Source organism: Phoca vitulina, unplaced genomic scaffold (assembly GCF_004348235.1).
Source record: "Phoca vitulina isolate PV1807 unplaced genomic scaffold, GSC_HSeal_1.0 scaffold16, whole genome shotgun sequence".
NCBI classification, from domain to species: domain Eukaryota; kingdom Metazoa; phylum Chordata; class Mammalia; order Carnivora; family Phocidae; genus Phoca; species Phoca vitulina.
In genome coordinates, this window is record NW_022589719.1 from 15,360,386 (window position 1) to 15,504,425 (window position 144,040).

The 144,040-nt window shown below is 41.5% G+C and overlaps 2 protein-coding genes across 2 annotated transcripts; one reads left to right on the forward strand and one right to left on the reverse strand.

The window, feature by feature from the left end:
- Positions 1 to 205: 205 nt before the first annotated feature.
- On the reverse strand, positions 206 to 1,789 carry RAG2 (recombination activating 2). The gene has a single exon (XM_032413813.1). It carries the CDS (start codon positions 1,787 to 1,789, stop codon positions 206 to 208), a length of 1,584 nt encoding a protein of 527 aa, XP_032269704.1.
- Positions 1,790 to 2,098: 309 nt separating this feature from the next.
- IFTAP (intraflagellar transport associated protein) lies at positions 2,099 to 65,748 on the forward strand. Its single transcript, XM_032414125.1, has 7 exons — positions 2,099 to 2,241; positions 18,995 to 19,150; positions 40,035 to 40,192; positions 41,806 to 41,877; positions 43,291 to 43,357; positions 55,005 to 55,144; positions 63,519 to 65,748. The coding sequence occupies exons 2-7, from the start codon at positions 19,018 to 19,020 to the stop codon at positions 63,675 to 63,677; spliced, it is 729 nt and encodes a 242-aa protein (XP_032270016.1). The 5' UTR covers positions 2,099 to 2,241; positions 18,995 to 19,017; the 3' UTR covers positions 63,678 to 65,748.
- The last annotated feature ends 78,292 nt before the right edge of the window (positions 65,749 to 144,040 follow it).

The window sequence follows — 144,040 nt, forward strand, 5'->3', positions numbered from 1 at the left end:
CTCATTTAAGATACCTTTGAGTAAAAGATTTTCAAGTATTTAGCATTGTATTATGAGCACTTTTCCTTGGCACTTAATTCATAAGATTAAAAGAAAACATAGACATTTTCAATAAAAAATAGGAATATAATTTTCATCATTGTTATGATTCTTTAAAACAGGTTTAAAAATTTGATGCACTTGAATTTGAAAGGCTTTTGTGAAACTAATCAAACAACCTTCTAAGAAAAGATTTCTTGGCAGGAGTAAAAATTTTCCCAGAACCTTTTTTGTGGAGGGATTTCAGTGGAGGCTTTTTTAAGGGTAGTACTCTTTTGGGGGTTTGCAGTGCTCTTGCTATCTTCACATGTTCATTGCAGTAATATTTGTTGCTTCCTTCTGACAGATGAATGAGCGTGTCTTCTGCCAGATCCATGCACTGAGCATGGACCCAGTGCCCATCTCCATGAGAACAGTAGATCATGGCAGGTTTGTTGAGCTCAGTTGAATAAAATGGTACCCAAGTGTTGATATCCACATCACAAGTAGGGCAGCATGTAATCCAGTAGCCTGTCTCAGACTCATCTTCCTCATCATCTTCATTATAGGTGTCAAATTCATCATCACCATCAAAGCTATATGCTTCTGCACTGAAACAAAATTCTTCTGAGTCTTCAAAGGGAGTGGAGTCCCCTGGGTCTTCTGTTGATGTCTGACTATTTGTGAGTGTTTTCTGATCTTCATTCACATTGTCTTCAGCACATTTCAACATATAGAAATAGAAAGCTTCTGAAGTAGCCTGTTTATTGTCTCCTGGTATGCCAAGGAATACAGTTCCATTTCCCATGTTGCTCCCAAACCATATCTTGCTGTGCTTAATATCTGGGGTCCAATCTGGGGTCTCCATCTCACGAATTTCTATCTTATTGTCCTCAAAAGAGATGATGTTGCAGACCATTCTCTTTTGATTTTCAAGCTGATAGCCACCAACAATAACAAATTCATCATTGTTTGTTTGAGTCAGGATTGCACTGGAGACAGAGATTCCTCCTGGCAAGACCGTGCAATTCACAGCTGGGCTACCCAGTGGGAGATCAACCTTTATTCTGTATAGGTTGGTAGGGCGGGTGTTATTGGCAAGTGAATGTCCTCCTAAAATATAAACGGTATCATTTCTGGCAATAGAGACATGAAAAGATAGCCCATCCTGAAGTTCTGGAAGTATGTATGATGTAGAGCACCCAAATTCAAAATCCACCAAGAAAACATGGGGCAGACAGTCAGCTACACTATTCCATTTTTCTGTGGTTCTTTGGGAAGAAGGAATGTATGACCGTCCTCCAAAGAGGACACCTATACTTTTCCCTCGACTATACACCACATCAATGGAATGACCATATCTGGCTTCGGGAACATCTCCTACCAAGTCTTTCTCCGTGCAGCGAAAAGTAACTTTTTTGCTGTTCTTGCCAGCAATAGACATGACATAAATCTTATCTGAAAGCTCATTGTTTGGTGTTTTCCCTCCATGGATGATGTATTGATGCTTTTCAGACTCTAAGCTGCTTCTGAATATGCAAGTGGCCGGGTAACGAAGAGGAGGAAGGTAGCAGGAATCCTTAGAGAAAACTGCAGGCTTCAGTTTGAGATGGTTATGCTTTACATCAAAGTGGAAAACTCCAGTGGGGCAGGACCTCTTTGGCCAGCCTTTTTGGCCAAAGAAGAAAACTTGCCCATCAAAATTCATCAGTGAGAAGCCTGGTTGAATTAAGGCCATGTTATTACTGACTGTTATCATCTGTAGTGACATATTTTCTGATCCTGTGTAGATCTTTTATCTGAAAGAATTTTAAAAAATGACTTATATATCTCTTCATATAAATCACTTCACAGGTAAAAAGCTTGTTAAAAAAAAAAAAGTTCTTCCACAAGCTTGTAGTGGAACTGAATTAGCAAAACCGAGGCAGCTAGGTTAGCAACGAGCCACAGAACTTTCCTTCCCAGTAGGATCAAGCAGTTGGGACATGTTTTAGACATGGACTATCCTCCCTTAGATTTCTGGGAATTGTAGTCCTTTTCTCCTCATAGAGTCACCGCTTGTCGGCGGAAAGAACTACGTTTCCCAGGAATCCGTTCTCTATGTGTGGCTACGACTGTTTTTGTTGGTACGGGAGAGGAGACTCCTAGGATGCCTCTGAATACAGACACTCAAAGTGCGAAGTGACTAGATGGGAGCCAAGGCGGAAAACTAGGGAATGGGAGGTGAGAGTGGCTGACGCGGACCCAACATCCGGGTTACGGGAAGGCCGCAGCACCAAGAGGGGCGTCAGGCGGCCCGCTGGAGACTCTTAAATAGGTGACCCAGTAGGAAGCACAACTGCTTCTGGCCCTAGTGGGGTTGCCTGGAAACCGATGCCTAAAGGGAAGCCCCGGCCGAGGCGTCGTTGCAGACTCCTCCCGCCCGGACGCTTTGGGGGACTGGACTCAGTTGCACCTGTGCAAACCCTAGGTTGCTGGGACGGGGGGGAGGGGGCTGGTCGTGGGAGGAGGGGGACACCGAGGTCACAAAAGCTGTGACTATTTGACTGTTTTACGGAAGCCAGAGATCGGTCTCTGAATACCTGGAGTAGAGGGAAGAAATTACCTGATAATGATTTAGTAGTGGAAACACTGTAATTAGATCTTAGAAAGTGTCACGTCAAAGGCCCCCTGTTTTCCTCAATCGCTCTTGCTCACGTTTTTAGGGTTCTTTTAGGGAGGCACCTCCCTGCCTCTTCCACTCTCTTTTCTTCTCCTGCCCCTCCCTTCTCTCTCCCTCTCTAGGAAAAATACAGTCAGTGGCTGTTTTTCAGATCTCTCTTTCCAGCCCAAGACATTTGAAATAATTCTTTAGTAACTGTAGTAAGCACACGCTAAGCAAAGAGGGGCCAGAATTATTCAGGATTTAATACTAGTATTATAGTATTTTTTTAAAAGGTTATTTACTAGATGAAATAAGCTTGATCATTACTTACCTTAGAGAGATTCCAGGAGCCTTAATAATGTACTCCCTGTTTGTAGAGTGAAGTCCTAGGCACCAAAGGTTAAAGGAAACAAAGTAGTACAGATTCCTGACTGTTAAGAGTAAATTGTTAATATGCTTCAAAAACAGTTTGAAACAGTGTCTCTGAATATGACTCTCAGTTCTTCAGAGTCTGGACTCTGAGGGCTGAAGGGCTGTATTCAAATCCTGTCTCTGTCACCTACTAACTCTATGAACTTGTAATTTAATATCTCACTGTCTCAATTTCCTCATCTGTAAAAATGTAATTACCTACCTCCTTGGTCGATGTTAGTTATGATTAGTAAATTAATAAATGTAAAGCACTCAGAACAGGGCTTTGTACACTGTGATAGTTTTTATAGTTATGCTTGAACTTATCAAAAGTAGGGTTGTTAGTACACAATTACCTGCCAGTCACGGCAGATGATATTTATAATGTTGGAGATGGTGAGATAGGATTTAGGATCTGGGATCTGATCAGTGGGTATAGATTGATTAACTTTTTAGACTAATGAGAATTGGAAAAGCATATCAATGGAGGTGCTGGTGGTGAGTTCATTTTAAATAACAGGAAATAATTCATTTATTCTTCTGCTACCCTTTCTCTAACCCCTCATTAAATATGCAGACTTTGAAGTCTGAGTCCAAGTCTGGGCTCTGAAACTTAGTTGCTGTGTAACCATCTTGGGCAAATTTTTATTCTTTCTTTTCTGGAAAACGGGAATCGTTTTAGTACCTATTCATTGGGTTGCTTTGAAGGATAAATGGGATAACACATATAAGTCACAAAGCACAGTGCCTGGCATATAATGAACATTTAATAAATGTTAGTTGACACTATATTTTTATTCTCCCTGCAAAGATTCCTTGGACCATTTAGAATCTATGGTCAGTCTAATGAGATGTTGGGTGGGGGGAGCTTTTTGCCTTGAAGCACTTCTGTAGATCAGGTGTAATTAATTGCTAAATGTTCTCTTCTACTTAGTTTTAGTTTACTTGGGAGATTCCTTAAGGTGTGATATTTTAATAATCATCTTGTGGGTTATTAAACCAAGTGAGGACATAGTGAATGAGAAGCATTATTATTAAAGTTACGAAAGCAAGCCTGTCTCTTCTTCAGACCATGGTGGTTTGTAGGTTCAGCAACTTGCCCTACTTACGAAATAACATGGGTGTTTTCTTTATTCATGGCCTATCCAAATATACATAAAAGAAGGCTTATGGGAACTAAGAAAATGCTCTGCATAGGAATTAAAAGGAAATACTGCTAAACCTCAGTTCAATAAATGAAAACCGTAAATGATTACACTCAGCATGATATGTGATGATTGTCAGAAAGTTGTCCATTTTGGGGCGGAGGGAGCACTAAAGTCAAAGCCTGTTTATTTTAAAAACCTCTGAAGACTGTTACTGGGATGTAGAGCCAGCCATACAGGGGTAATGGATTCCAGATCCCAAGGGATGAACATACACCAACAACACTTGCTTTTAAACAGCAAGCTTTTTTTTTTTAAGTTTTCATTGTAGCCTGTTGGCTTCATTTTAAGGTTGTCATAGGGAATTTGGCTTCTCATAAGTGAAAACATGATTACTGTAGATTAGCAGACACATTTTCTTAGGCAAGGCATAAGGAATACTACCCATTTTTTGTAGCTTAGTTTGGATCCCTAAAGATTTCTGACCTGTCCTCCCTTTGATGCCCTGCTCTTGGTACACCTCATGATTGCAGGGTCCTAAAAACAGTGGTGAGGTTTATTACTGTTGGGATGAATTATCTCGTAACACAGTTCCAGTATTTGTGCATTTAATTTTTAGAATACCCATTTTAAACCATGACCAGATGACTTAATGTATTTAAAGAATAAACAGGAACATTGAAAATGTTTTCACAAATTTTGCCATATTTATTTAGTTTTTGAAATTTGCTTTATTAACTTAAATATGTTTTCACTGGAGTAAGCTATTGTATACTTTCCATGCCTATATTAGTCACATCTTGATTTTTAAGAGTTTTTGAAAGGTTATACTAGAACTAAAATAATCTACTTTCTTTAAATAGGCTAGATAAAAAAGGCAAATTTTGAAAAAGAAGACACTCTTCTTCAACCGGAGGAAGTTTCAAAGTCAACACATTAAAGATTCTTTTTAAAAGATAGAAATAGAGGACCAATAAATTTATACAATTTTCCCAACCCCATGCTAACATTCCTCAGCAGGGAGGTTTTCATTTATTCACTGTGAAGCTAGGACGTAGTTGAGAATCAAAAGAAGACTAATGGTGTGAGGTCTGGGTTTGTAGTTTCCTGTGTCTGAACTCTTTTTTTCCATCCAAAGAAAGGTACTATACTCTGAGGCATTAAATCTTACTGATCAGTGTTGCCCATGTTTTCCTGATTGCTCCAAAATAGCAGGTAACCTCATGTAACTGCAGTCATTCCATGCATGAATTAACAGTATCTTGCACAGCTAATCAGGTTCAAGGCATACATTATTTGATTATTATTATTATTTTTTGCTTGCACTGAAGCCAGGATTAGGTCTTTTTTCTGACACTTATGCCAGAGAAGCATTTATATACTAAGATTAACACATGGGCTCTGATGCCACAGGATTAAATCCTTGCAGCAGCCAGACACAAGAAAGCCCTATAGTTTCCAAATTTTATAGCATCCCCTCCCCATCTGGACACCCAATCCATCTGTAACTAACACACTGCTAGAGGGGAGCATCACCTTTCCCTGAAAGTTGACAAATGTGGGTGCCCATCTTTTAGCTTTGGTAGAAACGAAGGTATTGGACCTACCTGAAGGCCAGAGGGGCTGCTCACCCCTCTCTGAATCTTTGCTGCTAAACCAGGTATTAAATGTCAGCACTTGGGGAAGATTCACTGACTGCCCACTCTGACCGTGGCAAGCGGAAGGCTCACAGTAAACAGAGTGTGTATATGCGCCTACAGATGTTCCAGTGAACACTGATCTAACGGGAGTAACTGACTGTGACCTTTTTTTTTTTTTCTTGTCTTTAGATGGTTGAGGGAGACATCCACCAGGGTATACTCTCAAGATTTAACTATTTCCTTACCAATCAACAATAGAAACACAGTCCACTATTTGTAAAGACCAAAAAAAAAAAAAAAAAAAATCTGGCTGAAACCTGATTTATAATTAAAAACATTTTAGAAAAATATAGAAGAAAATGAATATAATTGCTGTGACTTAAATAATACTATTAAGAATCCAATGGTAAAGTATTTTTCCTAAAGCAGAGACCACTAATACCAATGCCAGTCATTTTGATCTTGAATTGCTCTTCAATCGTCTCATTTTCTTTTTTTTTTTTTAAGGATTTTATTTATTTATTTGATAGAGAGAGACACAGGGAGAGAGGGAACACAAGCAGGGGGAGAGGGAGAGGGAGAAGCAGGCTTCCCGCTGAGCAGGGAGCCCGATGCGGGGCTCGATCCCAGGACCCTGAGATCATGACCTGAGCCGAAGGCAGACGCTTAACGGCTGAGCCACCTAGGTGCCCCATGGGTCTCATTTTCTTTAACGCAACGCTCAGAAGTCATTCTAATTATTGGAGGCCTCCTTCCAACTTGATATCAGGAGCTGCGGTGTAATATTGTACAGCAGAATGATTAAGAAAATGGGCTTTGGAGTCAAACTGACCTAGTTTTCTTTGCCAGGTCTGCCATTTACCAGTGGAGTTATCTTAATCTCTAAGCCTCTGTTTCTCTCTCTCTGAAATGGGGATAATAGAAGTAGTCACCTCAAAAGATTGCTGCAAAAAGATTAAGTCAGATAATATCTTTAAAGTGCTCAGTGCCCAGTAGCAATGAATGAGAGTTCCTGGTGCTGCACATCCTTGTCAGCATTTGGTGTTGTCAGTGTTCTGGATTCTGGTCATTCTAACAGCTGTGTAGTGGTGGCTCACTGTTATTTTAGTTTGCATTTCCCTGATGTCATATGATGTGGAGCATCTCTTCACGTGCTTTTTTTGTCATCTGTATATCTTCTTTGGTCAGGTGTCTGTTAAAGCTTTAGCTCATTTTTTAAATCAGGTTGTTTTCTTATTGTTGAATTTTAAGAGTTCTTTGCATATTTTGGTTAACAGTCCTTTATCAGATGGGTCTCTGGCAAATATTTTCTCCCAGTCTGTGGCTTTTCTTTTTATTCTCTTGTCAGTGTCTTTAGCAGAGCAGAAGTTTTTAATTTTAGTAAGGCCACCTTATCAATGATTTCTTTGATGGATTGTGCCTTTGGTGTTGTATCTAAAAAGTTGTTGCCATTCCCATGAACTATGAACTTGATGGCTTTGCATTTTTTTGTTTAGGTCTGTGATCCACTTGAGCTAATTCTTGTGAAGGGTGTAGGTCTGTGGCTAGATTCATTTCTTACCTTTGGAGATCCAGTTGTTCCAGAATTTTTGTTGAAAAGATGATCTGTGCTGTACTGTCTTACCTTTGCTCCTTTGTGAAAGATCAGTTGATTGTATTTATGTGGGTCTATTTCAGTGCTCTCAGTTCTGTTCTATTGATCTGTCTGTTCTTTCACTAATGCCACACTGTCTTGATTACTATAGCTGATTTAATTTTAAAACAATTCATTAAAAACATTTACTTCAGGAAAAATATATACCACTCATGAGCCCATCACCTAAGCATAAAATTTTTTATTGATTTGGCTTTATTACAGTGTTTATCCAAATATATACACATTTTACCTGGTTTTAAAGCAAATGCATTTAAATTTTGTTTTATCTTTTTAATATAACATTTCATATACACTATAAAATGTCTATTTTATTTTCTTTTTAAAAATATTTTATTTATTTATTTGAGAGAGAGAGAATGAGAGACAGAGAGTACGAGAGGGAAGAGGGTCAGAGGGAGAAGCAGACCCCCCTGCTGAGCAGGGAGCCCGATGTGGGACTCGATCCCAGGACTCCAGGATCATGACCTGAGCCGAAGGCAGTCGCTTAACCAACTGAGCCACCCAGGTGCCCTATGTTTTATTTTCACCTTTGTAATTTTTAATAACGTCCTAAAATTCCATTAAGTAAATGTAACATAATTTATCTGACCATCCACCATTGTTGGTCATTTAATCATTTCCATGTGGCTTAGATGATAGAATGCACGATCAAAGGTAGACAGGTCTGGACTTGAGTCTCAGTTCTGCCACTTACTAGCTAAATGATCCTTTTGAGCTTCAGTTTCCTTATCTCTGAAACAGAGATGATACCTGCCTTATTGTAAGGATTAATGGATATAAAATGTCTGGTGTAGAAGAGTGTACTCAGTAAATCTTGTCTGATGATGATGATACTATAAATATATTTGTACAAGTGACTATTTTAATTCTTTGCAAAATTTTAGGATATATTTTCAGGGTTGACTTTTTAAAAACTGATAAGTAGCTCAGTTGTTTGGCTGGTTTCCATCATTTGAAGTGTTGGCCCGTCCTTTATTATTATTATTTTTTAATTTTTTATTGTTATGTTAATCACCCTACATTACATCATTAGTTTTAGATGTAGTGTTCCATGATTCATTGTTTGTGCATAACACCCAGTGCTCCATGCAGAACGTGCCCTCTTTAATATCCATCACCAAAGGATGGCCCATCCTTTAAAAAAGCATCATCATCTCTTCTAGTTACTTCCATGATGATTTTTTTCTTTGCCTGCAAAAGAGTATTGGATTATTTCCCTAACCTGTTTATGGTGTTATATAATGATTATAGTACTTGAAATTCCAGCATCAGTGACAGCTCTCATAAAGTTGACATATTGGATATCTCCAAGTAAATGCAAAATAAGAAATGTAACATAGAAACCATGGGTATGTTTAGGCAAGTATTTTCGTCTTTGTATTTTACTACTAACATCAGAAAACAGGCAGTTTGTTGCTGAATGGGTTATTTGTTTCCTGAAGCCGCTGGAAATTAGCAACACATTTGGAAATGGGTTTTAAAGCCCTCAGCCTTTGCCACACCATTAGGAGGGCATTGAACTTGCAGTGATCTCAGTCAAGATCCTAGTCTGCTAAAGTGCTCAGCATAGTAACTAAATGTGAAGTAATCAACAGTATTTACTGATCATCCGCTATGTACAGAGGCATTAGAGAATTAGAAAAATTATCACAGACACAGGGCTTGCTTTTAAGGAACATACATGGTAATAGGACGAAGCAACTTTACATGCTTCTTATGCTCAACCTTAAAATTCTTAAAAGTTCACCAAGAAATAATTGTAGGTTGCTCAGCCCATTCTTAAACCTTGAGGCAGAATCAAATTCAAACTTCCACTGAAATATGTTGATTTCTCCTACCTTACATCCAAAAACAGTGGATAATTAAAGAATGCAAGTCAGTGCAATTCCAGAATAAAATAATTTTTATTTAGCAGCAGGGAGATGAAAGTAACAGGCTGTACTGACATAGTAATTGAACAATTAGGAAGCATAATTGGAGAAAAACAGAATGCCAGCGATGGTAGATAGCTTCAAGTCCAGTCCCTTTAGTTTTACATTCAAACAACTTAAGGCCAGAGAATTTAAACCACATGACAAGGGTAACACAGCTGCAGGGGTGTGTATACATGGTGGGCTGAGGGGAGGCAGGAGAGAAGCACTCTTGTGTGAACTCATGACTGTTTTTGTGCCTCTCAAGCATTTCCATCCCCATTTTATAAATGGAGAAACAAATTACATGGTTGCTTAATGAATTAATAAGTGTTAGTGACAACTTTTCATAGCATTTGATAGGAATAGACAATTTTTACTTCTTAAATAAGTGGCTGATTTTTAAGGAAATAATATAAATAGCATAGGAAAAGGAGATATTTGACTTGAGTGAATCCCATAATGGGAGCTACAACTGAAACTGGCAAAGAGGAGAAAAGAGGAAGGAAGAGGAAATATATTGAAGGAAGCAATCTACAGTTAGTATGATGGATTGTCAAGAGAAGAACATGACAAGTGACTTGTCACTTTTTATTTAGGGCAATTAATTAAATATGGCGACCTGACTGGGATGACTGGTATTTCCCTGTATTTCATTGTTCTGTGATTTAAGGTGGACTCTGCCGTAAAATAAAATGGAGAAAAATTTCAGAGGTGATTTACAATGTTGTACTAGAAAAAAAATTCACTTCAAAAAGTTTTATTTTTAGAGAAGGAGGGATTTGGTGTTTCTTAGTTACTATCTTTGGATATAGAAGCCATGTTGGTGTATGTATGTTATGTTGTATACATTGAGGCAAAATTGCAAATAAAGTGCTGAGATTAATTGGAAGCTGGGAAGGCACTGTACTAGCTCTTAAAGCTCATTTATTATTCCACAGTCATAGGAATTTAGAATAAAATGGGAAATGCATCTTTAAAATCCTATTTCTTGGGTGCCTGGGTGGCTCAGTCGTTAAGCGTCTGCCTTCAGCTCAGGTCATGATCCCAGGGTCCTGGGATCGAGTCCCACATCGGGCTCCCTGCTCGGCGGGAAGCCTCCTTCTCCCTCTCCCACTCCCCCTGCTTGTGTTCCTGCTCTCACTGTCTCTGTCAAATAAATAAATAAAATCTTTAAAAAAATTAAAAAAAAATCTTTAAAATCCTATTTCTTTTAAGAGAATGTCATATGAAAAGGTCGATTTTATTAGCAAGATCTGGCATTTTGAAACACTCAGAAATGAATTTCTGCAGAGTTGATTTAGTTGGGTTTGTCTGCACCTGCTCCTAACTAGCTGTGTGGATTTTGCTTTAAAGCAAGCTTCCTGGTGTTGTAAGTGCCGTGCACTGTGCAGGTGGCCGGCGGGCTCAGGAGGCTGGAGAGAAGGGGATGACTGCAATTAGGAGTGAGTGCCTTTGTGTTACAGTTGTTCTGCGGAGAGAAAACATGAGCATTAATAGGACATTGCATCCCACGTGAAGGTGGGATTACAATTGAGCTAAGAAATCTCTTATGATTGAAATATTGTTGCATGATTATAGAGCTATACAGTTGACTCAGAAACTCTCCTGCCTCTACTGGATTCACAGCTTTATTAGGTCCTTGAAAAAAAATGTTCCATCAGAGACTTAACTGTTACCATTTGTAACTCACTGATGTAGTTGATTACATTTCTGAAGATGGGAGATCAGTTTTGAATGTGGTTGAAAGATGTGTATTGACGTATATTGAACATTTTTCTTGATAAATGTACTAGTCTAGAGTTAATGTACTTGTGGGAGCTTTATGTACTTGTAGGGGGTGACGGTAGGGTATTTACTTGTGATCATCCATAACTTGAACTTTTTCCACAAAGGGGATAAACAAAAGTGGTAGAGAAAAAGAAGTCTGATTTCTGAAACAGTAGATTTTCTGAAATTTGTCTTGTGGGTATATCCTTCAGATTCCGTGTCCACTGGCAATCTGCTTTTTAAAAAACAATAGGTAGTGAGTGGGGAGAGGAAGTTTGAATGCTTAACTGTTTGCATTTTTCTTTGTTTAATGGAATTAATAACTGTGTAATTGAAAACAGTCTAATACTCAGTTGACCTGCCTCAGTAAGTCAATGCAGACATTTCTGGATTGACTTAAACAGCTTGAAGGAAGAGTATATTTTGGGGAAATAAAATTGATTTTAAACAATCTGCTGATGAACAGCAAGGCTTAATGAATGATAGCCTCAAGAAACCTCATTACAGTAGCTTGGATGGATGAGCCAGAAAGGGAAGCAAATTTTTCAAGAGGAAAGTTTCTGCTTAAACATGTAATGTTATAGATTAATGTTGTTCCCATCCCCCCAGAGCTTTCTGCAGGGGGGAAAACAATCAACATGCATGAGTTCCAACATTCTTGGTAAACTTTTAGTGATAATTTTCTTTTCTTAAATCTTTTTTGCCTTAATTGGTTTAGCCTTCTTCTCCTGTTCTTCTTCCCCCCCCCTTCTAAACTTTTAACTTTGAAATAATTATAGATCACAGGATAGACTTAAGTTGCAAAAAAAAATGTATAGGGAGATTTTATGCACCCTTGTTCCAGCCTTTTGCAGTGTTAACATCTTATATATCTGTAGTACAATATAAAAATTAGGAAACTGATAGTGGTGCAATCCACAGAACATATTCAGATTTCACCAGTTACATATACACTGATTTGTGTGTGTGTGTGTGTGTGTGTGTGTGTGTGTGTGTGTAGTTCAACTATATCACATGTGTAGTCTTGTATAACCACCACCACAGTCAAGATACTCAGCCGTACCACCACTGCAAGACTCATGGTACCCTATTTATATCCGAATCCACCCTCCCTCCATCCCTAATCCCAGCAACCATTGGTCTGTTCTCCATCTTTATAATTATGTTGTTTCATGAATGTTACATAAATGGAATCATGCAGTATGTGTGTAGCTTTTTGAGACTGGCTTTTTTCCACTAAGCACAGTTTCTTTGAGGTTCATCCAAGTTGTTGCATAAATTAATAGTTTTTCTTTTTTATTGCTGAGTAGTATTCCATGGTATGAATGTACCATGGTTTGCTTGACTATTCACCCATTAAAGGACTTTTGGGTAGTTTCCTGTTTTTGGCTGTTATGAATAAAGCTCTCTGAACATTCATATACAAGTTCTTGCATGAGAATAAGACTTTATTTCTCTGGGATAAATACCCAAGAGTTAAGTTGTTAGTGTGTATGGTAAGTCCATTTTTAGTTTTGAAAGGAACTGCCGAATTACTGTCCAGAGTGGCTGAATCACAGCAATGTATGAGTTATCCAGTTTTACTGCATCCTTGCCAGCATTTCATGTTCTCACAATTTTTTCTGATGATTTTTCTCACCCGTTCTGAGGAGTGTGTAGTGATAGCTCATTGTGGTTTTAATTTCTATTTCTTTAATGGCTAATGATATTGAATATCTTTTCATGAGATTATTTGTCATTTATATATCCTCTTTGGTAAAATGTCTGTTGATGTCTTTAGTTTTTTTAATTTGGATTTTTCTTTAATATTGGGTTTTGAGAGTTCTTTATGTTTTATGTGCTAGTCCTGTGTTGTACGTGTAATTTAAACATTTTCTCCCAGTCTATGATTTTTCTTTTCCTCTTCTTAACAAGATCTTAACGAGATCTCTTCTTAGCAAGATCTTTCACAAAACAAAGTTTTGAATTTTGATGTGGTTTAATTTATCACTTTTTTTTTTCTTATAGAGCATGCTTTTGGTGTCAAGTCTAAGAACTCTTTGCCTGGTCCTATGTCCTAAAGATTGTCTATATTTTTTTGTGCTTCTTTGATAAAATTCACTATTTTGCCTTGAGATGTTTTTATTGTTCTTACTCCTATCACAGCCTTCATTTAAAAATACTTTCACCGTATTCCATATTGCTATATTTTAAAAAATAATCACCACACGGGTCATCAGAGTCATTCCTGTTCCAAAAATGGAGTCCTGTATAAAATGCATAGATTATAATCCTCTTTAGGAAAGGAACTAGATCTGTTTCTCTTAAGGCAGCTTTTGTGGTATCTGTGTTCATGGTAAGCATGTACTTAGCCCACATTTTTTATTAGATGCAGTTTTTAGAATGGGTGTCTCCTTTTTTTCTTTTCCTCACGGTGAGATTTTGTCAAGGAAAAAAAAATACAGCTGAGACATGCCTACTACTAAGACCTTTGCGTGGATGACAATACAGCTTCTGCCTTTGTAAGCTCTGTAGTCAATAGTAATCCCCAAGCTTTTCCCAACTCCAAGTGTTTCCTTTAAAATTCACTGCAGAAGTGTACCTAGAGGAGGTGTTTGTTGTTGTTGTCGTTTTCAGAGACGGAGGGAGAGAGAGAGAGGGGAGAGAGGAAGTCTGGAGGGACAGAGGGAGAAGGAGAGAGAGAATCTTAAGCGGGCCTCAATCTCACAACCCTGAGATCATGACCTGAGCCGAAATCAAGAGTTGGACACTTAACTGACTGAGCCACCCAGGTGCCCTGAGGAAGTCTTTATATAGAGGTCTAGATGCTTATGCCACCAACATTTTGGTGATAACAAAGAGTTCTGTGCCTTTAAGTGTTAGGAAAGGTTCATTGGGAGAAGTTTATAACTTGAAGTGCAGTGTATTCTTTGATGCTAGAATTGTATGTGTGTTTTTTTTTTTTTAAGATTTTTATTTATTTGACAGAGAGAAAGACAGCCAGAGAGGGAACACAAGCAGGGGGAGTGGGAGAGGGAGAAGCAGGCTTCCCGCGGAGCAGGGAGCCCGATGCGGGGCTCGATCCCAGGACCCTGGGATCACAACCTGAGCCGAAGGCAGACGCTTAACGACTGAGCCACCCAGGCGCTCCTAGAATTGTATGTTTTTATCTCATCCTGATAAAACACAGTAGAAGAGTTACCGCGCGCGCGCGCGCACACACACACACACACACACACACACACACACACACTTTGCCTTGCTTTGCCTCAAGGTGTTTTGTATGTTACGGGGTACAGAGTGTAGTTGGAGGCCTGCGTATACCCATCTGGGTGAGATTGCTGCCTTTTCCTTAATTTCCTGCTGACTTCATGTATACCTTGAAATTCATAATCAAAAGCATGTCTTTACTACTTTTGATATGAGAACCACATTACTGTTCCTCATCGGTAGTCATTACTTGACAAAAACCCTACCTAAATTTTCTTTCCCAGATTTATTCATTTATTCTCTATCACTGGACTAGATGACCTTCAGGTTTCTCTCAACCCTGAGAATCTGTGACAATTTCAGTCATTGGATTTCTTTCTTTCTTTTTAATATGATCTAAAAGACATGAAAAATATTAGAGGATGCAAAATAGGTGTAGTTCTGTCAAGGAAGAGGAAATCAGTTCATACTGAGTCTCTTCTATCACATAAGTAAATCTGTGCACTTGCTATGTAATTTGGTCTTTTTGAGATTTGCCCATTTTCCAAAATATAAAAGGAGACCCATCCTGTGAAACACCAAGGCTGATGGTTTCATTTCCGTAGGCAAGGTGAATTCTTTTGATAATATTCTGTCTTACCATTCAGCACAGCAGGAGATTCTTGTTGAGCAGAACTATGAAAAATTGAGAAAGTGGATTTTGACAGCCTCTGCACAACTCTTTAAAAATGTGTTATTTATTATTTTAGAATATCAGCAGTAAACCTCACAGTTTAAAAAAGACAACCCTATTTTTACCAACACACAACTCTCTGTGCTGTTAAAAAGCAGGTTACACACTTTGAGAGACTAGCTCATGGCAACTTGTTTCCGAAGATTTAACCACTCTTGCCTCTAAAAGTTGCATTTTGTTTAGGTAGGTTGCATTAAGAAGAGATCTGAAGATAAACATCAAAGATGTGCTAAATCAATGGTGAGAATTCCACATGCCATATTTCATAATAATGTCCTTTCAGAGAGCACAGAACACTAACTGGTTTGGGTGTTTGTTTCATTATTTGGTGGTAGAAAACAGGACTCCAAGAAGGTTATATGCTTTTTCTCTCCATCTCTTAGTGACTAGAGAGGAAGAGAACCAAGCCTGTGGTCTTCCTGTGAAATTTAGTAGTCCAAGCAGAGCAAAACATCCTCCCTGTGTTTCCTCCTAGCAGCTGTGATTGTGAAAGTGTTGTGTGTGATTTACTGGTCAGTATTTCTACACATTTACTTATAGTCACAATGTGTTCTAGGTCTTTCATGCAGAGCTCTAAGCCTTAAAACAGAAAAACCAAACCAAAACAAAGAACCCTATTATGGGCAAGTGTCTCTCTTTCTGTCCCTTTTTTTCTTTTAGAAAAAATACTTCTTGGTAAAAACACAAACGTACGTGAATGGCAACTGAAAAAGCATTGCTTCCTTCCAGAAAACCACTAGGATTTGCATAAACCACTTGACTGGTAAATGATTATCTGCTCTGTCAGTCCCTGGGGACTTTTAACATTAGGTTATTTGTATTTTTATAGATAAGGTAAGTTCTGAATTTGCAGGTGGGTATTTGTTAAACTCTTCAAATAATGACAGTTTATGAAACTGGATTTTCCAAAAGTCTTTTAAAAAAAGTCAATGAAAACATTTCCTCTCCTGGATTGTGATAACCCCATGAATAAAATTAAAGGCCTTGAAGGAGTTTGAATTTGTGCTGTGCATAGCCTGTTAATTATTTCCCTTTGGTAAAACTGAGATGTGTTAAGGCTAAAACCTCAAAATATACCACTTTGAGAACTGGAAAGGAAGTTTAAAAGAATTTCTATTATCACTTTTAAAGCATCCACAAGGAGACATTTACAGCAATATAAAACACAACCTGGCTGCTTCTGTTTGGTATTTGCTCGCTGAAGTAGATTACCCAAGATGGTTTGAGGAAGAGATTGATGTCATTCAGAGTTGGAATTTTGCTGGGGTCCAATTCTGGAAAAGCAGATTGACATGAACATTCTTGTAATTAAGTACATGTCCTACTGACAGTGAAATAATAGCCACCTTCAAATTTATTTATTTTATCTGGCAACTGCAGCATAATTTATTAAACTTTGGCTTGCTGAAGTCTGGCAGTGTTACAGGTAAATTTGCATAAACCCCAACTGATGCTTTTTCCTATATTTAATTTTCAGGTACAAATAGTTTGAAACAGTTTCTTTCATTTTGAGTTCATCTACAGCTACATTGAAAATTTTCATTTTATTTCTTGTGGTTTTCGGTCTTCTACAACACCTTGTTTTTATCTAGGGGTGTAAAGCATGAGGGCTTATCTTGTTTATCTTTAGGTGACATCAGTGCCTTCAGTCAGAGGGGTCACGGTCAAAGCAGGTCTTTGTGTAGGCAAAGGACAGAATACTAAGGCTGATCTGTTACCATCACGATCATCATGGCTGCCATTTCTGAGGGGCCACGTGTGCCCATTTGATTCTCAGCAATCCTGTGAGGTGCGTGTAGATTCACAGTTCCTTATTAAAAACCCTTAGGGTCAGATGTGTTTCAGAATTCAGAATTTTTTGGAGTTTAGAAAGGTAATCAGGGATAATCCCACGTATGACAAAATCTCCAGTGAGGTCTGGGAAAGCACCTCAAAAGCAAGCCAGTTAATATTTCTTCAGGGAAATGTATGAGTAGTCACACTGAGTAGAATAAATAAAAGCCATAAATACTTTCATATTAATTCAGATCAGGTCTTGCCCCCAAATGAGGTTGGGCATCGTCTTATGAAAACATTTTTGTGTCTTTCCAAACTTTTGATAAATACCAAATAAATAAAGTTAATAACAGGTAACAAAATATTACTCTTGTTTTGGAAAAATAGAGGAAGGTTGGTGCTTTCTCTTCCTGCTGTACACTGTTGGAGAACCCCCTCCTTTTTTATTAGCCCCCACAAATTATACTGACTACTTAGGCAGTAATTACTCTTCTGCTTTCTGTAGATAGTAAATTTCTCAAAGCTATGCAAGAATGGTATTTCCTACAGAATGAATGGAATTTAACAAGATGAAATATCACAAGGAAAAACAAAGTTCAAACTGCAAGGATGGAGGCATCGTGTCTTAGCTGACAGGCAGTCAGCAATCTGTTAAATGAACTGACAGTGTGAAGAGGCTACCAGCAATGTGAACGCACTTCAGCTACACAGCAGGAGTGCCATATTGAGGATGTAAGAGTCCGTCCAATCTCACTGGATCCAGACCATATCTGGGGTCTTGGCTTCGTTTTTCGATGGCATATTTTAAAGGGGGATGCAGGCAGTGTGAACCTTTTCCAGGTAGATTGAGCAGGAGGGTGGAAACACTTGAAGCTGTGTCATGTAAGGCACAGGTGGAATAAGTGGGCAAGTTTGGTTGAAAGTTCTGCCAGCTTCTAGCAGTGTTGGACTACCGTACCTGCTCAAATGAGCAATTTCAGCTTCATATCGATTGGCTGCCAGCTGTATGCCACATTCTACGCTGTTAAACATTTGGGATACAAAGATGACAAGACAGGGGCCCTGCCTTTCATGGGCTTTGTGTCTACTAGGACACAGAAGTGTACACAGCTATTTCCAGTACAATCTGATAGGTGGGACAGTAACCACAGTATAGGGGCAGCACAGAGAAATTACCATTAGCTCCCTGTGGTGATGGGAGATGGAAGGCTAAAGCCTTCAGAGAGAAACTGAATACTGAGCTGGGTTTTGAAAAAGAAATTTAAGTGAGTGAAATAAAATTGAGAAGGGACAGCATAGGCTTGTTCAAATATTTGGAAAGATGTCCTGTATAAGAAGGATTGAAATGATTCAGTATGATCTCAGGGGCTCAGGGACCAGTTGGGGAAGTGTGCAGGGAGAGATATTTAAAAGAGGTCTTAGATAGAGCTGTCCAAAGGTTTCTTTGGAATGTTCGGAGTTCCTAGTCCCTGTATGTGTTGAAGCACAGACAAGTCAATTGTTTGGCAGCAATAGTACAATAGTACACGGTGGGGGCAGAGTGTCACGCAATGGATAGAGTGAAAAACATAGTGAAGTGCTTAAGGGCATGGGTTCTAAGGATCCGGCTCTAGAACCTGCTACTTGTACCAACTGGCTCTGTGACCTGAGCTCAGATTGTTATGAAGTTAACATTAGCATGCTCAGAACAGCCCTTGATACATAGTAAGTGCTAAATAAGTAGCTAATAAATATTAGCTATTATCAGGGTGCCTGGGTGGCTCAGTTGTTAAGCGGCTGCCTTCAGCTCAGGTCATGATCCCAGGGTCCTGGGATCGAGCCCCACATTGGGCTCCCTGCTCGGCGGGAAGCCTGCTTCTCCCTCTCCCACTCCCCCTGCTTGTGTTCCCCCTCTCGCTGTGTCTCTCTCTGTCAAATAAATAAATAAAATCTTTAAAAAAAAATATTAGCTATTATCATTGTCATTGGATGGGTGGTTGACACACCCTTTGAAGTCCATCTCACCTTGAAAGACTTCGAATTTCTGCAGATTTCTACAGCATTTTCAAGGAGGCTGGCATTGCACAACTCTCCCTAGCTCATGTTTTTCTTTGTCTCTTAGATAAAGTGGCCTCGTGAATAGGAATGCCTGCCCAAATATCAGAATTGGAGATCATGGATGAAGATCAATTAATTGAAGAAGTCTTGGATAAGTTTGTTAATTGCCATGAACAAACGTACGAAGAATTTCTGAGCACTTTTACTCATCTTTCAAAAGGTAAAATGGAGAAGTAAACTTTCTACAGCAGTAGAGATAAAGAATTTTCTTATAATTTTATGTCTTTGCTGCCTTTTCAAGAAGACTGTGCAATAAGCATCCATTCATTTCTTTCTTTTGATAGCTGATCAGGTGTTGGAGACCGATGCATGTAAATACCAACATTTTTATACAACCAAGAGTTGCATTATGGAGTCAGAGCCATTGCATTTGAGAATTAAAAGGGACCTGAGAAATCATTTTGTGTAATTCCTTTATTTTTGAAGAACTGTAACTGCAAAGAGTGGAGGTTTTTTAAAGCATATTTAAAACTTTTAAGAAATATAGTATAGGCTATGGAGTTACAGTGCATCCATTTGGGTCCTGGCATGGCCACTTTTTGGGGTAGGTGATCTTGCGCGAGGGGTTTGAGTAAAGGGGGGTAATAATAGTACCTTAAAGGTTGATGAAGGTTGATTGAGGTAATCCAAATCAAACGCTGAGCATGGTGGCTACCACATAAGTACTTAATGAATGCTGGGTATTGTGTTGTTGTCAGTGTTATGACAGTGATGCTAGAGTTTCTGTAGAATGGAAACAACCCTTTAGATGGGAAGTGATAAACTAAAGCCTAAAGGCCAGGCCCATGTTGTGTGTTTCATTATGTGTCTTGTGTTTTTTCAGTTGAGCCAACATTTAAAAGTTGGGAAATTTTACATAAAAATATTGACTTTTTTTTTTTTTTTTCTGATTAAGAGAGAAGACCTGTTACCTCTTATTTCCCTGATGGCAATAGCAGCTAGAGCTCGGGAGCCCTTGCCCTGTGAGCCCCCTGTTTGTCACACCCTCTGGCACTCACACATTCTAAAAATGTGTGTATATACTTCGCCTGCTTCATTCACCCAAGTGGCTCCTGTAGGCATTTGAGTTTGTAATCTTTGTTCTGGGTTCTGCTTTAGACGGCCTGCCACTGGCTTGCTCTCAGTTTGGTCCTTTGTGGGTCATTGGTCCACATTTGTGAGGCAGTTGGTTCTCCACCTTACTGCACTTTGGACTCACTGGAGGGTATTTTAGAGCATGGTGATTCTGAATCTTAGCTGGGGCCCAGGAATCTGTATTTTGTAAAAATTCCTCTGGTGGTTCTAATGTGTACCCAATTGAGAACAGGGAGTTTCATAATCTCCTGGGGTGATGACACTTGTCAAGATACTTGACTTCATGATTTTAAGTCATGACTCATGTGTCCTTAACAAATGTGTAAGAAGGGTATTTACAATGAAGAAAAGGAAGATACTTGGAATATCGATATTTGTTTTGTTTACACTTTTAAACTGTGGACTGTTTTTGTTTACACTTTTTTTTTTTTTAAGATTTTTTATTTTTTATTTGACAGAGAGAGTACAAGCAGGGGGAAGTGGCAGGCAGAGGCAGAGGGAGAGGGAGAAGCAGACTCCCAGCTGAGCAGGGAGCCTGATGCGGGGCTTGATCCCAGGATCCCGGGATCATGATCTGAGCCGAAGGCAGACGCTTAACTGTCTGAGCCACCCAGTGTTTTTGTTTACACTTAATGGAAAAATATTTAGTGGAAATGTTTAATGGAAAAATATTTAATATTTCCATTAAAATGGAAATAGTTTACTTTGGGGCTCTGAATGATCTGTTTTGACAGGATATGTGGATCAAATTAATCTTGATTAATGACCAAATCATCTTTTGGTCTATGAACTTGGGTTTGGGAAGATGTTTGCCTTCTCTGAGCCTAATGATTTTGTTCCAGGCTCTCTGTACCTAACAGAACAGTGTGAATGGTTGGGGGTGGGTGTTGGAAATAAGGCTAAAACTAGCAGGATTAATACATTCTGGCATTTTGATAATCCAGATTATTTTGGAAATTACTTGTAAAGCTGAGTTTATTTTCATATCTGAAAAAGTAAGAACTTCTTGCAAGCACTTGGATATTTTAAAGAGGTTCTGATGGGCTTTTTTGCGGTAAGGGGGATATTCTGTTTTCACATTTCTGTAAGGTCACTGCATGCTGAGAAAGAAACTGTTGCAGATGTGGTGACTTCATTGCGAGTTCTGTGTTGGGCCCCAAACTGAGCTGAAATGATGACGCAAGTCACATAAACTGCATCCCAAGCACACTTTTTTTTTCTCCTTTCAAAATATCCCTAGGCGCCAGTTCAGATTATAAACTAATGACCTGAAAAAATTCCTCTTAAAGCACAAAGAATTGTGAGTGCAAAAAATGTGTCTTAAATCTGTCTGCATCCTTGGGTCCCTCCTCCCCCTCCTGAAACATTTAAGTACTTTCTGAAAAACCAAACAGCACTTAGGGACAGCCTAGGCATCGAGTGATAGCCCCCAGAACTGATCTAAGTGAATGTGGTTAGTTCTGTTCTACGGAAGACATGAAGGCTGTTTCTTCAAATTTTTCCCCTTCTTTCCAGCCCTTCATTTGTCTTGGTGGGCTCAGTTGTTTTGCTGATGCATAGAATCTTCTCTCTGTGAAAGTGGTTATCATCACACACGCTCATGTACATTTCTTGAGAGAGTTTGGTTTCTCAAGTCTATTACAATTTCCCCTGATTGATTGTTCTATTTACTTTTATAATAGTTATATGCCAGGATGCTTATAGGATTCATTTTCTTTCCAAGAGTGTTAAAAGGGTCAGTACTCCTATTAAAAATATTTCCCTGGAAAAAATTAAACTACAGCCTGATTGAAAGAAATTCACATCACTGCTATAGACTGTTAGAAAATCGTTGGAAACTGTAAATATTGTAGCAAAATTCTCGCTCCAGTACATTGATGTCGATCAATTGTTGCTGTTTTTTTTTTTTAAAGCAACTCTGGTTTTTTTAATCATGGTACTTACTTGATAATAAATACATACTTGATAATAAATACAATGTTCTATCAAAATGTTTAAAGAGACGCATTAATTATTTGTTTTAAACAGTTATAATTGAATTCTCAGTAGTGTCATCAGTTCAAGAGAGTAAGATCAAGTCGTGAGATTTGTATTAGAAAATCAGTGTGCAGATTTTGGTTTTATTCATTATTTGGTGACGGTGTTATTATATTATTGATATTATTGTGGGTAAAGATAAGAGGCTAAGTTTCAATCTTTGGCATCTCAGTTTCTTTGTGAAGGTGATTAATTTACAGGTCTTTCTAAACTATCCATCTAGAGGAAAAATGTGTTTTTCTCTCCTTGTCTGACATATTTCTGTCGTTTGCTTAAGTTATAAAAACACAGATGTGAAAACGTATTTGATTTTCTGTTAATGCATTTATTCATTTATTCATTCATTAATTCTGTGTCTCCCGTGGTCTATGTATTGTTTTAGGTGATGAGGATCCAAAAATAAGATATAGTTTGTGTTTTCAAGCTCATAGTCCGGGAGGAAAGATAAAGAAGTAAACAAAAACTTACACTAGTGTATGATAAGTACCATAATGGAGGAGCTCATAGGAGGGCCCTGCAGCCCCTACTTGGTTGGGGAGGGCAATAAAATCTACCCATTGGAGAAGATGTCTGGTGAGTCTGCGGTAACCACTGACCCAAAACTTGCCTTGGGTCCTGAGACATAAATAAAATAGAGTGCAGGAAGTTTTGACAGATCAGAGCCAAATTGAAAGATGTTAAAAATGCCTCCGTTGTTGATTGTCCTTTGGAGCATGTTTCCATTTGTTTTAGTACTGATATATACATTCTTTAAAATAATATATGGTGGAGGTGGAGATGTAGCCTTGTTTTAGTAAGGGTGAGAGTTATTTCTAATTTCCTTCCACCCCAGGATTACCACATGGTCTGATTTGGAAGCCATCTGCTCCCATTTTTTAGAGCGTTAATTACTACTCATATTGTGGTCACACAGAAATTATATATTTAAGAAGCCAGTGACTTAGAAATGGACATTCAATCTTTTCAAGTCCATTTTGTTACATATAGTAGAAACCCTAGGGGGTGGTTACAGTAGTTACACGCAATTCTCAATCTCTCTCTCTCTCGCTCTCTCTCTCTCTCCACCCCCCACTGTTATTCTGATTTTGTTCTTCAGGCTACATGATTAATTTTCATTAAAGTTACCCACTTTACCAACTGTTTAACTTAAAATAGTTTGGAAATTGAAATGAATCTACTGAGGCGCGCTTGGGCGGCTCAGTCATTGAGTGTCTGCATTCGGCTCGAGTCATGATCCTAGGGTCCTGGGATCAAGCCCCGCATCGGGCTCCCTGCTCGGCGGGAAGCCTGCTTGGCCCTCTCCCACTCCCCCTGCTTGTGTTCCCTCTCTCGCTGTGTCTCTCTCTGTCAAATAAATAAATAAAATCTTTATAAAAAAAAGAATCTACTGTGATTTTATGATTAACTGTTAAATAAGTGTGTTTTTCATTCTTTCCTTTTAATCTTAAAACACATAGGATCCAATTCCCAAGTGATTCTACTGGTTTTAATATTACCACATAACAGCTTTCTATGCACTGCTATATTTATCTACTTTAACCTGTTTTCTTATGTCTAGATCAAAGATTTTAGTTTCTGATTTTGATGTGTGAGTTCGTTTCTAGTTCTCTTTATGCTATTCTCATTTCACTTGCAATACTTTGTGCTTTTAGTGTTTTATTATTCTTTCAACATGTCTTTGAAAAAAATCCCATCAACTCAACCTCCCTCTCCCTTCATACTTGTTAATATAAGAATTAAATTCCCCCTGAGGTAGAACATTCAGGACAAATAGCCAATGCCTGTGGCTTTATAAACTGGTGGTGGAGATTGTTCCAAACTCTTAGAGTTTCAAAACCTCTAAATAGGTTTCAATTTTTCTTAGATTTTAGTAATCTTATGTAATCATAAGAGAGCTTAATCCATATTTTTTACTTCATTCACATTTAGTTCTTTAAGGAACTACGCCAACGCTCTATCACCCTTGCAAATTTCAGGAATGTACAGTTACCATATGATGTGATCATTAGGTCCACATTGTCCAGTTTGGAGCCATTAGCCCATGTGGCAGGCAGCTGAGTACTTGACTTGTGGCTAGTGCAGCCCACTGAGTTTTAAATTTCACTTAATTTTAATTAGTTTAAGCTTAAATAAAAATATTGCTACTCAGTTCAGTTATTAGAAAACTTTTAAATGTGTTTGGGACAACTTGGGTATGTGAATCAATTTTTTCAAATGTAAATTTTATGAAATACAGAGTAGTCCCCCCCAACCCCCACCATTCGTGGCTTCACTTTCCGTGGTTTCAGTTACCTGTGGTCAACCAGGATTTGGAAGCAGATGGTCTTCCTTCTGAATTATCATCAGAAGGTCATAGTAGCCCAATGCTAAATCACAATTCCTGCCTCATTCGCATCACTCCATCTCTTCCAATAGGCATTTTATCATCTCACATCATCACAAGAAGAAAAAGGCTGAATACGGTATAGTAAGATATTTTAGAGAGACCACATTCACATAACTTTTATTATAGTATGTTGTTAATAATTATTCTACTTTGCTATCATTGTTGTTAATCTCTTACTATACCTAATTTATAAATCAAACTTTATCATAGGTATGTGTGTACTGGAAAAAACCAGTATAGATAGGGTTTGGTACTGTCTGCAGTTTCAGGCATCCGCTGAAGGTCTTGGAACAAATTCCTCATGGAAGAGGGGGTGACTACTACAAATACAGATCAAGTATTTCTGATGAAAAATTCACATCTGAATTGAGATAAGCTATGAGTGCAAAATATGCACAGGGTTTTGAAGACTTAGTATGAGAACAAAATGTAAAATATCTCAATAATAGTTTTATTTTTAACTACATCTGAAATGACAATATTTTGGAAAATTGGCTTAAGGAAAATACATTATTAAAATTAACTTTCTAAAATTTTAAAAAATGTGGTTGCTTGAAAATTTAAAACCACATCTGTGGCTTATGTTATATTTCTACTGGGCAGCACTGCTATAGACCAGTAGTTCTTAAGCTTGGCTGAATATCAGAAAAACTTTTATAATGTCAAACTTGTATAGGACTAAAGATTTCCAGACACTATCCTGGGCTTATTAAATGAGAGGCTCTATAGTGAGGGGTCTAGGAATTTTTACATTCATAAGACTCTTAACTAATAATTTGGCTGTACCACTAGTTTTGAGAACTGCTGGTTTACACTACAATTCTGATAATGCAGTCCCCCACACAGAGAAACAGACGTTTTTGAAAGGCAGAGGCAAAGGAGGGGAGAAACAATTGGAGTCAGGGAGCCCAGCAAGGACCCTGAACAGAAATACCTCTGTAGGGGTATGGCCCAGGGCCGGGGAGGGGGACACAGAGAGCAGGCAAGGCCAATGAGACCCTGATGGCACTTGGCAACCGGTGAGTGACAGAGGATGAGGGAGAAGAAAGAGTCAAAGATGAGTTGCAGGTGTCTTGCCTGGGAGAGGCCGAGGCCCACAGAGGCCGAGGGACTTGTTCAAAGGTACACAGTTCTCGTTTCTGGAGGCTTCTGTTTCTTTCCTTATTGAGCGTCTGTTCTGTCAAGAGCTTAGAATCCTGGGCTGGGATTTGCTTTACACTTCCAGACTGATAAGTTTTGAGTCGTCAGTTCAGCCAAACGAATATCACTAACCCGTACTTGACAACTTCTAGAAAATGTAATTAAAAACGAAAGTGGTGACAGCGCATAAAACAACACACTTCCGAGGTTGACATATCATTTTGGCCCCCAAAGCTGTTTTGAATTGGAACGTTAGAAAAGCACATCTTTAAACTTCCGTAGGGGTACAGAGAGACTTTTCCCAATCTGAAGGATGCATTTAAGATCTGCTGTAGAAAAATACCGCAGAGAAAAAAATAGCGAAAGCAGCTAGCCCTCTCACCAATCTCAGAGCAGGAAAGGATTTCAGTGGAGCATAAAACCAGCTTTCTCTCATAAAAGAAAACACCACAACAAAAAATAATCCTTGCTGTGTAGCTTTTTGCGGTTGTTTTCAGTCGAGTATTAGACGGAGCCCGGTGGGCTTAACATTGTTTTGATACCCTTGTAACTGGCAGATTGCCTGCCAGAGGAAGCTGGAAACGAACGGCCCGGCTTTCTGCTTCCAGGTGGCACTCGGGCCCCATTTTCGACACACTTGTTATCAGGCACTTCAATTCCCTACTGAATAATGAGTGGTGTTTTTAGTTCACAGGCCATTTGCAGTGTCTTTCTGTTACTCCTTTTTTTGTTTTTTTTTTTTTTTTCCGTTAGCCACACTGAGAAAAAAAAAAGGCAGCTTGGGAGGCACGTTTGCAAATGTAAGTTTTAACAGTGAAGTGCAAGGTGGAAAACAGCCCAACAAATAGCAGTAACCTTCCTTGGACTTAAGACATAGGCCATTGGGATGTTAATCTCAAGAGAAAGTTGTAAGAGGCATCCCAGGAGGACTTGCTAATGAAAGCAACCAGGCAATTAAAAAACGCCATTAATTAGTCTGGCATCCCAAGGGCGAGAATAAGGGAGCCCTGTCAAGGCTTTTCATTGACTCTTTTTTTTTTTTTTTAATTGCTGGAAAGAGTAAAAAAAGAAAAAATTTCATGGTTTTATATTGATTTATATTGGTTTTATAGCAGTAGCCATATGTATGTGACTTCTTTGTCAAACACAGTACCAAATACCACCTAGAAGGCTGAAGGAGGACAAAGTGTTGAATGAAGTGAAATCATATCTAGCGGAGCCCAGTGGAAGAAACAGCCCCAGCAGCAGTACCCTCTTCTTTCTCTTTGGGGGAACATCTGTAAATTGTAATTAAGCAATTTTCATTTGTTTCTCTATTCCTTTTGTCATCACTAAATCACTCCATTTAGGGAACAAATTGACAAATTAAGAGACACAGAAATCTGCTGGTTCAGTGGTGGAAGGAAATTTCCTCCCTCAAATTATGATGCACTTTGAGCTGATTAAGCTATTTTGTTTTAGATATATTAGCGTAAATGTTCAGCTGCGGTTGTTACAATTCATATTCTACCCATGAATATTTGGTCCATAGATAATTGTTTGTTTTCTGTGCCTGCTGTAGTTCAGGTATAATTGGATAAAGGAGAACAAATGTGTTTATGTATTTACAACATTTTGAATTATAACCATTAAATTTATTTTTGGCAGTGTTTTTGATGCATAGTATTTTGTTGCAATAAATTTATTTCTCAGTGAAATAAAATATTATGAGCTTTTAATTTGGTTGGTGTACAAATAAATAATTTTCTTCGAATCTCTTTATATGTTTTGAAGATGTATATGTTATATATATTTCGTGTGTGGATATAAATGAGAGAGGTGAATTTTCTTAGGCAAATGGAACCTTTACGAAATGTAAGCAGAAAACTGCTAGTGGCCAAATAAACTATTAAGATGGTCACAGTCACCTTTAAGTGGCTGATGGAAACAATATTGAGTGAGTGCACAGTTGTTTTGTATGCATTTGTCTTTAACTTGAGACGTTATTTTTACTAGTCATTGTTAAATGTACTGTTGTACTTGAAGAGGAAGAGTAAATTACATAGCTTGAAACCGAGGTGGTCTTAAGACTGCATCCTTTGATTCAGTTGAATGGATCTGTATTCAAATCTGGGTGGCTTTCAAATCTGGAATCTTTCAGCCATAGAACAATAATATTTTCTTTGAAATGGTCAGCTAAACCCAAAGGAATACGAACAGGAAACTTTATCGCAATCAAACTCATATCTTCTTTGTATGAAAATCAAACCACAGTCTGTCTAGTTTGAGATTGTTAGTGTCTTTTTTTTTTTCCCCTCCTACTTGGATTCCCTCCAGATGAGATAGATTTAAGTGGCACCAGTTAGCTCATTCTCCTTGAAGCGCACTGCTTCTTTAGCACAGAGAAGAATCATACCATTTTCATGTGTTTTTTGGGCTTAGCCTGCCTTTGCCTTAGGTTTTATTTTTTTTTTTAAAGATTTTATTTATTTATTTGACAGAGAGAGAGACAGTGAGAGAGGGAACACAAGCAGGGGGAGTGGGAGAGGGAGAAGCAGGCTTCCCGCTGAGCAGGGAGCCCGATGCAGGGCTCGATCCCAGGACCCTGGGACCATGACCTGAGCCGAAGGCAGATGCTTAACGACTGAGCCACCCAGGCGCCCCTGCCTTAGGTTTTATAGTGTATGGATTGCTGATTAGAAAAAAGGGATTGTGGATCAAGTGCCACATTTTCCTCCTCTTCTCCATCAATTATGCTTTGTGTGACTTACAGCCAGTCATCTAATTTCTGGGTATTAGGCTTAGTCCCCAATTAAAGTGTCAATGCAGTTCTTCTTGCAAATGTTGAGGTCATTTCAGTATTGACTGTGTTCCTGCTATATTTTAGGCATTGAGCTAAAATCTGGATATAAGATGAATGAGACAGAGTCCCTCGTCTGATATGTCATTCTTACTTATTTCGGTGTGCTCTGTGTTTCACATGCTCTAGATGTGTGAAGGCCCATGAGCAATCAAACAGACTGTATAGTTAGAGGTCAATTGGTAAGCTAATACTAACTACTCTTTACAGAGTGCTGATGTAACAATATGCAGAATATTGCCTTTGGTCTGGGGGACTCAGTTTTAGATTAGAATAAACCCTCTATATGAGTTTAGAAAGGAGCAATCAGAATGATTAGAACAGTGGATTTTTCAGACTGCTTTTTCTCCTTTTTTGACTTCAAGCCCTTTTTTTTTTTAATATTTTTTATGAGGGATGCCCTGAAGTGCCCTGAAAAAAAAAAAAAATGAGGGAATGTGAAAGACATGTACAATTTAAGTGTGCTCTTGCATTGCTCTAATGCTTTGTGCCAATGAATGAGTCCCGGATTATTACAGATCTGTGCAGAAGATGTTATTCCACCTCATAAAGTTTGAAAACTCCTAAAAAGCATTTATTTGTAAAGGGATAGGAAAAAAAATGACTTTCCCTGACTTTCTCCAACCTGTGTGAATAAAAGAGGTTGTCTTAAGTCGATGCATCGTTGTGTAGGCAAGCAGAAGGAGGGCATGACTGATCTCAGGGTGAAGGAAAATTTTTTAGGTTGATGGGGTTTAGTTTTATGAAGAGTTTAGTGTACTGCCCTTATATTTCTCACTTTGTCGCGAACAGGGCCAGTGTAATGGAAAGGGTTCTATTCAAGTTTAGGATTCAGAAGACCCGGTCCAGGCATTTATTAATTCTTTGACACTGCAGGCCTTCCACTTAATCTCTCTGAATCTGTAAATCAGGGATAATTCTGCCTGCTCAGTGTGTCTCATATGGTTGTTAGGTGAATCCGATGAAATATACATGAAGGTACTTTGTAGTTTTTAAAGATGTACTCCAGTGTAGTTTTATTTATGGGGACTAATTATGATTTAAAAGAGAAACATCAAGGTTAAATATTAAAGAAATCCTGAATCTACAACATAAAAAAGATAAAATATTGTTTATAGTGTTAGCTGTCCACATCCTGTCCCTTGATGGAGTCAAAAGCAGCTCTGTGTGGTATGTATTGTGTAGTGTCTATTGTATAGTGTGAGACTACACAGTTCAGGGAATAATGCTACACTGGCCTCTGGTGGAGAGATTAAGTAGTATGTTTACACAGAACCTTTAAGCAAAGGTATTTATATACTTTGACAAAGATATCAGATACTACATCTTTTTTTTTTTTAATTGAAGTATAATTGACACACAGTGTTACATTAGTTTCAGGTATGCAACATAATGGTTCAACAACTCTGTACATCGTGGTGTGCTCACCACGTGTGTAGCTACCATCTGTCACCATACAACACTGTTAAAATCCCACTGACTCTGTTCCCCGAGCTGTACCTTTCATCCCTGTGACTTACTCATTCCATAACAAGAAGCCTGTACCTCCCTCTCTTTTTAAGTCTCAATTTTTACGTTCTACTCCAAGGAATCTTCACTTGGGAGTCTTACCTTAGGTATCACCTGGGAGGTGCTTATTAAAATGTGAATTCTTGGGGGAATCAGTCCCCAGATTTTGGTTCAGCAGTGCTAGTGTACGGACCGGGAGCCTTGACTTCTGGACCAACTTTCAGAAATATGCCCTAAATGAGGAGGGCATATGCCCTAAATGGGGAGATGTGTGTATTCCATAAAATTCTCTGCTTTTGTATATATTGCATTTTCCTAGGAATACGGTCCACAGCTTTCATGAAATTGTCTATACCCCCTGCCCAGAGGGTAAGAACCATTATTTTTCTTTAACCATAATTTTTTTGTTTAATGTCACCATTTTATATTATTTAAAAGGCACTTTGACAGTAAAAAAGAATAATGGGTTCCAGGAATAATTTTACTGTGATCTTGCTGATCTCTGATACAGTGGCTAGGGTATGCTTGCTTACAGAATTTTAGGGTGGGCTTTGGTTCCGCATACATTCTGTCCCAAGTCTGAAGGATCATAGAGCATGTATGTACAGGCCAGAGTTAACTCCATCCCAGGGAAATGTGGCTCCTTGTGTTATTGCCAGAGGAACTGTGTTCTTTATGAGCATTTCGCGATTGGCAAGTGCACAGGCAAGAGTCTTGGGAGACCACATGGGCATAGAGGCATCTTGTCACTTGTACTTCTAGGAAATGCGCCTCCAATAATTTTGGTGCCTTTGGTACCTTTTTTGCTGTATATTTTATATATGAAGATACTTTTAGAGACTTACTCAAGTGTAAAATTTTATGATTAGGTAACTAGGATTTAAAAGAGGGACATCAAAGTTGAATATTAAAAGAATCTTGAGTCTATAATATAAAAAATGTAAATGTGAAATATGAGGGATGCATATGTATTTTTTCCTTAGTATTTCTAGGAACGACTTTTTAAGAAGGAAGGAGATACATATAGGTATTCTCCCTAGATTAAAGTTTAGAAGAGACTTGGTTAGATAAAATGCTTTTTGCCTCTATAGATAAGTTTATTTTTTTGTTCACGTAGGAAAGTTAGAAAATACAGAGGCATGAACACACACACACTCACACACAGACAGGAAAACGAAAAATACACTCTTCCTATAGCAGTAACATTTTTAGCTGCTCCATGGTCCCTTGGAATAAAGATGACATTTCCCAGCCTCCTTGCAGCTGGGTATAGCTGGTTTCCTAAGTTTGTGCCAATAAGAAGTGAGGGGAACTGATATGTGTAACTTCTGGGTGATATCTTTAAGAAACATGTCCCAGACTCTTTTAATCCTCTTTCCCCGGCTGGAAATAGGCAATTGTGAGAGTGGTTCTTAGACACAGAGATGGAAGCCATGTGCTGAGGATGGTAGAGCATCCTGCCAGCCTGGATCCCTGGACCATCTCATGGAACAGAGCCTGCCCACTTGCCCTAAACTGTTGCATGAGAGAGAAATAAAATTCTTGTTTGAGCTGCTCTATTTTGGCGCCTCGTTGATATAATAGCTTAAATCATGCCTTCACTAATGACAGAAGGGAACAGAGGTACACACTTTCCTCTCTTTTCTTATCCTCTTGCCTGGGGCAAGAGTATGTCGTGCACCATCGTGGACCAGGTTGGAGAAGGGTGGTGCCCTAGGGATGGCAGGGCAGAAGGGAAGAAGGAGCCTGGGATCTAGAATGATTCTGTGAAGCAGAATAACCATATTGTTATGGATCATCTGCATCTCTATTAGTGCATGAGAGAGAAATAAACTCCCATCCCATTTAAGCCATGCTTACTTCAGGTGTCTGTTTCCTACAGCTGAAGCTACATCCAGTTAACTAATTAATAAAACTGGAATCCTGTGTCTTAGAGATAAACCATGCGTGTAGACCTCCTTGCTGAATTGTTCTGTTTTATTAGTTTGTTAATATATTAATTGTATAGATACAATTATTAGCTACGAACATAGGACTTAGAGACAGCCAGGATTTGAATCTGAGCTCTGCTGCTTCCTAACGAGGTGGTCTTGGGTAAGTTTTTAAAATCTCTGAGTTTCAGTATTATCATCTGTAAAATGGATATAATAACCTCTACCTCACAGATGTGTTATTAGGATTAAATAATTATATATACAAAACCCACAAATACATATTTATGTTTATTTATGTTAACAGTACCTAAATTATAGTAAGGTCTCAACCTAATATTTTCATTCATGTATATATTCAGCACATTTATTATAATTATTTTATAAAAGTGATATCATACTATAATACTTTTTGTAACTTGCTTTTTCACATAATGTATTAGGAACTTCCCAGTTAATAAATATGATTATTTAACAAAATTGTTAAAGACTGCATGGTATTCAGTTGTGTGGATGTGCTATAATTTAACCATTCTCTTTTTTGTTGGGCATTTAATTATTTCCAATTTTTGGCCATTATAAATGATGTCACATTGCACATCCTCATTCATTCAATAAATGTTTATTGAACACCTACTGTATGCCAAGTAGTGCTCACATAAGTGACCGAAAGAGACAAAGGTCATTACTTTCAGGGAATTTGCATCCTAGAAGGGGGAGAGTGCAACAAACAGTAAACATAATATATAATATAATATATAAGAAAAATATTTGTGTTAGAAGATAGTAACTGCTCTGTTAAAGAAAAAAAATACACAGAGCAGGATATGGGGATCATGAGTGCTGGTGGGGGATATAGGGTTGCATTTTTATGTAGAGTGATGCAGTTAGGCCTCTTTGGGAAGGTAAAATGTGAATGAAGATGGGAAGGAGCTGATGGAGGAAAGTCTGTGGATTCTTAAAGGAAAGGTATTTGAGGCCAAGGGAATAACCAGTGTGGAGGCCTGGTGACAGCAGCTGGGTCTGGTTGAGGAGCAGTGAGGAGGTCAGTGTGGCCGAAGTGGCAGGAGCAAGGGGGAGAGGGGGAGCTGAGGTCAGAGGTATGGAGGTGGTGGGGCAGACGAGGCGTGGCTGTGGATAGCCTCGTAGGTCCTCGTAATGCCTTTGGCCTTATTTATTTATTTTTTCAGTAGCTACATCTTTGTACCCTTCTTATTTATGGCCTTTGGATACATTTTCACACATGGAAATTCAAAGATATGCAAAAATTTAAGGCCTTGATTCAGTAAAAGTTTTCAAGGGAATAGATAGACATTTTTGACTTTGTAGTGAAATCTTTGCCCACATGCTTAATTATTTCTTTTGGATAAATTCTTAGACATGGAAATGCTAGCTTAAAGATATGCAAAATGTTGTGCCTTTGAGTGAGTAAAAGTTTTAAGGGAATGAATTATATGTCTCTCGCAGGCAGAGGCCATGTCTTATAACTTTCTTAACTCCTCCTCGAGTCTTCCAGCTCAGCATGCGGTGAACTCACTGGTTGAAGGGTTGAGCATCACTCTACGTTCAGTCTTAAACGTTACATGCCCTTTGGAGTGGAGAGTGAATATTTTCCCTTTCAGGAACTGTGAGTAATTTCCTGACAGAGAGGTCCCTGCTTTCTTTAGGCTTACATTTTAGTGAGAAGAGGTGGGCAATGAACAACAAGAGAGGTAGTTTTAGGTGATTTCAGATAAATCTGAAGAAAACAGGACCACATAATAGAGTGGCCTCATGCTAAGGCTGTGACCATGTGAGGAGATAAGATGAGCAGAGAGTTTTAGCCTCAGTGAGTATGTGCATTCTTCCCATTGTCTGGGTGTGGAGGGAAGCTGGAACTCTGTCCTTGTCTTTTGCTTTGGTTTCATCCTGTTGTGGCACCGCATGGAATTGGGTTAGCAATGGTGGTCCTTGGATCAAACTCAACATCAGAATCAAGGGGGTACAAGATGTGGAAACCACCCAAATGTCCATTCACTGGTGAATGGAAAAAACAAAATGGGAGCTATCCAGGCGGTGGATAAAAAGGAGCGAAGTACTGATGAAGCTCAAAGATGTTACGCTAAGTGCAGAAGTCAGGCACAAAGACCACATATTGTATGATTACATTTATATGGAATGTCTAGAAAAGGCAGATCTATAGCCACAAAAAATAGATTCGTGGTGTGGTTTGCCTGAAGTTAGACGTAGGAACAGGGAGTGACTACAAATGAGCACCCCAGACCTTTTTGGGGTGATGGAAAGGACCTAAAAATTTAATTGTGGTGATGGTTGCACAACTCTGTGTTGACTAAAAATCATTGAATTGTGCATTTAAAATAAGTGAATTTTGTAAATTATACCTCAGTAATGGAGAAATGGAGCTACTATTCATGGATACTTAGATTTTTATTGTATGTTCTTCACTGGATGAGTATACAATACAGCCTTGTGACTCTGCATTTGGTTCAAGAATGAGGAGAGTCCTGTTTGTCTCTCTTAATATTTCCTACTAAGAAAATAAATTGTATGGGCATAGACTTGAAAGTTTTAAGTAGGTAAGGATTGTGATACAAAAAGAAAGGAACTTCTTGGATGCAACAAGATCCCACCCTGTGTAGACAGTGTCGGCAGCAGGTGTCACCCTGTTAAGGGTCCTGGCAGCTAAGGAAAGCTGTGCTCAAATGTGCTCTATCTGCTGCTACTGTGGGCCACCCCCCTTCCGTGGCCTTGGCTAAATCGTTGGGAAGGTGAGCTTATCTTACGGGGTGACATGTGTAGCCTCTCTGCACCAAAGTGTAATCCATTTCACAGGTGGCAAGCGTGCTGTATTATCTACTTCCATCTTCACAGAGATTGGTAGAAAAAAAAAAAAAAGAAAGGAAAGTTACAGGGCATGCCAAATTAAATTAAAAGAATAGTACAGATCGCAGTGGGAAGATAAGGTGAATATTCTGAGTTATCTAGAGGGAGGAAATATAACCACTTGGAGATAGTGTCTTCATTTCTGTTTTAGAAACAAAAAAAGAACTCCCTTTGTGAGCTCTTTTTTCCTTTCTTAAATCCTTTGCTGAGGGTTCCTTTAGTTCCTACCTGGATTACTACCTCTACTTTCTACGGCTAGCTCCAGAGTCTGGTCTACTCTGCTCCATTCTACCCATTTCCTCTCCTTAGAGCGCAGCTCTAATTGTGACTCCCAAGGGCCTAGGTAAACTAGAGAGTTTTTGTCAGGCCCTCCAAATATAAGCCCTTCCACATGTCACTGATCGTGCGCTCCCATCTTCCTGGAATACTCTGTGACTCTTCCTCAGGGGCTTTGCTCATGCCGTTTTCCCTCTGTGGGATAACCTCAACAGTGCTCACCTGTGGAAACTGTCACTGCTTTCCAAAGCCCAGCTCAGATGCTCCATGCCTATGTGAAGCCTTCTGTGATTCTCCCAAACCTATTGTGATTTTGCCATTCTCTTACTTTGGACTCCCTTCCATTGTCTGCCATAGGTGTGTTCTCTTTTGGTGGTTGGCATACTGGTCTTAACTTCTTAGTTTGTCAACTCTGTAAGGGCAGGGACTGGGTCTTGCCCATCTTTGTCGCCTCGCATATCGTTGATGCCCGGAATATAACTTTTCAGATTGAATGGATTGCATAACTCAACTGCCACTTGGATTTTCTTCCTGTAAATCAACTTTCAGCTACTTTACTCTCTCTTCACATTTTTCTCTCTGTGAGTACCTAAAACTGGATGTTTCAAAAATTTCAACTTATTGCTGTTGTGTCCCTCATCTTGGGCTTTGACACACGTTTTTTCCGGGCCAGGGTTGTACATTTGTGTCTTGGCAGCTTGAGAGCTATAACTGTGAATAATGAGTCAATTATCATCCAGCCTCGGGGAAAGCACAGTTATTCCTGACTGGCCAGGCTGAGGTAATCCTCTCCTCCCTGTGCCCTTTCAAATGAAGAACATAAAACAGTTGGAATTCAGAGCACTGCAAAGGGAATTTAGACAAAACATTTGTCTGCTGAATTTAACTTCCTTGGATTTATTCTGATTTATGATTGATTGGTTTTTAAATTGCTTATTTAATCCTAATGACTATCGCTCCAGGGGAGGCCAGATACCAAGGAGCATGTGATCAAGAAGCAGTGGAGTGAAGTAGTTTGGCTGGACAAATCAAGAGCAAATATTATTGTCCAGAGAAACATTGCTCTAGGCTAGGAATATAATGTGAAAATCACCCCCTGACTTTCAAAGTACCCAGCCTTGTTATAAGCATGATTGCTTATCCCCTATTCTCTTTGCAGAAGGCTTTTTGCAACTACCCAGTGTTGCACAGAATTTCCCCCCCATGAATTTTTCTTTCCTTCTAGCAACATAGTCACTATCTCTTCTTGACTGAGAACATGCTCTTGATTTATATTGCCATTGACCATGGTGCAGAAGTACAGACACTCGAGGTTGTTGTCAGGATTTGGTCATGAATTCTGATGTTGGTTGTGTTGATCTGTGAAAACTCTCCTGCCACTGTGGTGATACTTCTCAGCACAAGGGGTGTTGTCTACTCTGGCTTTTATATGGACTATTTGAATTTTTAAAACGTTTTTTTTCAAAATGGAGTTCTCTGAAAGCGATCACTTTCATCCAGATGATATACAATCAGTATGTGATTAGTGTTTAATTTATTGAAGCATCTGTGGTTTCCACCTTTTCAAGGAATGAAATATTTTTCTTTGACCTGAAATTAGACATGGTAGGTCTAGTTGGTGGCTTTGTAAGGGAGATCTGTTGGAAGCTTGTCTGTTTGGTATCAAAAGAAAATTGAAATTCCATTGCTTCAGAATAATGCAACCTTTAGGAGAAAAACAACAACAACAACAATAAAAAGCCTTTGTTTCATCTGTATTGAAGTTTTGACTCAGAAATGTCCAAAGAAACTCTCTTTCAGGTCTCAGTAATCTACTTGTGCTCTGAAATATTGCTGCTAGATTTCTGAAGTGTGTTATGTCCGACACTGACTTCAAAGCAAGAAACATTAGGGCTGAGATGAAAGGGGGAAAAGGACTTGATGGACACAGAAACAGAAGGAGATGAGACAGACACTTGGGTGGCACGTTCGGATTGCCACCAGGATAACTCTGGGAGGCTTTAGGCTACTTTGGATTCTGGGCTATGCCAACATCTGCCATTTTGACATTATCATATTGAAAAAAGAACTTTTTTCCTATCTTATTCTGCCAAGAGATTTGTTTTTTGCTGCTTTTTCAAAAAATGATAAAAGCCTTTATGAGAAGCACTTCTGGGTCTTTGGAGTGATAGAGTATATATTCTTGTGAAACTACTTTCAAGGTTCAGGAAGAAGGCCTAAACTGTAGGTTCCATCAGAGAGAGAACAAGTTCTTTTCTGAATCTTCTGGTATTTTTTAAATGAAAGCTTTATGTTTATGAAAGGAAGTTTTAAAAGGATGAACAAGGTATTTTGTTAGATTTGAGACCCCAACAATAGCTCAACATCAGCATTGGAACCTGGGACTTTGTTATATATTGCTCTTTAGTTTGAAGGAGTTTCATCTGGTTATCTGTCAGATCACCTGGTGTGTGACGGGAAATGGCAGAGGCATACATTGAGTGATTATGAGAATAAATAGAGCTTGTCCTTGCAGAGCATCTGTTCTTCCCAAACATCACTGTGCTTTTGAGGTTTTTAAGTCAATAGACTATTACAATAGTGTGCTGGGACATAGTATTTTCTCAGTCAATACTAGATTTACATTGTGCTAGTCTTAAAGGATAAGCAGGGAGAAGGGAACTGTGCGACCTCCTATTAGAACAGTGCACTGAGGAATGACAGGTAGTCACAGGAAGTTTTCTTGCCTCTAACTTTGACAGAGTTTGAGGACCTGTTTCATTCCTCACATAACTTCTGTTTCCAAGCATTTCTATGCGTATCTCATGCTACCCTGCTACCATTGCTTATTTTTGCCCTAGGACTGATTTAGGACCCTTCTGGGGGCGGTAAAAGGGGAAGAAGTCCAGGAGGAGAAGTCCTAAGACCATCTTTACCTCACTTATCTGATCTTTCCTAGTGCTGGTTGGTTACTCCAGCAGAATTCTTGGCAAGCCTCCCACTAACTCACTCATTCTCCCCCCTCCCCGCCTCCCTACCCCCATGCCAGCTACCGAGGCTAATGCTTCACATCAGAGTTTCTACTCTAACAGTGGAAGCTAGTTAGGAGCCACAGATGCTGGTGTAGGAGTCAGTAGGGAGAGCTGGCCGGAACTTGTGTTATTTATTAATACAACCCTTTTAAAGAGAAAGTGATACAGTACTTGCATTTTCCTGCTCTGGCTTATTGGGTATTAATAACATGTTATAGACTAGGTTACCTTATCTCTGTGCTCCAACAGTAGTCCTGTGTTAATGTCCTATAGATACCGCTACAAGTCTTCACTCTGCCAATGATGGGGTAGAAGGAAGCAAAGAAAGGACTCGAGTTGCAGCAGGCTGTGAAAAAGAAGCTCACTGACTCTGATGCAACTAATAGCTCAAGAGAAACAAAGCATGGCCACTGGGCTGGATTAGGCTGTCTCGTAACCCCTTTAGTTAGATACCTGCCTCATAGGTCACAGTCAGACAGTCACAGCTCACAGGTCAGACAGTCCTTGTGACTCTGGAGCCTTTTCATGGTGGAGCACCATAAGGGGATGGAACAGGGTTCTCCAATCTGCTTGATTTCTGCCCTTGGCCTCTTCTGAATCTCTTTATCACTCTCCTCTTGATCACTACATAGATTCCTGCATTTGCTATTGTCATTTGCAGCAAGTCACTTCTGGTTTTGGAATGTACTGTGCACCCTTGGTTCTTCTTGTGCTATTGTAAACTTTTCTTCTTTGTCTCTTTTCTGGGATTTTTTTTTTTTTCTTTTTTCTGCTTCGTTCTTCTGTTCTCTAAGGACGTGTTGCCTTCATTTGCTATATTACTCTAAGCGGTATAGCACTGTGGTTGGGAGTGTGGATTCTGAGTCAGAAGGCCTGGGTTCAAATCCCCATTGTGCTATTTACCAGCTGTGTAACTTTGAACAAGTTACTCGATCTCTTTGTAGGCCTTGGTTTCCTCATCTGTAAAATGGGGGTACTAATGGTACCTACCTCTAGGGTTGTTGTGGGCTTTAAATGAGATTTATGAGATGCTCGTAAAAGAGTATCTGACACTCAATAAATGTTAACCCTAATTATTAATTCTAATATAGAAAGCATTTTATGGCCTAAACCATTATCCCAGTGTAATTTTTACCAGGTATTTACCTATAGCTGCGATATCTCTCCTGCATTTTAGCCTACATGTGCAGCTGCCTCTGGGACATTTCCCTCACAGTTTCTACTGGCACTTCAAATGAACATTATCAAAGCTTAATTCATTATCTCTCATCCAAATTTATCCCCCACATTTCTGTTAATGGCATCATGTTATCATTATCTTCTCAGCCTCTTAATTTAGGATTAATCTTAGGCTTTCCTTATCCTAAGAAGATAATCATGAATGTGCATAGATTTAGTACAAAGGTATAAATTGTTTATAGTTTTAAATTGTCAAGAATAGTCAAACATTGCTTTTTAGAAGTATATGGATGCACAGATAAAATATGAGAAAAATAGCCATTGAAAAAACTTGTTACAGCTTTTCTGTTTTGTAGGATTGTGAGTGATTTTCTAATTTTAATTTTTTCTTTTACAAATTTTCCAAAATCACCCATATGTTGCTTCCATATAAGGAAAACCTCCCCTTAAATTTAGAAAAAAAATGAGATAGTTAATGTCTGAGAGTTTTGCAAATACTGTACTTTATTGACCTTTTAGCAATGGCTGAGAACAGTGCTGGGTATATAGTGAGCACTTAATAAGTATTTGTTGAAAAGTGAATGAAACAGTGTTATCTTTCTATGCATTTTTAGAAATAATTTTATAAAATTCAGAGTGCTCAGTACCTCAAGCATTCAGTTTGTAGATTTTGAAGAGCAGTTTTTGTTGTTGTTGTTATTTGGAAGATTCTCAGGAAATGCAAAATAAACTAGACTGGGTGTGGCATATGTTTTCTAATATGTAACTTATCATTTCAGAGGATAATGTGGCCAAAAGAGGAGCATTTGAAACCGATTCTTCAGAAAACTTATTTCCTTCAATAAAATTTGCTCGTGAAAATGAACCAAGTGATCATCATCTTAGAAATAAAGCCATCTTTCTTCGTACTTCATCACAATGTTCAGAAGAGGAACAGGTAATACCATAGGACATTTATAGAAACAGGGAAAAAAGCATTCTTTATGAATTAAAAAGAGAAAGAAACTGTAAAAATGTAAGAAACATTGGACAGTTATTGGATCAGTAACTCAGACTCTTAATTCTAGAAGGAATGCCATTGGGAAACTTTATTAAGAATCATCATTACATTTCTTTTTCTTTCTTTTTTTTTTTTTTTAAGATTTATTTATTTGAGAAAGAGAGAGAGTGTGTGAGTGTGAGAGTTGGGGGAGGCAAACTTCCCACTGAGTGCGGAGCCCAATACAGAGCCCCGTCCCAGGACCCATGCGATCATGACCTGAGCCAAAACCAAGAGTCAGATGCTTAACTGATTGAGCCACCCAGGCACCCCAAAAATCATCATTACATTTCATGATTTCAGCAGCCGATGTTTATGATGGTAACTTGGTTAACCCCAAGTTTTTAAGTTCCTTTAAGGAACTGCCATCTAAAAATTCTTGAAATTATTTACATATTTTAGCTTGTCCTCTGTTTGGGACAAAAAAATTCCTTTTTATAGTTTTCTGTGTAAAATGGGAGTTTCTTTTATCTGCTCTGGATTCATCTCTTAAAGTAAAATCTGTTATCTTGTTTTTTCCAAGATTTAGTCATTAAATATTGGATGCACTCTTCCTAATCTTTAAGACTTAATAGACAATATTCATATTCTCCTTAGCTATGGTTTTTAACTCTCAAGGAACCCTAGGGGAAGCTGTTCTACTTTTTACAACATTTGAATTTCTACTTTCTAGCTCATCATGTCTTCCTTGTGTTATTGTGGACAAAATTGTATATGAGATTGTGATTTCATGTGAGGGAACAAAAGTCTCTGTGTTAGGAAAATGTTTATATATGGCAGAGGCCTACAATTCTTTAAATCCAGAACTTGCTTCCAATGAGATGATTATGGGACCAGAACTTTTTTTTTTTTTAAGATTTTATTTATTTATTTGACAGAGAGAGAGAGCATAAGCAGGGGGAGCAGCAGAGGGAGAGGGAGAAGCAGCTTCTCTGCTGAGCAGGGAGCCTGATATGGGGCTCAATCCCAGGACCCTGGGATCATGACCTGAACCGAAGGCAGACGCTTAACCGACTGAGCCACCCAGGCACCCCCAGAACATTTTTTTCCCCCTAGAGGATTCACTTTCTACTGGCAATCACTAGCAATTGGAATTATATTTTCTACTGAGTCTTTAACCAGCATGTGGAGAGGCATGGTCAATGATATTGTTTCCTAATAACTTAAAAATGTTGTATTAGCATTCTCTGGTTTGTCCTTGAGAGGTTCATTGGGATGGGATGGGAGGTGGGGTAATGAGGTGGGGAGCGTTCCTATTTTACACATGAGAAAACTGAGGTTAAGTAATTTACTCTAGGTTATTCTGTGGATGAGTCTAGAGGCACAAGTAGAAGTCAGACCTGAAAACTATTCCCTGACCACTACTATGGCTTAGTGGATCTGGTCCATCATGCATAGCTAATTAACAAAAACTGGAAGGGGAGTTTTATTGCCTGAAGGGCTACAAGATCAGATCCTTTATTTTTGGTAGTTTCATTTTCTCATCAAGATGCCCCCACTGTTTTTTTCAGATAGTGATAGATGAAGGCCAAAAAGTTGGCAGTTCCTTTCAAGGTGATCTGAATCGGGCAGGAAAGGTGAAGGTAAGGCATGATTCAATTTTCTTCCATAGCAAAAAATACAAAAAAGTAAAAACAAAGCAAAAAAATCCCAAAGGACCCATTTGCTGTCTCTCATACAAAATTGGAGAATTTAGCCATTTTGTCCATTTTATATATATATGTGTATATATATATATATATATATATATGTATTTTTTTTTTTTTTAAACTGGAGTTTAAATATCTTAAGCCATGCTTGGTTGGCTGGGTTCCAGATCTTTCTTCCTCAAAGCTTAGCAAATGAATGGGTGCTTCAGTAGAGAAACATGACTCTAGTCCCCCTGAAAAATCACCATTAAGAGAAATGACAATATAACAGCTTTAGTACTGAAACCATCGTGGGGAAGATCAATTTTTGCTGTCACTTGGATGCCAGGGAAGAACTGCAGTTATGTACTTAACAAACAATGGAAGCTACCATTTTTAATTCACACATAAAAGCCATGGTCTGGGACGTAGAGCTAGGGGAAGAAAGACCCAGGCTATGTTTTGAATTCCACTTATGAGATCTAAATTTGTAATTTTATGTTATTTTGTCGTGAACATGTTTTAGGTCATGAACGTAAAAGGCATTTCGACATTATGCCTTTACTCTACGAGGTCTCCTTTGTGCCAGTGGTGAAATCATTTTCTTATTTACACTCTTTGATATTCACCTGAGATGAATTAGTTCGTGTCTGAAACGTTACCATCTTGTTAATCTGAAATGTCTCATTGTCAGCTTGCTGTGGAAAGCAGTATTCTATGTGGAATAGTCTTTCATTGAAATGCTGCTATTGTGTCTGTAAAGGTCATTTGCTCTGCTTTTTACCTTTGAAGTAATTTTCGGTTTTATTTGCTCGTAAGAGAGAACACTTGATTTTTGGCCCTGCTCACCTCTCTTGTGATTTACCTGGGGCAGGATGATTTTGTTTCGAATGAACCTTTCTCTTTTGCTTTCTTTAGTTTCTTCTCTCTGACTCTTTAGAGTGAAAAGCCCATTATGGTAATAGCCAGACCTACCACCATCATTTGCTTGAGAAGCAAAAGCAGTAAAAAAAACCAAATAACAGAGACACTGTTTTGGTCTGTCACGGTGGTGGTATATATCCTGGGAGAGAATCTGGGAACAAAGTCCCTTTTCAAAAACTCCTCAGACTGTTCTTTCCCTTTTCAGTATAGAGATCTTACTATGGTGCCTACAAAATCCAGGCCAACTTCCAAATTTACCGTTTCTTTCAGATGTCTCTGGGAAAGCACAGTGAACACAAAGACCTTTAGCTGGGACTCAAAAGTTAATTAGAAAAGTGGATTCGGTTGCTCACTTTGAATGCTGTGGAAGTGGATTCATTGATTCTTGATTGCAGTTTTTCATTAGGTCTAATATACATAACAATGATGTTAATCCTTTTCTAGGTGGACAATTTCCTAGATTTAGAAGATTTGGATGTGGATGAAGAGACTCAGCCCCAAAAGAGCAAGGGTATGCTTTCTGTTTCCTCTCTATACTGCTTGACCTCTTTCCAGAAACTACAAATAAGACTTTAGACAGCTTTTTTTTTTTTTTTTTTTGGCAAGCCCTACTTGCACCTTCCCTGACTTAGGGAAAACTACAGTCCTGCAATTTCTTTTTCAGTAACAAAGATTTCAGCCGAAAGGTCAAAGCCTGTTGAAGGTTGTAAAGTCTTTGGTCTAAAATGAAATAAAGGTGCCCTCCCCCACATCCCCATATGGTTGAATTTTGGATAATTTTCTCAAGTAGAGCCAATGAGTCAAACCCTTATTTCTTAGAAGCACCATGTAAATTGAGTTATTTTTGAGTGATACATAACATATCAATTGATCATAAAAATAGCAGAATTCATCATAAAATAAAAAATAAAATAAAAATTTTTACTTTCGGGGCGCCTGGGTGGCTCAGATGGTTAAGCGTCTGCCTTCGGCTCAGGTCATGATCCCAGGGTCCTGGGATCGAGTCCCACATCGGACTCCCTGCTCAGCGGGGAGCCTGCTTCTCCCTCTGCCTCTCTCTCTCTGTCTGTCTCTTATGAATAAAGGAATAAAATCTTTAAAAAAAAAATTTTTTTTACTTTCATAAATATTTATTAAATATGTAAGCCAAACACTTAAGACTAAAGACATATTGTAAATATTTCTTTGGGGCATTTTTCCAATTGAGCTGGGCTGGGAAAGGCTTAATGCTAGTCCAGTGATGTTTATGCAGATGAGGACTTTTTCCTTTCCTGCTTAACATTACTGTGTAAACGTAGGTATACTTTGTTGCTCAAAAGACCTTTGAAATATGTTCAAAATTAGAGTTGTTTGTTTTGAAAATTGTCATTCCTAATTTAATATGCAAGAATATCTCAAAGTTGATACTGAATGTTAGGGAAGGGGCTGTTTCCCTTGGTTTGGTTGCTGGTGTTGAATTGTTGTTTACAGTCTTTAGGTATTCATAAACATGGGTGATGGTCTGATTGTTGGGGAAGGTGATTTGTTTATAATCACAAAAAGTGACAGTGCTGGATGTTGTCTCCATTTTGGGGTGGCTCTGGCTTCTCTGGTTGCCAGAATTTGAGAGGCTTTGGTAATTGGAAGCAATTAACATTTTTATTTGGCTTCCAAACATCACAGTACTCCATTGAAGGGATTGTTTCTCATGCACTCTATTAACCAGTAGACTTTGCTGGACTTTTTCCTACTTACTTGGTTCAAGTGAGATCAGATATCTAAAGGAATCACATGCTCCAGGGAGAGGTTCTCTTAACTTTAAAATCCCAGGCAGCTCTGAATTTCTTTATGTGAGCAGCTTAGGGGGTCCGACTGGATCAGAAGGGATAGCTAAGGACTTATCAGGAAGCCGGGTTTGTAGAGCAAGCACACTATTTTGGGGGAAGAGGAGATATCGAAAATGCAGATTCCTGGGTCCTATTCTTTTTTTTTTTTTAAAGATTTTATTTATTTATTTGACAGAGAGAGACACAGCGAGAGAGGGAACACAAGCAGGGGGAGTGGGAGAGGGAGAAACAGGCTTCCCACTGAACAGGGAGCCCGATGTGGGGCTCGATCCCAGGGCCCTGGGATCATGACCTGAGCCACAGGCAGACGCTTAACGACTGAGCCACCCAGGCACCCTTCCTGGATCCTATTCCTAAGAGAGAGTCTAATTCAGAAGGTCTTTGGTGACAGCATTTTTCACCACTATCCCAGGAGATTCTGATATAGTTGTCTGTGGAAGACACTTGGAGACAAATGGTTCTGGTCTGCATGTAGTACATTTGCAATATAAATTTAATTTTATAGGAAGGCACAAAAGTGTACGGGTTGGACATTTTTCATGGCTTACATTTCTTGCTTCGTGCCATTATCGAGAAAGTCTGTATACTGGCATAAACCTACATAGGTAACAAATCTGATTATGGTTATATCAGTCTTTCAAATTAACCTTTTTACCTTTTCCATTATTTTCACATTGTTTTCTTTAAATATTTTTTGAAGTTGTGTTTTTTTTTTTTATTACCAGGTCTATTTCTTTAGTTAAAAAAATAGCATAAAAACATCTCACTACTATGATTTTTCCAGCAATCAGATAACAGGCAGTGTTGCATTTGTGTGTAAGAGGTTGCTGAGGCTGAACCAGGTCTCCGTAGACTTGAATGAGCTAGTCAAGCCCATCCCACGTGTAAAATAATGTGGACAGACCAGGCTGGAAAGCAACCCAGGCTTCAATGATCTATTCCAGTTACTAAAAAGACCACCAGGGCTTCACAATTTTTATAATGTAAGATCTGGGTCATTTGAAAGGAAAAGAATATTAGTTTGAGCCAAGGTGAATTTTAGTTTGGGCCTAATTTGTATTACACTGTAAGAATGTGAGCAGACGGCAGATATTTGTATCAGATGGGAAATGTGACATTTTAAATAGGCAAGTTGCTTGTATAATTTTGGCAGCTGAGAGGTTTACTGATTAGATCCTGTTGTTATTGTTTAAGCAACAGATTTGCCCAGGGCAACAAGGAAGAGAGCCACGTATTGTTTCTCTATCATTGATTTTATTTGTTCACCTTATTTGCTTTCATAAATATTCTCCAAGATTCAGGAGCATGATTCTCTCCCAGGATTCAGCTTATCATTTTGGTGGCCCAGGCAGAGACAGATTTTCAGAGGAGCCAACCCCATGCAGCTGAATCGAGCAGTTGTCTGAGGGTAACATCTGCTGTGAAGTTTGGTGCCCTGTGTTTATTTGACATCAAGTTAACCACTTTTTCCTCCTTTGAATTCAAGGTAGGCTAGTTAACCTGATGGTTACTGTCAGGCCCCAGACTTCTATCCAGAAAAATGATTATTTGGAATAGGTATTAGTTATTATGCTGAGTCCTTAGAGCAGGAAGAAACTTCTGGTCATCTTTATTTATGTTTTCCCCTTAGTTGGCCAAGCCTGTGCTCTGGCTGAGTGCAATTGACTGAAGAGAGTCTTTTGAGGTCTTACTCTCAGAATCATACCGTCTCATACAGGTCTCTTGACTGGTGGTGGGTGTGCTTATGCTGTGGTTGATTGTGTTGGGTGAGAACAGGCAACTGACCCCTGTGTGAAGATTGGCAGCCTTATTTGATTTTCATTTTCAAGCTGTCCAGTACTCCCAATTCTAACAAAGGCATCAGTCACCTCTTTTTTAAAAAATTCTTTCCTTATCTGCAACTTTAAGCAGCTTTTTGCAGCCAATGAATGGCCTGGGACTCTTATTCAACAGACGTGTAACAACTATGACTGGAGCCTGGAATCTAATGAAGAATAAATAGATCCAGCTTCTGTCCTCATTGAATTCATTAACCAGACATTAACCAGATAATCACTAACATAGGATTATAAATTGTTCTAGATCTCATGAGAACATATGGCAGGAGAACTTAAATTTGTCTATGAGATCAGAGAAAGGTCTCTGAGAGCCTGAGATCTAAAGGATAAGTAGCTGAAGGTCCTGAGCTCAGAAACACATATTTCAGCCAACTTATAGTTTAGGTATTTTGTTTATTTTATACTTAGTACTGTTAAAAATCATTCTTTCAGGGGTACCTGGGTGGCTCAGTTGGTTAAGAATCCAACTCTTGATTCAGCTCAGGTCTTGATCTCAGGGTCTTGAGTTCAAGCCCTGCATTGGGACCCCACTGGGTGTGGAGTCTACTTAAAAAAAAATCATTCTTTCATTGCCCAGAAGATCATTAAAAACATTGAGAGAGAAAAATCCTTCCTTCCAAATGTTCTTTTATCCCTCTTCCTCCAATTTTTTTTCCTATTCCTCCAATTTTTATATGTGCAAACTTACCTATCTATGAAGGCGCAGCTTGAAAGCCACCTCAACCACAAGGGCAAACCTGTTGCCCGATCCTCACAGTTGTACAAGGAAATTTCCATTCCATTCCTGAGAAGAGCACAGGACTGGGAAGATAAGTCTGCCCTTTCCAAATCCTCCATCTCTTTCTCCCCAAAGGAAATGTAAGGCTTTATCTACTTAGAGAGATTGAGAAAAGAAACTATGTATTTATGGATCAGCCCCTTTGTTTCTTCTTTTGAGTTCATGCTATTTGGAAATGTATGTCTTCTCCTCTGTGTCTGTGCCATCTTTCTTATAGTAGACACACTTCAGATGGGGCTCATGCCAACCTTACTCAGTGTTTTCAACCTTAGAGACACAGTGGAATCACTTAAAAAAGAAATTAGATATCTGGATCCTGCCTTTACAGATTCTTTTTCAGTAGTCTGGTGTGTGTCCATTTTAAAGCTTCTCAGGTGATTCTCCTGTGCACTTGAGGCTGGGAACCATCTCTAGGCAGACATCTGGAGGCATTACTCTCTGAGGCCCAACTTTAAGGGCTCTTGTGATGTGAAGCAGTTCTTACACCTGGTTGGATCCGGGTGTCAGCTGTGTGGACTTTCTGTCAGGTGGGATCCCAAGGTCTAGACTTGTAGGAAAGGTTGATACGTAAGAAGCCCAAATGTGACTGCAGGACAAGCTCTATTTTCAGATTCAGCTCTATTAGTTGTAAAGCTCATGTTTTAATCCTCATCTTTCTGACTTCTGGATATATTTCTCTTTTGTTTCTATACTTAAAGATAGAGGGATATGATTTATTATCACTGTCAAATGTCAACCCCACCCAATGAAGTAAGTCTTCCTTCATCTTCTCTATCTTCTCCTCCTTTTGCACTTCCATTTTTATTTATTGTGCAATTTTTTTCTCAAAATAGGTGTTAGTTAATGTGTCCCTTGAAAGCAGCATATGGTTTATATATATCCATCTATACACACATTCTAAAATTTTGTCTTTTATTGGGAGTATTTAGTTCATTTACACTTAATGTAGTTGCTGATACATTTGGCTTTAAACCTAGTATCTTATAATTTTGTTTTCTACTGTCCTGCCAGTTTTATGTCTTTTCCCCCCTCTCATTTCTTGCCTATTTTAGATTAATCAACTATTATTGTATTATTTCATTTCCTACTATTTTTGGCCGGTTGAGAATTCTAGGTTTGTAATTATTTTCTTTCAGTATTTTACAGATGATATTCTCTTCTTTTTTGGTGTTAATTGTTGAAAACCAGATGTCAATCTGATTGTTGCTCCTTCGAAGATAACATATTTTTCCTCTCATTTGGCTGCTTTTATAATTTTCTCTTTTGTTTTTCCAGTAATTTCACTATCCCTTGATATTATTTAATTTGAATTTATTTTCTTTGGGGTTTGTAGAGATTCTTATACATATTGGGAAATTCTCAACAATTGTCTCTTCAAATATTACTTGTGCTTTGACCTTTCCACCATGTCCCATATATCTATCTTTTATGTTCTTTTCTGCATTTTTCATCCTCTTTAATTTCCTTTCTTGCTTCAGTTAGAATATTTTCTACCATTGGGGTGCCTGGATGGCTCACTCAATTAACCATCTACCTTCGGGTGAGGTCATGATCTCAGGGTCCTGGGATAGAGCTTCGTGGCTGGCTCCCTGCTCAGGGAGAAGTCTGCTTCTCTCTATCTCCCTCTGCCCCTCCCCCCCCACTTGTAAGCACTCTTTCTCTCAAATAAATAAATAAAATCTTAAAAAAAAGAATATTGTCTACCATCTATATTCTAGTTCACTAATTCTTTTTTGAATTGTGTCTGTCTTCTGTTACAGCCATCAATATTTCAGTTATTTTAGCTTTTTTTTTTTTTTTGAGAGACAGAATGGGGGCAGGGAGGGGCAGATGGAGAGGGAGAGAATCCTAAGCAGACTCCCTGCTGAATGCAGAGCCCAATGTGGGGCTCGATCTCATGACCCTAAGATTGTGACCTGAGCTGAAATCAAGACTCCGGCATCTAATGTACTGAGCCACCCAGGTCCCCTCAGTTATTTTAACTTCTAAAAGAGATCTGGAATATCTGTTTTGAGAGATTTCAGTTCTGTGCTGAAATTCTCCATTTTGGATGTATTTTTGGGGGGAGCATATTAATCAGTTATTTTAAAGTTCATGTCTTTTTTTTTAAAGATTTTATTTATTTATTTGCCAGAGAAAGAGAGAGAGAGAGAGAGCACAAGCAGGGGGTGTGGCAGGTAGAGGGAGAAGCAGGTTCCTTGCTGAGCAGGGAGCCCAATGAAGGACTCGATCCCAAGACCCTGAGATCATGACCTGAGCCAAAGGCAGACGCTTAACTGACTGAGCCACCCAGGTGTCCCTAAAGTTCATGTCTTATAATGCTAATACCTGGGATCTCCTGTGGGTCCATTTATATTATTCATTTTCCTTTTGATTTCATGTCTTTGTATACCTGGTAATTTTTGTTTAAATGCTGAATATGGCATATAAAATATGTAGGGTCTGGATGATATTATCTTTTTCTAGCATAGCTTTTCTTCAACATTTTGCTAGCAGTTAGAGTAGTAATAGATCACCTTCATCCATTCTGGGGTTGGGCTGATTTCGGACTGGGTTTAAGGCCTTGTGGGGGCTGCTCTACTTCTAGTTCTTGCTTATTCCTAGTGTGTAGCCCTTCAGGGTAAATCATAGCATCGCCTTCTTGGAGGCCCTGAACTCTAATTTTTGTCTTCATAGCACTCTGATTCTGTTGGTAATTCTGCTAAGCTTCTCAGCCTCTTAGCTTCTCTCATCTTTGCATTTCGGCTTCTCAGCTTCTCCTTGTAAAACAGTAAATGCCATGAGTTGAAAAGCATCTTAGACTCTTGGACTCACTTCTCAGTACTTTCCATCTCTCTGGGATCTTGTCTGCTCAAGTCCTGGGCTGCCCTGGTAGCTCACCAATGCCTTTAAATAGTTGATTTTTTGGTAACTTATCCAGCTTTACTATTGTTTTTGGTGGGAGGGTTAGACTGATATTAGGTAGACCGGCAGACTCCTGGGGATGTGGTCTAGGGACTCCTAGGGAAACCCCAAGGTCTGGAGGTCAAATGTGTTGATGTTTGTACTGATGTAGCAAAAGCAATGTGGGTAAAATTGCTGTTAGCTTAGTGCAAATCAAAGTAGTGGCACAAAACTGTACTAGTAGTCATTGTAACCTTCACTGTCATGAATTTGTAATTAGAATGAATGCTAGAGGGGCGCCTGGGTGTCTCAGTTGGTTAAGCATCTGACTTTGGCTCCAGTCATGATCTCAGGGTCCTAGGATAGAGTCCCATGTTGGGCTCTGTGCTCAGCAGGGAGTGTGTTTCTCCCTCTCTCTCGGCCCCTCCCCTCACTGGTTCCCTCTCTCTCAAACAAATCAATAAAATCTTTAAAAAAAAAAAGAGTGCTATTTTCCATTGAAAATGTTCTTGATGAAATGGTAGAAATTATTAATCTTATTAAATCTTGATTCTTGAGTACACCTTTTTTAATGTTTTCTGTGCTGAAATCCTAAGTATGCACAAAGCACTTCTGGGGCATTCTGAAATACAGTGGTTGTGTCATGGAAAAACACTTATGTGATTGAGTGGTATGCTGAACTAGTTTTTTTTCCCCCCTTACTTTCATGGAATAACATCTTTACTTAAAAGAATGACTGACAAACTGTAGTTCTCAGAATGAATCAAGTAAGCCTGTCTCTTCAAGAGAAACACTGGTAGTGTTCATTGCCAATGATAAAATTGGCAGTGGATCAAGTGAAAATTCATTTTTGGAAAACTTGTATCCAGTCCTGTGAGCTTGACAGCTTCCCAGTATTTAATGACTTTTCTGATAAAATTGGTGATGTTAACTAATGTGATCTTTATACTGTCTAATGAAATGTGTCAACATTTGGAAGAGCCACATAAAACAGTGAACCAGTATTTTCCAAATGACCAATTTATGATGTTACAAAATTATGCATAGGAGAAAGATCCATTCTATGTGTAAGATAGACCAATGAATTTTAATGTAACAGTATGAAAAATTCACTGAAACAGCTTCAGGTTGCACATTGAAACTATTTTTAAAAACTTTGTCATTTGTCAAGATCTGGTGTAGTATCAAGAAAAATATCCACAATTATATAAAAAGACTATTAAAGTACTCCTCTCTTTTCCAACTGCATTTCTGTGTGAGACTAGATTTTCTTCATTTACTTCAACTGAAACAGCATATTCCAAAATTGAATGCAGAAGCAAATATAAAACCTAGCTTTTTTTCTCTTAAGGAAGACATTTACAAAAATTTTAAAATGTAAAACAGTATTTCTTCCCCACTATTTTCTGTTTTTAGAGAAGATTTTTCATAAAAATACTTATTTTAATATATAATGGTATTATTGTCAATGATTCAATAACTAAATATTTGCAAATTTGTTAGTTTTAATTTCTAATATGATGAATATTGATTGATATAACCCAAATAAACAAAAGCTCTTTGGGTGTCTTCAAAAATTTTACAGACAAGAACCAGTGAGATGGACTATCATAGCAGAAAACTATGTGCTGAAGAGGCCTTATTACTTTTTTTTTTTTTAAAGATTTTATTTATTTATTTGAGAGAGAGAATGAGAGACAGAGAGCACGAGAGGGAGGAGGGTCAGAGGGAGAAACAGACTCCCTGCTGAGCAGGGAGCCCGATGTGGGACTCGATCCCGGAACTCCAGGATCATGACCTGAGCCGAAGGCAGTCGCTTAACCAACTGAGCCACCCAGGCGCCCTGAAGAGGCCTTATTACTAAAGCAGTTCTTATCTATATTCTTTTTGGTCTTGGGGAGGGCCCAAAATTTCAGGAAATTTTGGCCATTTCAACATGACAACAAAGGAACAGATTGGTTAATTTTTTATAAATATGCCAGGCAGATTAAATATTGCTATCTAAATTATGAGATGTCAGGTAGATTGCTTACTTTTTAATGTTATATTAGATTATCTGATTATAGCCTTTGACTTGTGATCATTGACTTAATACGGAAAGACAAACGGCATAAACACATAGTTTGTAAATGTTGAAATTCTTATCATGTAGTTGAGAAAGAAGAGATTGGAATGTTTTCAGCCAGTCTTGCCATCCAACATGAAGATTCACTTCTGAGAGATGCCTTGACTCCGCATCGCACATCAGCCAAGATAGCGGTATTTAGTTAAGATGGAAACAAGGCCTTTGGTTGTTTCAGAAACAACAATTAATAAGATCAGATGAAGTTTCATAAAGCATTTCAGTTTTGGAGAATTTTACAGAGAACTTCAGAAATTCCATCCCCCTCCCCCCATCAATGAATACAATCATTTTTCTCTCTGAGAGAATGTGAGTATATAAATAACCTACATATGATTTTAGAATGGCTGAAAGATAAGGTAGCCTTCTTCATAAAATATGCCTTACCAGACTATTCCTGTTCATATTAGTTTCACTCTTTTATAAATCTGTCCTCTTTAGGGCTAAAGCTGTTCAAGTTTATTCTTGATTGTTCTTGGGTTGATTTTATGTGTGAAAATCTTACCCCTGGAACAGACTTTAGTGTTTGAGGGTAGGGACTATATATAGTTTCCTTCATCCACAGTGTCCTGTTGGCAGGTAGACTCTTGATACTTACTGTGGAGTTTAAAAGGTGAGATGCGGGGAAAAGATTTCCCGTCTCAAATCTTTGTTGAGAATTTGCTGTGTGTCAGGTGCTGAGTTAGGCATCAGTGAATATGCATTTGTGCATTTTGCTTTTCCACTGAAGAAACAAATGACAAGAATTTAAGGTGTGGAGGAAACTGAATCTTATTGTTTTGAGGGAATTGTTTCCATGGCAGTAAAATCTTTATGAAAGAAACAATTTTTATTGAAAATCCTACCTTCTCTGCAAACATATCAGGGAGCCAAAGAGTTTCAGCATAGGAATAGGAGAGTTGTCCTCCTCGCTGCATAATATTGTCAATCAGATTTTAAATAGCTCTGAAAGCAAAATTGATTTTGATTCACATTTGAACTGCTGTTTGAGCTGGCAGCCAGTGGTCTCATAGGTGCAGGCTTTCCCATGAAGAGGCCTGAACTTTTCTCTTCTTGTTTTTGTCGTTGGCAGGCCCCTGACCAGGCTTGTATCAGTCCCAGTTAGTTACACCAGGAGCTCAATGAGGGAGGTGGATTTGAGCTCATGAGTAGATATGTTAGAAAGCCAATCTTTCCATCAACCTTATTGAGTTTAAAAAAAAATTACTTCTCTGGATATAAAATGTTTAAGCGTACTTAATACTGACTAACCATGCTAATGTGCAATAGTAGTGACATTTCTTGGCTCTGAGTTTGGTTGTATACTCTGATAAACTTCAATAAGTTATGTAATGAAATTGCTTGTTTAAAAGAAGTTCATGATATGACGTCGTGGGCAGATATGGGCTCTGCTGACAGACTTCCCAGCTCTGACACTTTCTAGCTGTGGCCCCTTGAATGAGCTTACTCTCCTTGCTTAGAGCTCCTTGCCTGTGAAACGGGATGTAATAGCACTGTTGGGAGGATGAGCTGAATTGATGCCTATAAAACGTCAGCTCATGTAAGTGTTGACTATTGTTTTTATTTCTGCTAATTAGGTCATATCTTAAGGTTCCAATAATTAATCATAGTAGAAGTATCTTCTTCACGATACCCCTACCCACACACAGGTTCAGTTTCTAGGCTGACTCTGTTCTGTTGCTGGAGTCCTAAGAATTTTGTGATTAACGTGTTTTGTGATGGTGTTATCTGTAGTGGTGAGAGACATATTTCAAGTAAGTTTCAGTTTTTGAATATCAATACCTGCTTAATTATCTCCCTATACATGCTGCTATTGGCAACAGCCAAGGCAGGCCTGTTGTTAATTAATTACTTCCACTGAGAACTTAATTAGTGTCTTCATTAGGATCATCATTGAGGAGCAAGCAGCATCATCCTGAGCCAGCTGCAAGTTACTGGCTAGCTCCAGCCACCCTTCTGGTCCTGTGAAAGCTTGGATCGATGAGGAAGCCTGTTGTGCTTCTATTTGTTTTTATTTTTTGTCCCCCTTAAAGAAAGCTGTGGAAGATCTGATGGTGATGCCCCCGTGTTCTGTCACACATGCAAAAATAAGGCAACAGATCCATTTACAATAGACGGATCAGAAAACCATGAATTCTTGTCATGGTGCTAAACAAGCTGGAAACAAGTTGTTGTTTGCAGCGTCGAACATCAGACCATGAATTCTGCATATGACAGAGTGCTTCATTCTTCTGTGAAAGTTAAAGTTCTTTCCTTCTGGCGTCACTGTTTTTTAATATATATATATTTTGAAATATTGCCGTAGTGTTACAGGATGAATTCAGCACTTCATTTCCTTTCTCTCCATGCCTCCAGAAAATATGGGAAAATGAGGCAAAGGTAGCATCTTGCCTTATTTTCCTACAGAGGTAGAAATTGGGTTGGGGGTGAGAGGCATGATCAAGTCAGTCCCTAAATGATCCTTCTCCCAGACCTTTTGGATGGAATGTGACCTTGAGACAATACGATAAAAATAAATGCACCACTGACTTCTATTTTATGGAAAAGGGAATCCCTTGGGTAAATCCCCAAATGAGGACAGGCATTGTCGAACAAACCTACTTTCCTTGAGCATTTTCACTTCACTCTTTCGACTATTGTAGGCTTTTAGGCGATTTAGGTCAATTGTGAACTTGGTGAAAGGATCAAGTGAAATATTTTGTACCCAACAGATTCGCTGCTGCTTCCGGGTGAAGTGGAGGAGGACGTCTGTACGCGTGTCCCTTCTTACGTTCCTTCTGTGGCCCAGCCCTTCGCCCGTGGGTTCAAGCTGGGGCCTGCTGTGAGAGGAGCAGACAAACAAACGGAAGAGGTACTCCACAGGGAGTTCAGTCAGTTTTGAAATTGCCTTGATTTTGTAACTTGTCCTTTCAGAGAAAGGCTGCTATATCCTTGTGTTTTGTTTTGTTTTGTTTTTTCTTAGCTTTGGGAAAATTTAGAATTCATGTTGCTTAATTGAGTCCCTCTGACTGCCGTTTATCTCTAATGTGTAGATTTCTTTTTAATCATGGAGAGCAGTTCTGTTTTTACGTGGAAACTGTTTTTGTTTCATGATGTATGCCATGCTATAGGACAGCGTCATCTGGGGACTATGCAATCGAATCTCTCTTTTTGTCTGGACTGGCCATTTTCTTTTTCCTCTGGCTTCCGAGGTCCTATGAACATCTTGTATTGGTTAAGGTAAGGCCAAGCTGTTGCCGTAGAGAATCCCAACAGTAAGTCAGTGGCTGAAAGGAGATAGAACTTTATTTCTCTCATGTAACGGTCTATGGAAAGCCTCTATTTTTTTTTAAAGATTTTATTTATTTATTTGAGAGAGAGAGTGAGAGAGAGAGAGAGAGAGCACATACACATAAGCAGGGAGTGGGGGAGGGGCAGAGGCAGAGGGAGCAGCAGACTCCCCGCTGAGTGGGAGCCCGACATGGGGCTCAGTCCCAGGACCCTGACATCAGGGCTTGAGCCAAAATCAGATTCTTAACCGACTGAGCCATCCAGGCACCCTATGGAAAACCTTTAAAGTGAGCATTTGCTCTGTTCCTGGGGTCATCAGGGGCCCAGGTTCCTTCTCTCTGGATCTCCACTGTGCCTCAGGACATTGTCCTCCTGTGAAAGTTCCAGCTCAGGTCACCGTCCTACCTGGAGGGGCAGCAGAGAAGAGCGTGGGAGCGGCATGTTTCCCCACGGCTCACATTCCGCTGGTGACCACTTAGTCACATGTCCCTGTCCAGCCACCGGGAGTGCTGGGAAGTGTCATCTAGCCAAGCGCTTCACAATCAGGGGGCACGGAATCTCTGCCACGCCTGCGCTGTCCCAGGGGCACATGTAGAAAGTCACAGACGCACGCTAACCAAGGCTGCTGGTGGTGTTGGGTAGTGACTTTGATCACCCTGTTTACTCCCAACATTAAAAGCGTATCAGGTACAAGAAGTGGTGAAGGGCTCTTTATTATTGCTTCCTAATAAACCCCCTAGGGATTGCTTGTTTGATCATTTGGGTACTACCAGTCTTGTCACTTAAAGATACTCTGTTACGAAAGCAGTCGTTCAGTCAAAGGTAATCCATACATTTCAACTTTAAATTGTCCCTTTCTCATAGAACTTTTGTTTCCAGACATCACAGAAATGTGTCTAGGAGGCTTGCAGGCTTATATTAAACCCCTGAATTGGTTACCAGATAAACTGGTAGGGACAGCCACTCTTCAATGTGCTCTTTGAATTACAGATTGCGTTCTCCGAGTAATAAGAAACTAAAATTGCAGTGTTATTTCTAGCAGGAATCAGTTTCTTTTAAAGACTTGTTCATGCTCATGACTTCCATTGTGACCATACAAATTGCTGGACCAGCCAGTGGTCATGGCACCTAGTGCCATTAGAGGAATTGTTATAAAATCGTTTCCGTTGATGGGTTAAAAAAAACTAAATGATTCCTAGAATCCATCAAGTAGCCAGTAAAAATGCAGGTTAAAACCTTGGATATGATTGTATCTTTAAAAGGAATATCAATTTCTTCCCAGAAAATGTGAACATTTTTTAAATGTTGGAATCAAAATGATATGAACAAATTTAGTGTTGGCAAACTTAGGAAACATAGATGAAGAACTTTTGCTGTTTTTCGAATACCTAGAATATCTTGGTTGGGATTTTTATTTCTGACCACAATTTGTTAGAGAAACTTCTCAGAACTGTCTAGAATCCTAATACTATACCAACTACGGCTTGGTTTAACAATATCAATCTTATTTTAAAGTACTCACTGCCAGTAAAAGATCATAATAATCAATTTCTAGCAAATATGTCCTGTAAGGACCAACCAATGGGCAATTTTGGGCTGGATATGGTAGCTGCTTTCTGTGATATCAGTCTCGAAGATGAAAATGTATCCTGGATGTCTTGACCTCCTCTTAATTGCCTAGGAAGAGGCTATGACTTCCTGATACAGATTAGACCAATTTAACTTTTTTCCTAATTTTGTCACTGGGGTTTTATATATGTGCATCTCCCCCTTAGAGTCAAACATTTTCCAAGAACCTTCCATTTTTCCGTTTGTGAATAATTTCTTGCCTTAGTAATTCTGTCTTGATGAATTTTGTGACAGTTTTATGGAGCAAAAAGAATCTACATTACATTAGGAAGATGAAAAACTGTGTGTTCTTCCTCCCATCCCTTTCCCCCAACCACAAATCATAGAAGAAACTTTTGTGGTATTTCAGTGGGAAATCTCCTGTTTTTCCAATTCGTAATGGGACTCTAAATTATTTCACCTATAAAGATGGTTTATTTACTATATTACTTTGTAAGATAGCCTACAGCTAAATGCTGCTCTTATTGATTTGAGCATTAGTTCTGTTTTCTTTAATTTGCCTGTGTCATACTATGAATGAAAATGATTTCTCTGGTAACAGGGTCTCTCTTTGAATAAGTCACATGAACAATTTTAAGGAAACTAGCCATTTTCTAACAGTGCGCAAATTCTATTCCCTGAGAGGCTATGAAAAGATTTCAATTAGATTTGAAATGAGACCCCTCAAATCCACATATTTCTCTCAGCTCCGTAGGCAAAAATAACACGTTAATAACTTAATTCACAGTTGTTTTCTTTTTAGTAGCAGGGGATTTGGTTTTCCGTTGCACAAATTCTTCTCTTTGAAATAAATCAGAATTTCAGTTTGTAATCCCAAAGCCTTGGAGTCGTATAACTTAGAACCCTGAAATGAACCTAACCCGAAGGAAGAGAATTCCCAGCATGTGCCGCTGTAGCCAAGAGCCAAAATACCTAAATCGAATTGCAACTTTACTGTATTTTAAAAGGTGCCATTTTGAAGATCATAGTGATGTCTTCTGAATTGCAGTGTACATCTACTTTGGATTACATATGTGGCCCTTGTCTTGGAGGACCCTGAATTCACTGATGTGTGTCTTCATGAGCTCACTTAATTAAAAAGCAAACACAGTAGGAACTAGTGCCGAGTTCAGTGCTATATGCATATGGTGGACATGCAATAAATATTGAATGAACAGATGAATAAACGAAACACCTCGTTACCCACTGAGAGTGTTTTTCTGATACGTAAACACGGTCAGGGTCTTTCTCTCTTTTCCTCTTTATTGGTTCATTCTCCTCAACATGTAAGCATGTTCAAGTCTCTCCCATCCTTAATGAAATGGAGTAAAACAAAAGGAAAGGAAAAACAGCCTTCTCTTTACCTCAGGCCCTCTTGGGCTACTGTCTATTCTTCTCCCTCTGTTCTCATCTAGACTTCAGAAACTATTAGACTTGACTCTACTAGTTGGTTCTGCTTCCTTTCCCCTCACTCCTCATTCAGCATACTGAAGAACATCCTTGGCTCTAGTCACCTGCCTGGATGTATTCAGAATAAAGGTACCAGTTACTCTGTAACTGTCAGATCCCAGTGGCACTTTCCAGTTTTGTTTTTGTTTTTGTTTTTGTTTTTGTTTGAGAGAGAGAGAGTGAAGGGAGGGACAGAGGGAGAGGGAGAGAGAGAATCTTGAGCAGGCCCAACGCTCAGCGCGGAACCCTATATGGGGCTCGATCTCACGACCCTGAGATCACGACTTGAGCTGAAATCAAGCATCGGACGCTTCACCAATGGAGCCACCCAGGCTCCCCTCCAGTCTTTATTTTAATGGATCGCTCTACTCTGCCTGACCCTCATGGTCCACTGGTTCTCATTTTACTGCTCTGCTCAGATTCTTTGTGCATTTCTCTGTTTGTTCTTTCCCTGCCTTTGGGGTTTTCTCTCCATCCATTGGTGTTGCTCAAGATTCCATGCTAAACCTCTTCCCACTTACATACTTGGATCCACTTTCATCTCTAGGTTACTATCTTTTCTGCTTGTGTTCAAATCCATATCTCTAGCTTCAGATCTTTCTCAGAGCTTCAGGTTCCTGTTTTCAATTGCCTGTTGTTATCTATATCTGGATTCCTTTGGGTACCTTCAAGTCAACATGTTCAAAACTGAGCTTGTCTTTCTTTACCTGCTTCCCTTCACACATTCTTGCCTTTCCATATCCACATCAGTCATCAAGTGCTGCCAATTTTACTTTATGATATTTTCACATCTCTGCTTTCAGCTCCCTGTTCTCATTATCTCTTGCCCGGACTGCTCTAGCAGGCTCCTAGCTAGTCTCCCTGACTCCAAATCTACTCTTTTTACTCTTCAAGTAACTGATGTAGATGTAATCTCCAAGAGGTAGGGCATCTTTCTGTTTTGTACAAAGCTACCTGTCCAGGGCCTGCCTCATTGTAGGTGCTCAGTTAAAATTTGAATGAATGAAGGAATTTACCTGAAATGCATAGATGACCAAGTATCTACCTTCCTTTCAAAAAATCCTTCAGTGACCTCATCATCTCTAGGACAAACAGCATATAAGACCGTCATGATCTGGCGCCATCTTTCTCTCTTGCTTCTCTCTACCTTAACACTTAACTACTTGCAGATCCTCACACGTGAAACTTTGCATTTTATTTCCTTGGCCTGCTCACTAGAACTCCCCTTATCTGCAAAGTTCTTCTTCCCTCAACTTTGTTAACTAATATCCTTTAAGATTCTGCTTAGATACCACCTATCCCAGGAAGCCCTCTCTGATTCCTTTCCATTACTTTACAGTCTGAGTGGGGTTAGTTGTCTCTTCTCTGTTCCCATCACCCCCTAACTATACTGTTTGTATATTTTACTGTACTGACTTATACTCTATTTTACTATACTAACTTGTTTATATGTCTATCTCCTTTCTCTATGATGTCAGACAAGTCTTGATCTTTGTCTCCTCAGCACCTAGCACAATGCCTAGAATTTCATAGGAACACAGTGTTTGTGGAAAGAATGAAAAGTAACTGAATGACTGCAGGAGGCTGCCCCTCTGACATTTGGAATCAGGGATGTACTGGCCACATTACAGGGATACCCCCACATGGTTTAAAATGTCTTGAGTATCATCACATTTTGGCATTGCAAATATGAAATTACTGCTATTCTTGGTTTCTTGCTTTTATAGTTCAGCATTGAACTGATTGCCTAGGGAGTTAATCTAACAATAGCTGCCATTAATAATTTCGTTTCCAAGTGAAGAAATTTATATTTTTAGGTATATTTTTTGTAACTCTAAGTGTATTATAAATGAGTAACTCTTGTGTTGGCATCAAATTTATTGACCAGCTAGGGGCGCCTGGGTGGCTCAGTCATTAAGTGTCTGCCTTCGGCTCAGGTCATGATCCCAGGGTCCTGGGATCGAGCCCTGCATCGGGCTCCCTGCTCAGTGGGAGGCCTGCTTCTCCCTCTCCCACTCCCCGTGCTTGTGTTCCCTCTCTCGCTGTGTCTCTCTCTGTCAAATAAATAAATAAAATCTTTAAAAAAAAAATTTATTGACCAGCTAAAAACTTTATTCCTTGCTATTGTTTTGGTTAACACCAAATGACTGATGAAGGGAATCATACTCCATAACCGAGAAAAGTTTAAGTGTATTAAAAAAAAACTTAAAGGAAAATAAGATTTTTCCACTTAAGGATAAACTTCTACAACTTTAGTACCATAATTTGGATATTACGGCTGCAAGGTATGTTGGGACCTCAGACAAGGGAGAGGAATGAGGACATGATGGGTTGGGCCATATGTAGAGCTAAGTTGGCCATGGGAGTGAGCCCTTATCAGAGAGTCTGGAAGTCCAACACACAAGCTGTACTCTTGTCTGGGTTGCTAATACAAGGTGGGTCATGAGTGGGTGTTGAGTGGGGAGGCAAGTAGGATTTTCTGGACAGTGGCAATGCTTAGCTGAGGGTAAAGTAAGCTTTGGCACATCCCTGCTGTGCTTTTGCAATTCCTTTTTGCATTTCTCTTTTGGAGAGCATGGCACACGATGTGGAAATTGTTTATTTACTCTGTCTTCTCCCTGAAGTGAGGAAACCTGGTGGACACAGATTTTGCTATTTTCGTCCTTGTGTTCCCCATGTCTAATACATGTTAAACACTCAGTACATGTTTATGGAGTGAACAAGTAAAGGGGAAGGAGGTGGGAATGTGAGGGTTGTTTGTGTTGTGTAGAGGGAATGTGAGGATGATGGTCTGGTATCACTGGGATTTTAGCACAGCAAAGAGATTTGTCTCAGCCTCAAAAGGAGGTGGGTGAAAGCAAAGGGACTGCATCTAGTGAGTGGCTGGTAAGGTGTAGGTAAGGTTTGAGAGGCCTTCGGATGGGGGTGGGGGGTCAAATTCCTAGTGCAGTGGGCCCACGTGGGTACTTGCAGCCTGAAACTTGGCCGACAAGTGGATGCCAGGCCTTGAACCAGGCATAAAAGGGCAGTAAGAATCCCATCAGACCGGATGCACTGGTAGAGAGGGGACTCCTTCTGGTCCTCTCCCAGGATCTGTTGGAATCAGCTCAGGATGGGGTGTGGCCAGGCCTGCCAGCCACAGTGCTTACTCCTGAGTAGAGATGGAGATGGTAAGGATGCTTATGTTCAGGAAATGAACATATTGTGTTATTGTTTATGTTTCCTCATCTGAGCTGTTCTTGACAATTTTACCACTCTGTCACTTTCACTGTGGTAATAAATTTAATCTTAGAAAGTGACCAAAATGGACAGATCGGTTACTCTGCAGATTGGCTTCCTGTGTACAGCCGCTCTTTTAAAGACAGTCATGGTGTTACATGGAGCCTTGGATATGTTTTTTATGATAAGCTATGGGAATTACTTAGCTTATTTAGAAAAGGTCTTTTCTCCCCAAGAGCTATCTATGACTTGGCTTAGTGAAAAGCTCAAGTTTGATTTTTGCTGGTGTTTTTGTTGAGAAGGTAAAGCTTTATCTGAAGCCGATTGCCCTGGATTCCAATCTTGCTTCTCTCCCTTACTCATTGTACAGCCTCAGGCCAGTTACTTAACCTTTCAGAGCTCCAGAAGAGGGGTTGTTTGAAGATGACCGCTGATGCCCACACTGTTCCCTGTACTGGGGCCGACACGAGGTGGGAGCTCACTCAGTGGCAGCTCCCCGCATTGCCTTTGTCAGGAAAGCACGAAGACAGTTTCAAATAAAGAGGAAATGAACTAGCCTCTGACGTCTGTTCTCCTGCTGGTTTTACTTAGAAGGGATGGCAGATGGCTGCATGTTTGCTATTAGCACTGCACACCTAACTGCAAGATGCAACTTGCCAAACAGACAGGAGATACCTACTTTTCATGCCCCCCCCTTTAATAACAGCACATAGTTTCTCAGCTACATGGTCTATTTTTAAGAACATTGCAAAATCCACTCAATGAGATAATCTTGAATGCAAGAATGTTTAAAGCTGATCATAGCTTCAGGGCATTTTTTTTTTTCATTCTTCCGTAAACCATAGTTTTCAATTATTTTAGCATCACCACACATATCATATAGCTACATAGAAGTGCCGGATAATTTCATTGTATCACACACCATTTGCTTTCGGAGAGGCTCTTTCGGGGTGAATACAGTGTGATTTAAGATATTCTCTTTTTGTTTATTGGAAAATATCTACCTTCCTTTAGGAAGTCTTTAAAACTCACAGATTATGAATAAATAGGTACAGAATTATTGCGTCGCTTTGCAGCTACTCTGACTTGTAGATAAATTCTGTAATATTTTTAAAATTCTTGGGAGGAGAAAGAGATCCTGGACTTCTTGAGGCGATGCTGTGTGTTTTAATTCCCACTGTTACTGGCTGGGGAGCTATAGGTATTATCTGAAGAAGTAAGTGCATTTAGTGTAGAGTATTTTTATCTTTGAAAATTGTTATAGTGATACAAGTCTTTTTTAGTAAATGGTGAAGGTGTATTGAAGGTTGATCAAATATCAAGGTATATTTTCTCACATTTTAATGTAACTCAGTTTTTCCATATGCCTCGAGCCCTAACACTACAAGTGGTAAAAATGTAATGAATGTGTGCAAGAGAAACTCTCTGATTCTTGCTGTGGGCGGAATTAGTTAATGCTATTCATTCAGATGCAGGATGGTACAAATGGGGCATATTAAGAGACTTAAATTAGGTCAGATTGAATAATTGAATTTATTCCTTTACTTAAAAACAGCTTAATCAGCGGAGAGTGCTGAAATCTAAAAAAAGTTGAATTAAATATTAATAGGGAGTTTATGTTTTCAACTTTTTCTTCATTTACAATGATCGTAGGATTTTTTTCCTTCTACCTTTTACAGACACTCGGAGATGAAGTTCAGCCCTTCTCACTTGATGAAGAATTTGATTATGACGCTGTGACGCTAACCCCCAAGTTCACTCCTGCAGAGATAGATGCGATCACAGAACTATCCAAGCAAAAGAGAGAGATCACCAACACAGAGGAACCCCACAGTTGATTCACCGAGACATCTTGGTGTTAATGTTTATTTTGTTGTTATGCAAGCAACATTAGAATAAAAGGTAAACCTACTATAATTCCCTTTGTCGAAATTTACTTGTGCATTAATTGATCAGAGTTATTTGTCAAGAGGGAGATGTAACTAACAAGACCAAAGAGACCTGTACACTTACAGGATTCCCTGCTGTCATATGTTGCGGAATCCCGTGGCAGGCGAGGGGAGATGGAGGTGGCAAATGGGGATAGGAAGCAACAGCTACAGAAGGTCCATTTTTAAAAAAATTTTTTTTTAAAATCTGAGTATAGTTGACACAAAATGTTAATTAGTTTCAGGTGTACAACAGAGTGATTTGACAAGTTCATTCCTTATGCTACGCTCACCACAGGTGTAGCTGCCATCTCTGTTCCCTAGGCGGTACCTTTATTCCCCTGACTGGAAGCTTGTTATCTCCCACTCTCCTTCACCTATTTTGCCCATCCCCTCAGCGCCCTTCCCTCCGGCACCCCACTTTAGTTTCAGCTATCCCGCCAGGGACCTCCCAGCCCGCACGCTGCCTCGGCTCCGGCCCGCCTGCCAGGGCACCCCCTGCGCAGAGTGCCCTGGCACACCCTGGCTTGTGCCCGTTTCAGCTTCAGCCGTCCTACCAGGGTGCCCACGGGGCACAGAACAGAAGGGTCCATTTTGGTGACAGCACAGCAACTAGGTAATGTGGGGTATTGCAACAAAGACTGGAAACATCATCCCCCCTCCTAGGGGGTAAAACGCTGCAGCACGCAGAGACGAACTGATGGCGTGGGGCCGTCACTGGTCCCAGCTACCCAGAGACTGGGGTGTGAATGTGCGTGCTGAGAGGCTGGGCTTCTAGAACTGATTGGGGAGAGGCTCCGCTGAAAAAGAAGGCATCTGAGAATTGATTATATGTCATATATTAAATTCTTGTACTTTGTGTATTGCCATTAAGCCATGATAGTTACAAAGTACAAGGAACGGTGTCTGTCTCCAGCAGCTTAAAATATAATTTAAGAAGGCAAGGCAGGTAGAGAAGGTAACTGGAGGATGTGGAAGCATATTATAAAGTGCTCATTGTGAAGAATACCCATAAATGTGTTAACAGAAGGAGAAAAGAACAGTGCAGGCACTGAAAAAGGGGGAATAGTAGGTATGAAGTAATTTTCATTATTAAAGGAATCAGTAACAAGTCAAATGTGCATAGGCTTAATGAGGTTTCATGCAGGCCTGTGCTTCTGTATGCCACTTATATTCCTAACAAAGGACATTCTTGATTTAATGTCACAGAGTCAAGTGATTTCCACATCTCTTTTTCTGTATCTAGTCAACAAACTTTCATAAAACACTGTTTTCGTGCCAGGCCTTAAACTAGGCAATGGGGAAGAGGTAGTAAATTAGACATGGTCTGGTTTAGTTCGGAAGACAGATACATACACTAATTTCAGCAGGGCCACGCTGTCCAATGTAACAGCCACTAGCTGTGTGTGGCTGTTGAGCACTTGACATGTAGGTAGAATGACTGAGGGACTGATTTTTAAATGTTAATTTTACTTTGATGTGAAATAAAAAGGTAATGTAATATACAGCATGGGACATGTAGTCAAAAACATTCTATTACCTTTGTAAGGTGACAAATGGTAGGTGATTAGACTTATTGTGGTAGCCGTTCTGCAGTGAGTAGGAATGTCAAATCCCTATTTTATACACCTGAAACTAATACACCGTTTGCCAATGACAAAGAAAGAAAGGGCCCAAGTCTTTTTTTAGAAAGTTGATATTTGATACGGTTATTATAAAACTTTCAAGTATACATTTGAAACAATGTGGGTCTGGGAATCTATTTTTTTCATCTACAAATTTTATGACAGGTAAATACAGATCAGTTATTTTTGATGACAACTTTAGTACCTAATTTAAAGTATGCTATAAATGTGAAATACACATTGGATTTTTAAGAATTAATATGAAAAATCGTAGACTATCTTATTATATTTCTTGTGTGGATGACATGTTGAAATGATATGAATCAATGATTATGGATATATCTGGTTAAATAAAATGTATTATGAACATTCACTGATTTCTCTTTGCCTTTTTAATGAGGCTCCTAGAACATTGAAAATTCCACACATGTCATGCATATTTGTATTTGCCAGCCCCGCCGTAGGGGGCAGCCTGTGTTGGAAGAGTGGTGTGCACCAAAAGCTACTGGGGCAAAGTGAGTGGAGTTATTTAATCACGAACGGAGAGCTGGGGAATCTTCATCGAGGGGGTGATATTTGAGCCGGCTCGGGAGCAATCAGTAGGAGTTTTTGGTTGGACGCTGTTGGAATAGTTTGTGTGGGAGATGATAAGAGCTCAAATTAAAGCAGCGGAGGTGGAGGTGGAGGGCATGGATCTGATTAGAGATTTGGAAGTAGAACAAGCAAGGATTATTGATTGATACGATGTGGGAATGAGAGAGCGTCTGTGAGGTTAAGACAAGATTTTAGCACAGGATCTATATACACACTGCCTTGAGGACAACACATTGTGATCTAATTGTTCACAAGACCAGGGACTCTCTTCTCTCAGCATATATGCAACATTTTGGTATTGCGAATAAAGAAAAGACTCCGCCCTTTTTAAGACATCTCAATTTTATGGACTTAAATAGCTTTATAATAGAAAGAAACACACAACTATCTTTCTAAGTGTTTAAAAAGAATTACATTTTAGTGGAGTGTTTTATGAACCAGCCAGGCTAAATGGCCGGCGGAGGACGTTACTGCAGAGCATTCTGTCTGTTTAGCTTCTGCACTAGATTCTGGCTTTATTCCTTTTGGCATTTTGATTCCTGCATTATTTGGGGCAATTGTACATTACAGCAAAAGTGACACTGGAAAATGGGCTCCTTAAAGCCTTTGGGTGAACTAGTTGTGTCTTAGTTGTACCGTTAGTCTTCCCCTAACTAGCAAATACTCCTCCGTGACTTTCAGCTCCATGGGTCCCCTAATCGATGTCAATGGTTTGTCTTACATTGGCTGGCAAACCCTAACCAAGAGCCTTTAGAGGAAGCCTGCACTTACATTGATGGAGAATGCTTACCTGGGTTAGGTAGTCGCATCAGAGGTAAGACTAATAAGAGCAAAGGAGAAGGAGAAGCACCTGCCGGAATGGGAGGGGAGAAGACATTTAAAAAGTGTCCCCTCACGCCTGCAGCACCAGTCCGGGCTCTTCAGTGTGGTGGCAGGCTGAGCAGTCTTACTCTTTCAGGATCCGTCTGATGTGGAGTGGCACAAGGAGAAAAAAATAGATCTGATCTTGAATTTCCCTGATTCCTTCATCAAGAATTCTCTTTTCTTTTGCCACAAACGTGATAGAATGTATCCTCATTTAGAAAAAGAAATTTTCCGTATGTGTTCAGTGACTGTAAGGTTGAATTAACACGGAAAAAAGATAGTTGAAAAAGATTTCATTTCTTTTGTTTGTTTCTTGGCAGTTGATGGTGAGTGAATATAGTAGCATTTTATTAAGTCTTATTATTAAGTCTTATTAAGAATTTTCTAGAAAAATATTTCTCCATAGGTGAAGGGAAATCCATACTCCTGACCAAGGCCTGCCCAGCCCTTACATAATATGGCCCCTGCTTACCTCTCCAATCCTATCTTGAACTATCTTCCTCATTTTTTGTTATGTTATGACCAGTTGCTATTCTTTTTTCTTTTTCAAACTCACCACCTTGTTTCCACCTCCAGGCCTTTTACTCTTGTTCTTCTTTCTGCCTGGTCTCCCCTGGCCTTTGTGTGGCTGGATCCTCTCATTATTCAAGTCTCAGGTGAAATGTATCTCCCCAGAGTCTCTCTCTGACCACCCAGTCTAAAGTAATTCCTGTCTCACAACCATCACCCTGTCACTGTGCATCCCCTTACCTTGCTTTGTTTATTATCAGATGCTCCCAGGAGGACATAAGCTGTAAGAGGGTATGGACTTACTCTTTTTATTGATGAAAAGGGCCTGGAATAAAGTAGGTGTTCAATAAGCATTTATTGAGTGAATCAAGCCTGAAAGGATAAGCTTATTAGTTTGACTAACCTGGAGGTCCACTTCATCAAATCTGTTTGGTTAGACATATGTTGAGCAATTTTTATATGTACCTTATCAACTTATATATGGGAATATACAAGTTCTTACTTCCTAGACTCATGGTAATCTGATGGCCAATGCAAATTTGGGATGCCCAGCTTGACTGAAGAGAACTGTTCCATGTTCCACGTCCCTTCTTTTTTCCTCACCATAACCCCGTGGAGAGTTGAGAGAATCCTGGTTCACATGGGAACTTCACCTACTTCTCAACTGCTCTTTGGAAATTTTGTTATGATTCCTTCCGTGAAAAATCCCATTCAGGAGCAATTCATGTGATACTGATATTGCCAACGGTCTGCATTAAGAAGTGTGGACTGATGACTAAAGCCAAACTGGGAAGGGAACGGAAAACAAGGCTGGAAGAGAGAGGTAGGAAGAGGGAAAGTTCCATTTTTGTATCTATCTGTAAAGCAGAATCCTTTATCCACTCATTCAAAAATGTTGATACTCCTGAGAGTCATCAAACTTTAGAGGTGTCTTAAAGTCCAATTCCCCTGTTTTCTTTATATTTTCATTTATTCTGAGAGCAGTGCAATCCACAGAAGCGTTTAAACAGAGGAAGGACATGGTCTGCCTTAGGTTTGAGGGGAGTTGGGTGGAAAGGGGGCTGGGCTGTATTGTCCTGGGGAGGGGTGGCCCTGGAGGGAGGGGGGATGCTGGGCCGGGCTCTGAAGGGCCTCTTCATGGATTTCTCTCTGGAAGTGTATGCAACCTCGTTATCCCCATTTTTCTGAAAATGTAGGATGATATTTATTGACATAGATCTATTTTCATCCTTTGATCCTGGGCACTCCAGTAGCCTTTTAGTTTAGAAAACTATGTCCATAGTTCTGAGAAATTGTCTTGAATAATTTTTTGATTATTCTCTTCCTTCCATTCTCTTCCTCTTTTCTCTTCCTAGAATGTCCACATTTCAGATGTTGAACTCCTTAGATTGCTCCTCGAATGCACTCCCTCTTCTCCTATTTTGTACTCCCGTCTCTCCTGTTTTCCTCTTTTTGCTCTCTTTTCTGAGATTCTTTTCAGCTTTATCATCCACATCTTTTATCACAGTTGGGTGTATCATTTTCTTTTTTGAATTTTATACTATTTTTAAATCCATAAAACAGTCAAACCATTTCCATGAACAACAAAAGGAAAGACAAACACCAAGAAGACACACCGTGCTCTGCCAAGAGTTGCATCGGGGTGAGACCATCAGAACCTGGAAGGTGAAGGTGGCGTGTCTTACCCTCGATCATGTCGAGAAGAGTGCTTCTTGATGGGGACCACTTGCACTCACTATGTTGAATGAACGAACAGTAGGAAATGGCGTGAGATGTCAAGAGGGTCTTGGACATTCCTGTCGTGTGTAGCAAGCCTCAGGTGTGGACACGCGGTGGCTAGGATTCCTGTTCTAGGATCCTTGATGCTGAGGGAGGGGAGAGATGCCTCAGGGTGGTGGATCTCTGGCTGCTGGCCTTCAGTGTGTACAAGGCACTCGTGTGTTAGGCGTGTCATCCTCTAACGTGGCTCCTTTTCCCCTTTCTGATGCTCCTGTTCCTGTTTCTGGCACCACACCGGTTGCAGAGTTTTTGCCTCTGGCTGCCTTTTGATTCCATTCCCTCTCCTGTATCCCACTTGCCGTTATTCAGGCCTGCGTTTTGTACTTGTCTTCTCCTGGGAGCCTTCTTCCTTCCCGGTTAGACCCGAATTGCCTCTGTTCTCTCCATTCTGGCTTGTTTTACACATTGCTTTCATATCCATCTTCATGGCACTTATCCTGTTTCAAAACTACCTCTAGCTGCTCACTGTCTACTTGCTAAAAACTCCTCACATTAGTATTCAAGCCGTGCGCCTCTGTACCCCCAGGAAGCAGCCGAAACAGACCACACATGGCCGCCAAGTGTTTCCTTCCACCTTCACGCTTCCCTTCCTACTGTTCTTTCTTTCTGGATGGTCACCCTTCATTTCTGCGCACTGAATTTCTGCTCGGCCTTGAAGATGTACCCCAGAGTTCACCTCCTTCATGAAGACTTCATTCTCCTACCCAGGTATAATTCCATCTTCCCCAGAACCCTGATATCATCTGTCACTTTCTACCTTGTATTGGTCGTGTGTACGTTTCCCTCCCATTCCTGAGGGCAAGCACCAAATCTCATCATTCTTGCATCTTTAGGAAGCACTGTCTCTTGAACATCATTGTTCTCCTCACAGGCATCGTGGACTTACAAAATCCAGGTTGAGTGCCCTAAAAATGGATCAATTAAGATTTATTCATTCAACTAATATTTATCTTGTGTCTGCTTCCTTTGCTGCAGTTTGCTATAGAAACACATAACTAATGTCATGATTTATTAACCCATTGAATTTACAGTAAAGGAATGAATGCAAAATATCTGTTCAAGCAAGGCCAGAATGTTGAGGTACTGAGATAACAACTAGAAAAAGTAATTCCGTCCAGTACAAAAGTTGGGGGGGGGAACCATACCAATATGATTCTAAAGTAAGTAAATTTTGCATGAACGAGTCTAAGAGGACACTTTAGTATCAAAATAATGGCAAGTCAGTAATAATGGTTACGGTACATGATATATAATTATAGTACTTTTCATGTCTATAAAAATGGGCAGTCTTACCAGAGAGTTTTGTTGTTGTTGGTTCTATTTCAGATGCCAGTAGATTATCTTCATTTTGTGCACTTAGTATATTGACATCCCTGTTAAGATTAAAAAAGTAAATCCAATAACTCTCCAAATTGTGTTAATATTGGCTATATTCTCAGAATAAATTAACATCAATTTTAGTTTAGATTGAAAAGTATTTTCAGAGGACCGCTTATGTGCAAGTGGCGGTAATGACGCTTGAAGTAATTAGGGTGTTTAACAACCAGGCAGAAAAAAACCACTAATTATTCTCCTCTTCTTCCCCCTCCATCCTCACCCCCACAAGGATGGGCAAACCTGGGAAGGATTTGAATCCTACACAGATTGGGGCATTTTTATTTGAAACCATGGGCTCAGATGCCTCTGCAAAAATGATTTCCTAAGTCCTTGGGTTTAAGAAGGTCAGTGTCTTGGAAAATAACAGTCAACTGACTCCTAAAGAGGCTTGAGTTCCTGAAGAATAGTTTATGCCTCTCTTTAAATCATTCGGTTATAGTGTCGTCCTGTAATTGATGCAGATTTGTATATATTTTCTATGTCCATGTACATACATTATTTTGCAGTGAATCCGACTTACTTTCACATGCCAACAAATTCCACAGATCAGTCTATGTTGCCTTTTTGTGTTGCTGAAATGGAGTTTGTTAACCTTTTTCAGGAAAAAAAAAACAAAAACCATGCAGCGTTTGTTTTTACTCAGCTCTCTTCCTTTCTATTGTTCTGGCCTGTGGCTTTGCCTACAGCATCTGTATCTGCTTACCCCCATCCACCAAGTGTAAGCATAAGGTAGACAGGTGCATGTTGCTGATTGTGTTGTGTTTTAACAAGCCGAACAGCTGGCTGCTTGTGTGCAGGTGCACAGAGCTCTGGAGAAGGGCTTGCAGTTTAGGCCCAGCAGAAGAATATATGCAAGTTGCAGAGGAGGTCTGGGGTGTTGGCCTTGAGATGCTTTTGTGTGCAGAAACACTAAGGACACGTGAGCTTCTTACATGTCAGTGCCCGCGTAAAGTGCTGGTCATAGTATTTCTGGAACGTGTCGTCACTTACATAATGGCTTCTGTACTTGTCAGCCCAAACAAATCTATTATATCCGATTTAGTCCTTGTCTTCAATTTGCAAGGATCACAGAGAGTTTTACACCTGAAGGGTCCCTTCTCATCATGCTGAAATTAAACTCGAATAGGCTATATGTCAGATAAATAGCTGGTTGAATGCTGTCACAGTAGTTCAGAATGAGAAATGAAATACATTTTGCTAAAAGTCTGCTCCATGTTCATGTCCCCAAAATATGACAGTCACTACATTTTAAACAATAATTGAGCAAAATAGAAAGTATTAAGAAAATACTAAGTATCACTTGAGTGTCTACTGCATGTCCAACGTCATCTTAGGTGAGATGTGGGAGAAGGAAAAAAGAACGAATATATACTTTATAACATCACAGACTGGCCCATTTTGACACAGGAAAGAGAAATCGATGCCATATCCCAGGAAATCCAGGGGTGATCAAGTGCTACGCTAGCTAGACCCATTGCTTCAAACCCTGACTTTGTGCAGCTAAGAGCAGAAATAAAATTACTTACTTTATAACTTTCTAGAAGTTGAGCTCAATGTTCTTTTTTTTAAAAGATTTTATTTATTCATTTGAGACACAGAGATACAGAGAGAGATAGCATGAGCAGGGGGAGAGGCAGAGGGAGAGGGAGAAGCAGGCTTCCCACTGAGCAGGGAGCCCGATGCGGGACTCGATCCCAGGACCCTGGGATCATGACCTGAGCCGAAGGCAGACGCTTAGCCATCTGAGCCACCCAGGTGCCCCAGCTCCGTGTTCTTTTGGGGACAGATGGCTCATCTCGATTATGTAGCATCAATGACAAATAACATTTGTATTCTGCCTTCTGCCTGTATTATGGTTATATTTTCTTAGCCTGTCCTGCTTCCCTGTTGGACACTTTGCTAGATCACAGATGGCACGTGTTCAACATGTGGTAATGAAGGGTTGACCTCAAAGGCAAAGGAACCCTTGAAATCCATCCCTCTCAGCCCACAAGAGCAGCTTCTTTCTACCACAGCGATGAAAGCCCAAGATAACAGGGGCATTCCCACCACTGCACCCGCTCTTGTGGGCAGCTGACAGTTAACACAGGTGGGCGTAAGGTGCTGCCCATCTTTTGAAGGTTGTCTGTTGAGGGGAATGCCACCTCTCTGGGACCAGTGCCCTGCTTTGGCACCGGGCGCTGCTTCTGAGAAGTCATAAGGTGGTGAATACCTGCCCGACTTTTCAGAAAAGCACGGGCGGCTGTCAAGAGACCCGTGATCCTTCCAAAGCCTGTCAGGCAAGGTGGTGAATCTTTGACGAGTGGCCGTCAAGGAGGAGCCTCCTTGATTCTGGCATTTTTCAGAGGTCAGATGAGATTGCTGAGCAACTGACTCATCTACCTCCTCCCGTAAGTAGATGGGAGAGAGGCTGGGTCTCTTCAGCTTGGGGAGTGCACGGCTGACGTGCATAAAGAAGGAAGCAAATGTTAAATGAGCCTGCCGTTCACCAAGCAAACATTAAATTACACTGTGCTATTTTATCTTGACCCACAACCAGATGGAACTCATTGTAATACATTATCACATACAAGACAGTGGCTCATTAATAAAACCCTAGGATGAAGACAGGGGTAAACAATGAAAACTCCCACACATTAACACCATAATGTACTACAATATTTTTCCTTCTTTTCATCAAAATCCTCCGTTTAATTAAATCTCAAGTAAGTCAGCAAACAAATCCCTCAGCTTTTTTTACTGCACTTTTTTTTTAACTAATTAGTTATTTTTCATACTAAGTAGCAACTCAGACAATAAATATTTATTGAGTGCTTATTATAGGCAAAGCACTGGCGTTCCTCAGCGAAAGCAGGGAATAAGACATAATGCCTATTGCTGACAAATGCTACCAGGAGCATCAGTTTGGGTGAAGTGGCAGAGAGCATTTAGGTGGGAAGGGCATACCTCATGAAGGAGGTTTCAGGGGAGCTGGGAGTAGACCGGCAGGATGGAGCCAGCTTGCAGGGACCTGGAGAAAGCGTCTTCCTGGTTGACCCAATTGTCAGGCTAAAACCCTCAAGGGAGAACAAACTTGGTGGTCAGAGGAGCCTGAGGAAAGCCCGTGTGGCTGGAGTGAAAAGAGGGGACGCAGAAGTTGTTGGAGATGAGATCAGACAGGTAGGGGGGATCCGGAGACTGTAGGTCATGGTGGAGGGTTGGATTTTCATCTCAGTGCTATGGGAAGCCACTGGGTTGCTTGTTAAACCTTTAATGTGCTTTATAGTTTAAGAGATCAATTCTGCCTGATGGAGTTTTGAGGGGGTTGGGAGAAGAAACAGGGAGACCAGCTAAGTGGCTGGGATTGCAGTAATCCGGGTGGGAGGTGGTGGTGGCAGGTGGAAGGATTCAGGACCTGCTCTGGAGGCAGAGTTGATGGGGACTCAGTGAGGGCTCAGCTATAGGCAGGGTGAGTGGACGAGAGGGCCGGAGGCTGAATCTTAAGTTTTTACTTTACAGGTTTCTCTTTCAACCTCCCAGGGTTAAAGCCAGGATAAAGAGAAACGTGTTGATAGGGGGTTGGGATCTATCTAGAACTTCCAAAGACAGCACTGCATGATATAGGAGATTTTGTTCCCCACTAAACATCATCTTCTCTGACTTGGATGTGATATTTCTCAAGCCACATGCAACGTTCCCTCTTTCCAAGTTAAAACCTATGGATTATTTAATAACACTCTCACTTTGAATTGGCCCAGCCTCATTCGGATTCATCTCAGCATCTGCACGAGGTTTTAAGCCAGTCATCTAAATATCATTGGTGCCCACAGCACCTAGCACAGGCATCGAAATGGCCTAATGTCTGGAATTGAATTGAAAAGGGATTTAGGGCAATACCACTCTGTGTGGGCTGCAGTCCTGTGCGGTTCTGTGAACTGTTTGTTCTGAGCCGTTTGCTACAGGTCCACGGCAAGACAAATTTGGAAATGAAGAGCCAACATTTAGAAACTTTTATTGCAATTTGAAATTGCCGTGACACCCAAGCAGCACTTATTTTTTTTTGTCCAGTAATTTGCTTTCATTCTATTTTATAAAATATCCATCTGAGATGGATGGGAAATTAAACAGACAAACAAAACTGGTTTTCTCCCCCCGGTAGTTTAAGAAGCACTAGTCGAGTCCATTAGAAAATGTCACTGTGTTTCCACGTGTGGAAGTACAGGTGGTGACATGACATGACATGACAGGTGGAAGGCATCGCACGGAAATAGAGCTGGTTCTTTCTCTTTCCTCCTTTGGCTTGTCCCCATCCCAAGTGGGTTATGGGGAGTCCAGGGCTCCTGTCTTGTGTGTAACCCCTGTGGGTCTCTAAAAAGCAGAAACAAGAAATGACTGGGAATTCCAGGAGTCCACATTACAGGGAAGCAGGAAATTGAGCTTGAACAGATGATGGAAAACCCATGTGTGGAGAGGACCGATTTTATCTACATCTCCTTCCAAGAAATGTTCTATAAGCTGCTCCTGATGGGCCATTTGAAATTGGTTTTGCCATTTCAGAGACATAAAAGTTGGAGTTGGAAGGCACTTGGAGACTGTTTAGTTCCATTCTCTCCTTTTACAGATGAAGTAACTGATATCCTAAGGATATCTTTTGAGAGGAAAAAGGCCTGTAGGGTCTCGAAGCCCAGGATAAAGGACCCTCGCTTTTCTTCTTCACCCCAAACTGGGCTGAGGCTGTGCGTGGTTTTCCACAGGCCCCATTTTTCAGTGTCATGATTTGAGGAGCTTTCTTTACAAATCCACATCTCTGTGAAATTGGAGCTTGTGCACCCATTTTTAGCCTCTTGTTTTGACATAAACCAAAGTCCCGTTTAGTGGTAATTTTGGGCTGGAAAAATACGATTGCATGTTATAGCAGCCTTCCTCAGTTTGCACATCTGTCGTTGGAAATATTTGCCAAGAAAACTTCATGAGGTGCCTTTCATGAGGAAAGCAAGCAACACGCACCGTTTGTCTGTGCCCCCTCTTAAATCTGCTTCCGGTAGGATTCTCCGAGCATTTAACTGTTTTATTGAGGGTCCTCAGGGCTTAGCGGGCAAGAGGATGAGTTTTGGGGTCAGGAAGAGCAGAGTTTGAGTTCAGCACGTATTAGGGTATTGTGTGAATAATGTACCCTCTATGGGCTTACTTGACTCTTCTTCGAATGGGGGTAATACTACTTCATGGTGCTGTTAGGGTTACAAGAGATACTTGAAAGCACTTAACAGGGTGCCTGGTACAGAATGATTACTCAATAGTGGGATGTTGTACGGATGTTGTATCTGGTGGAGGGAAGGGTAATGAACACAGAGGATCAAGTGACAAGATCAGCTGCCCAGTCAAGTCCAGTGTGAGGACCACCTGTTACTCTCATGTGACAACAGATGCCAAATCTCCAGAGTTTACTCGGCACCGAATGGGGTGAGGGGACACCCCAGACAGGAGCTGTCCATCTGCCAATGCCTTCATCTGCTGGGTGGGCATCCTCTCAAGCTAGAAGTGGTGACATAATCTGCCTAGGAAATCTGAGAGTGAGCCTGAGCTCCAAGGCGGTGGATCTCCATCCCAGGGGTTCATTTGTGGGAAAGAGGGAGATGGGAGAGCCTGTAAAAGGATGAGGGAGATGTGGGTTCAAAATCCAGACAGAGGCCAGGCCATTTACTAGCAGAGGGGAAGTTGGGGCTTCAAGGAGAACAGATGTCTATAGCCACGATTTGAATCTGGTGGGGGGCTCTTGGTTTTTTATCCTTGTGCCAGAACACAATGTTCTATCAAATGGAGCTAGGTGAGCACCTCGAGCTTCATTAAGATGCATGGATCTGAGTAATTTTCTCAGCGTCTCCATGTCTTATTTTTCCTATGGTGTAAGTTGAGTTAATTCCTGCCTTGCAAGGTTGTTGTGATGACCAGAGAAAATGCATATCGGTGTCTAGTACGGTGTCTGGTATGTGCTTGATAAAAATGGTAGCTATTTTTATTATTAGTGCCTCTTCTGGTTCCTAAGGGGTACAAAGTCCCTAGGAGTTGAGTGGTCCAGGAAGACGACATGGCAGTCCTTTCCATGCTCAGGTAAATAGAATGGTTTACTTAGACCAGCATTTCCAAAGGTGAGTTCCTCAAGGCTTTGAGACACTCTATAGTAAATAGCTTGTATGGTCGAATGTTTAAAATACGTTCCTTTGAATTTCAAATTGCACATTAGAACATTAAAGACTCGGAGAAGTCCTGCAGTAAAGAAAACTTTTTGTTTTTTTGTTTTTTTTTAAAGATTTTATTTATTTATTTGACAGAGATAGCGAGAGCAGGAACACAAGCAGGGGGAGTGGGAGAGGGAGAAGCAGGCCTCCCGCGGAGCAGGGAGCCCGACGTGGGGCTCGATCCCAGGACCCTGGGATCATGACCTGAGCCGAAGGCAGACGCTTAATGACTGAGCCACCCAGGTGCCCCAAGAAAACTTTTTGTTTAATCTTGTGTGGGGCCTATCCCAAACCCTGAGGTCTCGTTTTCTTTTCCTTCCTCCTTTCTTTCTTCCTCCCTCTATCCCTACCTTTCCTCTTTCTCTCTCTTTCTTTTCCTCCTCTTCACTCCCTTTTTTCCTTTATTTTCTCCTTCCTCCCTTCTTTCTTTTCCCCTCTTCTTCCCTTCCCTGCCTATCTCTCTCCTTCCCTCCCCTCTCAGTTTCCCAGGACACCCTTACAATCTGGAGGGCTTTGATTAAGACCTACTCTGAATATCTGAATAACCCAACACAGGGACTCATCTAATTAAATGCCTACGCTTCTCCATCACATTTAAATGAAAGAAAAATTGCCTAGAGAATAAGGTTCAATCTTACTCTTTGTCAATGTCTGAAAAATAGCTTTCTCTTTTGTGGATTAGTATGAATCTGATTGGATTTTTTAGAGCAATGTTTCTCAAACTCTCTTGTGCATGCAAGTCCTCTAGAGAAACGGTCACAATACAGATGCCGATCCAACAAATCTGGGGTGGAGCTTGAGATTATTCTAACAAGCTCTCTGGTGATGCTTGTTAGAAAAGCAGACTCTCAGGCCTCACGCTAAATCTCTGGAGTTAAAATATATACTTTAATGAGATCTCCAGGTAATTTAAATGTACAGAAAAGTTCAGATCAGGGTTTCTCAAATCTTAGCTCTATTGACATTTTCGGGCTGTCTTGTGCGTTGTAGGATGTTTAGCAGCATCTCTGGCTTCTACCCACTAGATGCCAGTAGTGCTCCCCTTCCAATTATGACAGGCACAATTCCTCCAGAAATTGACACGAGTGCCCTGGTTGGGTGGGGTGGGGAGTGGGCAAAGTTGATTCCAGTTTAGAACTGTGGGTCTAGATCCATCAAACTGTCTCATATTTCTGTTTCTGGGCCATTTGGAGATATTTTTTCCTTCTTCCTGTTAAGTGCCTTGTTCCTTTAAAATGTTTTTTTTTTTAAATCAAGGTATAATTGACATATATTGTTAGTTTCAGGTGTACAACATAACGATTTGATATTTGTATATGTTATGAAATGACTACCACAGTAAGTCTAGTTAATATCCATCACCATACAGAGTTACAAATGTTTTCTTGGGATGAGAACTTTTAAGATCTATTGACTGTCTTGGCAACTTTCAAATAGGCAACACAGTATTATTTACTATGGTCACTATACTGTACATTACATCCCCATGACTTATTTATCTTACAACTGGAAATTTGTAACTTTTGACCCATTTGGAGATATTTTAATTTAATTTAATTTAATTTAATTTTTTAAAAAGATTTTATTTATTTATTTGACAGAGAGAGAGAGAGAAGGCAAGCACAAGTGGGGGGAGTGAGAGAGGGAGAAGCAGGCTCCCCACTGAGCAGGGAGCCCGAAGCGGGGTTCCACCCCAGGACCCTGGGATCGTGACCTGAGCCGAAGGCAGGTGCTTAACCAACTGAATCACCCAGGGACTCCCCTTTTGGAGCTATTTTAAATGAAATAACCAAATGATCTTTCATTTAAAATAATAATTAAGTTGCCAATCTGTAGTTCCCAAAGCTGCTCCCCATCAGGATCACCCAGGGGAGATTTGCAGATTCAGATTCACTAGAACTGGGGAGAAGCCTAGAAACCTGTATTTTTAAAAAATAAATGTAATAGTTTTAGACTTAGGTAACACCTAATCTGTGTCAGGCACTGTTCTAGGAGCTTTACATACATTAACTCATTTAATCCTTATAAAACCCTATAAAGTAGGTATAGGTATTATCTCTATTTTACAAATGAGGAAATCAACAGAGCCAGAAAAAAAAAAAAAAAAGGTTACAGAGCCAGTATTTGAAACTGATAGGGGCAGGGGGTGTCTGTCTACAGTCTGCTCGCAAGTGCTGGTGGCCCTGCGGATGGCTGGTATGGGGATTGCACAGCCCAAATGTCTCACCCTCTGGATGGTTATTCATATCAGCACTTAGAAGGATAGGGCCACTGTCATTTTCAGAGATCTTTCTTTATGCCAAGATTACTGGATACTTCATTTTCTCTGGCCATAGTAACATAGTTTCCCAGTTAGGACATTTTGACCTATTTCCCCCAGAAATCTGATCGAACCAATGGACTTTTCCTGCCTTTCTATTACTGCCCCCTCTTTCAATTGCTTGTCTTCTATCAGACAAAAGGTCATATCTTGAGTTTCCAAATGAAACAGGGGAATAGAAACAATGGGTACATCCTAGTAACACTTTATGAATGAAGAAATAGTCATTTTAAAAGACCTAGAGTTTAAATGATTAACAGTGTTACTGACACAGTCCTTTACAGATAACTTGTATTTATTTTCACCTCACCTGGGGCAGAGAGATGGTATTAGCAGTATGATTAATTATAGTGGTGAGAGTCACATGAAAACAAGATGAATTATTATTTTTTTAAAAAATGTTTAAAAGATTTATTTATATGAGAGAGAGAGCCCGCACACCCGAGCTGGGGGCAAGGTGGCAGAGGGAGAGGGAGAGAGAAACCCAAGCAGAGTCCACGCTAAGCGCTGAGCCTGTCACAGGGCTTGATCTCACGACCCTGAGATCACCACCCTGAGCCAAAATCAAGAGTCTGACGCTTAAACGACTGCGCCACCCAGGCGCCCCAAGGTAAATTTTTAAAAGGCCTTTATGTAAAGTCCTTCACTTAGGTCCAAATATCCAGGAACACAAGTTTCTAGGAATATTTCCTGGAGATATTTCTAGAAATAAAGTTGTTAAAAAAATTAGTGCTAGCATAAATTAGCATTTACTATATTTCAGTGTTATAAGTTCTTTATATTAACACATTTAGTCTAACAACCCAATTGACTAGCAGCTTACAGATGAGAAAATTGAGGCACAGGGAGGTTGTGTAACTTGCCCAAAGTCACACAGTTGGCAAGTGGCAGAACCGGGATTCTAAGCCAGGTGCTCTGGTTCTGGAGTTTGGGCTCTGAACCACTCTTACTGGATTTTGGTTGGGATTATATCAACTCACTGTAGTATGTGGGTAGCTCTGTGCTGACCACAGCTTACAATGCCATTTTCTTTGTCCTTTATTAATTAAAAAATAAGGAACAGAGGATTGTTAGTAAATGCTATTAGCTTGATTGGCAAGATCTGTCAATACATAGACTCCACAGAGGTTTGTAGAAGGCTGTAATAAAAAAGGATCCTTAATCGTGAGGACATTGGGCAAACGTGCATGATGACTGCTCGTGGTACTGTGATGTTGCCCTCCTGCAGTATTTGTGTCGGGGGGGGTTCACTGGAGTGACTCAGGAGTAAATTTAAGGGGCTGTGGAAATGCTAGCTAGAGATTTGGGACCAGGGAAACCTTTTCGAATCCCCATTGCAATGGCAGTGTGTCTACTGTCTAAATAAGGCTCTTATTTGGCTCTCGGTAGAGGGTACCAATCCTCCTGATTATTGCAGGTGAACAGTTTTGTTTTTTGTCCCAGAGAATCAGAGATGAGCAAACATGGCTAGCAGTTCCCCCCCTCGCCATTCTCTCATTCTAAGAGCTGCTAAGGGTCTCACCCTCACCTGGACTGTTCAAAGACAGAGCTGCAAGCTTTCCTGAGAGGATATGTTTCATTGTTCTTCCTGCCCCTTTTGATGTATTCAGAAGGAATTCTGACCAAGGGTTCCAGGAACCCTGAATGTAGCTGCTGCAGGTCTGTGACCAATTCACTAAGTGTCCCAGTGTCCCCATAGCCTGGGAGCTCTTTTTGGTGAAAAGTGTGATCTCCTTTGAAGAAGTATTTCAAAACTCTGCTGAGTTATTTTAGAAAATCCAGTCTTTCAGAATCCTTATTTGAAACATTAAAAAAATATGAAAATCAATTAACTTCACACATGAAAAAATTCCTCATATGGTTAATCTTCCTTTACATAATTTCTTGATTATGTTTGGAAGTAAATTGCCTTGATTATACCTTGGATGGAAAGGAATGTCTTTTAATTAATTTGAAACATGCTATCGTGATGCTGATTTGTACCACAGAATGATAAATTGGGTTGAAAGCAGTAAGTCTCTCTGATAGGAGTGAGCTGCAGTTGAGTTTTTATTTTTGGCTGCATGGTGGATCCAGAATTCTGATTTCTCTCTCTCTCTTTTTCTTTTTAAGATTTATTTATTTATTTGAGAGAGAGAGAGAGAGAGAGAGAGAGAACACAAGCAGGGAGGAGGGGCAGAAGGAGAGGGAGAAGGAGACTTGCCTGATACCAGACTCAATCCCAGGACCCCAGAATCATGACCTGAGCTGAAGGCAGAGGCTTAACCGACTGAGCCACCCAGGTGCTCCAGAATTCTGATTTCTTAAAGGGACAAATTAAAGGGTCTGTTCTTATTTGGAAGCCAGGCTGAGGTTTATCGGCTTTTGGTTGTATGGTAATTTGTGAGAGCATTTTGGCAACTTCTGTTTTCTTTCTTTAAAACAACAAATTCCCAAGGTCATGAACAGAGACACTGGCGACTGTGAAGCTAAGAACTCTGATACCTTTGAATGACAGAGCTGGATGGAGCAATTATATAACAATCCTAGGGCTGCTCTTTACCGAGCGTAGTGGCTCCTCTGATTTTAACTCATTTTCACCTGAGGAACCTCTGCAGCGATGTTGTTAAATAACCTGACCAAGGTCCCATTGTTAGTTAATGGTTAATCCTGGTTTTAAAACCAGATCTGTTTGATTCCAAATCTATGGTCTTTTTATTCAATTCAATTCAATTCAATTCAATTCAATTCAATTCAATTTTATTTTATTTTATTTTTAAGTTTTTATTTAAATTTCAGTTAGTTAACATACAGTGTGATATTAGTTTCAGGTGTAGAATTTAGTGACTCAACACTCCCATACAGCTCCTGGTGCTCATCAGGACAAGTGCGCTCCTTAACACTCCTTAATCCCCGACACCTGTTTAACTAACCCCCCCCCCTCCATAAACATCAGTTTGTTCTCTATAGTTAAGAGTCTGTTTCTTGGTTTGCCTATCCTTTTTTCTCCCCTGTGTTCAAAACTATGGTCTTAATTGTTCAGGCCTTAGGATCTTAGGAATTTGGGGGTTTTTGTGTGATCAGTGGTAGATACTAAATTGCTAAAATTAATCTTGGTTTAAGTGATGTAAATAATAAAATATACTTTGTAAAGTCTATATGATGTTTAGTCAAATAGTGTATTCATATGACTTTTTTTTTTTTTTGGCAGAGAGAAAGAGCCTGCTCAATCAGGTGGGAGGGGTAGGGCAGAGGGAGAGGGAGAGAATCTTAAGCAGGCTTCATGCTCAGGGCAGAGCCTGACTCAGGGTTCCATCTCATGACCCTGAGATCATGATCTGAGCCAAAATCAAGAGTTGGACTCTTAACTGACCGAGCCATCCAGGCGCCCCTCCATGACTTTTAATGTAGGGATTTATTTATTATTTTATTTTTAATTTATTTATTTGAGAGAGAGAGTACAAATGGGGGAGAGGGAGAAGCAGACTCCCCTCTGAGCTGGGAGCCTGACAGGGCTCGATCCCAGGACCCTGGATCAGGACCTGAGCCAAAGGCAGACGCTTAAGCGACTGAGCCACCCAGGTGCCCCTAATGTAGGGATTTAGATACCAGATAGCCTATTGTTTCTTTTGCTCACAGTTATCTTAGCATGGCTGTGTTTGAATTTAGGGTTGATAAAAGGTTTAATGTAAAGAAAGTATTATTGATCTTTGTTATGAGGCCATTATTCATTGCTGTGGCATTCCTTAAATGTAAATAAAGTATAGAAATATTTATTTCTAGGATTTAAAATACATTGCATAGTTAAAAAAACCCTGAATACTCCTAATGAGCAAATCTCTGAATATTTTCCTGATAAAAATACGATAGGGGCACCTGAGTGGCTCAGTCAGTTAAGAGACTGCCTTCGGCTCAGGTCATGATCCCAGGGTCCTGGGATCGAGCCCCATATCAGGCTCCCTGCTCAGGGGGGAATCTGCTTCTCTCTCTGCTGCTCCCCCTGCTTGTGCTGTCTCTAATAAATAAATAAAATCTTTAAAAAAACAATAGATAATGTGATGAGGTAGGGTGGTAGTTTATACTAATGTCAAAGTGACCCATTTCTTTACTTTGTGTATCCTGACTACTTTAAGTCACTGGATAATTCCTGCACTGTGTTGTTGTTGTCTTTCCCTTAACAGAAGGGCCATAGTTTCAAAAGAAGCAAAGCTTTATAGATAGGATGGCTTATCTATAGTCGGTGTTTGGTCAAGCCAGATGTTTACTGTACTTTGGGACATACTGAGAAGATGTTTAAACATCTTCTGAAACCTGTAATTGATTAACATAAATTGCATAATCCTCATTGTTCTGATGGAGAAACCAAGGACTATAATAATCAGTCATGTTGAAGATTATCCAGAATATTCTAGAATTATCCATCCTTCCTGATTTAATTCCTATTAATTTGTTAATTAATTAATAATTAATAATTAATAATTAATTTGTTAATCCAAGTCAACTAAATAGCATTCAGATGTGTTTAATTTTTATATTAATTCCGTGGTATAATATTAAAATATTTTAAAAATCACAAACATGGTAAGTATTCAAAACAGAGTTTGGAACATTAAAAAAAAAAACCACAGGAAAAACAAAACCTCCTGGCAATCCAGAAACCTCTCCACAAAGATAAAAGAGAAAGAAAACAGTTTTTTTTTTAAATGAGTATTAAACTAGAATGTGATGTGCATCACAATCTGCTAAGAAATTACAAAGATAGAAAAGAAACTCATTCTTCATTTTTTAAATCTTAAAATATTTTTTATTAGAGCAGAGTGTGTGAGAGAGAACATGAGTGGGGGGGAGGGGCAGAGGGCGAAGGAGAAGCAGTGTCTCGGGGCTTGATCCCAGCGCTTAACCGACTGAACCACCCAGGCGCCCCGAAAACTTACCCTTTAATATAGCCAAGCAGATACAACCCATTACATACATGTTCTCAAGATAAATGATAACTAGTCCTCAAGTAAGAGGATGTGACAGTACTATTTGTCACTCATAGTTCATCCCAAATCCACCTGATAATTGGGATGGCCATCTGTGTTTGCCAGGTGTCTTTATTCAAAGGGAAAGTAAATTTCTAATATCTTTATGACAGGAGGTGGGCTTGTAATATGGATCCAAGAAGTTAGGCTCTTACCCTTCCAGGAAACTGAGGTGGGGACCTATCTTTCTTGATGATTACCTTTCAAAGAAATGACTCCTTGGTCCTTGAGGAAACATTCCTGGATTGTAAAATTGGCAAGAACCTTGTTTAGCTTTTAAAAAGATTTACATGTATTTCAAAGAGGCGGAGAAAGAGCCTAGAATGACTACTTTTTTAAAGGTAGACTCTCAAAGAACAAGGGAGTAGGGGAAGGTCTTTTTCCATTTTCCTTACCTCAAGGAGAATTAATTTTTTTATTTCGAATTCATATTTACCCTTACAACAAGAACATCAGCATCACCTAGGAACTTTAGAGATGCAAATTCTCAGATCCCAACCCAGACCTACTGAAACAGCAACTCTGGAGATGGACCCAGCCCTCTGTTTTTATAAGCTCCTGAGCTTATGAAAGCTCAGAAGCCTGAGCATCTTCGCCGAGAACTGTCGACATCAGGTAATATGAAAAGGATGTGGGGATGGCGAAGGATTTTATCTTACTTGAATTATAATTCAAGTAAAATATAATTCAAGTAAAATTCAGCTGCACTTTGCATTAGACAGCTAGTCACCTGTTCTGCTAGCACGTTACCCTTAATTAATTGGCAAGAAATTAAGACATCTGACACAAAGATGTTAGATGAACTTTAACCAAGATAGTCAGATCTTCACTTGAAAAGTAGAGGAGAACAAAAGCAAAAACATTATTAAAAAACACCAACAACCAATATTTATGTTCTTTTGTCTGTAGAGTGCATTCTCTAATTTAATATATGGAGAGTTGCCTGATTTTCTAGCAAATCACAAAATACTTAAATGAAGTAAAGCCATGAAAGCCAAGCTCAAGAGAAATGAGACAACTGTGTGAGGTTTTTATATACACCCCCTCTTCAATTCACCTGGCTCTCTCCTGGGGACCAAATCTAGTCTTCATCACAGTTTTGGATGCAAATTGGAATCACCTGAGGATGCATTTAAAGCCAAAGCAGCAGCAGAGGTTAGAAGAGCATCAGGGGAGGTGGGAAGTGAATTCTTCCTGAATTCCCGGGAACAGTCTGGGCAGTGAGCCGGTGTCCCCCCTTCTCAGCAAGGGCCAGCGTCTCCATGGACCTTGTTGATGTTCTCGGCACAGGATCCAGGAGGGCTATTTGGAGCAGTTTAGAACTTTCTCATTTAAAGAGTCTGCCCTGAGCAAATAGTTTTTATACCTCAATGTGACCCATTCCCGAAAGATAGCTCTAATAAATTGACTCTTGTGGCCACTGAGACAAATTCAGGTTGCAAACTGGCCTCCTGCTGGGAGTGAAGCTGATGGAACTTGGTTCCTTAGGAGCGGAAATTGCTCGTGTGGGGGACCTTTCCCTGGGTGCCCTGCGGCCGGTGTCCAGCTCTGCCTGGTGGCCCCCGCACAAGGACGTGCTGCCAAGCAGCCAGAGGCCCCCGATGCTCTGGGGAAAGTCCTGCAAAGGGAGAACTTGGAACAGAGAAGCAAGTATGAGCAGCTCTGGGAGAAACGCTTGGTGATGGGAAGATCGCAGAGTGGTTTGAAGGGATCCTAACCCAGGTGATGGAGGAGGCACTTGACAAAGTCAAAATTCTTTGTCTGAAAGAAAAAGGTCCTCTTACTACAGATGTGAGCGCCATGGACAAATCTGTCTCTGATCTTTTAAAGGAATTTGAGAAACAGAAGGAGGTGATCAAAGGCCATCCCATGAGTGAGGAATCGCTCGAGCAGTGTGTTGAGAATTACCTACGAAGAATCTAAAAGGAAGGCCAGAGACGCCAAGCCCTGAGGCCCGCTGAGAAGGGGAGGCCTCCTTCCATGAGGACATTCCAAACTGGCGCAGTCTGGCCTGCGGGGCAATCATGCAGGTGTGGAGGAAGGCCGGCGTGCAGCTGTTGGCCTTCCAGGTGAGCCTGATGAAGCAGCAGGTGGGGCTCCATCTTCAGTGCGGGCTGCTTTAATAAACTCCCACAGACCGGGGGGCTTGTAAACGACAGAAATTCACTTCTCACAGTCCTGGAGACTGGAAGAGGTCAGGGCACCGGCAAGGTCGGGTTCTGGTGAGACCGCTCTTCTCCGTTGCAGACTGCCCACCTCCCACCGCATCCTCATGGAGCGGGGTCGGCATGGTCAGAGGAGAGGAAGCGGGCTCTCTTACAACTCCTTCCAAGGGCACTGACTCCACGCATGAGGGCGACATGACGACATCCAATCCTAATCACCTCCCAAATGTCCCACTTCCTAATAGCATGACATTGTGGGGTAGGGACCAGGACGTTGAGACCATTGCAGGATCTGTTTGCTGGAGAAGGTCACTGAGCAGAGGATAAAGAAAACCAGGGGAGTCTGTGATGACCAGAGCTGGCGGATAGAAAAGCTGCTGTGGAAGTCACTGATCAGTGACCTTCCCTTCTTCCTATCTGTCCATCTGTCCGTGGGACCCTGTCAGCAGGTCTCCTGTTCTTCTCGTTTTTTTTTTTTTTTCCTTTTGGTGGAAATCTAAGTGATCCTCCAAACAACTGTGGGAAATTCTGTAGAAGATATTTTGACTTCCGAATGTGACTTTTCATGCTCTCTTTGGCTTATTACATGTTGATGCTAATCTTAAAAAAGGCACAAAGGAAAACACACACACAAGCCAGGATAACTCCTAGCAACATTTAGTTCTGTCCTTTTAAGTCTTCTATATACCAAAGTTGATTTAAAAAAAAATCGATCTCTATTCTCTTAAAGGATCTTGCTGAAATTAAAGCAGGTCATAATCACTAGATGTAAGACTTCTCCTTTCGTGGACTCTTTCACGTATAGAAGACTGCACGGGAACAAGACATTTTGCATAATATTTAATTAGTGGTTGTTTGCTTGGTAAAGCCTTATGTGACCCGTGAAGTAATCAAAATAATTATGGGCACAAACTGCATATGCAGACCTGATACGGGGTAAGTGTCCTCAGCCGCTCAGCTTCTACCCCAGGGAATTGCTGTTCCCGACAACAGGGTTGTCTGCAGACCCGCGCCTGAGTGGTTGCTGGCTTTCTCTTTGCTTCAGCGCTTTGCTTTCAAGGGCGAGATTAAAAACATAAAGAACTGGGGCGCCTGGGTGGCTCAGATGGTTAAGCCTCTGCCTTCGGCTCAGGTCACGATCCCAGGGTCCTGGGATCGAGTCCTGCATCGAGTCCTGCATCGGGCTCCCTGCTCAGCGGGGAGCCTGCTTCTCCCTCTCCCTCTGCCGCTGCCTCTCTCTATCTCTCTCTCTGACTCTCATGAATAAATAAAACATTTAAAAAAAAATAAAAAAAACATAAAGAACTTCACAATAGCAGAAATGGAAGGGGGGTCGGGAGAGTGCCTTTTGAACTGCCAGTTAGAGCTTTTATTGACTTTGCCACTCAGACAAGTCAGGTCTTACCTTTTATTACTATTCAAGAGGTAAGAAAGCCCTTCAATTAGATTGAAGTTTCCTTGAGGCTGGGACCATGCCTTCTGTTTCTTTGGTACTTCTTGTAGCACTTTTTCTAATCTTGAGGAAGGTAGCAGGTACTCGGGAAAGATCTGGAGAATTTAACTGAAGAGCTGAAGAATTGGGGGGGGGTGTATTACAGGGTGATGTTTTGAAATTTGTTCTAACTTAATTTTGCACTTCTCTATGCATAATCTTCTCCCTAGATGACAGAGGCATCCTCTTAACCTCTTAGAGGGGTTACCAGAGGCATGCAAAGGCAAAAAGTTAATATTCTGGGTTTGGTATTTAGAGTAGTATTTTTGATTCTGCAGTAAGATAAGGCCTCTATCAAGAGAGGATAAGGTTTCCTGAGCCCCTCTTCCTTCCCCCACCCCATCAAAAGGAGTCCTCAGTGGATTAAAGCACAGAGATTTCCACATGCAGGGGCTCCTCCCTCTGCCTTGGACAGGTAGGGCAGACTTGATGTCGGGAAAGAGAATAATTTGTGGAGAATGTGGAAAATCTGCTGTCTACCCCTCAGGCATGGGGTAGAAGCACATAGTTTTGAATTCCTCTTTTCTGGGCCTGAGCCCTGGAGACCTGGGTGGGGGCGGGGAGAGAGAGAGAGAGAAAGTGTGTTTGTGTGTGTGTGTGTGTAACACCTCCAGTGGGTTTGGGATTCTGGGTGTATCTGGGGGATTCTGGGTTTGCAGGAACCCGTGGCTATATTCACTAGAGGACGATGGTCAGCATATCCTGGTTAGGTTGAGGAGGGCCTGGCTTTTCTGAACCAGCCTGAATTCTCAAGTGGCTGAAAGGGGCCTAAGAATTACTCATGCCCTCAGAGCGAGCCACTGAGTTGGCCCTGGATTACAGAGCCAGACTAGGGAGGTTGGCAGAAAGGGGTTGCTTCTGTGGGCAGGGGAGCTGGTGTTGCTGAGGACAGCAGGTCAGGGCTCCCCGGCCAGGCCTCAGGGGTATGTCCACCATGCCAGCAAGAACCGAGGTCAGTCTAGTCTGTAGATCGTCAGGCCAGCCATAGACTTCAGAGACACCAGCAGAATGTCCAGGGCACAGGGTCATGCCTCAGTGGTCTCCATCCAGGGGTCAGCCCAGCCTGAGCCCTAGGCAGCAGAGGCCAACCCACATCTTAAGGACCCCAGCCACTTCCCCTCTGTCCCTGTGAGGTCCCAGAAGCCACATTGTTCCCATCCTCAAAGGTGCCATCCTAGGAGGAAAAGGGGATCAGACGCTGAAACACTGAGCATTATCCAAGTCCTCCAAGCAGAGATGAGATACCCACAAAAACTAGATTACTAGGCTGGACAAACATTTCATTTTTTTCCTCCTGCCATAACTGGGTGCAGGCCTGTGAGGGAAGCCAGATCAATTACAGAGGAATAAAAAGGCTATTTGTTTTCGTACATCTGAGTATAGTTTAAGTGAATATTGATCCTGCTACAGTATGTGTTTTATCTTTCTTAAAATCCTTTAGGAATGAACATTTCCCAGCTTTCTCTGTAAGCTCCCAACTCAGACCTCTGTTGATAAAGGTGTCAGCGGGAAGCAGTGCCTCCCAAGGTGGAGGGAATGTGGGAGGAGAGCTGCCCAGCTGCTTCGGAGGACCTGGGAGCCTGGGACAACTGGCATGAGGTTTGACCAGAGCTGCTAGCGAGCAGATTCCAGCAAACCAATATGATTTCCCCATAGAACTCCCCTACACTGCCTTCTCCTGGTCAGCCCAAATGTCTCAATTTACATTCAATGCCAACTCATCTCCAGGGATGAGGATAAAAGTCACTTTGAATTTAACTTTTTAAAATAGGAAACACTAAAGCTGTCAGCTGTACTATGGGAGTGAAAGAGATTCTCCATCTCCTATTGCCAATAATGAACTTTTCCAGATACTAGGAGTGTGCGTGCGTGCGTGTATTCAGCTTTGAAAGCAAGTATTTTGAGAATGAGAAATAGCATGGACAAGGAGGACCTAACCAGGTCCTGGCATGCAACAGGGTTATTAATAATATGGGGATAACTGTAAAAATATGGGATGACCAGATTTTTCTTGAGTGGATATTCAGTTAGTCTTCAGTCTTTATGTACACACCAGCTGCAAGATCAAGTTGTGTGAGAGAGTGCTATCAAGTGACTCTTGTCATCAGAAGTATGCTGTTTGAAGTGGGGGAGGGGGCTACCATTTATCCTGTGCCAAGAACTTGTGCATGCTTTCCATGCAATATCACCTTTAATCTTCTTACTATCCCCCACGGAGTAGAGATTTATGCACTGACTCTGTTGCTAGGAAAACCGAGGCTTCAAGAGTTTAAGCGACCTGCCCAGGTTCCCAGCTGATGGGCGGGAAGGTTTGAATTCAAATCTCGGTCTGATTTAAAAGCCAAGCTCTTCCGGCTCTCCTACACTGCCTCCTCCTGGGAGAGATGAGAAAATCCCCCAGAGGGAGCTAAAATTGTATCTGTATTTCTCCTTTGTCGAACAGATCTCATCTACGATCTTTTAAATTAAACATGTGCCTTCCCTCCCGAATGCGGAGCAACATGAGAGCTGGGGCCATGTCTGTTTTGCTCATTACCTGTAACACATACATGGCACGTGCTCAAGGTTTTCACTGGCTGATTATAAGTCATCATATGATATTGGAACCCTAATGCAAGTCTTGGGAATAGTTCTTTGCAGATAAATAGGCTTACCAATATAGGTCTTTGATTCATTTGGAAAAATAATTCTTTTTCTCCAAAGTTTTAGGTGGCTTGTGAGATCCTTTGATATTTATACTAACTCATAAAAAGGTAAGAAATGTCAAAGAACAGGCAGGTTAACTGCTGGAGGGATCACTGTTAAAGTTTTCTGAGTTTTCTATTTTTTCCTCCTCCTCCTTTCCCTCATACAGACCAGGGTAAGGTTTCGTTCCTAATGATTGGGCACAGACTTCGTGAAGCCTGGAGGATCAGAATGGTTGTGGGGCCCATGATTTGAGCTGGGGATGTGTGTGTGTGTGGGGGGGGAGGGGGGCGGCAGGGAGGGAATTAAATAACCCGCAGCTGAGATTCAGGAATGGCACGGAGGTTGATTAAGCTGGAGTCCTATAATAGCTACTAACAAGAAAGGAACAGGGGCGCCTGGGTGGCTCAGTCGTTAAGCGTCTGCCTTCGGCTCAGGTCATGATCTCCGGGTCCTGGGATCGAGCCCCACATCGGGCTCCCTACTCAGCGGGAAGCCTGCTTCTCCCTCTCCCACTCCCCCCTGCTTATGTTCCCTCTCTCGCTGTGTCTCTGTCAAATAAATAAATAAAATCTTTAAAAAAAAAAAAAGGAACAGAGGAGGGGAAGAACAGAATATGTTGAACAAGAGGTGAAAATGGGAGTTCCTAAGGGAAAGCTGAGTATCCAGTACTAGTGCACTGTCTGACTAATGCCTTGTGTCCATCTGGAAATAAATCTCGTCTCTCCTCATCTCGCTGATTTCTGAGCTGCAAACAGAAAAGTTAAGCATGTAGGGAGGCTGGGAAACAGTGCATCTCTTTTAATGGGGGTGGATCTTCTTTCTGCCGTTGCCATTTTTAGCCAGGGACCACATGGTGGCAATGTCGCATCATTCCTTGCAAAACCTTCACCCACAGCTGGGCTCCAGGTAAATTCAATTGCTAAGCAATAAATTGGGAGATGCAGGACGGTGTTGGTTTAACCAGCGAACATTATACTTGTATTTGGTACTACTGATTGTGTTTTCCATGATAAAATATAGCATACTACAGGAAAAGTAATACATTTTCACCCCTTGTTAGAACACTCTTGTAATTCAAGCAAATTACAAATGCAGACCCAGTCTGAATTCCAGGCATATAGGCTCGGTTTTCCCCCAGATCAAACTAATTAGTTTTATTCCATCCACAGCCAACACCTGTTTGAGAAGAACATTTCGTGTCATAAAACAAACCACCCACCAAGAAATAAGGAAACTGTGAAAGGCCCACATACCAACAGCCTGTTGCCAAGCTCAGCTCCAAAACAGAGCCTTACAACCTACCCTGCTGGTTTCTTGGAGAAAACTCTATTTTCTAATATAAACTCCTCCATAAAAAAAAATTTGGAGTTGTGAAATGTTTCTAAGCAAATGATATTGCTGGGAATCTTTTTGCTCTTTAGTAGGAAGCAATCTCTGAGGACATGTTCAGGACTGAATTCTTTGAACCATTCTTGAGCCCCCTGAGTTCTGAGTGTGTCTGGGGGAAAGGGACTAAATGAATTATGTGGCGCAATCAAATGCCACGGGGTTTGGAATCCTGCAAAATTTGAGGGACTTAGAGTAAATACTGAATACCTTTTGAGGATTCCTACGGTGAGGTTCCAGGTGTTAGAATTATTCTAGAAAAGGTTTAAGTGTAAATGAGTTTCTTTTATGGAGGGCATGAAGGGAAAGTATGCCATTAGGTAAGTGGTGCTCAAATCATCTGGAGGATTTGGTCAAACAGCGTTGGGAGCCACACCCCCAGAGTTTCTGATTCAGTAGGTCTGGGTGGGCCTGAGGAGCTGTCATTCTAACAAATTCCCAGGTGTAGGGAATGCCGTTGGTCTCTTTGAGAATCCCTACTCAAGACCTGTGTTTCTCAAATGGGCAACTGGGTGATTCTCATTTAGGTGCTCTGCATGCCATGTTGAGAAACATTGACTCCATGGAATTAACAGCTTGCTGTAGGACATAAAGACGTGAGTTTTCAAATATAGGCTCCAAAATTCAGGAGCTGCATGAATGAGGGCAGCAACTTAACCTTCTAGAACCTAAATCTGTCATCTATAAAATAGGATTTTACTCAGATACCAGGATTTGAATCCTGGATCTGCTAATTACTCTCTGGCTTTGTGCATTACTTAACTACTCAGAGTCTGATTCTTCATGGGTTAAAAAAAAGAGGTCTTTATTTTAGAGTTGTTTTGGAAGGAAAACACTCAGTATTAAGGATTTGCTGCCCCTTCCCTCCCTTTTATTTGTCCTTCTTCAGTTGATTTCTGTACCCGAAAGCACTTTATGAAATATAAAACCTCAAAGACACGTTAGTTAATATTTTACAGAGGAATGGCTTTAGGAGAAGCCTTCCTGGGTCCCTTAGATGGTCAAGTTTCATTGACCAGCCTAGTTAGTTCAGAGAAATTGGCTATTTTCTTTCCATAATCTCACATTTGTTTGACTGAAATCACTGGGCAAACCAAAAGTTTGCATAATGTAGCTCAGGTTGCTGGAGGAAGCTCTGATAATTCCTGGGTTCTTCTCCAGGTTGGCTTGGCCAGCTCTGCTTCCCTCCTTCAGCTCCCCTTTTTTAAAAATACGAATGAAGACTCAAGAATTGGTAACTACATGGGGCGCCTGGGTGGCTCAGTCGTTAAGCGTCTGCTTTCGGCTCAGGTCACGATCTCAGGGTCCTGGGATCGAGCCCCGCATCGGGCTCCCTGCTCAGCGGGAAGCCCGCTTCTCCCTCTCTCACTCCCCCTGCTTGTGTTCCCTCTCTCGCTGTGTGTCTCTCTCTGTCAAATAAATAAATAAATAAAATAAAATAAAAAAAAGAATTAGTAACTACATGCAGCGTGGCTTACAGAATGGGGATTGGCTGGGTGAGGAGATCTCTCCAGGTCCCTTTCCAGGTCCCAGGATAGGCTGGTGCCCAAGCAGAAGGTACTGACTGCTTTCTGCATTTGACTGTGTCTACAGATGTCAACAAGTCTCGGTATAAAGTGAAAAAAATAATTCGTCATACGAACGTTGATTTGAAGATGTTCAAGACCTCATTCTGTGTCTGCCTGTAACGAGTCGTGTAATTCTTGAGTTAGTCATTTCCCTTCACTGAGCTTCAGTTTCCCCATCAACAAGATGAAGGGTTCGCATGAGATCAGGCTTAAGTAGCAGTCTCTATATAGATGGGATTGGTGGACCACCCCAAACTCCAAATCTTGTGATTGCTCATTTCAGTGGAGACAGGGCACGTAGCATTTCTCAGATTCTGTGGCACTAAAAAAGTTTAAGCTTTGGTGTTATTGAAAATCATAAAGTCTAGCCTTGCCTCTCTGCCTGTGCTGCTCCATAACCATTTCGAATAGGTTTTTAATCACACAATTAAAAGGGATCAACTAGCTCTTTTGGTATTGGATAGTTACTGTATATGAGCCCTACCATTAAAGGAAATTAGCCTTTTAAACAACAGTGGAAGAATGGAAAAAGATCAGCGGGAAAGGAAAGGATAGTCATAAAAAAGTCTCCTTGGTAAAATGAAGCAGCAGCTTTGTAAATGTACCACTGTCCATGGACTACAGAAACTGGGCTTTATCAATATACTTAGAATTGATCGGATTTAAAGCAGTGAATACACACCAGTCAGTTCACAGGAGATTAATAGATAAACTCGAATGCCAATGTGATTGTTTACAAGAGAAAACTCCTACATGTGCCTGGGTGGCCCCTGTTCTGGGCATTGAGCTATATTATTAATCAGTAGATAGTTGAGTGAAGATTCAAAGCAAAAGGATACAGATTCCTTTTGAGGAATATTTATTTGGGGTCCAGGTGGGTCCCAATGTGCCAACATCATTGATTTTGTTTCTGGAAAAGCCTGGTAGACTTTTTCCTTTCTCCTATTCAGTGATCCCTTTATTTGGTTGGTCTGTCAGTGGACACCCTTGTTTCCAAGTTCTTTGGGGGCATGCTTCACTTTGCCCCCAGGTACCGCCTTAAGCCAATTATTTTTGTTAGTGAAAATATTCTTAAGGATCATCATGTGCAAACCAAGTTATGTTGTTGAGATATAAGGTGTGCTTTTCTATTTACAACCCTCTCTAGATTGTTGACCCGTGTTGGAAGAAACTTGAGTGTCTAACCTTGCATAACACAATGGTAGACATAATGATTCTTGAGTTTCCATTAACTATTTCAATGAAACCGAGGCTTTTGTTCAAATACCTTTTTATCAGTTGTTCTTATGATAAGAGCCTGTAGCTATAAGGAGTCTCTTGTCTAGTTCCTGGCATCCCCTGTGTTTCCCAAGAGAAGAGTCTGTCTGCTCGTTCTTCTACCAACTTGTCAGGTGAGCAAATCTCTTACCAGTTTGCGGATGATCATATTTATCCTGCACATTCCACACAGGCATACTGAGATCACCAGGAGTCTCCTGCCGAACGTTACCCACCGGAGCAGGCATTTTGTAAATTAAATCAGTAGTTGTCATAGAGTTCTAAATATTCTGCCTTCTAGAGGGAAATGCAGCATGCACTGTGAGTGTACCTCTTTAGCAAGCAAGCCCGATGTAAAAAAGCATGCATTTATACAAAATAGTCAAGACATATTCACTGTTCAAGATGATCTCACAAATTCTCTCCTGGAGTACTTATACTGTGATTTGACTTATGAAAAGTTATTGACCCAGAGCTTGTCAGAAACACATACACCGTATACAGTGAAACACGAGCTGAAATTCATGCTGCCTCATTCTTTGGATGCTAGTGATGCAAAATTAGAGGCAACAGGTTTCAGTAACTCAATCCTGCAGAATAGGATGCGAGCGGATTCGAGCTATAGTCAGACCCCTCAACCTCTTATTGCCATACAATTGTCTACATGCAATTTTATCAATGCCAAGCAGGAAGTACATGCGTGAAACGAGTAAGGATTGCTCTCTCAGACCCTCATTCCTCTTCATCCTTGTTTTCAATACATGATGATAGGACTGCCCTGACTACTCAGGTCACTGCTTTCCCGTATTCTCTCAATTCTCTGTAAACACCAGTGCCTAGATTTATCTAAGACATAAATGATTGAAATGATTGACCATGGTTTGATATGTGATCTACCTATATGGTATTTGCATTTTAACAGAAAAAAAAAAACCCAAAGGAATACATTTCTGGTTCCAGAATTTCAGACCATAGCAGAATGGTAGGTTGAGTTTTGGGAAGTAATGGGGAGGGAGGTGCAAGCAGCACATCCCATTAAATCAGACTTTGTGCCATATTTCTAGGCCTGAATTCTCTCTACTTGTTTCTCTCTAGCTGTGCAATTGATATTAATAACATAATGGTTACTGCCACTCCTTTGAGATCAAGCATGCATTAACCTGTGGGGTTGTTTTATAGTAATTAAGTGATAGAACCTTTCTGAGGTTGGTGTGTGTATTGAAGGCTTTCGTAGTTGATTAGCAAGGGAGTTAAGATGAAGAGTTTAATCAGCCACCAGAGTTGTTATATTCTAGTTTATACCAGCACATTTGCTATTCTGTATGAAAAGAAGGAAGGCAGAAAGGCAGGCATGGAGGGAGGGAGTCTTCCATCCATTGACATGGAGCACACATGCGTTTTCAATTTTATTACAGGTTAGGGAAGACTTGTCCTTACATTTCTCAACCCCGCTTTCAGACTATGCTGTAAGCTAACTTCATGCAAGGGCCTGGGTTCAGCTGGGGAGTGAGTGATGCTGATAAAGAGGCCAAGACCAGAATTTTCTTCAAGGGTAGAGCCAGTTGGCTTTGTCCCTAGTCAGAGACTGTTGAAGGTTCTCACTCAGCCATTCTGTAATCATTGGGCCCAGAGTACCAAAGATGAGGGAATATGGACATATCCATATAATCCATCCCAATGTTGGGAAACATGGACAAAAGTGAAGTCTATTGTTAGGGCTGTAGTGATGTAATCTTTGTATGTAAAGAATAGCACCTTCCTCCTCCGTCATTCATTCATTCATCACATCTTTCTCACAACTCATACTCTCCTCTGGGCTTGATGCTGAGGGAAGTACCAAGACTGATAAAACATGATTCCTGACCTCAAAGAGCTTACAGTAAAGTGGGGTGTGGGGGGAAGCTCCCTACTGTTTCCGTAATGGCTGTACCAATTTACATTTCCACCAACGTAGTTCCTGGATTCCTTTTTCTTCACATCCTTGCCAACACTTGTTATCTCTTGTTGTTTTTGATGATCAGCATCCTAACAAGTGTGAGGTGATAGCTCATTGTGGTTTTGACCTGATATGTCAATAGAGTGTTTTTTTTAAAAGGTGGGAGAGAATCTAGAAAACTAATATTTAGGGCACTTTGTCATATATATCGTATTAAGTGACTAGAGAGGAGGGCATTATTGATTATTTCTGGGGAGACCAATAGACGGTTTTTAGAGGAGATGTCTGCTGAGTGGCAGCTTAAAAAATGGGTAAGAGTTAGCAGGTAGAGGAGTGGAAGGCTAGAATATTCCTGCTGGAAGAAACATACAATACACAGAATGGCAATGGCTCCTGATTTCCTGTGGCTACAGTGTAGGGTGATGGGGAAGTGGAATGGTAGGAGACTAGACTGAAAATGTAGGTTGGGGCTAGAAGTGGGCTTCTGGGCCATGCCAAGAATTTTGGAATATACCTCTTATGTAATAGGGATCTTTAAATGTTTTTTTATCTGGAAAAGAATTTAATTTGTGATTAAGTGTTTAGAAAGAGCCTATGTCAGAACTATTGTTGCAGGATTTCTTGGTCACACTGCTTCAAAGAATGAAGAGGTAGACCAGACGAAGAGTGGTGGGCAGCAAAGCAAAGTTTATTGAGCAAGAGTATAAAGCTCCCGGAGAGGGAGGGGGCCCAAGAGGGTTGCCCTTGGAGTTTCTAAGTTTAGTGGTTTTTATGAGCTGTTTTGTGGAACTATCTTAAGCAACCAGGGTGTGCTGAGTCATGCCAATCGGGGCTTTGGTCACACATCTGTGTACCTATTAGGTTAATGTCTACGTGCTGATGGTCTTTTTTGCTGACATCTGGGGACTTATGTCTTAACTGCCCCTTGGCCCGTGATGGTAACAAATGCTTTGTGGTTAATTGTCTTATTTTAGGACGTTTTGCAGAAGTTATTTCTGCAAAGGCTGCAAAGCAGAATGCTAGTGTGGTTCTGTCTAAGCTGCAAAACACGATGTCAGTGCTGTTTTATCTTAACTGTCCTGACTCCATATTTTCTTGTTGGAGACCCTGGCCCTGACTGCCTAACTGTCCATCTCACTCCTAACACTATGCGAAGTGGACTGGCTAAAGTATTGATAGTGTGACCAAGTAGGAAGGCTGATGTCATGGTCCAGTGAGAGATGAGGTGGTCCACACTCAGCTGCAGTGAGTATGGAGGGCAGGGACAGCTTGAGGAGGTTGGCATCTGACTACTCCTTAGTATAATTGGTATAGCTCCATTGGCTATAGATGCGTGCACACTATGGGAGAAAGAGTAGAAAAAAAAAACCTCTAAAAAAAAGGAAACAGAAGATAGTGAAGGTATTTTTCTCAGAGAAAGTGGAACTGCCTCTCAGACAGTACTCTCAGAGAGTGCTGCTACCTGGGGAGTGAGCTCCCGGTAGGTATTGATGGGGAAGGTTGCAGGAGGCTCCAAGATGCTTGGGTGCTGGGGCAATGCAAAAAAAAAAAAAAAGGGAAGGCAGGAGGGCAGAGCACCCTGAATGGGGAATGGAAAGGGAGTGTCCCTATGTTTTGTCAAAGACCAACTCTAGTTAGCCCTTCAGGCCAGAGTTGATACTGTAACAGTAGTAATAGTAATAGCAATAAATTGCATAACTCTAAACACTTTAGGTACAGTAGCTCATTTAATGATCCCAACAGCTCTGTGAGGAAAGTGAAGCTCTGAGAGGTTAATAACTTGTCTAAGGTAGAGCTAGTAAGTGGTAGAGCAGGGCTTTGATCCTCGACAGCCTTGCCCCAGGCTCCACGTGCTCCTCACTGAGCTGTCTCCCAAACTATTGGTAAGAGAGGAGCTGAGCTCTTAAAACCCCAGGTTATGTCTGTTTCTTTATCTCAACAATTCCAAAGTGAGTCATTCCAATTCTATATTTAGTTTAGAAGAGAGAAAGAGAAGGAAGGATATTGTTCTTGTGTCTCTGAGTTCCAGGTGAGAGGCAATTAATGAAGAGGGAGATCATCCCAGGTTCCGGGATGCCTAACAGGCTGGTTGGTCTTCTGGGGGATGAACTGGCCACATTTGAAGGAATGTTATCTTTTTAGATCTAAGGGTGGTATTATTAAACCTGGGTCGTTCCCCGTCAGCCCGCTTCTGGAAATGGTGGGCAGCTGAAGCCAAGATAACAAAGACAATTAGAGGCCACTCAGACCTAACCAAGTCACAGACCTGGAAGATGAAAAGGTGAGTCTTGTTTGAAATTGCATCTCCTGGGTCTACTTCAATGCCCGAGCTTTCAGACAGAATTGTGGCACACACACTTCCCTTTATTTTTAAAAGGTAAAACATTGATTGTTCTGGAGACAAGAAACTCACCTTAGCTGTGAACCAATGCCCTGGTCTAGTGTAGGGATCAGTTTCTCCATGGCTTTCTAACCCCCGGGCGATGTTTTATAGCAATTACCTGTACACCCAGTTGCTATAGTTACCTCTTGTCTACACGTCAAGAGGAGAAATATCTAGCTAGGCTAGTTAGCAGGGGAGCAACATGCACTGGGATCTGACAGAAAAGAGTGGGACACGCAGACCAACATCCTTACCCACACAGCAATAAGTGTTGGAGCATCTGGCCTATTCACAGGCCCACGGTCATGTATCTCTACCTCCCCGCCCCCCTTTCCTACAGAGATCACTCCAGTTCACAGGGGTAAGCTCGGAACAGCCACGTTTGAAACAGGTGACCACATCGCCGGGGCGTAGCTGGACCATGGTGAACACTTGACCCACGCTGGGGCAATCAGAGTCTCTCCCCCTGGAAATCGGGGCTGGTTTTTCTAGCCAATTTATCTGGATAAATGGTAAAATCTGTCCCGTGTAGGCTTGGAAGCCTATGGACCATTTTCTATCCTGTGGAATGAGAAGGAAAAGGAGGTATGTGGACGGAGAAGAAACCTATTAGCAGAAGGAGTAGGCGGGGGGAGAAGTTTTGAGAGTTTTTCAGTTCTTGGTTCCTGTCTCTTCCTGAGTCATGATTACATTCCTGCCTTAGAGTTTTTTCTTTCTTTCTTTTGCTGCTGCTTTGCACTTACCGGCAGGAATTAGTTTCTGTTGCTTGTCACTAAACACACACTCTGCTCTAATATACTCTATCCTCAGGATCCCCATTACGGGTTGAATTGGGTGTCCCCACCCCCCGCCAAACGCATATGCTCAAGTCCTGATTCTCAGTATATCACAATGTGACAGTATTTGGAGATAGGGTCTTTAAAGATATAATTAGGTTAAAATGAACCCATTTGGGTGGGCCCCACTCCACACGTCTGGTGTCCTTGTAAGAAGAAGGGATTAGGACGGACGTGCACGGAGGGGAGACCGCGTAAAGACACAGGGAGAAGGCAGCCATCCACGAGCCGAAGAGGAAGACCCTCAGGAGAATCCAAATCTCCTGATACTTTGGTCTTGAACCTCTAGCCTCCAGAACTGTGAGAAAATAAACTTCTGTTGTTTAAGCCATTCCATCCGTGATACTTGGTTATGGTGGCCCTGGCGAACTAATGCAACTGCAGTCCAAGGTCTGAGACTATAATTCCTGTTCCCTCTTCCCCTGACAAAGAAAACTCAATAATGCAGTAACTGCTGCCACTTTTCTTAATGGTGATCCTTAAAGACAGCAGCAAAAAGACCTTTTACTTGGGTTAAAAAGTAAGCCAATAACTGGCATTCAAGGACCCTGAAGGACTACAGCTCCAGAGAAATACATCTTCTTAATGCTCTTGTTTGCCTTAAATTAAAAGTGTTCAGCTTCATGTCTTCCCAAAGAGAGGTGCCTGCTAAGCTTTAATTTTACATGAGAAAATGATTATTTTTTTAACTAATTGGAATGAATGGGAGCTCTTCCTTCCATTTATTGAAACGCAGGTGAGAACATAGCGAGTCGCTTTGCAGGAAGTACAAGGCCTTGCAGATTCTTCTCACTGCATTTGAGTTCTGAGGTCAGTGTATGAAAAGGCTTTTCCATCAATTATCATCACATTAGAGAACTATGCAGAGAAAAGTGTCCAGGTCTTGCTTTTAATCAGGACGAGGTGTTTAGAGAAGTGCTGTAGAGATTTCAAAAAAAAAAGTTTCGAGGAGAGGTGAAGGCCAAGAGTGAATAGAAAAAGAAAAAGATGTTGACTTAGCTGAGCTACAGTGGTGTTTAAAAGGTCATGAGTAGAGACAGGCTGCAAAGGAAATGGGGAACATGATATGTGCTAATAGAAACGGGCACCAGGAGTTCTGGCGTTTGTGTGCGCATGCCCCAGGGCAATTTGTCCTGAAGAGAGGCGAGGAGAGGGACGTTGAGGGCATTTTGTGATGTCTTCACGTTTCTGTGGAGCAACATTGGTTACCGCTAGAATATACGTGGCCGATAAGTTTCAACTCCCGCAGCTCCGAATGTTTTGGAACATCCTCATCTCCCTTGGAGGGTTGTGTTGAGATGGATTCTGACAATGCATTCAGACTCAGCGGGAAAGGCTATCAGTTAGGGATGATTAATGCGTGGACACATGAATGCTATGCAGGTGCCACCCCTGAGAGAAAGCACAAACTGGTGGCCCATGGGATAAGTGCAGACTGTGAGAGATTTTGTTTGGCCCAGATGGTCTTCTAAGAAAAAAAAACAAAAAGCCACACATATGAGTGAAACATTTGGAAGTAGAGATTTAATTTAAGGGGCACCTGGGTGGCTCAGCTGGTTAAGTATCCGCCTTCGGCTCAGGTCATGATCCCAGCATCCAGGGATCAAGTCCCGCATCTGGCTCCCTGCTCAGCGGGGAGTCTGCTTCTCCCTCTCCCTCTGCCCCTCCTACTGCTTATGTGCTCTCTCTCTCTGTCAAATAAATAAATAAAACCTTAAAAAAAAAGCCCTCACGTTTTCAGCTTCTCTTAAAAACTTGTAAATTCCAGTAATACTAATTATTCCTACATAACAACAGGATGGAGCTGGGTAGTGGTTCAGTTCAAGGCTGACCCCTGTGGACTCTGGAGTACATCACCCAGGGTGGGCAAGTGTGGTAAAGGCAGATGATCATTTGACAGGGAGTGTGAGGACTTGACCATGTTCATGGCATTTCCAAAATAAATTTTGAATGCAGTCTTTCCTGGAGGGGTTAGCAGCCTGAAGTTCTATAGGGATGGAGTGTGGAGTCCTCCTCGGTCTACTTAAGCCTAAGGGCGACTTCTGGGCATCATCTTTTATGAGTTGAAAAATGAGACATTTCATCAAACTACCAGCTTATCTTTAAAAAAATGGAATCAGCTGTATTGACTAAACTATTCCTTTGAGCTCTAAAGTCCCATATCCGACTGTCTACTTGCCATCCTAATTGCGTCAAAGATAATGCAAAGATAAGTGTCCAAAACAAAACTTATGTCCTCCCTCAAATCCGGTCCTTTCCAACGTCTACCTCAGGGAATAGCTCCTCCCTCCATTCAGCTGTGAAAACTGGGAACCTCTTGCTCATTACCTGCTTCCTTTTTACCCCTTGCCAATCATTATGAAGCCCTGGTAATTTTGCTCCTAAATATCTGTTGGTGGTGCCCCCTTCTCCTTGGCTCTGCTGCCCAGAGTCCTCAGTTCTATCACTTATTTGTTTGTTTGTTTATTAATTTAATTTCCATTACTTTTTGCCATAACAATGGCGAAGACCTCCTCACTGGTCTCTCACACCCCGTTGCTCCACTCCAGATGCTCTTTCTTTCTTTTTTTTTTTTTTAACATTTTATTTATTTATTTGACAGAGAGAGACACAGTGAGAGAGGGAACACAAGCAGGGGGAGTGTGAGAGGGAGAAGCAGGCTTCCTGCTGAGCAGGCAGCCCGAGGTGGTGCTCGATCCCAGGACCCTGAGATCATTACCTGAGCCGAAGGCAGATGCTTAATGACTGAGCCACCCAGGCGCCCCCAGACTCTCTTTCACACGTCAGCCACCCACTGCCATCTTTGCAAATCCCAGAATGGATCATGTCTTCTCCCTGTTCCACATAGTCCAATGGCTTCCTATTGTTCTCAAGATCCAAGGCCCACATTCCTTTGCACACACTTGCCTTCCCACAAAGCCTTGGCATTTGCTCTTTACATGCCTTGTGTAGCTTATCACCTTCCTCTCTTCCCTAGCAAATTGATCTTCATAGGAAAGCAAGTCACTCCAGTTCCCAGGCCAACACATGGCTGGGGATATGTTTCTGTGAGGGAGAAAGAATATAGACAAATTATTTTGCTTTTCTTTGGGTGATTCTTGATTTTTAATTTCTTCTTTTGGGACTTGCTGTGATTGTAGCAGTCAATTCTGGACTTTTCCTGCCACTGAAATGTTCATCTTTCTGCAAAACTGATAGAAGAATAATTGTTTTACAGTCTTGAACTGAATAATGATAAAGTGGCACAGGACAAATTTGAGAGTCAGGCCTTCTAGTTCTGAAGGCAAATTTTAGAAATACTTGGTTTTGGGCTATAGCTCTATATGTCATCATGCCTTCAGAGGACCAGCCTCCTCTGAGTTGATTTTTTTTGGTCTTAGGAGGTCAGATCCTGAATTTTGAATAGCCCATACCACACTGATTAGAAGAAGTGGATAATGGTCTATGGAGTTGCTCTGTCCAGTATGGCAGTCACTCCCTAAATAATGACTATTTAAATTTATTAAAAGTAAATTGAATAAAAAAATCTCTTTCCTTAGTTGCAGTAGGCATATTTCAAAAGCCCAATATGCACATGTGGCTAGTGGCTGTCATATTGGACAGTGAAGATAATATCCTTGTAGAAAGTTCCATTGCACAGCATGCCATAGAGCTTTCCAGAAAGGGGGATCTTACTTGACATATATGATATGCTTATAGCAACAAGTTTTCTTTCAGTTAAAGGTAAATAATCTGCTACTTTAAGGGACAGTTGTCAATAACTGGCTTTCAGTAAAAACATGAGGAAGGGAAGTGAATCCATGTGGTCTGGAGGGGAGAAAATAGGTCAAATAATAAAACACGGAAAGCAGTTGATTTGAAGAGGGAGCCCACTTTAGGGATTCTAGGGGAATGGAGTGAGGAAGGCCGGATTTGGGAGGGTTTCCCTGTATCATGCTGGTTCCCATGTGGACACAGACAAGATTATCATGTGATTTGTGTCCGCAGGAAACCACAATCTAGGGCCCTATTCCCGTTTCCATAGGATTGGGCTGATTGTCAAGGAGGAAAATGAGCAGTCCCCATACTGGGAACAGGACAATTAAATGCTAGTGATATAGCACCCTTCCAAAAATTCCTGCCTCTGTCATAGCACCTCCATTCACTTCTGAAGGACCTTTGACTTGTAAGTCGCCCTTATATCTATACTCTTATTTTGTTGCTCCCCGCTTTGTTTTCCTACTGAGGCTGTAGAGAAGTGGATAATTCTATTTTGGTGCTTGGTGTAGGCAGGTAATTCGATTACATTATAGTTGAGTTGAATGATTGCTATTGTCCTCCTAGCTAATAGGAATAGGAATAAGAACAGCCAATGTTTATTAAGGATTTACTGTGTGCCAGGGTTTGTACTGAGGGCTGCATAGGCTTGATCTCTTTCAGTACTTAGGATAAAATCTCTGATGTGATTTCCATGGTGGGTCAGACTACAGGTCCCCATCCTGGCCTTACCATTTACTAGCCGTGCCTCAGTTTCCTAATTAAAGGCAGTTCATGGTATTTAATTCACTTCTTATACAATTAAATGAATTATATGGAAATCACTTAGAATAGTGTTTGCATATAAGAAACACAACGAGAGAGCACCTCACACTTCTTAGAGTGCCTGTTATCAAGAGGTAAGGTTGGTGAGGGTGTGGAGAAAAGGAACCTCTTAAACACTGTTGGTGGGAATGTAGATTGGTTCAGCCAGTAGGGAAAACAGAATGGAAGTTCCTCAAAAAATTTAAAACAGAATTACCATATGAATCAGCAGTCCCATGTTCCAAAGGAAGTATACGTCCAAAGGAAATAAAATCGGGATCTTGAAGAATTACTTGCCCTCCCATGTTGATTGCAGTATTATTCACGGTACCAAAGATGTAGGAACAATCTAAGTGTCCATTGATGGATAACTGGGCAAAGAAAATGTGGTATATATACAATGGAATATTATTCAGCCTTAAAAAAAGGAAAGCCACCTTTTGTGACAACATGGATGAACCTGGGGGACATTATGCAAAGTGAAATAAGCCAGACACAGACAAACACTGCCTGAGCTCACTTACATATATAATCTAAAAGTCACTAAAATCTGAAACTAATGTAACAATCTTTTGACAAAAAAGGTCAAACTCCTAGAAGGAGAGTAGAATGATAATTGTCTGGGTTTGGGGGGGAAATGGGGACATGTCAGCCAAAGGGTACAAAGTTTCAGTTATACAAGATGAGTGGGTTCTGGAGATCTGATGATCTCCAGCATGGTGACTGCAACAATACTGTGTTGTATACTCGAAATTTGCGAAGTGGTTAGACCTGAAGTGTTCTCACCACCCCCCCACACTCTCACGCGCACACACACACATACACAAATGGTAACCATGTGAAGTAATGGACATGGTAATTAGCTTGATTGTGGTGATTATTTCACAGTGTACATGTGTATCAAAACATCAAGTTGTATACCTTAAATATATGCAATTTTGTCAAAAAACAACAAAAGAAACTTCCTTGAAAATACAATAATTATTTTAACTGATATTTAATTCACTTCTATTTAATTTCAATTCAATTTAATCTTTATTTTTTGCTGGTGAGGAAACATGGCTTTGAGGAGGCTTAAGGAGGTTAAGTAACGTTCCCAAGGCCAAATATTTAGTAGGAGGAGGTGCTGGGGCTAGATTTTGTCATTTTGATGCCAAAGCCCAAATGACTCCTTGCTAATGAATTTGACTATTACCTGGCCGTGTCAATATGTTATCAAGTAAGATAATGTATATAGAAGTGATTTGAAAATTATTTAGTCAAGATGAAATTATCGTAATCATCTTTAGCAAAAAGGACTACCTATGTGCTAACTTTGTCTCAGATTTATCACACCAGCTACTTTTTTTTTTTTTTTAAATAAGTAAATCCACTTTCTTCAGCTACTTAAAAAGGGATGTTATCATGTCTGTGACTTTGAGCAGAGGTCCTGGAGGGTTTCCAGCTTGTACTAAAATAATACGTTTGGAGAGCCGTCCTGAAGAGCAGGAATACAGCCTTTATAGAACTGAAGATACCAATTAGGATTTCAGAACACTAAAGACTCCTAGATACTGGTTGGCAATTACTCGTCACAAAGATTTGTTGATGCCAATGGTGTCAGAAACTCTATTAGGCACCAGGAGTACAATAATAAATTAGACACGGTTCCTACCTTTGAAAGGCACAAACTTTAGTGGAAGAACAGGATCTCTAAGCCTTGATGGTTGAACAGGAGCTTTCTGAGGAGAGTAGAAAAGGCATTTTATTTTTTTTATTTTTTTATTTTTTTTTAAAGATTTTATTTATTTATTTGACAGAAAGAGACACAGTGAGAGCAGGATCACAAGCAGGGGGAGTGGGAGAGGGAGAAGCAGGCTTCCTGCTGAGCAGGGAGCCCGATGCGGGGCTCGATTCCAGGACCCTGGGATCATGACCTGAGCCGAAGATAGACGCTTAACGACTGAGCCACCCAGGTGCCCCAGAAAAGGCATTTTAAACGGAAAAGAAAAAAGAATAAAATACAGAGCCCTAAAGGAGTATTTCTTGATTAAATGATGAGTTGTTTGGAATGCTCGAGCTTAGGACACACAGGGTCAAGTCTCCGGAAATGAACTTGGGCAAGAAGCTGTGTTGAGAATTATGCTAAGAAATTTGGACCCTATATGGGGTGCTAGGGAACTATTGAAGGTATTAGACAGAAGGATAACTAGATTAGACTTGTATTTGAGAATGGTAACTTGGCACCTCTATGGGGGGGCAGGTGGAGGAGGGGGTGAGCCTGGAGTCAGAGAGAATAGTCAGTGAAAGATTCTGGATAGTCCAGGTGAGAGTGACAGGGGTGTAGATGTTTGGAGAGAGGATGGACTCAAGAAACATTTCAGAGAAAAATGAGCAGGACTTGATGACTAAAAATAAAGAGCTAGGGGAGAGGAAGAACTAAAATTCATTTACTTGGTGCTTACTCTGTGTGAGCACCACACTAAGCACTAGAGATCCAAAAACAAGTAAGGGAGGGTTCCTGTGTTTAAGGAGCTGGAAGGAGAGGCAAGGGTAATGATAAATATATATAGTGCAATGCCATGCACTGAAATCATATACAAGAAGCTGCCAACAACATTTCTAAGTTTTTTTTTTTTTTTTAGCTCCAGTGACTTGGTGAATGTTGATGTGTTCTTGAAGAAGAGAGGGAAAATGGAAGAGGAGTAGGCTTCTGGAGGTCTTTAATGCATTGGTTTTGTTGTTCATGAGGTGGTTGGAACTTAAGATTTTCTAGCAATAGTCAGTCACAGTCTAGCTCATCCTGGATGTGCAAGAGTTACAGAAAAAGAAAAAAAAATAGTAGTTGTCTTTAAAAAACCCTGCTGGTGTAATGCTTTTCCTTTTAAATGTTTTTGTTATGAATATAAAGAGAGAGAGAGAGAGGGAGAGAGCGAGAGAGAGACAGAGAGAGAGACAGACTATTAATTGCCTCTTTACCTCCCACAGTCCTGGCTTGGGTTTAAAACATTCTTCCTGCATTAATTAAGTGTTCTGTCTGTTCACCCTGAAAACTTCTGGTTCAATTATTTTAAAAAAGTAGAAATAGCACTGAAGACGAAATTTGTTTTCATTTTGCAGGTAAGAGGGTGATATCCTCAGGGCCTCATAATCAGTGTCGCCTTCTAAAGGTCAGATTACCTATATCTCTAAGTGATCTTACCTAATATGGATTCAACAGCAATTTATGGGTAGGTGGAGATTTAAAACATTCCATAATTTGCAAAGATTAATGAAAGAGCCAAGTGTAAGTACGTTAACTTAACCACTTGGAAAGCAAGTTTAACAAAAGGTGGAAACGAGTACAAAACTAAACTTAGAGCCTGTTATTTTTTTTTTAATTAATTAATTTATTTATTTGAGAGAGAGAGAGAGAGGGAAAGAACATGAGAGGGGAGAGGGTCAGAGGGAGAAGCAGGCTCCCCGCTGAGCCAGGAGCCCGATGTGGGACTCGATCCCAGGACTCTGGGATCATGACCTGAGCTGAAGGCAGTCGCTTAACCAACTGAGCCACCCAGGTGCCCCTAGAGCCTGTTCTAAACTCTGTATTCTACTTCTTTTTTAAATAGAAAATTTCTTATAGGGAGCTCAACGATTTTGGCCAATGCTGTCCCAGTTTCAACACTCATCTGGAACTTCTAATACAGTAGTTCACTAAAGAACAATTATAACCCTGATGTTAGAAATCAAGGATGACGTATGATTGTAGATTTTCCATACCATAGTGGGAGAGAAGTTTTATGCATCACTGTGTCCGGGAGGAAAGAAAGTAAAACTTGGAAATAAACCTAAACAGATCCTCTGTGTGAGCATAAAGGAGGCAACTGAGAGTAGGTGTTATCTCCGGAGGGTGGTTCTCAACCTTTTGGATTTCACTGACTTACTGCGTGCTGGGGCTTGGGGGACAAGTATCCTCTTATTTTGCCGATACGAAAACCTATCCTCTACTAGCACCCTGATTCACGAAAGGAGGTTTTCACACCAAGTGTAGGCAGGACGTTGAGGCAGGGATTGCGGCGCTGGCCACAAAAGCTGGACTACATTTCCCAGCTGCCCTGCAGGTGGACCACCGGGCGAGGCGGAAGTGAGGTTCGGCCCTTGCTGTCCTGGCCCGGAAATCCCGCCTGCCGTCCTCTGCACGTGTGCGGCAGATGCTAAGCGTCCCGCAGAGGCCCCGAAGCCGTAATGGTGGCTGCTCTCAGGATGGCGGCAGCCCGTGGGCCCAAATGGCCACTGCCACCCCAGAACATCCTCAGTCGACTCGACTCCACGTGAGCCGGCGCAGAGCTGACACAGACCCTAAGGAGGGGACATTGGCCGGTGAAGCGGTGTCCACGTCTCCGGGAGCTTGATGAGGGTCATTCTGGGAAAGAGGGGAAAAATCTGGAAACTGGAACCAGCTGCTTCCAGATCAGCTGCAGCCTCCAGGTAAGGAACTGGTGCTCAGGTAACATCAATAGTTGTAGCAAAACAAAACAACCCGCAAAAACACAGACGAAAAAACAAAACCAGTTTAAGAGAGAGCATGTCCCTTATCCCTCCTCCAGTCTTGCAGTCTCCTTGCGGCACTCCTTCCTGGCAAAACCTCCAGGACACAGCCGGAAAAAGGAGAATGTGGTTTGCTGAGTTCCAGCCAGAGCACCATAAAGCTGAATATGGAAAGGTGGGTTTTGAGAAGAAAGACAATAGCTTAATTGTCAGCACGGTAAGAAATATGCTTTTATTGTATTACACAGCTAAGATATTTGGTGGTGGTTACAATAGCTAATCAAAACAGGTCCCCAAACTAAATTTAAGTGGAATAAATTTAATTTCATGAAAACCCATTCTACTTCACTTTTTTGTTTTTTTCCTTATTTCACTAAGGATTCAGTGAAAAATCAGCTCTTGGCAGGGTTCATGGGGAGGTGTGTGAAAACCATTGGTGTAGATAATTCCATCTTTTCTTCTAAGTATCTGTTTGTACTGTTTGTATTCTCAGACATTTACAGACTCCGGGGTGTGGGTATGGGAAAGGAAGGAGGCATTTTGGTTGGGGGCGGGAACAAAAGGGGGCGTGGAAAATGAAGTGATGGTTTAGTACCTGCTTCCTTTGGATTCCTTGGATTGGGTTTAAATTCCTCTGGTTAGTGGAGTAGGAATGAAAACTGACCTGTTTGTGGTGAGAAACCTGGTGGAGGGACTGTGGTCAGTAGCTGGCAGAACAGTTCAAGAGAAACTTTGGATCCAAGAAGAGCTGCTTTGGGGTCCAAAATGTGGCATAGAGATGGGGCAGAGTTTATGTTCTTGGTACTTTTTCATGGGCCTTAGCAATGCTCTGGCAGCCCAGGAGTTGAGGGTTTTGAGTATATCCCAAGAAGCCACGGGAGCTGGCCTCTCTGGCATCAGCTCTGCACCTTCTCCCCCCCCTCACGGTCTCCTGTTTCTGGGACAGGCCTGCTTCTACCTCAGGACCTTTGCCCTTGCTATTTTTCCTGAGGTGGTCTGACCTCAGATTCTACCAGTCTGTTCCTCACTTCCTTTAGGTCTCTGCTCAAAGGTCATTTTATTAGCAAGTTCTTCTCTCTATAACCTGCTTACTCACACTCATCCGGGACTCCAGTTGGTATCTGACACATTATATATTTCTTTCTTTATGGATTGTGTCTCCACACTAGAATACAGGTGCTATGAGAGCAGGGTGTTTTTGTTTTTGTTTTTTGTGTTTTTTTTTTTTGTCTGTTTTCTTCACTTCTATATCCCTGGTACCTAGAAAAGTTCCTGGCCTATAATAAGTCTTTAATAAATATTAGTTGAATTACTACTGTTGCTGTTGCTGAAGGCACCCCTGACATGGACATGCTGCTTATTCCCATGACTTTTCTAAAATATACTTCCTATTTTGTTAGTCCTTTGTTTAAAAATCCTCAGGTGGTTTCTCTTTGCTTTCAAAATAAATATCAGATTTCTTTTTTTTTTTTTCTAGTTTTTTTTTTTTTTTTTTTAAAGATTTTATTTATTTTCTTGACAGAGAGAGACATAGCGAGAGCAGGAACACAAGCAGGGGGAGTGGGAGAGGGAGAAGCAGGCTTCCCGCAGAGCGGGGAGCCCGATGTGGGACTCGATCCCAGGACCCTGGGATCATGACCTGAGCCGAAGGCAGACGCTTAACGACTGAGCCACCCAGGCGCCCAAATATCAGATTTCTTTACATGGCCAGAAAGGCCTTCTCAACTTGTCCTTGCTAATATCTTCAGTCCCACTTTTGGCCACTCAGTTCTTTCCACTCTCCTCTTCTGCCATATTGAAGTACTTGTAGTGCCTAGTGAAACCATGGTCTCTCTCGTCCTCTGAGTTTTGCACCCTCAAGGCCACTTCTCTGAAGATATTTTCTACCCCTCTCATCCTTTAGGATTCAGCTTTAGAATATCATTTCTTTTGGAAAGAGTTCCTACCCTCAAGGCTGGGTTATTTCAACACTGCATGATATTGATTTGTATCCTAGCACCCATCATGGTATATTTCGTTAGCCTAATTTATTATAACTTAGAATAAGACTGTCTTAGTCAGCTTGGGCTACCATAACAAAATATCATAACTGGGTGGCTTAAACCACAGAAATTTATTTTGCACAGTTCTGCAGGCTGGAAGTCTGAGATCAGGGTGCCAGTGTGGTTGAGTTCTGGTGGCAACTGTCTTCCTGGCTTTCAGTTGGCTGCCTTCTCTCTGCACCCACATGGCCTTTCCTTGGGGCCTGTGCATGGAGAGACAGAGAGACACATGACTTTCTCTAATAAGGCCACCAATCTTACTGGTTTTGGATCCCACCTTATGACCTTATTTAACCTTAGGAATTTTAACCTTAAACCTTAGGAAGTTTAACCTTTAACCTCCCAAAAGCCTATCTCCAAATAGAGTCACATTGGAGTTGAACATATGAACTTTGGCGGTGGGCATAATGCCGTTCATAGCAAAGATCCTACTTTAAATTCTATTAGTTAAAATGTCAAACATCCGCTGAATAGGGACTAATATATTTCCAGAAAAGGCATATGAGAATGAAATGGGAAAGAAAGATGAAGCTGAGTTATCAGGAACCCCGGGGGGGGGGGAAAGAGGAGATTCTGGGCATATGTGCCCACTGGGATGCCAGAGTCTCATGGGACTCTCCACCGTGGTCACACTGAGTGAGGATAAGGCTCAGGATGTGACGGCTGTAGCCATCTTTGGCATGTTTCAGACAATGTTTGATACGGGGAGGACCAGTCTAGATCAATAATCCAGGATGCCATCAATTAAAAAAAGGAACAAATGAATAAGACCAGCACTGAAGATCTGTAAGGAAGGGTAAGATCCAATTGTCAGAGGGTGGAACCAGGTGGAGATCAGGACTGTGTAACCAACTTTATACTGAGGTGTTTGGCAGAGAAACAGGGAATCTGCGTCTTTTGTACCAAATATTTTGTTCCAAAGGTACTTGGTTTGGTAGTGGGAAATAGGAGAAGCTCAGCTAGGAAGGGCCCCGGGAGTACTGTGTGTCATGGGTTCTGAGGACAGTCCTGGGAATTTGGCAGTGTGGGAGTCTCAAGCAGCTCCAAAGGAGCATAGCAGCTGTAACTGAATCCTGGGTCCCAGGATTGGAAACCTTAGTTAACTCCTCATGATTATTCCTGTAGTCCCAAGAGCCTTCTCACAGCCATGGCCGACTGGAGTTTCCAGAGTAACCTCCAATACAAAGAAAAAGCCATTTCATAATAACTGGCAATTTTTATTATCAGAATGTCAAGAGCCTCCAGGGGAGAGAGCCGCGTAATGTCTCGAGCTTTGCACCCAGGCGTATAGCAATCACGGAAGTGCCTTCTCTGCAGGAGAAACCTTTCTTCCCTACTAGGAGGGAATAGTTTTGATATCAAAACTTAGATAACCATGGCAAATAGTTCCTCCAGATTCCTACTGCCTCAGGCCTTCCACAGTCACGGCTGGCATCAGGTTTCTGAATATCTGAATTGTCTAACGTTTACATACTATAGGGGAACATGGAGGATTGTCAGGATGTCTTAACAGAGCTCTCTCTCCTAACAAAAGGAATCAACCATTTATCTGCAGATTTGTGGGGCACTGAAATAATTCTGCCTTCTAACTACCAAAGCCCAAGCGGTGGAAAAGATATGGGTGATTTCAAGATTGTTCCAAAATCACTTCATGGTTTAAATGGTTCCTTCTCACTTCATGGTTTCTGCCATTCTGATTTCCTCTTCAGCCCTCACACCCAGGGTGCCTATAAATCGTGACCAGCTTACGTTATTCTGCAGGATGCAGGAAGGCACAGAGGTTAGGAGTCCGGGGTTATTGACATTGGGGCTTCAGCTTCTTAAGCTTGAGCTCAGCTTTCTTGCATGGAGAATGACTTTAATAAGAGTCTGTCTTCTTAAAGGGTCTTTAATGAAACAATGCATGTAAATGGCCACATAGTAAGCATCCAATAAATGTGAGATGTTACCACATTTACATTTCCCGTTCTGGAGCCTACACTCCACGAGGACAAGAGAGGCTCTTAATTATCTCCAGGTCTTCATACAGCCTGTAGCACATGACAAGTGGCCAGTGTGAGTTCCGTGAGTAAGGAAATAGACTACTGCACTTATCTGGACCACCTCAGGCCACAGCTGTCCCTCAGCTCCCTACGAAAAGGTGGAGATTCAGGGGCCTCTCATCAACAACAGTAATATGCCTTATAAAATATATTATAGGTTGTGAAAATGCAACCTAGAATTTTAGTACAACATAACATTTCTTCGCATATACTACTAATATAGGTAAAAAGAACTACTGTTTTCAGTGATCTCAAACATTTTTAATCTGAGCAATAATATAATTGTTCTAACTTGTAGGTGCCCAGGAGCCACCTGACATACTTCTTACAATGCAGAATCCTGGGCCCTATTACTGAGATTTTGAGTCTTGGGTCTAAAGGGGAGCCCAGGAATATGTATTTTTTTTTGAAGATTTATTTCTTTATTAGAGAGAGAGAGGGGTAGTGCAAGCAGGGGGAGGGGCAGAAGGAGAAGGAGAATCTCAAACAGACTCCACACTGAGCGTGGAGACTGACTTGGGCTCGATCTCATAACCCTGAGATCACGACCTGAGCTGAAATCAAGAGTTAGATGCTTAACCGACAGCACCACCCAGGCGCCCCAGGAATTTGTATTTTTAAAAAGCTCTTCAGGTAGGGGCACCTGTGTGGCGCAGTCAGTTAAATGTCTGACGCTTGGTTTTGGCTCAGGTTGTGATCTCAGGGATGTGAGATCGGGTCCCTGGTCAGTTTCACGCTCGGTGCGGAGTCTGCTTGAGTTTCTCTCTCATCTCCCTCTGCCCTTCCCCACCATGCTCTCTCTCTTTCTCTCTCTCTCTCTAAAATAAGTAAATCTTAAAAAAAAGAAGCTTCTGGGGTGCCTGGGTGGCTCAGTCGGTTAAGCGTCTGCCTTCAGCTCAGATCATGATCCCGGGGTCCTGGGATCGAGCCCTGCATCCAGCTCCCTGCTCAGTGGTGAGTCTGCTTCTCCCTCTCCCTCTGCCTGGCACTCCCCCTGCTCATGCTCGCTCTCTCTCTCTGTCAAGTGGACGAATAAAATCTTCTTAAAAAAAAAAAAAAGGTCTCCTGGTATTTCCAATGTCGGAGGGTCTTGGACTAAACTTTGAGAAATACTACTTGGTTCATTAACTGACAAGCTGAGTTGTGCTTGGGAAAAGCCATCTCCTGTGTATCAGTTGGGTGACTAAAAGTATTGTGGGAACAAGGGGTTGACCACAGCAGTTGGAGCTGACACAGCGTGGGAGGAGCTGAGGAAATGAAAGCTGGGGGGGGGGGTGCATCGGAGAACCAGAGAGGCAGTCATGGGACATGATGGAGACAGGTGAGCAGGTCACAGGTTGCAGGACATCACACAGCCTGTGTGTGTTGGCTGCTGAAGTGAACCTGCAAAGGAGGCCAGTAGCGAAATCAGGGGGAGCTGCTGCCTCTGGAGGTTGGCTGGGGGCTACTCTTGTTTGGGGGGGCCAGTGTGAGAAAGAGGAGCCAGAAACTGGGCGGTTGCCAGTCACCTCTGCCTGCATCTGTCTGTCACCAAGTCTGTCCACAGTGTCTGAGGATGACGTCTTCCTTTCTCCTGCAGGTTCCTCCTTTGAACAGCTCTCAGCCAGATCCATGTGGGGAGGAAGTTCTTGAGGACATAGTTGCTAGCTTTGGTAAAATGGACATAGCACATTCTGACATATCTTGATGCCCTAAAAATCACACCTGTGGTGTCCTCTCCGTCCTGCTGCTTCAGGCTTCGGAGTGCCAGACTGACCTTCACTCTTCCTCTTCAGTTTCTGTGTTTCAGGAGCAGCCTGCAGAGAATTGAGAAAACCAAAGAGTTGCAAACCTTTATTAGAAGTTGCAACTCTTTGCATACCTGAGCGTATTTGGTATACACAGTGAACTGCATCACAGTGAACTGCATCCTATAGCCCACCTGACAGAGATAAATAATTAAAAGGTGGAAGATGTAACATGAGTGAAAGGTATTTAGAATCATATCATTAGGAAAATTATCATTTTGGTGTTCCACAAACATAGGCGGACAGAGAAATGTGCCAAGGAAGGTATTCCTCAAAAATGGCTTTTCCAGAGCTGGTAGAATGCTGTTTGCCAAGGAGAGGTGAGGATGCCTGTAGTAGGCTGAACTATGGCCCCCAAAGATACCAGGTTCCTGCCTGGAACCTGGAAGTGTTACATTATGGTTACAGTTGGATTGTGTTACAAAATAGGTAATTTTTTTATATTTGTAAAATACATTACAAATGGAAAAAGGGTCTTTGCTGATGTTAAGGACTTTGAGATGGGGAGATTATCTTGGATTACTGGATGGGTCCTAGATGCCATCGTAAGTGTCCTGGTAAGGGAGAGGCAGGGAGAGATTTGACCTAGAGACAGAAGGGGAGGAGGCAGGCAATGTGACCTAGAGGCAGAGATTGGAGTGATGCAGCCATAAATCAAAGAATGCCAACAGCCATCAGTAGCCGAAAAGTCAAGGGACAGATTCTCTAGAGGCTCCAGAGGTCCTACACCTTGATTCCAGCCCAGTGATACTGCGGACTTTTGGCCTCCAGTCCAGTGAGAGAACACATTTCTGTATTTCAGCCACAGGAACCTGATTCAATATTCCTTTTCTACTGTCAGTTTCCTCTCCACCTCCCCTTTGGAGTGGATCCGCCTACTTGCTGTGGCCCGTCGTGGGGCCGGTGGTGGCAGGGGGAGGTCAAGCCTCCCTGAGCCCATATCAAGGCAACGTTGGTTTTCTGGCACTTCACACTCCAAGGTGGAACTGTGAAGTTATTTCTTTTGTAGAAGCAAGTTTTATTGGTAGGATTCCCCACTATACTGGAAAAAACCCCCTTTTGTTCCATATTTAGCCAAGGTCCTCAGTACTCCAGTCCTCGGCTCGCAGGCCGTGGTGCCCTCTGATGTTTTAGGAGCGGTTTCTTGTCTCCCTTTGCTCTGACAGCTTAGATGGCTCTCGGAGGTTCTTTTTACTGTCCGGCATCTCCTTCTGTAGGCCATGGTCTTCTCTTCTGCGTTTAGGGAAGAACCACAACCCTCCCTTCATTTCTAAGGCAGCTGGCAGAGAATGAGGTGAAGTCCCATCCTGCTTGGTGGTATTACTGCCCCTAGCCTCTGGGACCTTGGATTAGTTTGGGAGGGCTGCCATAGTGAAGTGCCACAGACTGGGTGGTCTCACCACTGGACATTTATTTTCTTACAGGTCTGGAGGGTAGAAGTCTGAGCTCAAGGTGTTGGCAGGGTTGGTTTCTTCTGAAGTCTCTCCTGTGTCTTGTAGGTGGGCATCTTCTCTTGGTCTTCCCTCTGTATCCGTCTGTGTCCTACTTTCCTTTTCACCAGTCATATTGGATTAGGGCCCACATAATGACTTCATCTTAACTCCGTTATCTCTCTAAAAAGGTACCTATCTCCAGATAGGGTCACATTCTGGGGTAGTGGGGATTAGGACTTCAACATATGAATTTGGGGGCGGGGAGTGCAGTTCAGTCCATAACAGAGCTCAGCCTCCTGCACTGAGGTAATTCTTGTGAAGGGCTTAGTATAACGTTGGGCACATGGCAAGCACTATACGAACAATGAGTTATTCAATTACAGTACAATTATTTTCGTTTTCTCATGCAGCTACAAAAACCATCATATTTATCTGTACAAAAATGTGTCTATTATACATGTATAAGTATAAATACACATTTCTGTGGCACCTTCCTGGTAAAATGCTAGTGATTTCACTCAAGTGATATTTCTGGGTAGTTTGTTTTCTGTTTCTCAGAATCCTTGGGATATCTAAAATATAAGGCAAGCCCTCTTAATTGTCATCCATTCATTCACTCATTCAGCAGAACTTTTATGAGGGTGTTGTGCTGGCCTCGGGTTATAATGCTAAGCTTGGCAGGTACAATTCAGTTTCCAGGTCATGGGGAGGCAAATGCCATGTACCAATGGAGTCTGTAGGAAGGGCCCTGTGATGGAGTTAAGTTTGTCCACAAATTCTTTGACTCTCTAGCCCATTGAGAGGAAGTGTCTCTATCCCCTCCCTTTGCATCTGGCTCGGTGCTGAGACTGGGTTGACCAGTGCAACATGGCAGACGTGATGCCTCACGCAGGCTTTAAAGAAGCAGCAGCATCTTTTTTGGAATGTTTGCTCTCAGGGGAGCCAGCTGCCATGTCAGGAGTGTAAGTGCTCCGGGATGGCCATGCTGTGAGGAAGCCCAGGCCCCCGCAGAGAGGCTCTGGGGACAGAGCTGCCCAGTGAGTGCTGACTGTTCAGCCATTCTGCCAAGTGCCACCCTCTGAGCGAAGAAGCCGTCTTCGGTATTTTAACCTCAGCTTGTACAATGTAGAACAGAACCTAGGAATTCAACTGGAATCCAGAACCAGGGCCTCAGACATGTGGCCCCAGGCAAATCGTCCCGGCCATCTCCAGTTATTCGAGCTACCCAAAGCCATTCCAGCTCTGGGGTGCACAGAGTCTTAACTTGCAAAACTGTGAGCCTCACGAAATGGTGGCTATTTTACTACTTAGCTTTGGGGTGGTAGGTTATGTAGCAATAGGTCGCTGGAACAGGACCTAATCTAGACTTGGAAGATAATATATGTCACAAATCCAACATTAAAGCATAGAACACAGTAGACACCGAAGTCTCAGACAATGCCCACAATGCCTATCTGCAAAATCCATTCTCTTTTTTCACAGGTGAGGGCTGGAGGTGAGTACCTCTTTAGGCCTTAGGTCTTACAGTCCTTGCTCTGTTGATAAACTCCATGGAAAGTGCTGATTTTGAACCTTAAATAAAACGGCTACCTGTGTGGGGCCCCCTGACCTCCTGGGGGCCGGTACTGCCGTTTGCTACCGTGGTCAGCCTCCAGAGGCTCTACGGGTCATTACCACAGGCCGCTTATTCAGCCTTTCCTCAACCCATGCTTCCATGCCAAGGAATGCTCCCTAATTCTGCCACCAACCTGCTTTGCCAGGGGTCCTGCCCTTTCTCTTCTCGCTAATTAGATTTCTCTGTCCAGTGCTACTTCTTTGCATTACTGGGTCCAAAGATCCCTCAAACCTGTATTCATCCAATTGTTGTTCATGTTACATTGCAGACAAGCAGCATAGTAGAGAGATTCAGGGTGCAGACCCTGAGGTTAGACTGCCAGACTTTGAAGTCTGCCCTTGCCTCTTCCAGTATGACCTTGTAGTCTCTGTGCTTCCATGTCCTCAGCTACAAAGTGAGGGAAATGGCAGTGCTTGCTTCATAGGATCAGTGTGAGGATAAAAGAGGTCATTTGTGTAATGCACACCACAGTGCCTGGCATGTAGCCAGTGTTCAGCAAGTGTCGCTGACCTTTATTCAGAGCGTGTGTCTTGCAGTATGGTAATAGCCTACCTGTTTATGGGTCTGCTCATCACATTCTGAATTCCTTGAGGACAGATAGTGTCTTAAGCACTATCACCTGCCTAATGCCCTGCACAATGTGTGACATGTATTAGACACTCAGCTGCTTCTTGAATGAGTGAATGCCACAAAAACAATGGAAGGACTGTGTTCTATTAATGGAAGATCAATCATGTCTTCATAAGAGAAAGGCAATGAAACCTGGATAGCACACTCTCCATCATTCCAAGAATCAAAAGGACAGAAAGTTGGTTGGGAGGATAAATGTACACACCCATATTCTTATGTGTGCTTCTCATGTCTGGTTTATTACTGAGGGCTTAAGATGCTTGAAAATGTAAAGCAATAATGACCAGATCCCCAAAGAAGTTGGGGTATAGGGATCTTGAATCCGAAACACCTTGATTATTCATGAAGAAGCTGCATAAATGAATGGAGAACTATTTTTTTTATGCATAGGATTCACCTTGTTTAAGAATGTGGTGTAGAGAATCATAAAATAATTCAATAAGACAAACTGAAGTGAGGGAATGGAGTCCTAAGAAAAATACAGGTTAAAAAGTGAGACGAAGCTGGGAGTGAGGTTTGTTCCTGAAACGCTTGCTGTGCCGTCCTATACATTTTTCAGAGGTGAAGCTATTGGTTTTTATGTGAAAACCATAAAACAACCAATTACATGAGTCACACTTTGGAATAATAAGGCTAACAGCTAGCATTTATCAAGTGCTTACTGGGTGCCAGCCGAGGCTCTCAGTGCTTTGCATGTATTAACTTTTAATCCTCACATTGATTCCAGGAGGTAGGTACTAGGCCAAGGTCATGCAACAGTTTTGAAGCCAGGCATGTTGGCTTCATGCTTTTAAAACATACCAGTTGTTTAAAACAAGAAGTAGATCTCATATTAAGAAATATGGAGGAGGTGCGCTTGGGTGGCTCAGCCGGTTGGGAATCTGCCTTTAGCTCAGGTCATGATCCTAGGACCCTGGGATTGAGTCCCATGTCGGGCTCCCTGCTCAGCAGGAGGTCTGCTTCTCCTCCCATCCCCCTCCCCCCTACCACTAACACTCAGATACCTTGCCATGGCTGACAAGGTCTTCCGGTCTGTCCCTGTCCTCTTGCCAGTCTAATCTTCAGCTCTTGACCTTGCTCCCGTGCTTCTGCCCCACATGTTGAATCTCAGCTCCTGAACACCTCAAGAATTTCCCCAACTCTGGAACTCACATATCTCTTTTTACTACCTGGAATGCTCTTCCCCTTGGTTCTTGTATGTCAACATCTTTCTCACCCCTCAGATCTCAAACTAAATGCCACATCTTCAGAGAGGCCCTTTCCATCTGTTTTAGTGCATTTGGGATGCTGTAACAAAATACCACAGACTCACCAACTTATGAACAAATTCATTTCTCACAGTTCCCGAGGCTGGAAGTCCAAGATCAGGGTGCCAGCAAGGTCCAGAGGTCTTCTTCCTGGTCCATAGCTAGTTCCTTCTTGCTGTGTCCTGACTTGGTGGAAAGGGCTAGGGAGCTTTGTGAAGTCTTTTTTATAAGAATGCTAATTACATGCATGAGGGCTCCACCCTTATACCCTAAGCACCTCCCAAATGTCCACCTCCTAATACCATCACATTGGGCATTAGGATTTCAAGATACGAATTTTAAGAGAGAGAGACAGTCAGACCAAAGTCCCATCCAAAGTGAAATATCCAAGATGGCTTCTTCACTTAAGTGTTGTCACCTGGCTGGAATGGCTGAAGAACCAGAGCTCATTGGGCCTCTCTCTCCCCACAGCCTCTTAGCATAGCTAGCTTGGGCTTCCTCACAGCACGGCAGTCTGAGGCCAGTCAGGCCCATTACATGGCAGCTGGCTTCCCCTAGAGCAAGCATTACAAGAGAGGATACTGCCACTTCTTTAAAGCCTAGATGAAGCATGCCTTCTGCCATATTCTCCTGGTCGACACAATCCCAGAACCAGGCCAGATTCAAGGGGAGAGGACATTTTCTTTCACTGAGGGGGTTTGTAATCTCAAAAAATTTGTGCACAAACTTATTCTGTCACAGGGCCCTTCCTACAACCACTCCCAGCACAGTGTGTTTACCTCACTGTGACATTTAAGCTGAATTATAACTGCCCAATCCCAGTCAACATTGTAACCCTAGGGACCAGCACAGCACCCTCAATAAATCTTTGTTGAATGAATGAATGAAAATGAAGAAGGTACAAAAAGTATCTGTGTTTTAGGTATCCCTGTGGGTCTGGGAAACAGGAGATGAGACACAAAGCTTCATGAGAGACCAAGGTCTGTCTTGGTTACTGTTGCTTCCTCTGTAGGAAGCATATACTTTAGGTACTAAATAGCTGTTTGTTGAATGAGTGAATGCATGCATGCATGTGTGACCCTAGTTCCACTGTCATTTCGATGGCACAAAGTTAAGACTCCTTTTTCTGCACTAGCTTCAGAGCCTCCTCCATCTCTGTCCTTCCTGGTCTTCTTAAACCTGTAGCCCCAGGGAACTCAATACTGACTCACATCCCCCAGCACCTTAGACTGTACTTCATGCATGTATGTTCAGATTCTTGAAGCAGGAGTAGGAGTGGAACATGGTGAGTTATAAAATTCACTCAGAAAAAAAAATGCCTTCAAAGCTAAGAGGTCTTTTAGCTATAATGTTTAGACTCCTGGAGCTTATTCATCTCTTTCTTACAGGGGCACTTCGGAAAATAGGAAAGCGGAGAGGGCCTTGGAAAAGAATGTGGAAAATCCTGAGTGCATGAAACTCTTTTCTCTGTGCCTGGAGGAAATGCAAAGGAGGACTGTGTGAACATTTGCAGGAGTTACTCAGAGGCTCAGAATTGGAGTCAATTCCTGTAACGGTAGTTTGCTTTTCAACTCAATAAGATGATTTCTTGTTGGGGCTTTTTAGTCTGGTGAGTTTCCTTCGAGTACTTTGGATTCAGGGTTTGCTTATAAGCCACCAGGACAATTGCTTGTGAGGTAAAGGATTCCTCTGAATCTTTATCTTTGGTTTAAATTTCCTTTTTGAGCTGGAGACCTTTATATCAGACTGCTTACCAGATCTCACCTGGATATCCCATAGCTATTTCAAATGGCACTTGCCCAAAATAGGACTTATTCTCTGTTCCCAGAAATGAGTTTTTCCTTCTGTAGATCCTATCAGGATCAAAGGCACCACGCTCCAAGCAGTCAGCCACCTGAGCATAAGTGTGGACATCCCCCTCCAAGCTTCCCTCATATGCGTGATAATGGATACCATTTATTGATAGCTTCCTCTTGCTGGGTACCATGCTTGGTGTTTTGCATGCATTAACGTCCTCAGTCATCACTGTAGCTGCTGACCAGCATGATGTTGGTATGTCCATTTTACAGATGAGCAAACTAGATGCCTCTTTGCCTGCAGTCCCTCCCCACCACATGGAAGCCTGTGTGATTGTGTGATTGTGTCATTCTCTTCCTTCACAAGCTTCGTTGGCTCTCTGTTGTCCTCAGAATACAGCGGTAACTCTTAGCCAGGAGTTCAGGGCGCTTCATGACCTGGGCACTGAGCACCTATCCCTTTCTAGCTGCTCCTACCTTCCTCTTTCCCCACCCATGTACTGGTCATGCTGGGTACTTGCAACCTGTTGAAATATGCATATTTTCCCTCACCTCATTCAATTACTTATTCATTCTACAAATTCTTTTGGGGAGCCTACCTTGTGCCAGGCATCTTCTAGGTGCTGGTGATATAACTGTGAACAAGCTCCTGCCCTCATGGCGCTTACATTCTAAGGGAGAAGGCAGACAGTACACAGGTGAATAGCCAAATATGTGATCTAATGTCATAGTCCAGAGTGCTGTGTGGAGAAATAAAGCAGGGCAAGGGGCCAGAATGATAGGAGAGTTCTGTTTTATGTAGGATTGCCAAAGAAGGCACTTAGCAAAGGTCCTCAGATGGGAGCTTGCCTGGCATGTTTGGAGACCATCATGGAGGCCAGTGTGGCTGAAATGGTGAGCCCGGGGAGCATGGAAGGGAGGGAGGAGGTCTCTAATATAGCAAGGACCCATCACGAAAGGTCCTTAGACCATGGTGAGGACTTTGAATTTTATTCCAGGTGTGTGAGGAAGCTATTGGAAGTTTGAGATCAGGGAGTGATGGAATCTGATGGACATTTTACAAGGATCATGCCTACAGCTGTGTGTCTGGCGACCAGACCATGGTGGGGCCAGAGTGGAAGCAGGGAGACTACGTAGGAGATTTTGTCTCTTGTAACCATTGCAGGGATGTCCATTCTCCATTCCCCTCTTCTGTCTGGCGGCAGCTCTCCACCTTTCTACGCCCATCTCAGGGTTATCTCTGTGCACAACCTTCCTCAAGTCTCTTCTCCATCTTCCTGACAGAACTGTCTCTCTCTCACAGTACTAAATCTCACTGTTTTGCAGTTATTTATGTGTAGGTCTGATTTTCCTAACTGGTTGTGAGCTCCTACAGGCAGGATCTTTTCTTATTTTTCCTTGTGTCTCTAGCCCCCTGGCTTGGCACCTGCCATTTGTTAGCACTCAAGGAGGGTTTGATGAATAAATGAATGAAGGAAGGAACAAAGGAACAGCTTGTTTGGCTATCACTAAACATTCAAATGCTTATTTGATTGAGCAAAGAGAGGCTTTAAATAATTCACTTCAGTCAAAATGGGCTATGTACCTATAGGCCAGCTTCCGAATATAATGGGCAGATGTAAAGGCATCAGATTTCAGAAATCCCTATGGAAATCTGATTTGTGGCATCATGGAACAGTCCTTTTGATTACAGTGCCATCTGTTGGAAAGAGCTTAAGGCTGTTAGCTCACTTACCAACCTTTGTTCATGATCTCCATCCCCACTCACAGCAGGCGGCGGCGGGGGGGGCGGGGGGCTGCATACTGCAGTGGGGCCAGTATCAGTCAGCCAGGACCGGAAAGCACACCTTTTTGTTGCAGGTTATCTAGGACTTTTGCAAAAACTCACTTCAGCTTCATGAGGGTGGAGGATGTGACTTATGGCCTCTCAGGTTACTCACTTGTCGAATGGCCTTCAATTGGTTTTTTTGTATGTCTGTGCCTTGCTTAAACTTGATATAAGAATTTTTTTTTTTTTACACAATGACTGAAAGGTGATTTAATTGATAAATGAGTTAAATCACAGTAGGAGTTCTTTAACAAGGCTCTTTAATGAATTTAAAATGATGTGATTTGTTAAAGAAAAACATTGACATGCAGCTTTTAAGGGTCCTTCCGCAATTAGACTTGAGCAGTTCTTAACTTGGACAGTTTCCATCCCCAGTACTTGCTGGGCATACCTACCAGGCAGGTCTCTGCTGGCTGTGGGAGGCACAAAAGAATGGATGAGACCAGGTTCTGGCTCTCAGCCTACACCTGCTGTGCCAGAAATGTAGCCCCTACTCATGTGTGGCTACCGAGCACGGGAAATGCGGCTAATGCAGCTGAAAAACTGAATTTCTAATTTAATTGAATTATGTTACAATTAATTAAACAATTAAAACTGATACTTGATTCAGCTACCAGGGAAGTTCTAAGTATGTCTGGAACAACTTGGGTACATGGGTTTGCTTTTTCAGTCATAAATTTTGTGAGCTCTAAATACAGATCCAAGTATTTTTGATGAAAATTTTAGTGTACCCCTGAGGATGTATTTTATACACACTGATTTTTGAAGACTGTAGTAGAAAAGGATGTAAAATTTCTCATTATTGCTATTTTTATACTGATTACATGTTGAAATAATATTTTGGATATGTTGGGTTAAGATACGTTAAAATTAATTTCACTAGTTTATTTTACTTTTTAAATGTGACTATGAAAAATTTCTAAATTACATACATGGCTCACATGATACTTCTCCTGAACAGTGCTGGCAGTCTGTGCTAGGGATGCCCATTACCTCTCTGCCACACATACTCTGTTCTATGTGAAACCACACAACCTGAGCAGGACAGCCCAATGCGCCAATAACCCTGGTTTATGACCTCTAATTAGACCACTTTTGAATCAAGAACCATTTGGTTACTTGTGTGGTCCTTGATGTGGGCTTTGTCTCTGTGGATATAAATAAGACATCAGAAATGCTCCACCACTCCTCCTGGGAACTTCTTCACAGCGGGCCAATCAAATTTTCTCATCTATGATTTTAAAATCAAGACTCGCTAATAAGTTGTTGGACATGTAACTCTAAGGTACATTAGAGATAGCCTTATGGTAACCCAAAGCCTGCCGTTGAGAGAGTAAGAGCCTTGCAGAGAACACCAATATGGAGAGTGGGCCCACCTGCAGAGCCGTCAGGTCTGGGGAGAAACACAGTGGGGACCTCGCTGCACCTCCCACGTGGAGTTTTGGGAAATTTCCTTGTATCTTCACTATAAATCTCCCTTGGTTTGACCTAGCTTGAGTGGCTTTCTGTTTCTGAAACTTAATGATTTCACACACACACACACACACACACACACACACACACACACGATTAGGGAAACAAGTCAAACATTTGTAAAAATTAAAAAGGCATCAAAATACAGAAACACTGAAATTAGAAAAATGAGCAGGTGTGTGAAGGTGGAGGGGATGTAGTGTGAGGGATGGGCTAGACCAGGGGTCCTCACAGTGTGATTGGGGGACTACTGGGGGACCCTGAAGACCTTTCAAAAGTGTCTTCATAAGGTCAAACTTATTTTCCTAATAATACTAAACCATTATTTGCTTTTCTTGATCTCATTCTCTTATGAGTGCCCAGTGTAGTTTTCCGGAGGCAACGTGATGTGTGATATAGCAACAGATTAAATGTAAAAGCAAATATAAGAAGCCAGCTGTCTTCTATTAAACCACATGTTAAAGAGATTTCTAAAAATGTCAAACAGTACCACTCTTCTCACCATTTTTTTAAATTCTGGAAAGTACAGTTATTTTTTAGAAAATATATTATTGATGTGAACATGTAAAGAGTTTATTGAATATTTTAAAGCGTCTCCATTTTCATTGCTAATATATTACACATCAATAGATATAGCCCACATAAACAAAAGCTCTGTTACTCAGTTACTCCAGGACTGTTGCTTGCAGTGGGCTCTGAGAGTATAAATGGTCCCCAGCAGAAAATAGTGATGTAAGTCAGCAAAGAGTTCCCAGAGGGACACCTGGCTTAGAGTGGCTCTGAGATTTTATTTTCTGTTCATAATGCCTGAGTCTCAAACAAGGGCCAAGCAAAGGTGTGATCACAGCAGTTCTCAGCCTTGCGTCAAAATCAATTTAGAGGACTAAGCACGGATACAGATTCCTGGGCCTCTGCCCCTAGATATTTGTATGATAAAGCCTGAGAAGAGCCCCAGGAATCTGTATTTTTAAACAAGTGCTTCAGTTGTTTCTTTGCACAACAAAGAGGAGCAAAGACAAGACGCCATTTAACTGCAGAGAGATGGGCTGCAGGTGATGGAAGCACAGGAGAGTGCCTGCCCTCACCTTGCCTGCTGACCTCTTGGGTTGCTCTTTGGGTGAGCTGGGGGGCGGTGGGAGGGGCCGATTGTTCGGGTCTGAGGGAGCAGCATGCACCGACGTGGTCTGTACTCCCCCGGCTGCTTCCTCAGTGGCTTGCCAGGGCAGCCCCTGGAGCGGGTTAGCGTGGGTTAATTCACAGGTTCTCGAGGGCACATCCTGAAACCCAGGAGTTTGTCATAGTTGAGAATCAGAAAAGGTGAGATGCAGTGAACATGAGCCAGTCTTTGTGCCTCATTTCTGGAGTTTTAGCTCTTTAAAAAATGTTCTCAGGACTGAAAGTGGCTTCTGAAGCAGACACTAGCCATATTTCAAGAGGTGGGCTGCACTTTGTCATTTGTATCACAAATCAGCAGGTTTTTCTTGTGTGTGTGTATGTTGTTTCCTTAAAGGAAAGGCGACTCCTCATTGCAATATCTTGCAGGCACATACTGATTTCTTCTGAGGGTTGAAAGAGTGCTGTGTTTACCTCCCCTGCCCCACCCTATTCACATACACAAAGAAGGTGTAGGGAGGGTTGGTGTGGAATTTTCATTTCTTCTCACTCTGGGGTGATATGTTGAGGTGGATTATGGGTTTATTTTGGCTCTCCAGAACGTTTTCCCATCATTTGCTTTCTTCTGGAAACATAGCCTGCCCTCCTGGACACAGGGGTACTATATGATGCAGGTGCATAATAGCCTATCCTTGGGAACAGGGTCACCATGTAGCACTCCAAATGCCACCACTGACCTAGACATGAATGTGAATGATGCCCCCTGGTGTTGTGTGAAACGACAGCCTTGCCCTGGAAATTAAATGGGGACATGAGATCATAGGAGCAATCAGACTTTTTTTTTTTAAGATTTTATTTATTTATTTGACAGAGAGAGACACAGCGAAAGAGGGAACACAAGCAGGGGGAGTGGGAGAGGGAGAAGCAGGCTTCCCACGGAGCAGGGAGCCCGATGTAGGGCTCGATCCCAGGACCTGGGATCATGACCTGAGCCCAAGGCAGACGCTTAACGACTGAGCCACTCAGGCGCCCCAGGAGCAATCAGACTTTATACCTAGAATTAATCTATGGAAGGTAGGAGAGAAAAATCTCCCTTTCCACTGGGATTGCTAAACAGCAGGGGTGCTGGGAAATGGGGCTTTGAGGATCATCCTCCTGACTGCATATAGGAAGATCATTGTTGGAGAAAATGATACCAACATTCCCAGCAGGAAACCAATGCAAGATTGGGAAGAAAAAGCCTTGATGACGTAGTTTGAGCCTCTGGATCCAACTGAACCTGAAGTGAGACCCATTTTTGGACTCATCAATTCCATGAATCAAAAAATGTACTATTTTTCCCAACCAAGTTCAAGTACTGATTAATAATATGTTCTCCTAGGGGCGCCTGGGTGGCTCAGTTGGTTGAGCGACTGCCTTCGGCTCAGGTCATGATCCTGGAGTCCCTGGATCGAGTCCCGCATCGGGCTCCCTGCTCGGCGGGGAGCCTGCTTCTCCCTCTGACCCTCCCCCTTCTCATGTGCTCTCTCTCTCATTCTCTCTGTCTCAAATAAATAAATAAAATCTATAAAAAAAAAAAAAAAAAAAAAATATGTTCTCCTAGACAAGTGGATATGTGCCACTTGGATGGGATGTGAAAGTCCAGAGAAAAAGAAAAAAACCAGCCCAGCAGAACATTCATACATATTATGTATATGTATATACACATTCTTTTTAAGAAGCTTTAAGAAGCTCTTTAAGAAGCTTAGCAGACTTGTTCCTTTTGATTTTGTTGGCTGTGGAGAAGAGGTTTAATACAGAAATAATATTGATGATGAAAGTAAAGCATGGTCATCCTTTGAAAGCATGATAAAAAAATTTGTAAAACACTTTAACCTTTGTTTTTGGAAAAAAATGTCAATTTCTAAATCTGTCTCACATTTTATGTGATCATCCCGCATGATCCCATATAAATATCTACTATTTTGTAAAAATGTCATCACCTGGTAAAACCACTTCTGTAACTTGCTGGTTTCATGTAATTTATCTCATTGCTTTTATTTTCATTTTTAAAATTATTGATATGCTGATGATCATTTCATGTATTTTGTTGTCATTTTAATTTTTGTTACCTTGAATGATCTATTGTTAAGGTTTTTCCAGCACTTAGGTTAATTTATGAAGCATATTAACAATTTTTCTCCTAACCTATTTTGTAGATATTTTCTCTTAAAATTTCACTTCCCTTTAAACAATATTTCTTGTTGTGCCTAGGGAGTGCTTTCCTTATTTTCCACCAATTTTTCTAATAAAAACATAGGTCATTGTAAAGCAATTGAAATATATATGTGGTACATTCACCACTCCTGGGGGGGTCTAGACCAATGCTGTCCAATGATTAACCGCATATGGCTACTGAGCTGTACAACTGAGAAAATACCAATTTTATTCAATTTAAATTAATTTAAATAGCCACCGATGGCTAGTGGCCACTGTATTTTTATATTGTTCTATTTTGCCTTCTGGCGTAACTGGGAAACAGTTTCTTATTAAGCCTAAGAGGGAAAAGATAAGACAGAGGCGCAAAGTCAAATGGCAGGTCTGCTTGTCTGGACTTGGAGTGAGCGTCAGGAAGCCCTGGTCCCAGGCCAGCCTCCTCACCTAACCCCTCCTCTCTGCAACAGAATTGCATCCTCACATGGAGGTTGGGGCATGTATTGTGGTGTCAGGGGGCCTCAGCTTGAGACCTTGTTTCACAAGGAAGTAGAACCATGGGGTCACAGATTTACTTCCCATGGTCTGCTGTCCAGGAACCACGTTGTTCTTTTACTTTTCTGTGGTTTAATAGTGGACCTACCTCTTCTTAGATTGAGAGGGATGTTAAAATGTTCTTTGTCTGGCGCAGTCCTTTCCCTCTGATGCCATAAGACAAAACAGATCCTTAATGGGCTGTCTTTGGGGGGGGAATGCTCGGCGTTCACCTGGACAGTGACCATTGAAGTACACCTGGTCCCTCTTGGTCATTGAGGAGGAAGTCACCTTACTTCCTCCTAACACCTGAGTGTCATCAGGGCCATTAGAAGTCTGGATTTGTACGTATTATCATATTGGAGTCTTGAAGGAACTATGTGAGATAAGCTGCAAAGTTATGATGGTATGAATTTTATTCCTGTTTTTCAGAGGAGAAAATATCTAAAAAGCCACATAGTGAGTCAGTGGAAGAGCTGAGCCTAGAAGCTGGCCCCACTGACTCTACCATATCATGGAGGATTTCCCATGACATCATGTGGCCACCAGCTGGGCATGTGTACACCCATTCTGTCTTTCTCCTTGCTGAAGCTCCTGTGTGTGTGTATTTGGGTAGAATGGGAAATAGTGGAATGAGCCTGTTGGGAAACAGACATGTAAGCAAAATATTAGACTGTGGTGTGGGAAACGCAACCATGAGAACACGTGCCAAGGACAGAGCTGTCCCCAAAGAGGGAATGATTACTTTTCATTAGAAATCAGAGAAGGCTTCTTGGAAGAAAATATCTGAGCTGGGCATTCACCAGGCACTGGAGGTGCTCCCAGCTGTGGATATGCCAAAGCGTGGATGGATGAAAACTAACATACCTTAGGGGAGACTCTGATGGTTAGCATCTTCGCAGTGCCCATCTTGAAGACTGAAGATGAGATCGTCAGGATAGTGGAGGAGATGGAGGTCCTGATAGACTTTTGTTTAATCACTCTGTAATTCTATTTCCCATTTTCCGGCTCTTGGCGAAGGTCCAACTCTGTGCGGCCCTGATGGCCCTGTCAGTAATTACATCCCGCTTCCGCCCACCAGAGTGGTTGGTTGGGGGCGGGGGCACATGGCAGGGACAAGACCAACTGAAGTCTTCTCTGAGATTGATGTATGTCATCCCTGAGTAGAGATGCTTTCTTTCTTCTGCAGCAGATGGACTGGAAAGGAGGTGGGTCTGTGGCCACTGGCTGGGTCCCCCTCGGAGAGAGGCTGCCTGTGGGGTGAAGACAAGATGTGAGATGGAGGGAGACAGACAGAATCCAGTAATGTTGTTGGAGTCCTTGGATCCAGCCCTCCTGAGGATTCGTTTTTGGACTTCCCAGTCATATGAGACAAAACCTCCTTTTAGCTTAAAATGTGAGCGTTAGGTTTCCATGAGTTGCAGGCTAATAATGAAGGTTGATCAGGCCAGGAGCTTTGATTTTACTAGATAGGTGAGGGACAGCCAGGATGGAATTTAAGAGGAAAACAGGGGTATAACACCCAGAGTCTTCAATTTCTTAGTGAGTATGAAGGTGGGAACATGCTGAGAGTGGAGGGGCCAGATTGGGCAGGATGCCACCTGTTTGGAACAGTGACCAGGACACCGGAGTGGGGGCTACCCAGTGTTTGATGGTCATTGTTGAACAGCCAAATGAGATTAATGTGATGGGTAGATTTCTTGTTGTGAAAGTGTTAACAAAATTCATTTCAGTTGGGGTTTGAGGTTACAATTCTGAACCTAGTCCTGAAATTAAAAAAAGTTGCATTTTGTAAACATTTTCACTTTCAAGGTATTTTCAGTTTCTACTACATGGTAGCAGAGTGGAATTTTAGCTTGGGCTTTTGAACCCAAATGGACCTGGGTTCAGATGATGTTTCTGTTACCTACTTGTGTGACCAGAGGCAAGTTGTTTGGCCTCACTGAGCCTCAGGTTCCTAATGTATAAAATGGGATAATAATAACACCTGGATTGAGAAAGGATACTTTTGGTTGCATGAAACTGAAAATTCAAATCAAATTGTTTAAACAGTAAATTCCAGGAGTAAATGTAACTTCAGGCAAGGCTTGATTTAGCATCTCGAATCCCTCGTTTTGTCACGCTTTATTTCTTGGCTCTATTTCTTCAGCAATTGCTCTTGGAAGTATTTTCTCTTACGTGTCCAAAATGTCTGACAGCACATAATGGGGCCACATGCTTATGTTCAAATCCCACAGGGTAGAAGGAGACCATATCTCCACATCCCTGGCAAATTTCCTGAGGTTTCTGACTGTACTGCTCAGGTCTCATCTGCCCCTGAAGTAATCACTGTGGTGAGGGGCAGGAGGCATATATTGACCAAAGAAACCAGTCAAGATCTACTTCTACAGCTGGGGCTGAGGCCAATGCCACAAAACCATTTGGGGGAAGATGGTGGGCATGTAGCCATCTTGGTTTCTCATGGACCGTTAAGAGCACTGTTACCAGGAGGCAGGGGGAAGTGAACGCCAGCAGCAAACAGCACGTTTGTCCACTCAACTCTTTCTCAGCATTGTTGGCAGGATTAAATGTGATAATGAATGTAAAGCATTTAGCATAGTGCGTGACATATAGGAAGTGCCTAACTAATGTTTAGAGGGCACCTGACCTGGGTGGCTCAGTCGGTTGAGCGGCCAACTCTTGACTTCAGCTCAGGTCATGATCTCGGGGTCATGAAATTGAGCCCCTGTCAGGCTCTGCACTCAGTGAGGAGTTTGCTTCTCTCTTTCTCCCTCTCCCTCTGCCCCTCCCTGCTTCTTTAAAATCAATCAATCAATCTTTAAACAATATTAGTTTAGTGTTTTAGTTATTATTTTTCTATCTCTCTGCCTCTTAAGTGTGTTTGTGTGTGTGTATTGGTTCAGGGGTGGACAAGACCTGAGTGATATCATAAGAAACCTCAAACATTACATTTATGCCCCCCCCCCCCCCAGATATACATCAGTGTAGAGGAAGTAGAAACTACAGGGAAGCAAAGCAAGGAATGCTGTCAGGGTGCTCGCATTCCTCTCATAGCAAGGTGATGAGCTCAGGACGGCCTTTCTGCTGGCAGGAAACTGCAACCTTCAGTGGGATGAGAATTTGCCAGAAGTTCCCCTGGTGGCAGGAAGGGAGCCAGACCCCAGGCCACTTGGTCCCCAGCCCAGCTGTCTTTCCCCTTGATTGTCCTGCTCTCATTAGCTGTCCTGTCTTCCCCAGGTGCCTCTGTAGAGCTGGACTTGGCAGCCAAACTGACAATGATCTATGGCCCTGGAGGTCCCTGGGAAGGGGTACTTTGGCGCTGCCACGAACATGTAGGTTAAAGGGAGCAGCTACATCTGGAATCCTGCAGAAGCTTCCATCCAAGGAAGTACTGTCTGTCACTCCCTGCGTGTGCCCTTTTTGTTGTCATCATCTGCCTCAAACCTGTCATAATATGGGAAGCTGCCAATTAGGGAGGCCACTTCCAGCTGTTCTGTTCTATGCCCACTTTGGAGCAATGCCCTCCCACTTCCCCCAAATGTTTCCATTAGGGAGGGCAGGGTCCCCATTGTAAGATTGCTCCCTGATGGCAGCAGGACACAAAACAGCCAACTTCATGTCAGAAAGCTGAAATCAGTTATTGCTGACAGCAGTAATAATGGTGTCTCGAACATGAGTTTATTGCTCAGCACCTGGTCCAAGTTGATAAATTCCTTTTGAGAGACTGACTGGTCATGTAGGCATCCGGAGGGGAAAATAGCAGTAGGACTGTGGTAGGTACAACTTCAGGGGGGGTGAGAGGAAAGGGTGGAAGGGAGGGAGGGAGGGAGGATGAGAGAGAGAAAGAGAGAGGGAGAGAGAAAGAGAGGGAAGGGGAGAGGGGAGAGATGGGGAGGAAGAGGGAGGGAGGGAGAGGAGCAGAGAGGGAGAGGAGCGAGCACAGCTATGCTCATTTTTTCCCAGTGCTCATTATTACTAATAGTAATTACTACCATTTATTAAGTGACAGGCACTGGGATATGTGTTTTAAATACATTTTCTCTAACCTCCACCACAGCTGTCCAAAGTAAGTATGATTATCCCTGTTTCGGTGATTAGAAAACCAGGGCCCAGAGAAGTCAAGTAGTTTACCCAAGGTCACACAGCTTGTAAATGAAGACACATAATTCAGACCCAGTTCTGTCTGATTTCAGAGCCCAAGCTGCTTACACATTGTGTTGTTTCTGATTTATTATGCTCTGCTGGCGTCTTCTGGGTCTCTTTCATAAAAGGACTGCTAAAATGATTTCACACATTCTAACTAGTAGTGGGCTTAAATTCTCCTTTGGATTAGTTTTGGAGACATGGAGGGTTCTTCTGGAGCCTCGAGACGCTGAAGGGAAGGGTGTGTGCACACGCTTGTGTGTGAATCTTAATTGTGCCTGCTGTGGTTGCAGCCTCTATCTGTAATAATATTTTATTAATTGTGGCCCTACATCTCTGCTGGCAGCCTAGCGTAATCCTGAGGCACTAGGGTAGAAAGTGACTAATGAGAATAATTTCTTGATCGATGGGGCTGTTCCTTCCAGATTTAAAAAGGCCTTGTTAAAATGATAGAGTCTCATTTTCACATTGTATCTTCAGTATCTAGCTATAAAAGCCCTGAAAAGAAAATAAGGCATTCCAGGAACTTGGAGGACGGCCTCTGGAGCCAGCCGCTCTTTCTGGCCCTAGCACCCTAAGCTAGGCTGAGCCCGCAGAGCTCAAGGCCGCAGCTGCTCACAAAGTCTGTCAGTACCAGATGTGGCTCTGGGTGGGGGGTTCGAAGGGCCACACCCTGCCCTATTCCTGTGCTCTCAACTTTTGCTTGCATACATCTCTGTCTCTAGCAAATCACGTTAGTAATTAAGCTCCTAGCATGTGCCCGCCATTGTGTCTCTCTTCTTTGCCAATAGCTGAACTCAGCCTTGGGCTTCCTAGGGACATGGACAGTGCATTGATGTGCCTGGAAGTGGTGGTCCCCTTTGGGAGATAATTTGAGGCACTGATGAAGACTTACTGCCTTTAAATGTATTTTTCTCTTCATCAGGCATTATGCCTAAATGTTCATCCTTAGCCATTCATTTCTTTTAACTTTGAAGAACTTTAATATTTGGGGAAATCTTATAAAATTTAAGGATGAACATCTAAGGGACTATCAGTCATAACCCTTGAGAATTCCCTAAGCCCTTGGGAGTGGAATATAGGTCAAGTGTCTGGGCACAGACAGGCGTCAGGAGGGGGATTAGAGGAGAGAGAAGGGCACAAAAGACAGTATTTGTATCTCAGTTTTGTAGAGTGGTAGCTGCCAACAGTGGAAAGTTCTAGAAAGGGCTAAGGATCCTATGATACAGACATTCAAGGAATATATGGCAAAACAGTCTTTTTGTCAGGAAAGGGCAAGTCTTCTTTACGAAGAGAGTCACAATTTTATATCCCTGTTAGAAGAGTGGAAAATGCCAACTGATAACATCCTATACATCCCGCTTTCTCCATCAGAGTGGTGCCAGGATCAGGGCGTCCACAAGGCTGGGCTGTCAACCTGAGGCAAAGGCAGGAAATGATCTCTTTTACAGGGTATGTGAGGAGTAAATGAAGGGAAGGATGAGACATGTTGCCCTGGAAGACTGTGTTGTGATCTCACCAGCCAGGAGATCCTTGTTCTTTTTGGTGTTTCTGAAATGCTTGCCACAAGCTAGGAGTTTGTAAAGGTTTTCTGAGTGCAGTGAGCAAATGACAGGCTGGGAGAGCAATTCAGGAGTGGAGTATCATTTAGCATTCAAGGTCATGTTAAGGATAGCATCTATTTTCTTCTGAGGTCTCATCGGCGTACAGCATTATATTAGTTACAGGTGTACATCATACTGATTTGATATTTGTATATATTGTAAAATCGTCACCACAATAGGTCTAGTTAACAACCATCACCATAAATCCTTGCAAAAATTTTTTTTCTTGTGGTGAGAACTTCCAAGATCACTCTCCTAGTTTCTTTCAAATATGCAATAATAGTATTATTAACTATAGTCACCACATCTGTACATGATATCCCCATGACTTCATTGTTTTATATTCTGGGCAATTATTGATCAAAATATTATTCTTGTAAAATAAATCCTCCAGCAAGATTCATAAATGTATGTATGGTTATGAGGGCATTCCCTCCTTTCTTTAGTCTGCCCGTGCAGGTGTCCATGGATCCCTGGCTCCATGCATCCATGTATCCATCCATCCATCCAGTGTTTATTGAATGCTTGCTCTTTGCCACGTTACTTTTAGAAGCTATGTCTAGACTTTTTTCCTGAATAAACAGCTTCTTAAGCCAAGTAAAATGCTTTGCTGCCAGGTTGACGGCATGTGTGCCAGATCTGTCCCTCTTTTCAACATATACTACTTGAGCACCTGTTGTATGCCAGGTGATGGGGATGCAGTGGTGAGCAAAACCAGATGTGCCCTTGTCCTTAGATAGCTTACAGCCTGGTGACATAGAATTAAATAGTAACTCCAACGTAAAATTAAAATTGCAGTAAGTGCCGCAAAGTACAAGTTCATGGGCTGTAAGAATGGACACTGGGGGACTTGACCTAGTCTGGGAGGTTAGGGACAGTTTCCCTGAAAAAGGGATAAAGGAGCTGAGATACAGGGTAAGGGGAGCTGAGGGAAGGTGCTCTGGGCAGAGGGGACCACGTGTGCCATGGCAGGAGTGTGTCAGTTTCTTATGGCTGTTGTAACAAATTACCACAACCTCAGTGGCTTGACACAGTGATACAAATTTCTTATCATTTAATTCTGGATGTAAGAAGTATGAAATGGGTGTCATGGGGCTAACGTCAAAGTGCTGGTGGGGTTGCTTTCCTCCTGGAGCTCCAGGGGGGAATCTCTTCCTGGTCTTTTCCAGCTCCCAGGGGCCGCCTGCGTTTCCTAGCTCCCTCCAGTCTCTGCTTGTTATCACAGCTTGTCATGTCTCTGCATTCTGATCTTCCTGCTTCCCTTGTGATTACACTGGGCCCACTGGGATAATCTCGGATACCGTCTCCATCTCAGGGTCCTTAACTTAATTACATCTACAGAGTTGCTTTTGGCCTGGGAGGCAAGATAGGCACAGATTTCAGGGACTAGGGTGCAACATCCTTGAGGGTGGGGATTATTCTACTAAAGGAGGTTTGGTGATGTTTTGAGTAACCGAGAGAAGCCTGGAGTGCCAAGGACAAGGGCAGGCAAAGCTGGAATGTTTTGCAGTGGAGCAAATGGGCATTTGTCAAGTTTGTAACTGTCCACGTTCTTTGGTCATCTTTCCTACATTGGGAGAATTTCCCACGCTCCTCCTCCACCTTCTTAAAGGAGACCTCAGAATTCCCGTTTCCCCACTTCTCGTGCAGCTGGGACACAGCCGTGTTCTAAGCTCCAGCCGTCAGGGCACCACCCCAGTGCAATTTCTTTTCAGAGGAGAGCAAGGTGGGCTTGTGGGTGCCAGCAGCATACATCCTCTGGGGAGTGTGGCCGCCGTGGCAGCAGCTTTCAGGAGCAGTGCTGTATCCAGGGCTCAGCCAGGGAGGGGTGAACTGGGCAGTCTGTGTGTGAGGCATGAGGTCAGGGAGGGCTTCGTGGGGCAGCCGGGCCGAGCTGGCTGTTCTTTGTGGCTGTGGAGCCTCCTTATTGTCTCTCCCAGAGGTTCTTTGAGGGACTGAATTGCCTCCAGTACATCCATTTCCCAACTAGTCCAGTGAGAGTGGGTCTGCTGTAACTAAGATTCCTTAACTACCTTAGTTGCCAGACTCTAGAAGGTTCTGAAAGTCCTGGTGAAGACTTTGATCCTTACCCTAAAAACAGTAGGAAGCTATATAAATGTTTAAAGTAGAAGCTTTGCGGGAAAGTGATGTATTCATATCTATCCAAGTGCATTCACGTTTTGAGAACAGATCTTCGAAGACCAGACCACTCTAATGTATCCTAGACTGATAGTATCTAATAGGCATAGTGCTGCAAGAGCTGTGCACATGTTCTATACCCTCTTGGTAAGATGTGGTTGGTGGGGGTATTGGTTCTGATGGAGAGGAAGCACAGATGCGGTTTTAGAGTTAGGTGGGGGTAATACGTGGGTTCCTGTTTCTCTTCCCAACATTTTAAACACCAGTTCAAACATCATTTAATGTAACACGCCATGACAATTATATCCCTCCGGCATCCTGAGGACGAGGAGGACTGCTCACAGCTGGAGGGGCCTGCAGCTCCCCCCGCTACTAACTGGTGTGGAGGGGGGCGGGTACCCTCCGGAAACAGCGGTAAGTCATTTGCAGCACACAGTGTGCTCTGGGTTGGAGGGTAGGGGGTAGATTTTAACCCTTTGCCAGCTGTTCTCTTGTTTATACTGCTTCTTTGTCACATGACTTCATGGCCTCAGCCCCTCTCCCTGTGGCCTCACTCCTGCCATGCTGCTTTCAGTATGTCAAGTGTTTGAGATCCGACGGGCTGTCTTTGAAGTGGCCCATGCCGGCCCCAGTCTTTCATCAGTGTTCAGGTTGTGGAAGCTGTATCTCTGCTGCCTTTAGCCATCCCTCCGTTCTACAGGTTCTATTTGGGGGGCAGAATTCCCTGTGTATGAAAGACCACGGTTCAGACGTCTTTCAATTAAACTTCATAAGAAAAACAGACCTCGAATTCTCCTCGGAGGGAAAGGGCATTTGAATCTGGAGAGGCTAGAGGCTCAGGGAAGCAGTTGGTTTGAATAAGGCCACAGATTAATTAGAATTGGGCTTAATTAAAGCTGTATAAGCATCTGGACACCTTTGCCAACAAAGGGGATCATCTGGGTATCTTTGAATGGTCTCTTTCTCTGCTGGGTGCTCATTCTCTGGTTTGGGCCTCAGTTCCAGCTGCTGTGAGAGACTCCTGTGCCCGGAAGCCTTTCCAAGTCAATTATGCAGGCTTCTGTATGGCTGGTTAGTTCAGTTAGAGCACTGTTCTAATGCAGTGAAGGCCAGTCCCCACGTGGGCCCTTAGTTTTAGTCTGGTCTGCATTTCTGACTGTGTATTTCCTCCTGTGGGGAGAGAACACACTACATGGGCATGAAGTGGATGTAGGCTTTGGGGTGAGTACTCGTGTCCCAACCATCTGTCTCCTTTCTTCCATTTGAGGCAGGCATGGCTCCATGTACCATTTGAATTACCGAGGTGCTCAACCAGTGTGTCCCTGTAGGGAACTGGATGCTAGAACTTTGCAAATGAATTGGCCTCTGATGAGAGCGCCACAGGGCATGCTTTCAAGGCAGCCACACTCATCCCTTTCTTCCTGAAATCCCGTTCTCTGCCTGGCCACCATTTGGAAGGCAACTGATAAACTAATTCATACCAAGTTGGCAATGACCAAACATGGCTTAAAGTGTGACTTGTATTAGAAATGCTTATATTTTTGACAAGGAAAATGCGTTTTTTTTTTTTCTAAACCAGTGGTTTTAAACCATTATGAAGATGTATTTAGGGTTGGGTGACGAACCATCCCAGTTTGCAGGGAGCTGAGGGGTTCCCAGGTTGTGGGATTTTTAGTGCTAACACATACCAATTCCTGGGCAAACTGAGATGAGTTGGTCACCCTAATCTAGGGTTTCTAGGAGAGGTCAGGGTGTGAGGGGGGTGTCTGGTGAGGATCGCTGAACACAGCGCTAAGGGTCCTTGTCTCAGCTTCAGACAGAAGAGCAACAATTTTTATATGTTTTACATTTTGAAGTTGTGGATAAGATTTTCCCTGAAAGGCTTTTGAAAAACCTTGCTTTCAAAGAATGTGGGTCAAAAGGAGTCTCCAAGGGACAAGAGCAGGGACGATGTCTGGGGGCAGAGAGGTTCTGAGGTCCCCTACTTTCCACCAAGAAGTCATTGCTACTCTGCTGACATGAAATACAGGACTTGGCTGTAGTCGCAGCAGAGGAAGGAGGGGGTACCTTGTATGCAGCATCAAAGGGAAGGGGCTGTTTTGGGAGCAGGATAATATCTGACATAATAGTTTCCATTTTTCCCTGTATTTCCCCTTTTCATTTCCCCACTGAAGCTGGAATCCAAGTGCTAGGTTTCCTTACCTCGGGAGAGGTTGTGTCAAGGTGAAAAGCAGAAGCTGCCTACAATGCACTTTTCTTCCAGGCTTTTGTTTTCCTTAAGTCTCATCTAGTTGATGCAATTATGTTAAGTATCTTTGAATACACTGGAGGGGAGTAGAGGGAAGATTTCTGTAAACTTTAAGAGATGAGAAACTGAAGATCTTTGAACATCAAGATCTAAGAGATGATAAGACATCAGAAGACAATAGCTCTTTGTGCACATAAGAACTTGGATCCAAGTTATATATACATATATATTTAATCTCAAATGGAGTATAAAAGGATGAACCTGTTTTCCTCTGGAGGCTATTAGGAGACTTGCCAGTTTTCCTCAGTCATCACAAAAGCCCAGTCTGCCAGGTTACCCGTTGTCACTGTGACCCTTAAATACCATATAATTTAGAGCCACCCTATGCATTTCCCTGCCCTTTCAATCCTTCCCTTTAGCTATGCCTTTGGAACCCTCAGATTATCATTAGCTAATGCCTCTGTATCCTGAACATCTTTGAGTGCTGTATTTTTACCCTAAAAGAAAGAAGCTGTCCCCTGATGATATCGCTTACTCTGCAGACTTCTTATGTGAAGCTTATATCCCTCATAAATCAGAGTCTGGAAGTGGAGAATGTGCCCTTCATATTTCCTTCTGCTGTTTCCAACTATTTCTTCCCTATCTTAAAAAAGAAGATCTCCTCCTTCCAGTTTTAAAATAGAATGAGAAGTATCTCCCCAACTACTCTTACATTTCAGAAAAAAGGAGAATAAGAAAAAACACTCAACTTCTAAAGAACATTAGGAGACATTTGTAACTCTGAACCATAATATTTGAGGAAGGATTGTCAAAAGCAGTAAAAGAAGCCAAATAGTGGTTCTTCCATCAAGAGAAGATGCCTTTGGTTGCTGATCTCAGACAGGGCTCACAGAGTGGTTCTTCAAAGTCAGTAACATACCCTTAGGGACAAAACTTTGTTGTTTTAGTTAAGGTTAAGTTCAAGTGCATCTAGCAGAATATCCAAAATAACAAGTTTGTATCTCTTTCACAGAAGAGAAGTCTAGAGGTTTGCCATCCAGACTGGTACAGTGGCTCCACTGTTATCAAGAAATCAGGTTTTCTGCTTTTTGGCACCACTATCCTGATGTGTAGCTTCCATTTTATGGTAACCTCTTGATCTGAGAGTTTGCTGGGCTATCAGGTCATGATCCCAGGATCCTGGGAGAAAAAATAACGTCTGTTGGGGAGAAAAAATTTTCCTCTATCCTTTAAGATTCTTCTGGCTGGTCTAAGAATGAAGCTGACATGAAACAAATTAATAGGAGAAAATAAAACTTAATTACATATGTATGGAAATCTCCATAAACATGAGAGAGTTCAAAGACAGCCAGCAAAATGAGGTACACATGTCATTCTAGACTAAGAAGGGGATAAGAGTTGGGGACTTCAAAGGGAAGAAAGGCAATTCACAAGGAGAATGGAAAGAGTAAATGTTTGGTTAACAGATACTTGCTGGGCCATCCAGAAACGATGGGACATAAGAGGACTTTTCTCAAAGAGGCCTTGGTAAGTTCTTCCCAGTCTACCACATCTGGTTCATATTATACTCTAGTTTAATCTATGGTGAGAGCTCCCCTCCTGGAACAAGTCCTCTATTTAAATTCTCTTAGGAAGTTAGCAGGAAGGCAAGAAGAAAACCCAAAAAACAAAAAACCCCCCAAAACCCCCAAAACAAGTCTTACGTCTTCTGTTTCTTTTCTTTTTCTTTTTTTTAAAGATTTTATTTATTTATTTGACAGAGAGACACAGAGAGAGGGAACACAAGCAGGGGGCATGGGAGGGGAGAAGCAGGCTTTCCGTGGAGCAGGGAGCCCGATGTGGGGCTCGATCCCAGGATCCTGGGATCATGACCTGAGTTGAAGGCAGACGCTTAACGACTGAGCCACCCAAGCGCCCCTAAGTCTTCTGTTCCTTAAACATAATCAGCCTGAAATAATTCACATGACAAAGGGACACATTTTGGGGTGGCAAATTTTGCTCCCCTATACATTCATATTCCAGGCATTAATAGACAGGATAACAAAAGCTTTCTTCAGCTTTCTGTATTCTTTTTATAGAAACTCTTGAGGGGGAGCAGAATATGCCACTCCAGAACGTGTCACTTTGGCATGTGAATTATATCAAGCAGAAGACAACTGGGACTAGAAGACTCAAGAAGAGCTTTTTACCTCCCTTTAGCTACCTAAAAGAATTTGGATAGAGAGCCTGTACCAGGAAGAGACCTATTACCGAGATAACTTTTTATATCAAAAAGATTTATCTGCATGGCATGGCAAACATTTGTTTACCAAACATTTTCTCTTCTCATCTTCCTGTGAAGAGGGGTTTGAAGCCCCAAACCCCTACCCCCCTTTTCCTTAGCTCAGGATGCTATATCAGCCTCAATTACCTGACTCCTAAGGAGTCTCATATTTTTATAGGGCTCCCATACATACAAAGTTTGTTTTTCTCCTATTTGTCTATGTCAATTTAATTATTAGACTAGCCAAAGAACCTATAAGGAAAGAAGGGAATTTTTCTGCCCCTTTATTTTCCAGAATTCCTAATAATAGCCACTAGAACCTGATTATATGATCACATCTAGTTGCAAAGGAGTCCAGGAAAAGTAATCTTTTATCAGTTTATATTGCTACCTTTACTAATCTAGGAGTTCTGTTATAAGAGGAAAAGAAAATGAATGTTAATAGCAACTAGTGGTAGAGGTCTTTTTTGTTTGGTAAAGGGAGGATGTGTGAGGACTGGCTACAGGAACTTTGCTAGGCCTCGCTGGTAAAGAGGATGGCAGGCAGGACTGAATGAGAAATTATACAGGGGAGGCATATTGACAGGAAACAAACTGTGGAGGAGGTAAAGTGGGAGAGAATCTGTATTATGAAAAGACCAGATGGTTTCTAGTCATTGTTGACTGAGGGAAAGAAAAGTCTAAAAAATTTAATTCCACTCATAACTTTGTATAACAGAGGATTCTTTCTAGTTTTGCACATAGTCCATGGTGAGTCCCTTAGATATTTTCTGCAAATGTTTAATTTGGTTAGAACTGAATCTTATGAGTAACAATGGAAAACAAATGACCACAGGATCTATACAAAGACACTGGGAGAAAAAAAAGGAGAAAAACTAATGGCACATAAAGAATATTCAGAAAAATCCTGCCTTCAAGGAACAGAAAATTGATCAAATATATCACCATTAATAAAAAATAACATAATGAAGTAATTGTGCTAGAAAACAAGGATCAAAAAGGTGAGATCCCAGAAAGAGGTGATGCAAGAGCTGAAAGGGTTCAGGGAAGAGATGGAAAAGAAAAATAAGTTTAACACAGGAATGAATAATATCCTAAAAAGGATAGACACCAGTGAAAATAAGGTACAGAAAAGTGAAATGTAAATTAACATGAACATTTTTTAAAAGATTAAAATAAAAATAACAGATATAGAAGACTGACACAGGAAGTTATACCCATAATTGGTGTTAATGCTGAGGGTAACTTAAATAAGGAAACTGAACTAATATGTAAAGATGTAATTTAAGAAAACCTTTCCAAAATAAAAGAAAATCTGAATCTATAGGTAGAAAGGGCATGTCCCCACCCAGAAAAAATGGCCTTGTTAAGTAAAAAAAAAGCAAGGATAGATTGGTATGACAGAGGCCACAGTTTATGTACATAACATAGTATTTTTAAATTCATTGAACATCTCTGACCTTAGCTCCAAAAACTGGCAACAGCGCTTGTCTCTGGGGAGAGGGAGTTTTTTTTTTTTCTGAATAGAGAATGCTAGCTACTAACCAAACATTTATTCTCCTGTTCTGTCTCAGAACACAGAATCCTGACTTTACCACCTGATATTTACCATTCTGGTATTTACCACCTCTTCGCTTAAGCCAGTGGCTCTCAACCAAAGGATGTGCCTCCTCCCACAGGAAATCTAGCAACGTGTGGAGACATTTTAGTTATTCACAACTCAGGGGCAGAGTGAGGGGTATGTTCTACTGGCATTTGGTAGAATGCTAGCAGAAATGCTACTAAACATCCTACAATGTACAGGACAGCCCCCCATAGTGAAGAATTATCTGGCTCAAATGCCAGTAATGCTGAGGTCGGGGAACCATGGCTTAAGTTATGGATGGTGGGATGTAAACAGGAAATAATGAGTGGGATTCCTGGGAAGCCTTATTAAAGGGGACTGGCCTTTCTTCCTCCTTCCTCAATCCTGCTACTTAGAATGTGGATGTGATGTCTAAGATTGAGTGGCTATCCGGGACCATGAGGACAAGGGTCACATCCTAAGGATAATGGAGTGGGAACCTGAGAGGAGCCTGGTTTCTGATGTGTTCTTTCCTTCTTCCATTATTCATTCATTTACCAAATATTTATTTCATGTCTACTGTGTGCCAGGCATTGCTCCTGATACTGGAAATATGACAGAAAACAAAAAATCCATGTCCTTGTGAAACTTAGATTTTAATTTGTTTATAATAAAACAACGGGTAAGTCAAATACATAGTATATGAGATGTTGATAAAGGCTATGACAAAAAATAGAATAGGGAAGTGGTTAAGGAGTGTCTTTTAAGTGGTGCTTTGGATTTTAAATGAGGTGATTAGGAAAGTTCTTGATGAAAAGCAAAGAACTGCTGGAGAGGAGGGGGTTAGTAAGGTGGATATCTGGCAGTGTTTCCAGGCAGAAGCAACAGCAAATACCAAGCCCTGTGGTGGGAGTTTGCTTGGCATGTTGGAGGAACACAAGATGGCCAGAATGGCTAGAGTGTAGTGAATAAGAGGATGAGTAGGTGGAGTCTGAGTTGGAGAGGTGATGGGGGGCCCAGTGGTGTACAGCGTCGTGGGCATTTGTAGGGCTTTGGCTTTTACTCTGGGTTGGGAAAGCACTGGAGGATTTTTTTTTTTTGCCAGTTTAGATTTCTTTATTTTTTTTTTTTTTAAATTTTTTTATTGTTATGTTAATCCCCATACATTACATCATTAGTTTTAGATATAGTGTTCCATGATTCATTGTTTGTGCATAACACCCAGTGCTCCATGCAGAACGTGCCCTCCTCAATACCCATCACCAGGCTAACCCATCCTCCCAACCCCCTCCCCTCTAGAACCCTCAGTTTGTTTTTCAGAGTCCATTGTCTCTCATGGTTCTTCTCCCCCTCCGATTTCCCCCCCTTCATTCTTCCCCTCCTGCTACATTCTTCTTCTTCTTTTTTTCTTTCTTAACATATATTGCATTATTTGTTTCAGAGGTACAGATCTGAGATTCAACAGTCTTGCACAATTCACAGCGCTTACCAGAACACATACCCTCCCCAGTGTCC

What these genes read in the sequence shown, in the direction of transcription:
- RAG2 (XM_032413813.1), bottom strand. Translation starts at nt 1,789, where the DNA reads ATGTCACTACAGATGATAACAGTCAGTAATAACATGGCCTTAATTCAA.
- IFTAP (XM_032414125.1), top strand. Translation starts at nt 19,018, where the DNA reads ATGCCTGCCCAAATATCAGAATTGGAGATCATGGATGAAGATCAATTA. An exon ending in ATCGGGCAGGAAAGGTGAAG is followed by an intron (nt 41,878 to 43,290) that starts GTAAGGCATGAT and finishes ATCCTTTTCTAG; the next exon opens with GTGGACAATTTCCTAGATTT. An exon ending in TCAGCCCCAAAAGAGCAAGG is followed by an intron (nt 43,358 to 55,004) that starts GTATGCTTTCTG and finishes TGTACCCAACAG; the next exon opens with ATTCGCTGCTGCTTCCGGGT.